The following is a 144,179-nucleotide window of genomic DNA, read 5'->3' on the forward strand; positions in this document are numbered from 1 at the left end:
AGTTAAAGAGGTATAAACCTTAAAGCAAACTACTAACATAACAAAACAAAGAGCTATAGTTATAAGTCAACAAAGGCAATAAAATAAGCATAAAAATACTCAGTTCATCCAAAAGAAGGCAGAAAAGGAATAAAAAGGGAACACAGAACAGATGGAACATGAACTCCCATTTTTTAAAAAAAGTATTTCTTTTAGGCAGTATAAAGTTGGGTCTTGCTTTTTTATCCATGTAGAAAAATCCAGGCACAGATGACTTCACTGATGAATTCTACGAAAAATTTAAGGAAGAAATAATATCATTTCTACACAAACTTTTCTAGAAAATTGAAACGGAGGGAATCCTTTCCAACTCATTCTATGAGGTCAGTATTACTCTGACACCAAAACCAGACAAAAGACATTACAAGAAAAGAAAACCACAGACTATATCCATCACTAAATTGATGCAAAAATTCAAAACAAAATGTTAGCTAATCAAATCCAACAATGTGTAAAAAGGGATTATACATCAGTGGTGAATTTATTCCAGGAGCAGGGTTGGTTTAACATGTGTCAGCTGATCAATACAATTTATCATATTAATGAACTAAAAAAGAAAAACCCTACAATCATCTCAAATATGGAGAAAAACACTTGACAAAATCCAATATCCACTCCAGATAAAAACTCACAGCAAATAGCAGTTCTTCTAAAGGAAAGGTCTTCAAATTGTTGAACCACGTTTATGAAAAACCTAGAGCTAACATCTTAGTTAAAGGAGAAAGACTGACTACTTAAGATCAGGAACCAAACAAGAATGTCTGCTCTCACTACTTCCCTTCAACATTGTACTGGTGGGTCTAGCCAATGAAAATAAGGCAAGGAAAAGAAATAAAAGACATTCAGACTGCTAATAAAGAAGAAGAGCCATCCTTATTTGCAGGCAGCATGATCTCTTATGTAAAAAATCTGATGAAATCTACAAAAAAGACACTGGAACTAATAAATGAGTGTAGCAATATTGCAGGATACAAGAACACACACACACAAATCAACTGTATTTCTATATACTAGCAACTAATGGTCCAAAGTAGGAAATATTTTTTACAATGTACAACAGCAACAACAAATAATACTTACAGGTGAATCTCACAAAATTTGTGCAAGACTTACCCGCTAAAACTACTAATCACTTTTGAGAGAAATTAAAGAAGACCTAAGTAAATAGAGAAATATATGTTTTTCACGAATTGGAAGACTCAATATTGTTGATATCAATTCTTCCCAAATTGATCTATAGGTTCAATGCAATCCCTATTGAAATCCAAGCAAATTTTCTTTTGGAGAGAAATTGACAAGCTGATTCTAAAAGGTATGTGGAAGTACAGAAGCCTGAGAATAGCCAAAATAAACTTCATAAAGGACAAAGTTGGATGACTAATGCTAACTGATTTCGTGACTTATTATAAAGCTGCAGTAGTCAAGACTGTATTATTGGCATCAAGACAGACAAATAGATCAATAGAACAGAAAAAAGAGTCCAGAACAAGTCCACACTTATATAGACAACTGAGTTTTTACAAACGTGCAAAAGCAATTAGATGGAGAAATGCTAGTCTTTTCAATAAACGGTGCTGGGACATTTGGATATCTCTATGCAATAGCATGACTTTCATCAATGTCTTACAGAAAACACAAAAATTAACTCAAAGTGGATCAAAATCTCAAAGTAAAACCTAAAACTGTAAAACTTCTAGAAGAAAACATAGGAGAAAATCTTTGTGAGCTTGGGTAAAGCAAAGATTTCTTTAATAAGACACCAAAAGCACAGTCTATAACAGAACAAATGAATGATTTGGACTTCACTGAAATTAAAGATACCTGCTCTTAAAGGACCCTGCTAAGAGAATGAAAAGACAAGCTACACACTGGGAGAAAATAAAGCATACATCCGAAAAAGGATATCAGATGCAGAATATGTAAAGAACTCTCAAAATTTAATAATATAAAACAAACAAGCCACTTAAAAATGGACAAAAGATTTAACAGATATTTTAGCAAAGAAGATATATCAGTGGTAAATAAGCATATGAAAATATACTTAACAGCATTAGTCATTAGGATCTGGAAATTAAAACCCCAGTGAAATACCACTTCACACCTAAACTTATAAACAAGCTGATCCTATCAAATGTTGGCAAGGATGTGAAGGAACTAGAACTCTTACATACTGGGAAAATAAAATGACACAACTTTGGAAACAATATGGCAATTTCTTAAAAAGTTAAACATACACCTACCATATGATCCAGCATTCTACTCGTAGGTATTTACCCAAGAGAAAAGAAAGCACATGCCCATACATGAATATTCATAGCAGCTTTATTTGTAATAACCCCAATCTAGAAGCGACTCAAATTCCATCAGTGGTGAATGGATAAACAAATAGTGGTGTATCTATCCAATGGAATGCTACCCAGCAGTAGAAAGGAATGAACTATGGCAGCACATAAAGATATGGATGTTTCATAAAATAATTATCCTAAATGAAAGAACCTAGATTAAAATAAAAGAGCACATAAAAATCAAATATGTTCTTTAGTGATCAGAAAATGAAAATAACAAGCTATTAAACTCCAAGTTTAGACTCCAGTCAGTGAAGAAGACACTGATGATAGGAAATGATTAGTGACCTGGAGATCAAATGAGGGGATTTTATTTTCATTTTCAAATGTTGATGAGAAATGGCAAGTTGATTTCAACCATCAGAATCTCCCTGATTATTAAGTCATGTGATCAGATGTAAATGTCCATCCTTCCAAATCAGTTCACCTGCAGAGAATCCGTTCTTTTTATTATTGTGGACAATTTTAAACAATGAATAGAATGAACAGTATAATAAACTCTCATGTTTCCATTACTCAGCTTCAAAAATTTTCAACTCATCACCTATCCTGTTTCATCTATATGTCCCCACCCACCCCCTGTGCCTGCAGCCCCCAACGTCATGCTATTTCATCTGGAAATATTTGTTTGGGTTCCTACAAGAAGAGGATTATTTTCAGTCTCTGTTTCAGATTTCTAGTAATTCAGAATGAGCGCTGGCAACTTCATCTGAAAATCTTGGAGGGGTTGGGGAGGAATATTGATCACATTGATTAACCTGCCAAGAGATTTTTCTTTTCTTTTTTAAAAAAATAGATTTATTTATGTATTTATTTATTTATGGCTGCGTTGGGTCTTCGTTGCTGCTTGCAGGCTTTCTTTAGTTGTGTCGAGCACGGGTTACTCTTCGTTGCGGTGTGCGGGCTTCTCATTACGGCGCATCTCTTGTTGCAGAGCATGGGCTCTAGGCATGCGGGCTCAGTAGTTGTGGCCCATGGGCTTACTTGCTCCGCGGCATGTGGGATCTTCCCAGACCAGGGCTCGAACCCGTGTCCCCTGCATTGGCAGGTGGATTCTAAACCACTGCGCCACCAGGGAAGCCCAGGATTTTTCTTAAGAAAATTAAAAAATAAAAGATTTATCTTCTCTGTTTACAAAAAAAAGAAAAAAAAAGTTGCCTTTTCTGTAGCTAGCAGGCAGTGATATCCTATTAGACTCTATGTGAAAATCCCAGGATCTGTTGTGTAATGTGACCATTATCCAGGAAAGGAGTGTGCATTTTTAGATGGAAATGTGAAATTCTAGAACATATTCCCTGTGGTCAATGAGGCTTCTAAGGGCATCCACACTTGCTTTACAGGAGGCTACTTGATATGGGAAATCACCAAACAGATGTTGTGCTCCTGTGAGTTCTTCTGAGACGTCAGCTCCCTGGAGATGATTTCAAAAGACAATGAGATTCTTTGTTCTTCAAAACCTTCAAATCTCTCAGCCCCCTTTTCTTTTTCTCTTTTTTTTTTTTTTTTTTTTTTTTTTTTCTGCTGTGGAACCATCTCCCTTCTCAGATGCAATAGCTCTACTAGTTGCTGCCAAGGGAAATACTGCATTGAATCCAAAGTATTTCTAGTGGGAAGGAAATAACTTTGAAAACAGAAATATTAGGGCTACAGCTTCTTCCCCCTTTTTTTTTTTTTGCATTTAGGTATGTTATTCATAAAAGAAGTACACGAATCCTTAGCACATAGCATGATGGGTTTTTACATATGTATGTATTCATGTAACCGTCACCTGGATACAAATGTGGAACTTTTCTAAGACCCCAGCAAGCTTCCTTGTGTATATTCCCAAGATCAATAACACACCCCGTGCCGCCTCCAAAGTAACACTCTTCTGACTTTTACAATCAGAGCTCGGTTTTGTCTGTTCTTGAACTCACCTAAATGGAGTTATGTATTCTCTTATGTCTAGCTTGTTATGGTCAACATTGTCATGAGATTCATCCATACTGTGTGTAGCAGTAGTTCATTCTTCTTCAAAATAAAATTATTATGTACTATTCCATTGTATGAATATTGCCCCAATGTATTTATCTATTCCCCTGTTGATGGATATTTGGGTTGTTTCCAGTTTGGGCCTGTTAGGAATAGTAATGCACACCCTGGTCAGTTATGTGTATGGTAACCATCTTCCCCCAGACTATGCCCTTGCCTTTTCACTTTCTAATGTGTCTTTTGATGAAGAAGTTATTAATTTTAATGAAGTTCAATATATTTAGCTTTTTCTTTATGGTTACTGCATTGTGTGCGCTGCTAAAGAAGCCTTGCTTACCCCCAAGGACATGAAGATTTTTTTCTATGTTTTCTTCTAGAAGATTTTGTTGTTGTTGTTGTATTACATTTTGTGTTTAGGTCTATAATCATTTTCAATTTAATTTTTGTCTGTAACATGAGATGGGGGAAGATTTGTATTTTTCCACCTGGGTATACAATTGACACAGCAATACTCATTGAAAAGACGATCTTTCTCCCACTGAATTCCAGTAACACAATTCATCGACGATGTAAGTGTGGTCTATTCTATTCTATTAGTCTAGTCTAGTCTAGTCTGTTCATTCGTCTATTTGTTTATCCATATGCAAATCAAACTATCTTAATCATTATATCTTTAGAGTAAGTCTCAGTATCTGGTAATAATAAGTTCTCCTACTTTGCTTTTCTTTTTTTAGATTGTTCATAATTATTTTAAGTCCTTTATGTTTAAGTCCTTTAAGTTCTTTATGTTTCCAAATTAATTTAGAATCAACTTGTAAATTTCCACAACACAACTCAGAAAAATTTTATTGTTATAGATATTTGGGGGAGAATTGACATCTTAACACTATTGACCCTTTCAATGGACATGGTATATCTCTCCATTTATTTAGACCTTCTTCAGTGTCTCTTGACAATGTTTTGTAGTTTTCAGTGTAGAGGTCCTGCACATCCTTTATTAGATTTTCTTATTTTTGTTACTATAAATGGCACTGTTTTATACTTCATTTTCTAATTGTTGCTAGTATGTAGACATACAATTTTTAAAAATTGACCTTGCATCCAGTGACCTTTCTAAATTCTTTTATTAATTCTCAAATCTTCTGTAGATTCATTTCTATGTATACAATGGTGTCATCTGCAAATAATGTTGGTTTCATTTCTCCCCTTCCAATTTTTAATACCTTGTAATTTCTTGTTCTTGTCTTATTGAACTGCCTAGATTTCCAATATAATGTTGCATAGAAATAGTGAGAGTGGGCAACCTTTCTTGTTTGTCAGCTAAGAGGAAAGCATTCAATAATTTATCATTAAATGTGATATTAGCTACAGGTGTTTTGTAGATTTCCTTTACTAGATTAAGAATGTTCCCCTCTTCCTAGTTTTCTGAAAGTTTTTTTAAAAAATCATAAACAGGTGTTGCATTTTAGCAAATGCTTTTACCACATCTGAGATGATAATGTTTTTACTTGGTCACTATGATGAATTGCATCACTTTTTGATTTTTAAATCAACTCATGAAACAAACTGACTTTGATCATGATGAACCTTTTTATATACCCCTGGATTTGCTTTGCATTTTCTTTAAGATCTTGCATTTCTATTTTGAGTAGTACCTGGAAATGTTACGTGCATCGTGGGTGCTCAGGAGTGGCATAAACTTCTGACTGTGCCTGGGTCAGACTCTGGGTCATTGCTGGAAGGGCTTCATCCAGGCGTGGTTTCCTCACTCCTGTCTACTCTAACCTCATCACTCTGCAAGGGGCATTTCAGGAAAAAGACCATTTTAATCTTAGGCCAGTCAAAATGTGCTCACACTTGGTGGATCAGAATGGCACTGGGGTAATTCCAATCCCAGCAGTCTGGTGGCATCCTGGAGCTGGCTCACAGTGGTTTGCAACAGCTGATGGTTAAAATTTCAGAAAATTTGAAAGCTGGCTATTGATTACAACAATTATTAAAAATAAATTATAGGGCTTCCCTGGTGGCGCAGTGGTTGAGAGTCCGCCTGCCGATGCAGGGGACATGGGTTCGTGCCCTGGTCCGGGAAGATCCCACATGCCGCGCAGCGGCTGGGCCCATGAGCCATGGCCGCTGAGCCTGCGCGTCCAGAGCCTGTGCTCCGCAACGGGAGAGGCCACAGCAGTGAGAGGCCCGCATACCGCAAAAACAAACAAACAAACAAAAAAACAAAATAAAACTGCTCTTGTAGCTCTATGAGTGCATAGAGAATTAAAAAAAAAATAAATTATATAAACTTGCAATTAAGTAAGTCATATTTTGAAAAGGTAATAAATACCCTGAACTCATCACTTTTAATTATATTGCTATCATCTTTGTCCTTTGGGTAATTTACATTTATTGTATATATATGGTGGAAATACTACAAAGGATTGGCCACTGATCATCTTTTCCCAACTCTGTGTTTAGTGCCATCACATTGGAGCTTGAAATCAGCCATGGTGGGAGTATCTACACTATGGAAAACAGCAAACACTACAAATCAGGGTTTTTAATTTTTCCCCAGAGAGCTGGTTGTTAAACTTTTGCAAGCCCACCACTGTAGCAACTTCCCCACCTGCTCCCTACGTCTTTTCCCTGTTTGGCAACATCCAGCATACTCTATATTTACCAGCTTACTTGGTTGTGTACTTTTCCTACTAGAAGATAAATTCCATGAGGGTGGAGAGTTTTGTTTGTTTTCTTCACTATAGTATCCTTAGCACCACCCACAGTGCCTGGCACATGGCAGGCCTCGATACACAGCTGTTGAATGAATGAACGAATGGATGAATGAATGAATGGATGGCGAGTGTCCTCCCATCTACCCCTGCCTAACTGCTGCAGGCGCCCAGTCATCAAGACCCAAGGATGTGGGCCTTCTGCACTGGCTCTCTCTTCCCCAGCCCCTACTCCCAAGGGTCCCTGGGACCAACAGCCTTGCCTTCGATTTCCCCACCTCTACTTTCACCTGCCTGCTAAGTCTCCTTCCACAGACCCTCCAGGAAGGCTGTACAAAGACACAAACTAACCCTCATCATTCCTGCCTCAAGCCTGCTGTGACTCCTGCAACAACATTTAAGAAATCTAGTCCAGGCCCTGCACCTGCTGCTTCTTGTTACTCGGAAGGATATCATTTTGACAGTAGCCTAAGGCTCCTTGGAGATGCTTCAGCTGTTTGTCCTCTGATGTTCAAGTGGGAGAGGCAGAGGGGTGGGCTTCAAAAGCACCCCCAACACACACATCTGGAACACATTGGCTTTTATCTATTTCACTAAAGTTTTGGATCTTTGCAACTGTGTTTGAAAAAAGAATTTTGCAGATCTCTAGCATAAATTCTATGGACTGTTCTCTTGACACCCATAGATCCACATTCTTCCTTCTCTGCCCTGCTCTGTAGGACTTCTAAGGACAACACCAATCAGGGTCCCTTGCCTGCTGTGCTCCCTGGGGTTTCAACCAATGGGGAGGCATGGATGGAGATGGGAGGAGGGACAAGAGATGGGTCAGAGTATTGATGCCCCGGCTCCCTCCTTGCCAGACCGTGGTTGGCACAGGCTGTGTCCCTCCATCTAAGGCCATAGCTCTCTTACAGCTGCAGGTCCCCTTTTTCCAGTTACTGTTCCCCTCTTTTAGCCCTCTGAACCTAGTGACGTAACAACTTCCCCTCCCACTGATGCAGGGTGCTTCACTCTCAAAGGTTGGATTCCCCGAGCCCTGCCCACACCTGTATATGCAGCCCTTTAACTCTCCTCAGCCTCCCTTTTGACTGTGCTGGCCGTGTCCTGGAACCCCGACCCCTTCCAAGCCCTTATCCCTGAGTGTGACTTCCAAGCCCGCATTCTGCATCACTGCACCCTGCCTCCACACAGCTCGTCTTCCATCACCTGGGCGTTCCCTACCACGCTCTGAGCCCTTTCCCACCTCCACGCATTGCTTCTGCTGGGCCTTCTCTCCTCTGGGCCCCTTGCTCACACCGTCAGCAGGCGCTGGTCTTTGCACCCACCAGTTTGCATGTCAGTCCCTCTGCTGGGGTGTGGGGTGCCCCTGGCGGCATGAGCAAGACACCCCTTGGGGCTGGCACAAAGCCTGGCACACAGCCAGTTGTTGACTCAAAGTGATGACTGAATGGCAACTTTTTCCTTCAAATGCCAACCCTGTGCAGCAAATCATTAGCATATTATCTCTGCTGGATGGAAAAATCTCCAGGCACGGGGCCAGTATAACTGAGGCCTCTGTGCCAGTTGGAAGAAACAGCACTCACCCTGATTCTCCCACACAGGCTGGTGGGCTGGGCACTCAACGAACGCCAGGGCTCCTCAGGAAAAGAGTCTTATTTGTTGCATAGACAAAGCAGGTAAGGACACGGTCACCACGCCAGAGTTGGCTTGTCACTGGCTTATTTACTCCCAAAATCCATCAAGAAAGTGGAGGGGGCATCATTATTATGGGCCAAATGTATCATCTTCAGTCTGTCCCATACCTTTTATTCTATAGTTATTCTGGTGGATCATGGCAATGCTCTCTGAGAAATTCTCCACACATCTCCAGCCCCACAGGACAGGAGCGGGTGGGGCTAGAATCAATCTATCATGAATTGTGCAGCATCAGGGCAGAAGTGGCTGGTCCTTCCTCCCTGGTTCTGGAGAGCAACCAGGTCAACATCACTAAAGGAAGGAAGAGGATTGGGAAGGACTCCCTGCCTTTGGACTTAATCACATTGGTGACAAGCACCATTCAAAATCTTCTCCTCTTTGAGACTTCTGGGTGGGCCGGGGCAGCTTTCTCTAGTCTATGATATACAGTTGGCCGTTCGTATTCACTACCTCCGCATCCTCCGATTCAACCAGCCAGATCGATCTGCGGTTGCTTGAATCCGCGGATGTGGAACCTGTGGATACCGAGGGCCAACCACACTATGCCATTTTATACTATAAGGAACTTGAGCATCTGAGGATTTTGGTATCCCTGGGGCATCCTGGAACCAATCCCTTGTGAATACTGAGGGACGGCTGTACATTCTAACATCAACCATGTCTTCACTGAGATGACGTAATTCACACCTTATCTAGGGGAGCTCAACCCTGGCTGCACATTGGACTGACCTGGAGAGCTTTAAAAACTATCCAAGTAGGGACCCCAACCCCCAGAGGTCTTGATTTAATTGGTCTGGGGAAGGACCTGGGCCCTGGGACGTTTTACAAAGTTCCTCAAAGGGATTCTAAGGTGCAGCCGGGCTTATCTAATCATATCATCCAGCTCTTTAACAGGAGGACCCAAAAATTCTTGTCTTCGTTCTCGAGGTCACCGTCTAACCACAGGGCATCTTTGGTGTCTGGGCAGAGATCCTGGGTGTCTATGAGCTCCTTGGACGTCAGTGGCTGAGCATGTGAGATATTTCAAAGTCAAGTCCGGAATTAGCAGACTCCCCTCCTGAAGCCTCCCTTGGTTGGGGTATGCATGTGTGTGTGTGTGTGTGCGTGTGTGTGTTTACCAACTGATGTATGTCCTGGTAATAGTCCAGAGAGGCGAATGCAGAAGTCTTGATCCAGACCCAGACAGTTAACACCAGGAGGGAAACAGTTAACGCCCAGACAGTTAACGCCTGATGTGACTTGAGAGGGGTGGACCCAGGGGTGGGTCACAGAACAGAGGCCCCTTCTCAAGGGGCTGCCACTGCTCAGCCTCTGCCAGCATCACCATCAAGGAATGTGTGCTTGGTCTTACCACACCTCCCTAATTTTCAAGAGGAGTCAGAAATCTGGATTTTCTGTTCAATTACTTGACTTTTCTGAGTTGAGCTCAATTTTTAAAACACACACACACACACACACACACACACTCTAAGTAGGACAACAAAACACATCTGCAGACTGGGATGGGACCCAGGCCCTCAGAACTAGAGGGAACAGCAGACCAACTCCTCGTGTTTTGGATTAAAAGTGGAGATTTCCACTCCTTGTCAAGGACCTGAAGAGCAATGCCACAGAATCTCCTGTCTGTTTGCCGAGGCACAAATGTGCCTTCTGTTGCAGCCAGGTCCCGGGGAGCGGGCACAGCTGTCCTGGCATGGATCAGTCGCCACGTAACTGTGCTACTTGCCACCTGCTGCCCTTTTGGCTGTAACATCGTGAGGTGATGAAATCTTTTTCTTGGTGAAAGACAGCCCCCTAAAGTAGCCAGCAGCATGGCATGCGTGATGGGGAGAAAGCCAGGGAAAGAGGGATGGCTTTGATCCAGAAGGTGGGATTGTGACATTGGGGTAAAGTGTGAACGGGGGGACTCAGCAGGGCTCAGATCTGTGGGGAACCGAGCTCACCATATGCTCTTCTGCAGACCATTAAAAAGCGATTAGCAGGACTGTTTCAGCTGGTGCCGCTGTCAGGAACCTCAGAGAACATGCCGGGGATGGGAGGGTCTGGGGCTGGGTGATGATGGGCACTGGCCCTGGAGGGTCATGAGGGGTCCAGGATGTCTGCCAGGGAAAGGCCATCGGTGTGTGTGTGTGTGTGAGGGTACTGATACACAAGGAACCCTGGACGTATGTTGCACGTACACAGGCAAACTGAACGGGAGCCTGGGCAGAGTGCAGCGTAGGGCTTCTGACCTCAGCTCAGCTCATCGGGGCACAGAACTCCCCGCTTTGAGCAGGATGGGACAGCCAGAAGTTCCTCCTACTGAGAGAGCCCCCCACCACTGCCTCTCATGTGTTTCGCTCCCTCTTGTTTTTTCAGAACTCTGCATCTCCCCAGAGGCCTTCCTTGATCACCCTCAGTCATGGGGTCCTTCTGCTTCCTGCTCTTAGCCCCCGGCCCAGCTCATCTCTTCCCTGTGACGTCATCTCACAGTTGCTTTTCTTCTGCATCATCGTCTCCCCCTCAGAACGTGAGCTCCAGAAGGGCAGGGCCACACCTCCCTCTTGTCCCCAGGCGGCGCTGGGCGCATGCAAATGCCCAACAATACCCGTGGAACAGCCAGGGAGTCAGAGATGTGGTGCCCCGGAGGATCCAGCAGGAATTCCTCTCTGCCCCCAGGATTTTCCTTGCGGGTTTCATGGGCACCCCAGCTATGAAGGGGGCATCTTCTCATTCCCTGCCGCCGCCAGGCCTTCGCTGAGTCCATGTGTCTGGCCCCAGGGCTGTGTGGGGAGAAGGGGCACAGGTCCTACTGTCCCAAGGCTCACAGCCTACTGAGCAGAGGAGGCCACAGGGCAGAGAGGGGCTCCATTCCAAGTGTCTGGGTGAGGGTCCTGGGTGCCAGGAGAGGTGCCATCAGCCCAGGAGGCGTGGAGCTGGCTCTCAGAACGGGCAGAGTTTGGTGGGTGGTTAGGGAGGGCTTCCTGGAGGAGGGTGGAGTGAGGACCAGGAGGGCACTGCTTGGGGGAGGCAACTGCACAAGCAAGGCGGATGCAGCCAAGCTGGAAAGCTGGTGCTGAGCCTGGGACCCTATGAGCTGGGAGAGGGAGGGTCCTCATCCACTGGCCACCTGGTTCCCTACACTGTGTGGAGGAGGAGGTGACTTATCCAAGGTCACAGCATAGATAAAGCTGGGACTCAAACCCAGGCCTCCTGACCCTGAAGCCTGAGCCCGTGCCTATGCAGGAAGCTTGCCTTCTACAGCCCAAACCTGCCTGAGGCGGAGCCCAGGTCAGAGGTCAGAGTGGTGGAGGACACAGCCCCCTGGGGGCAGGTGCAGCATGTCTGGTTCTTTTGGTCTGTTCTCACCGAGGTTGTCTTCCCTTAAAAAGCGGGTGTGAAGAGTGCTTCTTCCTCCAGGAAGCCCTCCCTTCAGGCCCTATCCTGCCCAAGCCCTTCGTGAGCTCCCTCTCCCTTTATTAGGCTGGGCTGTAAACGTCTCCGCTGGGGATGGGATAGATCTGCCTGAGCTCTGGGTCCTCAGAGGTTGGCATGGTGTGTGTCGGTGGCCTGTACTACTGAGTGGATACGGCACTAGTCCTGACCTAGACCCCAGCCTGGACTGGCTCCTGACCTCACACACTCACCCTTCAGCAACTTGCACCGCTTCTTGGTGACACCATGCGCTTCCAAAGTCGCGTCCAGCCCCACCTCTGGGTCACTTTGTTGGCCCTTGGGGTTTACCCTGCTTGACCCTCTGCCCCCTACAGAGCCACCCTGTGCACATCACGGCCCTGGCATCAATAATCTGGCCTGTTTTTCCACCATGGAAGCTAGCATTATATGGCTCCAGGCCCCAGGCCCCAGGCCCATTCTCTCCGCCGGGGCAGGCCTTTGTAAAATGACTAGAGTCTGGGATTACATGGGGACAACCAGACAGAAGAGACGGGAAGTGCCTGGAGAGGGATGCACAGTCCTGCCTCCCGAAGGTTTGGCAGCCAGGTTGATAGAAGACACCCTCCCAGTCCCTTCCCAAAGAGCACTGAACAGACTGAAGGACTGAATGACAAACTTTATTAGAAACGCTCTTCATTCGTCGAATTCACATTAAAGTGGCAGGGGGCAGTGCCGTCTGGGGCTCTGGTGTCCCGCTGCTGTGACAATTTCCAGTTACAAATCAGTCTGGGCAGAGAGTGTTGGAAACGCGAGAGATGCCTGGTGGTGGCAGCGGCAGCGGCAGCATTGTTCCCGGGGTGGGGACAGGCTGGGGCGGGTGGACAAGGTGCCTCACATCCACCCTTCCAGTTACAGAGCTGCCCCAAGGCCCCAAGCTGATAAATAAACAGCACATCACACACACACACACACACGTGAAACAGAAACAAACTCGTACAAGTCTCCTCAAGTGAAAAAATAATTCGCGCAAATAAAGCTTTGTGGCAGCCAGGCTGCATCCTGAATGGACGGTTGCCTGGAGACCCTCAGTCCCCCAGGAAGGCTCCCCAGCCAGTGGACATCACCCCCGTGGGTGTCACAAGGCCTCCAATTCCCCCATTAGCACCTTTGGACTAAGTACTGCCCTCACCACACTCTTCTAAAATGCAACGCTACTTAAAACAATAATAATAAAGGATACACTCATTCCCTGGGGTGAATCTGTCAGACTCAGCTTCCCTGAATAGAGGTGCCCTGGGCATCCAGAGACTGGGGGTCCGGGTGGGGAAGGACGGCGAGTGAGAGGGGAAGTAAACAACGTTCAGAGAGGTAAGCTGGGAGGTGTCTCAGCACTGCTTTGTCCACTTGCCAATTCCGCAGCTGGGCATCCCTAGGTTAACAGTCTCTCAAAGGGGCACAAAGTCCTAAAGTGTCATGACAATCCTGCTGCCCTGGGAAGGGTGGGGACCCAGAGGGGCACAGGCATCAAGCTGCTTTCACCATGCATTATTCAGAGGCAATGTTCTCCCGGAGCTGGCCAATTTTCCCCTGGCCCTGTCTGCAGCGGGGCACGCAACAGAAAGTGTCTTGCCCAAATGTTTTATTCATTCTCTTGAATAAGGAAACAGGCTCTCGGATCAATGCCGGTGGCTGCTTGGCTGCTGTGTCCTGCTCAGCGGGCAGGATCTCCACCCAGCGCAGGCTTCGGGCTCTTTCCGGCTTCCAAGGAGGTGTCTGACTTGGGAGGGCTGCTTCCAAGGCAGCAAATACTGTTGGCAACAGACATTTCCTTTTCAAAGTTGGGAAGATGTCCTGGCCTTTCAAAGAAGTGAATGTCCTGGGGAGCCAGGGTGAGGAGGGAGACTCCTTCCTGATGTACAGTGTGACCGTGAAGCGACAGGCCTGGGTCTGTGGGTGTCCTCCGCTGCCCCTCCGTCCCCGGCTCACTGGTACTGCAGATAGTTTTTGAGAGATTGAGGCAGGGGCAGGGAGTCGATGTCCCGTAGGCGCTGGCGGCCCAGGGCCAGGCGGATGCATCTCCGGCACAGGTCCATCAACGGCAGGGGCTCGGCTACAACGAGAGGGAAGAGAGTTAAGTCTCACCAGAGCTGTCCCTACACCTCTCACCCTTACCCACCTCCTGCTCACCCCCTGCCCGCCTGCTCCTGAGCTGCCCCCTTCAGGGCCCCAGGTTCCTCAGAGAAGCCTTCTCTGGTTATAGTAGCTGAAGGCTTAGAACAGTGTCTTTCAAATTGTGGGATGCAACCAACCCGACTAAAGACACATGGAATCAATTCCTTAGGTGGTGACCAGCGATTAAAGAAAAAAAAAGAAAGAAAAGGAAAGAAAGAAGAAACAGAGAGTGATGCCACAGCAAGGGGTGAATACGGCTCCACGAAAGCTCTGTCTCTGAGGTAAGTGTTCAGTGTGTCTCAATGTAAAAAATACTTTTCACTGCAGGTCGTGATAAAATGAGAGACGCTGACGTAGGGTGGATCTGCAGGGGGCTTCCTCTTAGAAACAGGTGAGGTGGCGGGGGCTGTTTGAAATGCCCTTGAACCCTCAAACTTCTCCTCTAGCCTCTTTGGATGGTGAGTGGAGGAATGCATTTTCTTCAAATGTCCAGTTCTAGAAAAAATTCATGAATTAGAAATCATAAGCCATGGCACCTCTGGACATAGGACCGAGGTTTAGTTAGATTTATTGCAGACATACTTATGAAGCTCTTATTCTCTTCCGGGCTCTCTAATTGGACCCCGGGGATACAGAGATCACTAAGCCAAGGCCAATGGCAGCCCTGGGTGTGAAGGAAGGCTCGAGGTCTGGAAGTTGAAATATGTGAATAATTGTAGCAGAGTGTAACATATGCAATAATTCTTAAATGCACAAGGACAGAAACTGAGCAGTTCCTATATGGAAGAGTCACTTGAAAGCTTCCAGGAGAGGATACTGGAAAGGGGTTTTGAAGGGTGAATAGGAGTTTTATGTGATGTGAGGTTGGGGAGGGTGTTCTAGGCAGAGAGAACAGGTAAAAGCATGGAGGCATAAGACAGGCGGGGAGGTCTGGAGGGAGAGGAATGGTGCTGATCAGCTGGATCTGGAAAGAAGAGGGTGGTGGTCACATGCTGTTTCACGTGGCTTCTGCAGCCCTAGTTCCCCCAAACCCACAGGAACATGCTAGAGGCCTGATGCTGCATCTTAGCACTTGTTTTTTTGTCAACAGAACAAGTGATGTTTTAAAAGCATTCTATAACGTGCTAAGATACAATAAAACTGTAAGTGGTAAACACTAACACAAGAGTTGTGGGAGGAATAATATCACAAGGGAATGGAAGGAATGGGAAGGTTGTTGAGAGTGTGTTTTATAGGAATTTTCATTTACTGGAGATGCAGAGTTAAAGAGAAGAGTCATTAAAATCAAACCCAGACTTGGCTGGTGCGTTGGAAGCCATGCACAAGAGCGTACCCAGCCCTCCTTCACGTGGGGCGAGGCTGCATATCCTCGCGGAGTGTTGGTGGTTTTAAACACTCCCATCTCTGTATCTTCTTTTTTTTTTTTTTTTTTTTTTTTTTTTGCGGTATGCGGGCCTCTCACTGTTGTGGCCTCCCCCGTTGCGGAGCACAGGCTCCGGACGCGCAGGCTCCGGACGCGCAGGCTCAGCGGCCATGGCTCACGGGCCCAGCCGCTCCGCGGCATATGGGATCCTCCCAGACCGGGGCACGAACCCGTATCCCCTGCATCGGCAGGCGGACTCTCAACCACTTGCGCCACCAGGGAGGCCCTCTGTATCTTCTTTTGATCCTCATACAAACCCTTGAAGTTAGCTAGGGAGACCTGGGCACCCCCTCTTTCCCATCCCTAGAAAGCAGATTACTCACTCCGAGTCTTGCGGTCACGTGGTCACCATGCCTAGGCCAACACCTGACACCCCCCTCGAGGTGTCCCCATCTCTCCCCTAGCAATGCCCCTGCACCCAGCTCTCCTCTCACTGTCTCCCACCCAGTTCTCATCCAAGCTTTGCACAGTCCCCCAAATTATGCCTCTGTGAACCCCTTTCCCTGCCTCCCCACCCAAATCTTCCCATCCTTGACATCTTGACCTGCCCACCGCAAGTTCCCATGATCTCCTTTTAGTTCCTATAGCACCAATGCTTGCCGCCTGTGCCACTGGACATTGGGGAGAAAAAAACCTTTAAAAGCCTTATTTAATGATCAACTGCTACTTATTTACCAAGCGACATGAGAGATGAAATATAATTGTAGCTACTGTTTATTGAAGACATATTACGTGGCCAGGTGCTGTGCTAAGCTCTTTATCTGTACCAACTCATGTGAATGTATGTATCAAACTCATATCACAGTTACCTCTTAGGGGTGGATGGACCTAGAGTCTGTCATACAGCATGAAGTAAGTCAGAAAGAGAAAAACAAGTACCATATGCTAATGCATATATATGGAATCTAAAAATACGGTACTGATGAACCTAGTGGCAGGGCAGGAATAAAGATGCAGACATAGAGAACGGACTTGAGGACACAGTGGGGATGGGCAGGGGAAGCTGGGACGAAGTGAGAGAGTAACGTTGACATATATACACTAGCCAGTGTAAAATGGATAGCTAGTGGGAAGCAGCCGCATAGCACAGGGAGATCAGTTCTGTGCTCTGTGACCACCTAGAGGGGTGGGATAGGGAGGGTGGGAGGGAGGCTCAAGAGGGAGGGGATATGGGGATATATGTATACATGTAGCTGATTCACTTTGTTGTATAGCAGAAACTAACACAACATTGTAAAGCAATTATACTCCAATAAGGATGTAAAACATATAAAAATAAAAAGGTAATACAGTAAAAAAATATATATTTCCTCTTCGGGTAGGAACTATTATTATTATCCCCATTTTAAGGAGGAAGAAACAGAAACACAGAGTGGGTAAGTCACTTGCCCAAGGACACACAGCTGGTAAATGGCAAAGCTGGGAGTTGGACCCAGGCAGCTGGAAACTGGAAACTGTCTTATATTTAACCACATTTATTGAGCATCTGTTCTGTCCCTTTGCTACATTAGGTTTACAGTTAAGTCCCCTACATGTGAACAAGTTCTGTTCCGAGAGTGTGTTCATAAGTCCAATTTGATCCTAAGTCCAACAAAGTTAGCCTAGGTACCCAACTAGCACAATCAGCTATATAGTACTGTACTGTAATAGGTTTATAATACTTTTCACACAAATAATACATAAAAAAGAAAAAATAAATAAGCAAACATTTTAAATCTTACAGTACAGTACCTTGAAAAGTACAGTAGTGCAGTACAACAGCTGGCCTACAGGGGCTGGCATCGAGTGAACAGGCAAGAAGAGTTACTGACTGGAGGAGGGAGAGGAGGCGGGAGATGGTAGAGCTGAAGGATCGTCAGCAACAGGAGACGGAGGGCAAGCTGCAATTTCACTCACGCCTGACGTTGATGGCGCAGGCTCTGGTTCCTCGCTGGATTCAATTCCATCTACCCTCTTGAAAAAATGGTCCAGTGATATCTGGGTAGTAGCTCTTTTTTTTCGTCATAGATGACAGAGTAGCACTGGATTGCATTCTGCACAGCTGCTGCAACCTTCGTGTACCGTTCTACATTCGGGTCCTGTGCCTCAGAGACTTACAGTGCCTCCTCAAATAAAGAATATCCCCTTGCCATTACTGCATCGTGAATCTCTTCGGTTCTTCAGTTACTTGTTCTTCCTCTTGTCTCTCTTAGTCCTTTCTCTGGGACGAAGAGAATTCAAGAAATTCCTGGGCAGCCACCATATCTGCACTCGCTGCCTTGCCACTTACTTTTACCTTGTGAAGGTTGTCTCTAGCCTTGAACCGATAAAACCAGCCATGGCTGGCATTAAAAGATGCACCCTCTGATTCTTCGCCGTGTTTCTTCTTCAAGTCTTCATAAAAGCTTTTAGCTTTCTCTTGAATCAGCATTAAGCTGAGCAGGACTCAGCTCTGATGCTGCTGCTGCATCTACACGCTGAGAAGTTTTTCATCTCCTCCATCACTTTTCCACACTTCTGCAATATCACTGTCGACATCATCAGCACAGCGGACTTCACAGGCTCCATGATCTTGTACTTATTCTTTAGAATCGTGCTGATGGTTGAACAATTCATGTTATAAGAACAAGCAACGTCTAACCATCTTTTTGCCTCACTCCACTCTCTCAATTATTTTCACTTTTGTTTCCATCGTTATCGCTTGGCCCTTCTTAGCAGTACCATCTACAACACCGCCACTTTTACGCTTGCTTCCGGACATCCTGGGCTTGAAATAAAGATACTGTACTACTGTACTGTATACAGTACTGTACACAAAAGCACAACCACTTGTAGAGGATGCACGCACGTGACAATGTACGCCAGACACGTGGACTAACTTACGTGACTGGACATGCGAATGAATGTTCGCATCTTTGAAAGTTCGCAACTTGAAGGTTCGTATGTAGGGGACTTACTGTATCTCATTTAGAGATGACTATGTAGGGGACTTACTGTATCTCATTTAGAGATGCCTACTTCAGAGAAAAGGAAACTGAGGCTCAGAGGTGAAGGGGCTTGTCCAGAATCACACAGCCCAAAAGCCTACAGGTGGAGCTTCACGGTGCCTCCCTTAAACACCATGCAATAATGGAAGATCGCTTTAAGGTCTGAAGCGAAGTAGAGGGTCACCTGTCTCCCAGGCTCACACAGTCCACAGGCTCTTACTCTGGCTCCGACCGCTTTCCAGTTCACCGGTGCCCACCTCTCCTGCATGAGTTCTGCACCCACCTAAACGGGCCGCCCTGCCACCAAGATGCCTTTTCTGCTCTCATGCCCACCCATTTCAACGTGGACCTGGTCAGCCAATTTCCCTTTCTTCACGGCCATCAGACCCCTCTCCTCTGGCCCATCGCAGGGATCTTCAGAAATCTGGAGTCCCTGATTTCCAGCTCCAGCTCTGCCAACTGCAAGTTTGTGCCTTTGTGAAGGGTGCTCTGAGCGCTTGTTTCTTCATTTGTAAAATGGACCAACAATCCCCAGCCTGGGCCTGTCACAGGGGGATGGCCCAGAAACCATCTGTTAAAGGAACGAATTGACTTGCTTCTTTGGGGTGTGTCTTCTACAGCTGTTTCAAGCTATTGAAATAAATTGCTCTTACCTGACAAGGTTGCTGTCTTGAGTTCCCACTCTCCTGTAAACCCCCTGAGAACAGGGCAGGTCTTAATTGACAGGAGGCTTGTGGTGAGGGTTAAAGGAGTTAGAGAGTAGAAAGCACTTGGCACAGTGACCAGCACATAGTAGGTGTCCGACATTCAGCACGTCTAGCTATCTCGTCCCCATCCAGGCATTTGTTTGGTCACCCTTTGTGAGGATGAGCTTGGGCAGGGCTGTTAATGAGGTGGGGTCTGCTAGGAGGCCAGCAGTTCCTTCTCTGAATGTCGGGAGATGGGCTCGCATTCTGCATCAGGAAAATTTTGAGCTGTTAACGTTTGAGAATCATTGCCAGGACTTAAGAACTTCTGTAATCACTTTAAAGCTCTAGGCACTTACTAGGTCCTCAATGTCCAAAATGCTAAGCCTGGTCAGCAGACTCAGTTCCCTGTGTGTTCTCTGCCCAGTTAGGTGCTGAAGAGAAGGAAAGAGGTATGTTTCTATTCATTCCTCTGCAGTCACTGAAATCACTCCAGAGCCAAAACTCCAAAGGAAGAGAGGGAGGGGGGAGGGGCCGGAGTTCAGAGCACACCTTTAGCTCTAAATGTGAAATATAAACCGTCTCTCCTGGGGCTTCCCTGGTGGCACAGTGGTTAAGAATCCGCCTGCCAATGCAGGGGACACGGGTATGATCCCTGGTCTGGGAAGATCCCACATGCTGCGGAGCAACTAAGCCCGTGCACCACAACTACTGAGCCTGCGCTCTAGAGCCCACGAGACACAACTACTGAGCCCACGAGCCACAACTACTGAAGCCTGTGCGCCTAGAGCCAGTGCAATGAGAAGCCGCCGCCATGAGAAGCCCACGCACCGCAACGAAGACCCAACACAGCCAAAAATAAACAAATAAATTAATTAATTAAAAAAGAAGATCTTGCAACTGTTTAAAAAAAAAAAACTCTCCTAATTTCTGAGGGAACTTTAACTGACGACTTCACAGTAACACCAAAGTGCACAGAGAAAGTGACTTCCAGAGCTCCAAGGATGCCCCGTGTGGCCTGGGTCATCCCCCAACTCCTCTTTCTAACTCCCTTTGGCTTTAGAACTGCCAAGTGTCAAGGTTTAGAAATGATCACCCAGGTGGGAAGAGAAACACAGCATCTTTCAGCCTGGAAGCCATTCTTAGAAATATTTTCTGACAAAGATAAACTTAAAAAGGAATCATTTTTGTAAAAGTGAATATCCAAATAACCAATAAATATATGAAAAAGTGCTCAACTTCAAGAACCATCAGAAAAATGCAAATTAACACCATAATGTGACTCTTGCTATATGCCAACAAGAATGGCTAAAATGAAAATAAGACAGTAGCAAGTGCTGGTGAGGATGTGGAGCAACTGGAACTCTCATATGGTTTCGGGTGGGCGTGTAAACTGGCACAACCATTTTAGAAAACTGGGAGCATCTACTAAGACTGAACCTCGGGCCCACAGTCTCCCCCTGGTGTACACATGCTCACCAAAATGCACGTACACGGATGCTTAGAGAAATGCCCAACTGGAAACAAGAATTCTACTCTCCGCCATCAGTGGAATGCACACACAAACGGTGTCTCTTCTTATAGTAGAATACTAATCAGCCGTGAGAATGAAGGAACCACAATTACATGCAAAAAAAACCATGGATGAGTCACTCAACCATAATTTTGAGTGAAAGAAGTACATTTTGTGTAACCTCATCTGTATAGCAGGATGATGAAGTTAGGGTAGTGGTGACGTTAGTGGGGAGCAGTGACTGGGGGGTGGGTATTGTTCTGCTCCTTGATTTGAGCTCTGGCAATACCAGTGTGGTCAGTTTGTAAAAATCATCAGGCTTAATCACCTGAGATTTGTACACTTTCAGCATATATGTCATACTTCAAAAACAAGTTTACATTAAAAAAAATCAGTCACTGACTGAGTTAGGAGTGCCCTGGCTCCCTGGTGGGTGGGTGTGGATATGACACAAGCCAGGCACCTTCCCACCTGTCCCAACAGGCAAAGTGGGGAGAAGGGACTAGTTTGGAATCCCAGCTTCTGCTCCCAGGGGATTCCCTGGTGGTCCAGTGGTTAAGACTCCATGCTTCCACTGCAGGGGGGCCGGGTTTGATCCCTGATTGGGGAACTAAGATCCTGCATGCTGCGTGGCAAGGCCAAAAGAAAAAGGAATGCAGTAAACATTTATTAAAAGAAAACTATCCAGCTTCTGTTCCCACCACCAGTGGGCCAGACAGCTGGCTCACCTTCACAGAGCCACATTTTTCTCATCTGTAAAATGGGGGCATCCACACCTCCATCCATGCCTTGTGACAACGGTATGACACAACATGCTCCTTGTTCCAAAGGCATTCTCTCTACAGTATGTCTTATTCCAGGCCATCAGCCCAAGAGGTACCTTTAAAAAATAATAATAGGGCTTCCCTGGTGGCGCAGTGGTTGAGAGTCCGCCTGCTGATGCAGGGGACATGGGTTCGTGCCCCGGTCCGGGAAGATCCCACATGCTGCGGAGCAGCTAGGCCTGTGAGCCATGGCCGCTGAGCCTATGCATCCGGAGCCTGTGCTCCACAACGGGAGAGGCCACAGCAGTGAGAGGCCCACGTACCACACACACACACACACAAAATAGTAATACTTTACTTATTGTGGTCCTAAAAATGTCCCGGTACATCATCCTAATTGACAACAATGCTCTGCTCTTGATGAAGACTTACTGGAGCCAGGGCTGGATGTCTTGTTCTGTGCTAAAAATATCACAAGGCAATCATTTCCAAAGTTCTCCAGGGAGCTGAATTTTCCATAATTCTCCACCACTCACCCCCTACATGACCCTCAGTAAGCCACAGAACTGCCCAGGGACTCTGTTTTGCTGTCAATAAAATGGGGGTGATAGCTCATCTGGTTTTGATGGTCTATGTCTATGATGAAACAGTGGAGAGCTAAGCACTTTGTGCCTTAAGCTTCTTCTCTGGGCCCCTTTAAGTCTCCTCTGCTGATGGTGAGGAGATGTCAAGACGCGAGTCATCTCCCTAACCCCATTCCTGCATTTATATTTTGAAAAAAAAAGAAGATCAACATTTTTAAGGTCAAGAGGTGAAATTCTTTTGGAACAGTTTAGACAATGGTCAGCAGATGGGGGAAGCTTTCAGTGACAGCCCTGAAATCTGAACTTAAGTAGACATGGTTTTGGGGGGGAAAAAAAGGAGAAGACATGCATGTGGGCAAGCACACACACTCTTCGTGTCAGACACTGTGCTAATCACTTTCTGCAGACCATGGTTTTGATGTCCAAAGACTCAGAGAATTGTCTGCATGCCTCTGGGCCTCCCCTCATGCTATTCCTTCAGCTAGAACATCCTCCCCTGTACTGCCTGCCAGAAGCCTGTCTCCTCTTTCAGGACCCAGATCAAGCGTCACCTCCTCCCCAAAGACATGGCTCCCCCACCTTCTGGGTCTGCACCTGTCAAGTGTCAACCCACTTAGCTAACTACACAAATGGACAAATGTGTCATTACCTGCTCACTTCTAAAATACGCCATACCTCTACCAATTGGCCCTATCATGGCCAACAGAGACCTCAGCTCACACCTAGAAGGCCCCTGGAATCTGGAGGTTTCTCTTAGCAAGCTTCACTGTTTCTCCCACAAAAAGGGTATGAGTACAGCCGGGACAAAAGCAGCATCTTCAGATGAACTTGGTGCCAGCAAGCATCATGGGCACAGACACTTCCACTGGAGGAAGTGCCCGAGGGGCTGGCCTGTCCACCAGCTCCCCGACTCAGTACTAAACAGCAAGATATTCTCACCTAAAGACTCTGCGATGCTCCCAGACAAAGGGGAGCTACATGGCTGTGGAGTGAACAGCAGCTGCATTTTTAGATGTGTTCAGTGGCTCTAAAAGAAGAGCCTCTAACCACTCAGCCTGAAAGTTACTTAAGGAGTTATTCCAGCAAAATGAAAAAGGAATCCAAGAAACAGGATGGCACAAGCTTCCAGGAAAGGTGGGTGGGGAGTAAATGGAACACAGAAGCAAAGGAAGGTAGGATGAGTGATCCGAAGGTCCATTAGATGGTGATGCTTGGAAGAGCCTCCTGCCAGTGGCCGTCGTGTCTCTAAAGTGCCACACCCACAGAGCTCCGTGCCTCCTGAACTCTGACCCCAGCCCTTGGCTTCCCCACCCTCAGAGCTCCCATTGTGCCCTCTGGCAGTGCCACTCCACACAGAAAACTGCAACCCAGCTTCTTTTCTGAGAGCCCCCTCCGCCTCCCGCCCTAACTGAACCCAGCTTCCTCTCCCAGGACACCACGGCTCTTCAGCCTTCCCTGGGCACCCTTGGTGTCTCAGGGCCAGGAGGTGGGCAGGACCCCTCGCTCCTTTGCCACATACAAAGCTCTGCAGCCTCCATCTGCTATGAGAAGTCCCAGCTCCTCCGTGGCTCACACCACCTGGCCGGGTCCTCTTCTGGTCCTTGTCAAGGGCTCTGGCTTGGCCTCCCCGGTCCCTTCTCAACCCAGACCTGTCACCTCCCCGGTGACAGAATCCTCCCCAGGCACGACCCTCTCATCACGCAGCCTCCTGGGGCTGGAGGCCACGCCCCTCCACCCAGCTACCCACATCCTGGGCCACACCACGGACTGCAGCATCGCTCCTAAATGCCCCTTCCAGGACCCCAGGGATGCTGAATCAGCCACCCCCACTTTGACCATTACTTCCCGCTCTCTTTTGCTCAGCCCATCAGCATTGCCTTTCTTCACCTCCCTCCTCACCCAGCTGATCAGTTCGCTATTCTCAGGGACAAAGCATACGGGGGCAAGGCAGGCAGGATGTGGGGGGATGCGGTGAGTAGCTGTGGGGACACCAGGTTGGGGGCTGGACAATGAATTGGGGACAAGAAGCCTCTGGCATTCAGGTCATCTCTGTTCAGTGCCACTTCAGGGCTTCTTCTCCCCAACCCGGCCTCACAGCTGACTGGGAAGTGGCTGAGCAGCTGGCAGCCCTGGGCTCTGGCCGGCCTCGGCCACCGTCTGGCAGAGCGGCCTCCCCAACCTCCTTGGGGCCTCAGCCTCTACCAGTGCGGCAAGTGGCTTGGCAAGAAGGCTGGGTGTCCTTTCTACCAGCTGACACTTGACAGAATAGAAGTCACCTTTAATCCTGGCAGTGGAAGGACTGACTGCACCCAATCAAATCAGGTTTCAACACACAAGAAAAAGTGAATGGCAAGGCCAGGGATGCCTGTGAAATACATGTTAGAGGATGAGCCTTGGTAATCCGGGGCCGTGGCTCCCAAGCTGCTGGCACAAGCCAGGCAGGCTTCCTGGGGGAGGTGGTGCTGAGCCAGGTCCAGGGGGCTAGCTGGTTACAATCTGCTATTATATCAAAAGCAAGGCTGGCTGCTCAAAGGCTCTCCTCAGCTTTACCAGATGAGGCACATTTTAGCCACAGCATTGTCAAAAGACCGAGGGATCCGGTGACCTGAACCCCCTGTCCGAGGGCCTTCCATCCACCAGTACTCTCTGCCCTGCTGGCCAAGATCTCGGCAGGGCTGGAGCTGCCTGTCTGCCCACCTTGCAGCCATGCCTGGCCCCGCTGAAGCCAGGGGGGTGTTACCGGTTGCCCTCTCCCAGCTCTGAGGCTGAATGAATGGCTCCAGGTGGGCACTGGGGACTCCCCTCCTGGGGTGGTTTGTGGCCTTGGCCTCTATGGGGCCTTCTCAACCTCCAAGCAGATGCAGCCTGGAGGAACCTCTGTGTGCTTGGGTTGGGAAGGAGTGGGGAGAGGAAAGAGGGTCCCATCACCTGCCCAGCCTCTGAGAGCCTGGCTGGGGTGTAGGGAGCTGTGCTGGATAGGACTCCGAGCTCAGCCTCCACCCTAGTACAAGGCCAAGGCCAGTCTGTTTCAGCAGCAAACTTGAACCATGTAGGATGATGGGTGCATTCTGCAGATGGAAAAATCAAGGCACAAAGAACATCACTGTTTTGATTAAAGGCTTCTCAAGAAGGGTTTGGGGGGGTATCAGAGTTCTAATGTCACTTTGTGGACTCAGAGGATAAAGTCTTATTCAATTTGTGATGCTCATCACACAGACGTGTATTCATCCGACTTCTACTTACAAACGTGCTTTGCAGGTCCTGAGTAGACAGCCAGGCACACAGAGGCTCACAGGGCTACAGACAGGACAGGGAGACTGAAAAAAGCACAGAGGGGTCTGTGCTTAAGAGAAGGAATTGTAGGGGGAGCGGAAGGAGCCAGGAAGAGGGGCGCCTAACCCAGCCAGGGGGTATCCAGGACGGCTTCCTGGAGGAGGCTGCAGCTAAGAGAAGTTTTAGAGGATGAATAAGAGTTATCTCTGCTGAGGGCTGAGAAGGATGTCTGTTGGCTCTGAAGGCATATCTCTAAGATGCGTTCAAAGAAATCTCTTTTGTGTAACATTGGGAAAAGTTCACAGTTTTCCCAGAAGACACTTTGAGGAAACAATAATCAATTGTTGGTGAAAGTCTAGTCTGTTAAAAAAAAAAAAGTCAGTGCAGACTGTGGCTCCCACAGGCAGGGACTGGCTCTTGTCCTTGCTGCGCAGCCCCGTGGCTCTGCTTTGGACATCGTGGGTGCTGGGCCAGTGGGAGGGTATCTGGGGGAGGGGAGACAGCTGCAATGAGCCTTCATCTCTACAAAGCAAACTATGGCCCAGCTCTTCTGGTGCAGGGAATGAATTTTAAAAGTAGCCCTTTCCTACTGCCCTAAGTCCGCTAAAGAACCCTCCAGCAAGGTTCCTGCAGGCTGACAGAATTAGCAATACACTGTGCCGGCTCCGCGGGTCTGCTGGAGGGATGCTCCTGACTCAGCTGAAAACTTTCCCAGAAAATCTGACTGTTTATGATCTGGAGCCCGCCCCAGGGAGCTGCACAATGGCTGGACACCCTGGCCCTGGCCGAGGACAGCCTCTGGTCACGTGGGGAGAGCCTCAGTGGGGGAGGGCCTGGCTGGCCTGTACCCTGCACCACGGATCATCCCAACACCCCTAGAAGTTACCTCTGCTGCTGCAGCCATGGGAACAACCTGGCTGCCCCTACAGACACTGAAAGAAGCACGTCCAAAATAGGGAGACCAGGGAGGGGAGTAGGGTCCTTTAGAGACAGTGGGTACTCATCCCATCCAGGGCAAGGTTGGGGCCCTCAGGGATGGGACCCCCATTCCTCATGGTGTGTCCCCTTCGAAAGAAGAAAAATGAGCGTGGGGATAGCAGAACTTGCCAGCTGGAGAGCAGGACTTACTTAAAGCCATGGTAATGAACACAGTGTGGTATTGGGAAAGGAAGAGGCACACTCGAAAGTTCGAGAACTAAACTAAGCAAGGCATTATTTAGACACATACTATAGGTGTCTAAAAAGTCTGCAAGGAACAGGAAACACAGAATTCAGAGGAGTGGTTGCCTTGAGGCAGAGGGGATGGGGGTTGGCAAGGCTAGACCGTGGAGGCACAGAAGCGCCCGGTTGTCAATTTTCTAGTCCTTGGTTTGGATGATGGATTCATGGTGGCATTAAATTAGTAAGAAATAAATATAGGAATCAGCAAAGCAGAATAAAAGAGGGCTATGCACGGGACCAATGATGACAGTGTATTACAACCAACGATACTGTTTAATCCAATTCTGTGTATCAGTTAAAAACAAAAAAAGAGAAAGGGCAAAAGCGAATGAGAAGAGTCATGAGTTGGCCTTAATCTGGCTCAATGAGAGCTTGGCTAGAAGATGAATCACAGTTAAATTCTAGTTAATGGGTAGTAACGCTCTTGTCTGTCGAGAACTTAGCGTAGCCGCGGGGAAGGCGTCACTGGGAGGGAGAAGCCCAGGCCTGGGGTGAAAAGGCATAGAGCCAGTTCTGGTCTCACAGGGCAGCTGCTTCCTCTGGAGCAGGGGGACAAGCCCCTCCTCACGGGGAGCAGGGGCAGGACGAGACGGGGGCGGAGGATAGGTACCCGGCGTAGGCCCTGGCACACGTGGGCCATCGTCAAATGACAGCTATTTTGTTTTCATAGCAGCTAGCCCTTTAGGACAAAGTGCAAAAAAAAAGAGGCAGCTGGTGTGGCGAGCTGAGGACCTGACGCCCTGTGTGGGATGCCTGCATGTCGACAACCACAGATAATTCCCACCAGGGGTCTGAGCAGGCCAGGAGCTGGGGTCCCACCCCAGCCCTGTGGGACCCTGATCCAGCCCTATCCTTCAGCCTCCTCTACTTTGGGGGATGCTCCTTCCGATCTTTCATCAGAAGCAGAAGCACAAGGACACTCACGAGCGCTGGTAGATTTTCAAAGCCCATCTTGGTGTTCTGGGCTCTTTGGCTGGATTGCTGGCGATGATAATGAAAATGATGTGAATGGTCACAGCAAGGACTTACCTAGCACGTCCTATGTCGTGAGATGTTCTAAGCAGTTTATGTCTCACTGTACTTATACTTCACTATGACCCAAGGAGGTAGTTACTATCACGAAAGCCCATTTATAGACTGAGGAAACCAAGGCACAGAGTAACTCACCGAAAGCCACAATTAAGTAGTGAAAAATGGGACTGGAGTTCAGGCAGTGTGGTTTGGGGCGCATTCTGTTGCCAAACTCTCCTGGGAAGGTAGGGGGACAGTCACTGCAAAGGAAATGCAGCCCTACTGATTCTGTCACTCAGTGACAGTGCCCCCGTGCCCCGGACCCCAACCCAACCCCACGTGGTAATGCTAGATCACTGTCTGTGCACTAGAGGCCCCTGAATGGACTGGAGGTGGGCCCCTGACCCAACAAAGCCCAGCCCTGGCTGGCAGGTAAGCTATGAGGTGGCCTCGATGAAGGACACTGTATATGGGGATAGCTACTAACGGGTTGTTCAATCCACCTGGTTCTGTCTGGGATTTGGCCTGAAGACCAAATCTTCAGGAGAGGAGAGGAGAAGGAAGCAGGTGCAGACCACGTGAGGGGTCTTCTCCTCTCCAGGGCCAACCACCAGAATCACCCATCCCTTCCCGAAGCAGCCCTGGGGGCTGTGTTCCTTGCAACCCCTAAGGCCAACTGGCGCAGTTGACTCTTGTTTTCTAGCAAATTGCCAAGGTCAGGCCAACTTCCACTTGGGAAGCGGCATCACTTTAGCCTCTTGCTAAATAGCACCAGCCCCAGGGGTTTAATATGAAGGCCTTCTAATGGATTTATTGTGTTTATTTGACCTTTCCCAGTGTGAGCCCAGAAACAGGCCCAGAGGAGGATGGCAGAAGCTTGTTTTTCTTAAGCTAAAGGAAAACTGATGAGTAAACTGAATTCTTGGATGGAGTCTGCTGAGTTTTCTCACCCTGGCTCCCCGCCTCCCTTAGTTACAAGATCCAATTAGACTCAAGAGGAACCCGTGTTTACGGGATAGCTCTGGAAGAGGAAAACTGTGTCTACTAAGAAGTGGTAAATGATGAGGTCTGCAGATAAATATTTTCAGTGTGTCGAGAGCCCTGATAAAGGATAATCGTTAGTATATTTAGCAATGACTGCTCTATTTCCACTTCTAGTCTCAAGGCAAATGATTTCTTGTTTTAAAATAACTTTTCAAAAAGTTAGTGATCAGTGCATGAATGAAACCACTTCTAGTATCACAAGTATGGTTGGGTTTTAGACCAGAGGCTGCAAACTCCAGGGCCTAGGGGCCAGGCAGGTACCCTAAGTGACCAGTGCGGAGCAGATGAAAGCAGCGGGCAGGGGGAGGGTGGTGGGGTCCATGGACACCGGAGACACACGCCAGGGGTCATCACTCAGCTCTGGCCTCAGCTCCAAGCAGGAATGCGGGCCCCTGTTACCAGATTCCCTGCCCTGTTACCAGATTCCCTGCCTCCCCAAAAAGCCAAGAATCCAGATTTTTTTATGTGACATTTCTGAGTTACTTTAATTTGGTATGGCCAAACGAAATATTGACATTTCTAGGCCCAGACACAGCCCTGGGCTGACAGTGTCACCTCTACTCAGACTGAAGCTTATCTACCACCTTGATGGGAAGTCAGAACCTGCCCACCCAACACGGGGGGCAGCCCATCCCCCACGAACTGCCAGAGGGTCTGATCCAACCACAGAGGCACAAACTCCAGGGGATCCACGAGTTTGCCCCCCGTCCTTCCACAGCCATAATATCCACAAATGCATGTGAAAACCAGAGCTTCACGAAAACCCATTTTCTCCCTTTGGTCTCCGCGTGGATCCTGAGAGTCCAGATTGAGCAAATGTCACTCGCCCGGTCACCAGACACACCCACTCCTTCCCCCCACCAGTTCTCCGTGAGTGTGCAAGGGTGAGAACACTGGAGGAGAGGGCACCGCAGAGATCCCCACGGGGGGATGGTCGTGGCACCACCACCTCTGCGGCAAATGCGGAGTTTGCCCGGGCAGGTGCTGTGTGAGCACTGCCCTTGGGCAGCTGGTCAGTCCTCACGGCGCCTCTGTGCAGGCCCCGTGTGCCCTCACTTTAGAGACAAGGAGGCTCAGGCGCAGAGAGGGGCTTCCGAGAAATGGCACAGCCGTGGGCTCCAGAGTCTGTGTTCCTCACAAGACACCCCTCAACGCCCAGAACATTTCTGTATTTGGTGTAAGGTGCCTATAACATCTATCTTCCCATAAAATCAGGTGTCTTCTTATTTCTTATTTTACTCTGGACAAGGGGTGGCAGATGGTAGAGGTTTATGGACAGAAACATATTAGCAGAGAAAAATGACAGACAAAATCAACTTTTTTGATTGTGGGAGTTAAGAAAATGCAGAAAAATCCCTTAGTTCAGGATGTGGCAAAACCAGTTTCCTAAAGGAACATAGCTTGAGAATCCCCTTGACCTTGGGTAACAGTAATAATAACCGACTAATACTGCATTATATACTTGCAAGTTGCTAGGAGAGTAGATCTTAAATGTTCCCACCACAAATAAGAAATGGTGATAATGTGAGATGACAGAGGTGTTGGCTGACACTACAGTGGCAATCATTTTGTGATATATAAGTGTATCAGATCAACACGTTTTGTCCCTTAAACTTACACAAGGTTATATGTCAACTGTATCTCAATAAAGCTGCAGAAATAAAAGGCTTATTTCCCAATTGAAATAACAATACTAATAACCTGAGACAAGTAGCAGCTGCCCTCTGCTGAGCCCTGCCTCTAGGCCAAGCCCAGCCACAGGGGGGCTTAGATGCATCATCTCACTGGGCCAACACAGTGAGTGTAGACACAGCACCATGTCCCGTGTTATTTCGCAGTGAGGAAATCAAGCATCAAGGCTGGGCTGCTGGCACAATACTACATAGAGGGTGAGGGGCGGGCAGACCCGATGTGTATTCGCTATGTTTTTACCACCAGGAGTTCCATATTTCTTGAGGATCCGCTATGTACCAGGTCAGGCGCTGGGGAATCACAAAAGTCAGACACCCTCAATTTGAGAAGCACACAGCTTCCTGAGGGGGCTGGGAGGTGAAGGGTGCTTACCCCGTGCCATGCTCAGAGTGACTCAGTTCACCCCTCAGATATTTCCTGCATGCACATAGTTGCCCTGTTGATTGAAGTCTGGTGACAACTTCCTTGCACTGAATTTTATTTTATTTTATTTTATTTTATTTATTTATTTGCGGTACGCGGGCCTCTCACTGCTGTGGCCCCTCCCGCCGCGGAGCACAGGCTCCGGACGCGCAGGCTCAGCGGCCATGGCTCACGGGCCCAGCCGCTCCGCGGCACGCGGGATCCTCCCGGACTGGGACACGAACCCGCGTCCCCTGCATCGGCAGGCGGACCCTCAACCACTGCGCCACCAGGGAAGCCCTGAATTTTATTTTTTAATTGAGGTGAAGTTTGCATAACATAAAAGGGACTGTTTTAAAACGCGTGATTCAGTGGCATTTGGCACATTCACAGTGTTGGGCAACCATCACCTCTGTCAAGTTCCAAACCATTCTCATCACCCACAAAGGAAACCCTGTATCCATTCAGCAGTTCCTCCCCATTCCTTCAGCAACTGCTAATCTGCTTTCTATCTCTATGAACTCATCTATTCTGGATATTCCATATAAATGGGATCATACAATACATGACCTTTGTATCTGGCCTTCTGCACTCAGCATGTCTTCGAGGTTCATGTGTGCTATAGCATGTATCAGAATTTCGTTTCTTTTAATGGCTAAGTAATACTCGATTGTATTGATATGTCACATTTTGTTTATCCTTTCAGCCACTGATGGACATTTTGGGGTGTATTCCCCTTTTGGCTATTGTGATTAGTGCTTCTATGAATATTAGTGTATAAGTATCTGTTTGAGAACCTGTTTTCATTTCTCTCGGGTGTACACCTAGGAGTGGAATTGCTGGGTCATGTCGATTCCATGTTTAGTTTTTTGAGGAACCTGCCAGACTGCTTTCCACAGCAGCTGCATCATTGTACATTCCCACCAGCAATTTGTCCATACCCTCACCATTTCTTATTTTCAAATACTTGACTCTAGTTGGATAAGATTCTTGAAGTGAGAGACAGAAGACACAGGTCTGGCTCTGCCACAAATTCATTGTGATAGTAATAACATAATAACATATATATTGATTCATAATAATAATGACAGTTAGCATTTCAAGTGAGTTTACTGCACCAGGCACTGTTTTAAGAACTTCCATAAATTAACTTATTTAATCCCCACAACCATCAACATCTTTCTTTACAGATGAGGAAAGTGAGTCACGGGGGGATCATAATTGGCCAAGGTCACACAGCTAGTGATCTGGGATTCCAACCCAGGCATTCTTTTTTTTTTTTTTTTTTTTTTTTTAAATGCCGCCCCATCCTACATCCCCAACAGCTGTGCACGAGGATTCCAATTTCTCCACGTTCTCACCAACACTCCTTATTGTCTGTCTTTTGGTGACAGCCATCCCAGTGGGTGTGAAATGGTATCTCACTGTAATTTTGATTTGCATTTCTCTGAAAGCTAGACACTGAGCATCTTTTCATGTGCTTATTGGTCATTTGTGTATCTCCTTTGGAGATTGATCTGTTCAGATCCTTTGCCCATGTTTTATTTTTATTTTTTTTAAATTTATTTATTTATATTTATTTTTGGCTGTGTTGGGTCTTCGTTTCCGTGCGAGGGCTTTCTCCAGTTGCGGCGAGCGGGGGCCACTCTTCATCGCGGTGCGCGGGCCTCTCACTGTCGCGGCCTCTCCCGTTGCAGAGCGCAGGCCCCAGATGCGCAAGCTCAGTAGTTGTGGCTCACGGGCTTAGTTGCTCCGCGGCCTGTGGGATCTTCCCAGACCAGGGCTCGAACCCGTGTCCCCTGCATTGGCAGGCAGATTCTTAACCACTGCGCCCCCAGGGAAGCCCCCCAACCCAGGCATTCTTAACCCAGGTCTAAGGGGCACACATGGCAACAGTTCTCAGCCTATGTGACGAGGAAGGGCAAGTCTCTTTGCCAAAGCAGGAGAACCCCTTTGCCAGATGAAATTTTAAGGACAACCCCAGTCTATTTAGCAGATAGAAGGAAAGCTGCTGGAAGGATGGGGTCCCAGTTTCCCATCTTAAGGTGGGGCCTTGGGGACTTCGGAGGAAGAGGGTTTTAGAACCCTCTTGCAAATTCCACGATTCTGAGTGAGAAACTGAGAAGTGAGTGAGAAGACAAAATCTCGGACACGACCAATGGCAGGCAAGGGCACAGCCTTTTGCTTTTAAATTTAATGTGTGAGAACAATATCTTAGATTTACAAAGTCTTTTCCAAGGACCTGCACAAACATCCTATTTGCTGTCAGAGTGAACCATTCCAAAACACATTCAAGGATTTAAGAGGTCCTAAAGAACCTCTATTGACTAGGACACAGTACTCAGGAACGAGGGAGATGCACTGATTTCAATCACGTGCCAACTGGAGCAGCCCCACTGTTTTCCTGCTTTCGTTTTAGCTCTTGTGGGGCCTCTTTCCTGCCTCGTCCGTCCAACCTAGGGACCCAGAATCACCACCAATGTCTGTGCACTTACTATGTGCTGGGCCTGTGCTCAGAACTTTTTTTTTTTTAAATAAATTTATTTATTTCATTATTTTATTTTATTTATTTATTGTTTCTGGCTGCGTTGGGTCTTTGTTGCTGCTTCGTTGCTTTTCTCTAGTTGCAGCAAGCGGGGGCTACTCTTCGTTGCAGTGCGCGGGCTTCTCATTGCGGTGGCTTCTCTTGTTGTGGAGCATGGGCTCTAGGCCCGCGGGCTTCAGTGGTTATGGCACATGGGCTCAGTAGTTGTGGCTCGAGGGCGCTAGAGTGCAGGCTCAGTAGTTGTGGCGCACGGGCTTTGTTGCTCTGCGGCATGTGGGATCTTCCCAGACCAGGGCTCGAACCCGTGTCCCCTGCATTGGCAGGCGGATTCTTAACCACTGTGCCACCAGGGAAGACCACGTGGCTTCTGGAAGCCCAGAAGAACTTCTGACACATCATCTCCCTTCATCCTCACTACAACCCCTTGAGGGAGGTGAGACAGGTCTGTGGTCCCTTGTCCAAAACCCCGGGGCAGACTGTTTGGGAATTCAGAGTTCCAGAGTTTAGTAATTAGGTTGCATATGCCACGTTTTGCCTTACATCCCAGGGGTCTGGGGCAGCGTCTGCAATCACACACGTTGATATTTCTATAGCGAAACCTATGAATATTCACACTGAGTGAAATAAGAAACGACTCAAAATAGCCTCACACCAGTTCAGGCTGATCTGGCTGCCAAAGGAGTTCGCCCCAAACTTAGGAATGAAGTTTTGATTTTCAGAACATAGTCTTGTGCTAACATCTGCATCTGACGAAGAAATGAGGCTCTAAGAGGTGGAGTGGCTTGCCTAGTGAGGGTAACGCAACAGGTGGGTACTGGAGGTAGGATTCAAGCCGGAAGTCTGACTTGAGAGCCCATGTCTAAACATGGGAAAAGAGCACAGATATCTGGGAGAAACAACAGAGTGTTCGAATCCCTGCCCTTCCACTTCGGAGCTGTGGGATCTGCCTTCACCCTGGGACCCTCGGCTCCTGTGGAGGTTGTTAGGACTATTCTCAAATATTCCAGCTCTCACCCTCCGGGCACAGAATCACCTTGCCCTTTCCTACTCACTGAAGTTAGGTGCGGCCATAAGTCTTGCCTTGGCCAACGAGTGGAGGTGCTGTGTGTCACTTCCAACTGGAAGCTTTAGCAGTTAGCTGGTCAGGGCATTGCTGCCTTCTCTTTTCCATTAGTGACCATTAGGGGCTGCTCCTAGTGACCCCGGACCTGAAGTGAGGACGCAAACCTTGCAGAATAGAGCCTCCAGGGGACTAGTGATGAGCATGCCCCAAGGGCAAAGACAAATCTTGGTTGTTTGAAGTCAGTGTGACTTGGGGCTTGTCTATTACTGCAGCAAGACCTGGCCCATCCTGACTGATACAGGCTCTTTCTCTATAAAGTAACTGGTGTGAAGACTGAATTAAGTGGCACATGTGAAGTTCCAGGAGAGTGCCCGACCAATGGCATTAGTTGATTCCCTTTCCCATGCTCAGCCTGAATTCCCCAGCTGTAAAGAAGGGCGGGGGAGGGAGAGCGGATGAAGGGGGTAATAGTTACGTTGCTCCGTTTAAATAACTGAAACTACTGTTAACCCATGAGGTATTCATGGAAAGGATTTTGTGGATGTTTACCCATGTATTGAGTCCTATGTGTCCCTCATCCCACCCGGGCATTGACGGAGAGGCTGGGTGGAGGTGGAGGGAGGTTGGGGACAGAATGTCAGCCCTGAGACAAACAGCTGCCCGAGGACTTCAGGTTCCTGATGGAAGTGACAGCTGTGGGCCAAATATCCCCCAAGGCGGGGCTGCAAAGGGCCCGCTTGTGTCGGGAGGAGGTTAGGAGGGCCAGGCAGCCTGCTGACAGCTGCTGAGCACGGGGGAGGCACCACTTCCTCCGAGAGGGGCGCCAGATGCAGGGAGGAGGCTGCGTGGAGGATATTCTGTGATGAGAATGCGCAGTTGCCAGGGGACTTGCAGTAAGACCCCATTTAGCAACACCGATTAAGGAGCTATAAATAGCACCTGAGCTCTTTCACAGGCCATAAAGCATACTTCCCTGCATCGCTCCCAGCCAGCAGCCTGCCCTGCTTAATTGGGGCTCAGAATAAAATACCTGGGACGCCGCTTCTGGATGGAAGGCCCGTGTTGTCATAGGGAACAGCTGCTGGGCTAGGGATGCGGCGGAGGCCGGACACAGGGCTGCTGCCGCAAAGGTGGGAAGGAGGAGGAGAGAGGAAGCGGAGGGGAGGGCACACGTCTGAAGGTGACTATGGAGGTCTGGAGCCACAGCACAAGAGGCGGTGCTACATCAGCTGACGGCCTGCAATGACCACCCGAAACGGCAGCCTCTCCCCTCACCTTTGCCACCTGCTGGTCTGACAAATGAGGGCCACCAAGGCAGGGAAGTGGGTCGATGTGAGGGCAGAAGACTAGCGTTTCGGTCCTGGCTCAGTCACTGGACAGCTGGGAGACCTGGGTGGGGGGCTCCCCACTTTCTCTGGGTCTCTGGTCTTCTCCACTGCAACACGAGGGCAGCATGAGAGGTCTCTAAACTCTAGATGCTCAGCCTGGGGCGCTACCTCGGAACTCCCACCAGCGTCAAGAAGAAGGAAGAAGCCCATCGTGTGCTGAGTCACCTCCAAGGTCCGTGAAGCGGAGGAAGAAGGGTGTGGGACTTCCTGGTGGCGCAGTGGTTAAGAATCCAGCTGCCAATGCAGGGGACACGGGTTCGAGCCCTGGTCCGGGAGGATCCCACATGCTGCGGAGCAACGAAGCCTGTGCGCCACAACTACTGAAGCCCACGCGCCTAGAGCCCATGCTCCGCAACGAGAGAAGCCACCGCAGTGAGAAGCCCACGCACCGTAAGGAAGAGTAACCCCCGCTCGCCACAACTAGAGAAAGCCCGCGTGCAGCAACGAAGACCCAACGCAGCCAAAAATTAATTAATTAATTAATTTTAAAAAAAAGAAGAAAGAAGGGTGCGTGTCAGCAGGGAGGGAATACTGCTGTTTGTGTTTTTTCAAAAAGTGTCTTAGAAGAAAACAGGAGAATCTGACAGCACTCGTTGCTTCTGGGGAGGGTGGCTGGAAACAGGGGTAGGCAGGGAACTTAAAACTGTTATTTTAAATAAACCTTATGAATGTATTTAGTGTAAATAAAATCTAAATTTAAAAAATACAGGACTTCAGAAGCCCCAGGTTTTAATGAAGGAATAAATGACAAACTAGACCAGTGGGGCCTCTTTCCATGAACTAGTCTCTTCGCTACTACTCTCTGCTTCATGTGCTCCTCAACTTGGCTGTGTGTTTTAAGCTTCTGTGCCTTTGCACATGCTGTGCCCACCCCTGAAATGGCTTTCTCAGAGGGGCCCAGGTCTGATTCCAGGGTGTATACTGGGACCTGGCACAGAGTGCCCCTCAGTACAACACTCTGGGTCTCTGAGGACTCACGCACACACACAGAGCATTCATTTCCGATGATCCCCTTGTGGTTTATCTGCAGAAAATCAAGTCTCTGCTCTCACACCACCTCCTCCCTTGGCCTCATCTGAATGTGCTGGGAACGTTAATGTGTAACATTGGCCCGAGCAAAATACAATTAGGAAGGGATGCCCTGTAGCAACAAGTACTTGCAATAGAGGTGCCAGCATGCCACGGTGAGGGGCCTGACTGGGGATCACTGATTTTTGTGGATTATTCACGGCAAAGATGTCGTCTGGGCCTTCACCTCGGCTGCCTTCCTGCCTGCCGGCTCAGGAATCCCATGGTAACGAGGCACCCCCGGAGAAGGGGCTGCCAGGCAGAGCGTCTTGGCTCTGCAATCTAACTGGCTGGAGGAGCTCAGCAAGGCCCTCACCCTCACTCATCCCATCCACTGACTGGGGGGCTTGGACCAGGGTCCCTCTGACCCTCTCTGGTTCCCATCTATACCTTGGAGGGGGCTTGGAGCAGGTCCCTAAGGCCCTTCCTATTTGGAACTCTATCTGGAATTTTTTTTTTTTTTTTTGCGGTACGCGGGCCTCTCACTGTCGCGGCCTCTCCCGTTGTGGAGCACAGGCTCCGGACGCGCAGGCCCAGCAGCCATGGCTCACGGGCCCAGCCGCTCGGCGGCATGTGGGATCTTCCCGGACCGGGGCACGAACCCGTGTCTCCTGCATCGGCAGGCGGACGCTCAACCACTGCGCTACCAGGGAAGCCCGGAAGTCACCATTGAAATGTGTCCTCAGCATGACTGTCCTCTGTGGATGGTAGCATGGGAGGACAGGATAAGGTTGCTACCAAATGAAACTTCCCAGGGGCAATGAAGTGACGGTATCAGAAGGATGGCCTTATCACCCTGATGTAACTGAAAGATCAGTCATTTATAAACTTCCATTCTACTAACCCTTATGTTAGTTACTAATGGATTCCTGATGGTTTTGCCTCCAGCATCCTCTGCTTCCTTTTTTAGTAAAACATCTTTGGATTCCCTGTGGAGTGTGTTTGTTTCGAGACTTTGCCCCCTCCCACCTTGAGGGGTGGAGCCTGTGACAGGGGCTAAGCCAGTCAGCACATTCCAATCCAGTGGCCACGGTGATTGGTTGGGGAGGGTGGGGGGCGGGGAATGTGACCCAAATGGGACCAATCAGAATGCAGTCCAGGATCTGTGCTAGGCAAAGCTGGCGCAAGCGTGCTGGCTCCTGCTGGATAAGGAGGGAAGGGGTGCCCCCAGGGGCTCCTGCAGTCATTTTGGGACGCTAGAAAGAAGAAGACCCCAACCATGGGGCCTCCATCCAGAATGTGTGTGTGTTGGAGGCGCTTAGGGATGGTGCTCTGTGGCATGGGAGATCTAGGAATCAGTGTGGAATCACTGTCTTTACTTAGATTGTGTCTTTTCATGTAGGTTGCGAGTATGAGGACCTAAAGCCCCATAAGACACCCCCAAGGCACCACTAGGCTTGAAGGAAGAAGGGCTGAGAAATAGAGAGAAACCAGATCTAGATCCTGGCCACGGTGTCTGAACCCTGGATACAGGTGAAGTTGAAGCCAGATTTACCCCAGAACTAAAAAGCACATACATTCCCTTTATCAACGTAAGGCAGTTCGGGTCAGGTTTCCGGTTCCTTACAAGTGAATACAACTAATAACCTCCCCCACTGTGCTAAGTCTTCGCTAGATCCTGAACTTAAGTCCTTGGACTACGATCAGAGGTCATTCCTGGTGGAAACACCCTAGAGTGTGGAAGAGGATCTCTGGTCCCCTGAAGAAAGGCAGGGGGCGAGAACTGACCTTAAGCGCCTGGAGTCTGAGAGAATCCCAGAGAAAGAGTGAGAACCCACAGTGGGCCAAGCCGCCCACTTGCAGGAGAAGGTGTTACCTTCACACAGTGGCCTGAGGGCTCCGGAAAGCCCTACTTGCCCAACCCCACTTCCCCCTGTGGTGCCTCAAAATCTACCTGCACAATTCCCCCAGGTTCAATGCAACGTAAGAGAGACAACGAAGGGTCAGGGAATGTCTGTTAGAAGGGATCTCCAGGAAGAATACTGGTCCATGCCGGAGCTGCACAATCAAGGATCTGCTGTCCAGAGAGCTGAAGCGGCTGACTCAGGGCCAGCGGGGTGGGTCTAGGGCAGGGCACAGACTGGAGCCCCTGGGTTCTCACTTCCAACACAGAGTCCCTCCCACTGGCCACAGCTGCTGTCTGGTTAAGTCTTTTTTTTTTTTTTTTTTTTTAACATCTTTATTGGAGTATAATTGCTTTACAATGGTGTGTTAGTTTCTGCTTTATAACAAAGTGAATCAGTTATACATATACATATGTTCCCATATCTCTTCCCTCTTGCGTCTCCCTCCCTCCCATCCTCCCTATCCCACCCCTCCAGGCGGTCACAAAGCACCGAGCGGCTGCTTCCCACTAGCTATCTATTTTACGTTTGGTAGGGTATATATGTCCATGCCTCTCTCTCGCTTTGTCCCAGCTTACCCTGGTTAAGTCTTTGCTCTTCTCTTTTAAATCTCTCTCCCCTGCTATGTAGGCAAAGACTCTGCCACCAGGTGGCAATATGGAGTTACCGCGTTCGGCGTGGAATTCAGTGAGCCTCATAGATTTGCTTTTACATAAAAATGTATCTTTATTCATCTCAAAAGATAATTGGCATATAAAGCTATGATTAATTTGAATAAAACCTCGAGGACAAACCAGAAGATTAAAACAGGATTACACACATTGTCTCTTCTTTACTAATTACTTGCCTCTTTCTAGCCCTGCTGAGGAGGGAGTGGAGAGAAGCCAGGCTTTGAAGTCAGACTGGCCTGGCTGTGAAACCCAGCTCTGCTTAGTTGTGTCTTAGCTGTATGTGTCTTAGCTGTATGTCTTCGAAAGTCACTCCTCTTTGAGCTCCACACGTCCGTCCATCTGTAACAATGGCTTCACTACTACTCTGGACAGGGCTGCCATGAAGGAGAACTTCCTTGTTGCATCCCCAGGGCTAGCATACAGCACGTGCTGATTAGGTCTCAGCTGAAGCAATGAATGCCGCACCTACTGAAGTGTTTTGCATAATACAGCAAGTACTCTATAAATGACACTTCTTATCAGAGGCAGAAAGGAAGCAGGTCTACCAGTGCAATTACAGGCCATGGGCAGTTAAAAAAAAAAAGGGAGGGGGGTTTGTAGGGGATGTGAGAACTCACCGGAGGCCAGAAATCACAGTGTGTCCGTGGCTGCCCACGAGCTTACGGCATAAGGTTGATGCTTTTCAACCGCAGTGCACATCATCCCCCCTCACCGTGCACCTCGGCTCTGAAACCCTTCTAGAATCCTCGCTGCCTCGAGAGGAGGGTCTGCAGGACAATTCCCATTCAACTCTCTCCGTGAGCTCCCTGGCCTCACCTGTGGGCAGGGCGCTAACGGTCCCCAAAGCACGGTGTTAAAGAAGATTCTCGGGGAACGGGGTCTCCTTATCTAACGCTGGCTCGAGGGCTGACTTCCCAGGCTCAGGGCCTCATTCTCTCCCTCTGCAAAACCTGCAGCTGGCTTGGCTGGTGCCCATGTCCCCTCCAGAGGGAACACCCCTCCCCCTCGGGCTGACTGGCCTTCCCAGGGGCACAGAATTCGCGTAACTTCAAACCTTCTCAACTCTCAAGGAGCAAATTATGTGACACTTTATTTTTCCCAGGTTGAACGGGCAGAGCAAGCACCTCATAAAGTGACTGGGAAAATACGTGGCTGGTTTTGTAAGCCGGGGCCACAAAGGCTCACTTGTGATGGGTGGCCCTGCCCAGGTCTGGGCAGCGAGGTCCGCAGACAACCACTGCTCGCTTGACACCGGCCCCCTGCGTGCAGGCCACGAGGCCTGGCAGCCTCTCAGCCCCGCCGGGCCATCTCCTCCCGCCTCCCACACCCTTCCAGACCCTGAGCTGCCAAAAACAACACCAGCCATCGGCCCTGCAGGGGGGATCCTCGGGGGGCAGGGAGGCCCTCAAAGAAGCTTCTGTGGACTGGTCAGTGGCAGCCACCCAGGAGAGGTCTGCAGTGTGTCTGGGTCATGGTCTGGCCCCAGGAGGGCTCCCCTCAAGGAATCCACCCTTGTGCTTCCCAGCCTCCCTGCTTTCACTCCCGCCATCCCCCCCTGCCTGGACCACATCTCCCTGTGCTCTGCACCCACCCCTCCCCAGCCCTGCAGAGCATCCTCCATCCTGTCACTCTGGGCCCACAGGGACTGTTCCTTTGCACGGGCTGACAACACTCACTGCCTGGGCCTCTCATGAGATAATGAATCACACCCTTCTTGGGGTGCCTCTTACTATTTAATGCTGGGATTATTTATTTCACTGACACCTCATTTATTTGAAACTTAGGGAAAGAGCTGTTTCAACATCAGTGAGTTTTTCTGACAAATTATCCTTGTAAATACCAACTTACTTTCAGCTTGATCTCTCTGGGTGGGAATTTTTCTAAAATGCATTATGCCTTCATTCTTTTTAAATTTTATTTTTTCCGTTTTACTGAGACATAATTGATACATGACACTGTATAAGTTTGAGGTGTACCGCAGTAATCTGATATATGCATATACAGCAAAAGGGTATTATGTCCTCCTCTTAAATGAATTATCCCTAGATGGAACGGAATCCATTTTTGAGGATGCAGAAGTAGAAAAGAAAATGCCACTTCTGGTACCGTGACCTTGCTCTATTCGGCTCCCGAGTTGAGGGCTGTGTGCCCCTTTGCTGACTGGCCCCAGATGGCTATGCTTTGGGAGCGCATGCTTGCTGTCTGTCACTGTTCTGTGTCCCTCCACGTGGGTAGGTGGTCCATGCTGCGGGGGATGAAGTTGGTGTGCTTGCCTCTGGCCTCACCAACCCCCTATGCTCCCATCTGCTGTTTCTATTCTGTGAAGGGAGGGGGACGCAGATAACAAAGCGTGCGTCCATGCCAGTAGGATGTGGATGAACAGCAAACAGTATCTGAGAAGGGTTCCTTTCAAGGCCCCACGTGAGTCTTCCCGTTCGCTCTCAGGGTTGGGGTTGTGTAGAGCGGAGGGTGCCGCATAAGGGCATTGTTCCTATGCTGATGCATCCGTGGGGTGATGAGTGTGGTCCCCTGTGCCCATACAGAGCCTGACCCAGGGTAGCTCAGAGACAGGGCCCAGCTGACTTGCTTTGGGCTGTGTGACTGGATGTGGCTCGTCCCAGAGCTCCATCACCAGCTCTGACTTTAGAATCAATTGCATCTTAAAAGGGAAGCTGGGCCTGCAGGTGGAGCTGGCTCAGCCTCATCACGGGCTCCCAGGGGCTGTGGCTTCAGGTCGCTGGCGGCTGCCGTCTCCAAAGGGTGTGGCTTTGGGACGGGTAAAGATTTCTAAAGCCTTGTTGCAAACAATCGCTGCATCTGATCTGTGGTTCTTGGGAAAACAGAGATGTCCAACAGCTTTATGCAGCACACAAGACAGGCATGGGCACTTAGGAACCACCTGGTTTCTTGTAAGTTACCACAGCTGGTTCGGGCTGTAGTAAATCCTCTTTTAAGACCTGGGAACAGAGGGGCTGCACAAAGCGCAAGCTGGGTGCAGTGACTACACTGCAGTGTCAGGATCCAGGGACGGGGGAAGAAAGGGCCTAAGAGGGCCCTGGAGACTCCAGGTCGGGTGTGGAGGCAGAGATGTGGCCTCTCTCCTCCAGGTAGGGTGGCCCTGCTGCCCTGAGGTTGATGAGCTCTGCCGGGCAGCGTGCCCCTCCCTGGTGATGTTGCTTTCCTCGAGTGGCTACTTTGACCACGAGGCATCTCGAAGGTACCACTTGGCCACCTGGGCTTGGGCACTGTTAGTGAGCTTGTCATCTCGCCCATACCCCAAATTATCCTCACTCAAAATTCTTAGATACACAAAGCTTTTACTTCCTGCTTGCTTCCTTTGACCTTTTTTTCTTTTTTTGGCTGCACTGCCCAGCATGCAGGATCTTAGTTCCACAACCAGGGATTGAACCCATGCCCCCTGCAGTGGAAGCATGGATTCTTAACCGCTGGACCGCCAGGGAAGTCCCAACTTCCTTTAATCTTTGTGAGACCCTGCCTGCCCCCCACTGCCAGCTCTGTTTCCTGCCATGCTCCACATGTGCCACCTGCCATCTCCATTCCTAAACTCCATTCCTAAAGTACCAGGCTCCTTCCTGCCCCAGGGCCTTTGCACATGCTGCTCCTTCTGCCTGGAACACCCTTTTCTTCACTCTCACCCCATAGCAGACACTTTACTAGTTTGTTAATTTTTCCTCTGAGCTTACAGGGTCCCTAGATGGGCCTTCTCTGATGCCCAAGACAGACCAGGCCCCTCACACACTCTCTCAGCACCCTCTGCTTCCCCAGTGCGACGCCTAACACAATAAGAACCACAGGATAATCTCTGTACTTGGCTGTGACATGTCTGCCTGTGGACTTATAAGTTCCATGGGGGTGGGGTCCCCGGCTGCCTGTTCATGGCCTTATCTCCAGCACCTAGCACAGGGCCTGGCACATAGTTCACAGTCAGTAAATACTTGCTATTAATCAATGCCCACACACTTCACTCCAACTCAAGCCATGCCAGGCTATCCCCAGACCCCAAGCCCTCTCATAACTCCAATTTCTTGCTCTTTTTGCCTGGATACACCTTTCTTGCCTAAGTAGTTCCTGCTCTTTGATGAAGGAATGAATAAATCAATGAAAGCATGAACCAATAAACAAACTATCAGAATGTCAGAGAATTTATAATTCTCTGAGGCCCTCCACTCCACTGAAAAGGCACCAAATGTGTGGCAAGAGAAGTATTCATAGAGGAAAAGGCCCTTGAGTGCAGGTAGTGCCCACAACAAAGCTCAGTGAATGCACAAGCATCCTTCTCAAATGCTTTTGGGAAATCCTAAAAGTCTCTGGTGAGCAAGGGCTGGTGAGTGGACATGAATAGCATGGAACCTACTATGATGAATTTGAGATGGGCGTGCGTCATCAGTGCATCTTGAACCTAGTGTGCTGTCTGTTGTTCAGCTTAAGGAAGGGGAAAACATTCATAAGGTGGAAAGAGCCTAGGTGTCTGTCATCTGGAGAACATTATGCAGGTAGTAATAAGAGCTACCTGGCAGTGATCACGTCAGCATGCCAGGACTGTGCTAGGCAGTTTGTATGCCTTATATTATTGAATCCTCAAGAGAACTTTGAAAGGTGGGAGTTATATCCGTGTTGCAGATGAGAAGATGGAGGTCCGGAGAGGTTGAGTAACTTGGCCAAGGTTACAGAACTCGCTGTGGCAGAGGTGGGCTTTACCCCAAGCAGCTGGAAGCCCAAGTCTCTGCCCCCGCTACAGAGCGAGGTGCTGGTCAGGGGTCTCTGGGCAGGTGTCTCCCAAGCTGAAGGTGAAGTGCTGCCATGGAAACAAGGTTCCCAGCTTCCAGCCCTGCCAGGTCTGCTTCCCGAGTCTTTAACCAGGTCTCCCCCAGCCTCCCAGCCTGGGGGTCTGCAGTGGCCAGGGAGGAGGGGAAGGGAAGCCCTCAGACCACTTGGGCCAGGCCACTAGGGCACATGGGGACAGCCTGTGGTGAGGTGGTGGTGGCAGTGTCCAAGGGGATGGCAGTTGGGTTCTAAGGTCCCCGTCCTTCTCCACAGGGACCTCCTCCATTACCGGCCTTGGGCAGTCTGGGGGCGTGATTAAGGGCAGCCCCATTCACCTCCCACCTGTCCTTCCATAACTGCAGAGCTGCAGGTCCCATAAAGCCCGTCCTCGGCCTCCTGGAAGTTACATCCCTGCGTGGTCACCATGTATCTCCACCACCAGAGGAGCAGCTAGTTGGCTTGGGCCCTGGAAACGGGGGGCCTCTGAGCCGCTCACAGGAACTCCTTGTCAGGTTCATGCAAGAAACATTCCCCAGAGAGCTACTGTGTGGTTAACTCTCCGGGCACCGAGGGCACCCTTGCCTTCTCTCTCTAGGTTCCAGGCTCAAGCCCAGGGCAGCCAAGTCCTGGGAGGCAAGGTGTCCCCTATACAGGCTCTAGTCCCCTCCATCCCTCTCCACTTGTTCAAGCCATCTTGAGGCATCATTCCTGAGCAAATGGAGACCTGTGTTGAGCAGATGAGGCTTTACCCTCTGTACTAGTTAGTTAGGACTGCCGCTACAAAGTGCCACAAAAATGTATTGTCTCACAGTTCCGGAGGCAGGAAGTCCAAGATCCAGGTGTCAGCAGGGTTGGTTCCTTCGGAGGCTGAGAGACAGAGTCTGTTCCAGGCCCCTCCCCTAGCTTCTGGTGGTGTGCCGGCTATCTCTGGTGGTCCTTGGCTTGTAGACACATCACACTGATCTCCGCCTTCATGTTCATGTGGCATTCTCCCAGCAGCTGTGTCTCTGTGTCCAAATTTCCCCTTTTTATAAGGACACCGGTCGTGTTAGATTAGGGCCCACTCTCATGACCCCATCTTAACGTACTACATCTTATTTCCAAGTGAGGTCACCTTCTGAGGTACTGGGAGTTAGGACTTCAGCATATGAATTTTAGGGGGACACAGTTCAACCCATAACACTCTGTTTACTTTATGCAAGGGGAGGGCAGGGTGATAGGGAAGAATGATGCAGCCCAGCAGCTGACTATAGCATAGCTGGGTTGACAAGAGCCCCCAGAACACCACTGGAGAGCCAGGAAAGAAAGTGAGACCTTTTGTGCAGAAGGCAGCACAGGGTGGGCACAGCCACGGCAGCCAGAGCAGGGGGCCACGTGGCTGCCGCGGGGCCACTGCCGCAGACCCGTGGCTGCCCAGGCAGGCCAGGGCAAGACCAGTCAAGACAACGCTGCAGCACGTGTCTGAGGGCTGCACAGTCTACGACAGCGCCGAACAGAGGGGATTCTCAGAAGGTAAACATAAGCCATGTTGGGCTTTAGGTCAGGGGGCCCCAAGAGGCCGGACAACCTCAGCACCAGCCTATTCTGATGCCCCAATCTCTTGTTCTTAACAAAATCTGAGTTCACAATAAAATGCCTTCCCGACAGGACTAACAACCAAGCTCACTTAACATAAATTCCCTCTAAGGAAATGGTGCCCACCCCCCAACCCCTGGTCTGGGTCCTGAGACTCTGCAAGGCACTACAAGTTTGAAGCTTCAAAATACACATGTTAGTTTAATTAATTAGAGAATCCTTTCCTGGAAAATCAGTCGGCACTCAGTATCAGCAACCTCAAAAACGAGCCATTATTTTTACTCCTAACAATCTACCATGCTGATAGAAATAAAAAGGACAGCAAGTATAAGCAGAAGCATTCACGGAAGCATTATGTGTAAAAGGGAAAAATTGGAAACAACCTAAATGTACAGAAGTGAGGACGGTTAATTACATGACGATATAACCAAATGGTGACATATTATTTAGTCATTAACAATTACATTATCCCACCAACACTACCACTACTTAGCACTCTTCTAGGAGTACTGGCCAAATAATTGGTAAGAGAAAGAAAGAAAAATTGTCATTATCTGCAGAAAATATGCTTGTATACCTAGAATACCCAAGAGGTTCAGAAGGGAACCTACTAGAGAAATACGAATTCAGTGAAGCAGAAAATCACTGGTAATCAAAAATCAGCAGCTTCCCACTAGATACAGAACCAGCTAGGAAATATAACGGAAGATAGGATTCCTTCCATAATAACTACAAAAAAGATGAAATACCTAGGGCTAAACATAACAAGATATGTGTAAGACTTGTAAGAATAAAAATTTAAATCAGACTAAAGGACAGGACAGAAAACTTGAATAAATGGAAAGGCATTTTATGTTTGCAGAGGAGTACTCAATAACTCAAAAACGCCGATTATCCCCTAAAATAATCCATAAATGCAGTATGATCTCAATTAAAATACCTTCAGGTTTTGGGGGACCTTACCAAAATGATTAACTAAGGTTTGCCTGGAAAAGTGAACACAAAAGAAGAAACAGAAAAACACTAACATAAAGAATAATGAGGCAGAAGCAGTCTTACGGGCTATTAGAAGATTTTTAATCGTAGCGCTACAGGAATTAAAACCATGTGGTCCTGGCGAAGGCCTAGACGGATGGATCAATGGAATGCTGCATTTCTCCAAGAATCGGCAAAAAGCTGCTGCTTGTAAGAAAGTGGTCTGGTGGAGAAGGAAAGGCACGGATTTGAGAGCCAGACAGACCTGGGCTGTCCTCCCAGCCTGTGTGGCCTTGGACGCCTGTGGCTTCTGTTCTGAGCCTGTTTTTGTTTCATGTGAGTATCGTGAGAACTTAAGAAGGTTATGTATGTAAAGTGCTCAGAACAGGGTCTCAAATGTACTCACTGAAAGGTCACTATTACTATCAATAATTTATTATCAATAGTATTTGTATTTTAAAATTAATTGAGGACTTCCCTGGTGGCGCAGTGGTTAAGAATCCGCCTGCCAATGCAAGGGACACGGGTTCGAGCCCTGGTCCGGGAAGATCCCACATGCCGCGGAGCAGCTAAGTCCCTGTGCCACAACTACTGAGCCTGTGCTCCAGAGCCTGCGAGCCACAAATACTGAGCCTGTGTGCCACAACTACGGAAGCCCGCGCGCCCTACAGCCCACGTGCTGCAACTACTGAGCCTGTGTGCTGCAACTACTGAAGCCCGCATGCCTAGAGCCTGTGCTCCGCAACAAGAGAAGCCATCGCAGTAAGAAGCCCGTGCACCGCAATGAAGAATAACCCCTGCTCGCTGCAACTAGAGAAAGCCTGCGCCCTTGCTCGCCGCAACTAGAGAAAGTCCACGCCCCTGCTCGCCGCAACTAGAGAAAGCCCACGCGCAGCAACGAAGACCCAATGCAGCCAAAAAAAAAGTAAAATTAATTTAACTATTGAATATTACCACTCTGCCACCCAATCAGAGGCCCCCTGGCCTTGTGTTCTGTGGCACCAGCCACACCCCAGCTCCCCACAGAGCTGCCTGCAGATCCCCAACCCATCCCTCCTCGCCTAACAGAGAGAGGCCAGTCCCCGTCCTTCATGGGAGACAAGCAGAAAGTCCAAATGAAGAGACCTTAAGAGATGCTCCCAAGAAAGGATCAGGACTTTGGGAAATGTAAGTCTTCCGAGAGATGGTGGTCCGCCTCGGAAACACAGTCTCTCTTGTTTAAAAGCCTTGGTCACGGGCCCAGGACGGTATCATTGAAGCTCTTCCACTTCTCAGGGTGGGTGAGGGCGGCAGTAGCGGAGGAGATGGAGGAATCGGCATCCTGGGCCCAGGAGTCGACGAAGGCCCTGGCCTGACTTCAGGGATGGCCTGCGTTAGGGCAGGGTCACTGGGTCACACAGGCGCTGGGAGCTAGTGATGCAGAGTCCCCCCTGCAGGCTGAGGGGTCTGGCCTTGCTCTGGCCACCAACACAGACTTTCAAGACAGAATGGAACAAAAAGAAATGGTATTTCAGGGTGACAAGCTGGAAGCCATGTACCAAAGACACCAGGTTGAGGACAGGGGACCCAGAGACAGGAAGGTCAGCCAGGACACTGATGCAGCTGACCAGGAGAGAGGGGAGAAGACAGTGGGCCTGGTTCAACCATGGGGCACGTCAGGCACAAGGCTCTGGACCACAAATTTTTCAAGGGCCTTAAAAAATGTTTGAGAACTAGGGTGAATGTGTTGATTCAAAAGCTACTGAAAGAAAGTTGCAAAATTAAAATTAATACATGTTAATTAAATATTTACCCCAAAAGAGCATCGTGTCAAGAAGTCAAGTGCAACTCAGCTGACAGTTACACCTTCATTATACTTAATGTAGGATGTTGTGCATTTTTAACATGTTTGTTATGATGATGTTACCACCTGTGAAAGCAGTGCAGGCTGGAAATGATAGATAATACCGAGCAGGGAATTAGAAACCCAAATGCCCTCCATAGTCTAGGAAATCTGGCATAGTGCAATAGGATAGAACCCATCAGGGATTCCTATAAAGTCCTGCTTTTAGGCCTTGGAAGTAAATCTGGCTGGCAGGACATATTATTCTGTGACAATAATATTCTGTGACAATATTATTCTGTGACAATATTATTCTGTGACATAATATTCTGCGAAAGAGAGTCACAAGCTCCCTGAGACTGGACAATGAGAGCCGCCTGCTTAGTTAGCTGAGACTAACAGAGACCACATCAAAAGAAGTATGAGGTTAGGGCTTCCCTGGTGGCGCAGTGGTTGAGAGTCTGCCTGCCGAGGCGGGGGACACGGGTTCATGCCCCGGTCTGGGAAGATCCCACATGCCGTAGAGCGGCTGGGCCTGTGAGCCATGGCTGCTGAGCCTGTGCATCCGGAGCCTGTGCTCTGCGACAGGAGAGGCCACAAGAGTGAGAGGCCCATGTACCGCAAAAAAAAAAAAAAAAAAGAAGAAGTATGAGGTCCAAATGAAAGGAGGCGAGGTCCCACTATAAATGGGGTTGGAGAGGCCCTGACTATATCATACCTTCTACCTCCTTTGGTCACTAAACTCACTTGCTGTCTTATTAACCTATTTAGCGGCTTCCACCTCTGGCCCTGGGTGGTCATCACATCCTAGGTTTTCCTCTTCCAGAGGAAAGCATATAAGAAGCTTCTGACTGAGGCAGACGAGGCCTCCAGTTCTTCTGCCTTGGGTATTATTTCTACCCCGTCGATGCTCTTCTTATAGATTCCTGAATCCAGGCACAGACTCAGCCCAGACTTGCTTGCAAGGGTCTCCTGGCTGCCCACCAGTTTGAACTCAAGATTTCTAATAATGCCACATCTGCTCTCTGGTCCTTCCTCATCCTGTGAGAGTTCCCCTGCCCAGAGTGCCAGCCCTGGGTTACGCACTCCCACCTGGCCCCGCCCAGCCTTCTAAGCCGAAAGCACTGGGGCAGATTACCTAAAATGTTCCAGGGCACCGAGGGTTCCATGCCATTCCAGCATGCCAGGTCCCAGCTGCTTCCCAGGAAGTCTGGGTAGGCACGGGCCCTCCCCAGTCACTCCCCTCACAGAGAAAAGTGAAAATTCCCTCCTTCCTCCTGATGTCTGGGGCCTTGCAGTCAACAGAGCCAGATGACATTAGGATTTATATGAGTTTTGACAACATCAAGTCCAAGCAAAGTCTCAGGGGACCCGGGAAGGGAGCAGCTGGGGGAGCGAGGAATGAAAAAGTCTGTTCTGAGCCCCAGGACAGCCTCGTCCATTATGCATTTGTATTCATCCTGTAGCCATGGTGCTCCAGGCAGCGGCCCAAACAATACAGAGGACACAGCTGTTGAGGAGCTTACAGTCTCAAATTTTCCGCCTCAGAGGAGCCCGGAAATCCCTTCCTGAACATGCCCTGTGCAGTCTCAGCCGTGGAGCAGGACCCTCCCGGGGCACTGCAGGGGCTGCAGCCTTGCCCTCACACCTAGCATCACTCCGTGCAGCGGTCCCCGCCTGCCCGGGCCTCCCGTCCCCACTGCCACGTCCAGGCAGGCCCAAGGCAGGGGCCGGGAGCGCTCTTCAAGTGGGGACAGGCTGGTCACGCCCTGTCGGGGAGCGAAAATATATAGTTAGACAGTCAAGGCTTTATCTGACACACTTTCTCATAAAATGCTTCCCTGGTGCCCTGTGAGGATGCTGCTAGATGCCCCCTGTTCTCTGAGAAGGAAAGTGCAGCTGCAGAGAAAAGGTTTCGGGTCGGGGACAAGAGAGTCACGGGCAGGAGGGTGGAGGTGACACCAGGAGGGGAGTGTCCTTACTGCAGCTACTGCCGTGAGCATAGCCACACTCAGGGTGACCCCACCTGAGGGGCGAGGGAACTGGGGCGTTCACAATCCCCCTCTAGAGAGTGACTGCAGCTGCTCCAGGGCAGTGGGTGGCCCAGCCGGGGCCCACGGCCAGAGGAAGGTTTCAGCGGTGGGGCAGGCGCAGAGGTCAGCGGTCAGGCCACGGGGCGCGGAGAGTTGGCCGAGAGTGATGGGGCCTCCTCCAGTCTCAGCCCTACCAGGCGAGTGGTTTCCACGTGTTTGTTGCAGGACTTTTGAGGTGGGCTAAACAAAAGGCCAGGAGCAAGCGCAAGATCCACCCCATGTTCTCCTCAGGCCGACTCAAAAATTGCCTCCTCTGAGAAGCCCGCCCTGCTCTGCTCGCCCTTCCCTGGGCTCAGGGCACAGAGTGTGTGCAAGGAGCACCTGTGCAGCTCCACCGCCTCCGAGGAGGCTCCCCGAATCCAGGCACAGACTCAGCCCACACTTGCTTGTAAGGGTCTCCTGGCTGCCCACCAGTCTGAACTCAAGATCTCTAATAATGCCACATCTGCTCTGGCACTGTGGCCAGAGGGACTCTCACAAGATGAGGAAGGGCCAGGGGGCAGCTGGGTGGCTCCACTGCCCCGCCGGCCACGTTGGCCTGGGGAGGGCCGGCAGAGTCGCTTCTCAGGATGCCCTGTGAGAGCCAGCACAGACCTGCCCGGGGCCAGAGCGCAAATTCCGTGATTCACCAAGTTCCCAAGCACCTACTGTGTGCAGCGCTGCGGTGGAGAGAGGGGTGGATGGCGCCCAGTCAGCGTGGGGAGGCCTGGGCGGGACAACAGGGGCTGCCGGTGGGAGGCACCAGAAGAGGAGGAAGATGGGCATGAGCTGTGTCAGCTGCAGAGGGTGCCCACTGGACTCCAAAGGGCCCCGGGCAGCCAGGCTGCTGCAAACACTGCTCTAGAAATGGCATGAGCACGCCCAGCTACCAGTAACTAGAGGGAACCGGGCCAGGCCGGGTGGCATTTGTTCAACGTCCACGGCATGCCGGACACTTGGCTGCTTTTTTTTATAGACACCACCACACTAAAGCCCCCAGACATCCCAGGGGGGAGGTGCCACTACCCCCCACTTCCCAGAAGAGGAAACTGAGGCCCAGAACATGGCCAAGACTGCCCAAGGTCCCACAGGAGGTTTATGTGGTATTAGGGGAAGGGGCTGTTTGGCCTGAGTTCAGCAAGGTGTGGCTCAGGCTCTGGATGGCCGAGGAAGTAGGCACATGGCTCTTCATACCCAGCTGGTAAGGACCCTTGGCTTCCTGTCTGGGCCTCTTGCAGAGGTTGAGCTGCTTCATGTGTGTGTGTGATCGATGTGTGTGGGAGGAGGGGGGAGGGGAGGGCGCAGCTGGGCCTGGCAGCTGGCACACAGCTCTCCTCCAGCTCTGCAGGGCGGCAAGGTGGCTCTGGAGATCCGGAAGCTTCCCCAGCTGTGACTAATCCACTGGGGCCTCGAGCGCAGGTAAACCTCTCTGGGCCTCCTCTTTGTCACCTAAGGTGGAACCTTCTGATGAATTAAATTACACCTCAGTTAGTGTAGCAGAATAAGCATGTTTTGGGAATGAGAGAGACTCTGGTTTCGATCCTGGCTCCGCCACTTATTGGCTGGGTGACCTTGGGCGAGCTAAGTGACCTCTCTGAGCCCAATTACCTCATTTACAAAGTAGAAAAGGAAGTAACATCTGCTCAGCAGCTTGCTGGGAAGACTTCTAATATGAACAGTGCTTACCACGATATATGGCACGGCTACATATTTTATTATTATTGTTGCTGTCATTATGTCCAGATGGCATTTTTAGCTTTAAGTTCCAAGAAGCCTTGATTTCTCCCTCTAGACTCTATTATGAAAAGGAACAGCTTCATCTCCCTGCATGACCTCTGCAAATGTTCCCGCATCCGCGGGGCTGCCCAGCCTCCTGACCTCCTCTCCCGCCTCTGAGTGGGGGTCCTGGCACCTTTCATCTCCAGGCAGGTCAGGCTCAGCACCCCACGCCACCCCTCTGCTCAGAGCAGGGCCTGCTGAGCAGGGCCGAGGGAGGGAGACGGGGTAGCAAGATCCCAAGCCCGAGCATCGGTCTGTCCTGGAAATAGCTCGGGCAAGTGGCTTTACCTCTCGGAGCCTCTTAATACAGGCAGAGCAGCCCCTCCCTGCCGTGGAGCAGGGGTGAAGGAGGTGATAAGATAGCCAGTGTATGCTGACACAGGGAGGGGCTCCCTCCGGTGGAGGGGGCACTGTCTCCTCTCTCTCTCCCCGCCTTGGGTCAGTGCCGGGCTGAGTCAGCAAGTCAGCAAGCTTGGGAAGCCACTGGAGATGCTGCGAACCCCACAGCAGGGAACTGAGCCCCCTTGCCAGCCATTCCTCCAGAGGACCAACTCACGGACAATGCATGGCAAAGCCAGCAGCTGCCCGGGCTGCTCCAGCAGAGTCTTGCTGCGTCCCAGCCTCAAGCCTTGCTCCTGGTGCACAGGGGCCCACAGCAGTGCTCACTGTAATGGTGATGAAGGCCTTCAGCGCGGTATGTCCTAATCACCCCTCCGTGATGGTCGAGCACGGAAGATGTGGTTAGTGAGGGAGCAGGTCTTAGTTGGGCACAGGTTGATTTCACCCTGGAAATCTTCCTTTTGTCTGCCCATAATGATATCATCTACTATTTATCCAGTCCTGTTTTGCACCACATACTTTACTTCCAGTTCGTGAACGATGCTAAGAGTCAAGCCCCCCTTCCCACCTTGCAGAAAAAGAAGCTGAAGCTCAAAGAGGTGAAATACCCTGCACCAGGGCTCCCAGCTGGGGACAGAGGAAGCTGAGATGTGAATCCTGCTCAGCTTGACTCAAAGCCACCCCAGGCTCCTCCACCCCGTACTGCTAACTCTGTGTTCATGGCTTCTTGCAAAGTTTGTTTCCTGCTGGGTCGGACGACACACTGACCACTAAGGCAAGCAGCAGCTGGGTGGGCCGGCTCCAGTGAATGCCAGTTTGGCTGAATGAGCCCTACCTCGGCAGCTGCTTTTAAAAAGGAAGTTTTCCAACAAAAAGAGGTTGCCCTGCCCTGTCACTATCGCTGTAGGTTTCAGCCTGTGTCCCCTGGCCTTTCAGCATGAACCTGGGCCGCGGGCACTACCTGCGGTGAGCACTGCCATGGGAGCTTGTCCCAAGCAGAGCTGGCATCCCCATTCTCAAGGGCAAGCAGCACCTGCTCTGCTTAATTAAGTCGTTTGTCAGCATTAACAGGCTGTGGCAGAAAGATCAGAGAAGCAGGAGTCTGGGGTCTGCACTCGAGCCCTGGCTCTGTCACTAACATGCAGGGGAAAGCTGAGCACCTCCCTTAAGACTCTCTGAACCCCAGGCTTCTCACTTGCCAGATGGGGCTAAGTATGTCCTGTCTTATTGCTCAGGACACTTTGGAGGGTCAAAAACCATAGAAAGTGGATTTAAAAGTGGAAAAGCACCTGTAAGAGGCATTATGCTTGCTGAGACAATAATTTCTATCATTAATAACAACGCTTGTTTATGGTACTCCTACTCTATGCCATTTATCATTAGAGACTTTACATGCACCATCTCACATAATCTCCACAACAGCCCCTAGGAGGTAGTTATGGTTTTCATCCCTGTTTTACAGAAGAAGAAATTGAGGCTTGGTTTCTAAGCATTACAGTGCCCCAGGGCTTGGTCCTGAGACCTCTTCTCTTTAGTAGCTACATCCATTACCCCAGGGATTTCACAGTGTGTCATGGTTACAAAAACCATCTATATGCTGGACCTCTCCCCTGCACTCCATATCCAACTGCCTATACAGCACCTCTTCTTGGATGCCCGGTGGGCATCTCAACGCTTACATGTCCCAGGTCCAGCTCCTGACGACCACCCCCAACCTGCAGTCGTACATCTTGGATAAAGGCACCTTCATCCTTCTAGTTGCCTGGGCCCCAAACCTGGGGATCATCCTTGACTCTTTGACTTTTCTCTTTCTCTCAAAAAGAGAAAGTGTTGGGATGGGAGGGAGGGAGACGCAAGAGGGAAGAGATATGGGAACATATGTATATGTATAACTGATTCACTTTGTTATAAAGCAGAAACTAACACACCATTGTAAAGCAATTATACTCCAATAAAGATGTAAAAAAAAAGAATCAATAAACACTTTGTGTTTTTCTAGAGAAAAAAAAAAAGAGAGAAAGTGTTGGTCCCACTTTCAGAATACATCCAGCATCAGCTACCTTTCATCACCTACACCATTACCATCCTGATCCAAGCCACTAGCATCTCTCATTTGTACTGAAACACCCTCCTAACTGGCCTCCCTGCTTTTACCCTCACCCCCCAAAAAAACTTATTTCCAAGACTGCAATTAAAGTGATGGCTGAAACCTAAGGCAAATCAAGTCACTCCTCTTCCCCGAACTCTGTAGTGACTCCCCATCTCGTTCAGAGAGAAAACTGAAGGTCATACCTGGTCTGCCTCCCCCCACCGCCTGGTTCCTCCCTGGCCTCACCCCCTGTGCCTCTTCCCTTCACCTTTCAGTTCCAGCACATGTGACCATGTGACTCAGGGCCTTTGCACCTGCTGTTACTTCTGCCTGGAGAGCTCTTCCCAGATATACCCACATGGCTCATTCCCGCTCCTCTTTCAAGTTCTTTGCTCAAATGTCACTTTCTCAACAAGGCCTTCCTCAGCCACCTTATTTAAAAATCGCAAACTCCAACTTCCCCCAACACACCCTAGCCCCGTCCCTGCTTTATTTTTCTCCATAGCACATATCACCAGCTAACAGTTTACGATTCACTTATTGGCTGATTGTCTATCTCCACCTACTAAAATATACGCTTCATAAGGACAGGGATTTTTGTCTGTTTTGTCCCTGCAGTTCTGTATCCCCAGTGCATGGGATAGTAGGAGGTGCTCAATTAATATGTGCAGAATGAATTTTTAAAAAATTGGGCTTCCCTGGTGGCGCAGTGGTTGAGAGTCCGCCTGCCAATGCAGGGGACGCGGGTTCGTGCCCCGGTCCGGGAAGATCCCACATGCCACGGAGTGGCTAGGCCCGTGAGCCATGGCCGCTGAGCCTGCACGTCCGGAGCCTGTGCTCCACGACGGGGGAGGCCACAACAGTGAGAGGCCCGCGTACCGCAAAAAAAAAAAAAAATTACTTGCCCAGGGTCACATGGTAGAAGAACTGGGGTCTAAATTCTGGGCTGACCCTATGTATATTCCCAGTCTGGGAGGCAGTGGCGGGGGAAAGGGAAAGCGAGAGAGACAGAGAGAGAGAGAGACAGAGAGAGAAGTGTTCTGCTTAGTATTCCCCTCAATTTATAAACAGACTGGAAGGGCGGCAGGAGCAGAAAAACGGGGTGGGTGGCCAGCATCACCCAAGACTGGTGTTCATGAATGTCCCCGTCCCTCCCACAGTGGATATACCTACATCTCACTTGCTGCTTTGAAGAAACAAAAAGAGCAGTTCCAAGCAGGCTCTCACGTGACTTTCCCCAGGTCACCCAGCTGATTAGTGGAAGAACAATCAACATCCACAAGTTCTGAAAAGGTTTCTGTGAAATCCCTGAAAATTGGTTTTTCAGAGATAACTGGCTTTGGACAAATTCCCTACAGAATAAGGTACGGGCTTCTGTCCAAGAGCATTCATCATCTCATCTGGTTCCTGACCCTGAGGCCGCTGGCACACACAGACCTGCTTGTGAAAGTCTGCGTAAAGAATTCATTGCTGGGGCTTCCCTGGTGGCGCAGTGGTTGAGAGTCCGCCTGCCGATGCAGGGGACACGGGTTCGTGCCCCGGTCCGGGAAGATCCCACATGCCGCGGAGCGGCTGGGCCCGTGAGCCATGGCCGCTGAGCCTGCGCATCCGGAGCCTGTGCTCCGCAATGGGAGAGGCCACAGCAGTGAGAGGCCCCCATACCGCAAAAAACAAAAAAAAAAACACAAAAAAAACACAAAGAATTCATTGCAGTCGAAGAAAACGATAGGGTCAGTTGTTAGAAACACCCCATGTGCTCACCGTCCTAGTCTCCCTCCCTGCCTCCACCCCGTCTTTCACACCTCCACACCTTCGCTCCAGCAGCCCCCACGGCCTGCCTTGCTCCTCAGGCTCTACCCAACCTGGCAGAAGTCCCTTCCTCTGCACAGCCCTCCCTGATTGCATATCTGTGTCCCCTGTGTGCCCTCTGTCCCTGTCTGAGGACTGTGGGAACCTGGGGCTCCGACTAGACTGTTCTACTCTTGCTGGACATACGGACTGGACCATGTCAGCCCATCTTTGCAGCTGCAAGGCCCCAGCCCAGGTCTGGCCTGCTGGCGGAGGTAGAGAAGGCTCAGCCAGCGTTTGGACAGTGCATAGCGACCGGCTGGGCGAAGGGGAGGATTTGTCCCACATTCCCTTTCCTTGAGGACCAGTAACCTCTAGCTGGGATTGGTCCCACTCTTGGGGGATGTGGGTGCCCCCATAAACAGGATCGAGGTGGCCAGGAAGGGCTCCTGGGTGCACTGACCGGCGCCTGAAATCCCCCTGAGTGTCTCATCCAGTCACGAAGGAAGCATGTTGCAGAATGGTCCCATTTGTGGACTTTTTTAAAGTTTATTCAGTAAATTTATTGAGTAGATGGAATAAGCGTCAAGAGAACAAGATAGGAATCTGGAAACCAGTATTTGGATACGGGTACAGATGCACCTGTGTATGCCTAGAACACATCTGAGATGCTCTACAAGAAAGTGGTCACAGTGGGCCTGTCTTGGTTGGGGTTCCCCTGAGACGAGGCTTTGGGTGCTGGTAGTTTTGAGGGGAGGCAATCTCAGGAAATAAAAATGAGGGAGAGGGGAGAGTGAAACAGGAAAGGGAGGAAGACTAGAGAGGGTGTGTTAATGAGTGGACATAGCTGGGGGCTCGTGCTCGGACCCTCTGAGCGGCTGTGTAGAATGCGCCTCAGAGCTGTCCCACTGGAGGCTGGGGAGCCAGGGACGCTTATCCACTGACCCCTGCGCTCCCAATGGTTGAGGGGTGCCCTCAAGGTTGTAGCTGTGTCCAGCTGAGTGGCCACCTGCAGCTCCGGGGAGAGCAGAGGGCATGGATGCTGCCTTTCAGGAAGCACCAGGCCTGGGACTGCCCGCCACTGTGGGGTGGAGGGGATGGGGGGTGGGCACCCCAGGAATCAGATAGGAAACGGGGGTGGTTAGAAAGCGTTAGACTTTCCACAGTTCTATCCTTTTGTAAGCACAGAGAAGCAGGAAATTCACCTCTTCTCCTGCCACCTAGATAACCTGCCTGGAGCACAGCCTTCCAGCATTATTTTTTATAGTGTGCGTCACTGCGGTCCCTGTACTTTGTGCCCTCTTTGTGTGTCCCCATGTAGCACGGGTGACGCCTCCCCTTGGAGCTGCTGTTAACAGCCCAGCTGTCCAGGGCAGGGGGATGGGCGGCCGCCGGCCCACTTCCAAGCCAGGCTTGGGAAGGAGTTTGAGGTCCAGATGGAACTCAGAGGGGGAGGGCGGCCCCCCACCCCATGGCACAGAGCGGATTTATCGCTGACACCGCCGCCTCCGTCCCAGCTATTAAACACGGTGCTGCCCAAGGGGCCAGCAAGGCCTTAATCTCTGCCCTGGGGTCACTTCCATTTTCCTGCTCACTGAGCATGACCAAACTTTTGCTTCCTAAAGAAAAGTCTATCCTTTAAGGTTGTAAGCGCAGAAGTATCCCAGCACCCGGATCCCCGCCACAGACAAGGCAGGGACTCCTCAAGGAGGTGGCTGGAGACACTCACCATCCCTCCCCTCCCGCCGCCAGCCTCGGCAGGTGGGCTTGGCGCTCGGCTCTGGGCCCAGGTCCAGCTCTGCTGCCCCCGGCCAGCCCAGGCAAGCCCCTTGGCCTCTGGAGCCTCTGCTTCCTTACCTGGAAAATGGGTACGTCACACCTGCTCCCCAGGACAATTTGAGGACCAATCAAGAACATGGATGTGAAGCAGCTGCCACGGTGCCTGACACGGTTGGGACACCCAAACTGGGGGCCTCAAGGGCACACCCTGGACTTTTCGCCTCCTGCTGGGTCCCTCCCCTGGGCCCACCTCCCTATGTGGCCTACCTCCCTCCACCATCTGCTCGCGTCCTGTCTGACCCCCCCGTCCACAATCCCGCCCCCCTCAACTCTGCTAACGTGGAATCCTCTGGACACCTGGCTTTCACATGCTCCTCCAGCCCCTCCCTCGCCTCCCACTGTCTACCTGCGGATGTCAGCTCTGAGGGAGCGAGCCGCACACCTGCTGCCCCACCGCCGTCCACACTGCCAGCCACGGGCGTCCCACGAGGACAGCCCTTCTTCGAGACAGGCCCAGAGAGCTCGTGCTCCGAGCAAGGGTCAGGGTCCTGCAGGTGAATTTGACTACAAGGGCTCAGAAGCCCTGGTCCTCTGTGTCGCATGGCACCTCCAGGGCAGCTGTCCCTGAAGCTCTGGGCAACCTCCACGCCCAGCCCTTCCCCCCTTAAACCCAAGGCTTGTTCCTCTTCAGGACCAACGTTCCCACGGGCTGTGGGTCAGCTGACCCGGGAGGTCAAAGCTCAGCTTCAGTTTTCATCAGCTGTGTGACCCTGGGCAAGTCCCTGGGCCTCACTTTCCCCAGGAGGAATGTCACTAGCAACCTAGCTGTCTAGTGTTCTTCGAAGGAAAAGATGCTGATAACAGAGGCTGGGACATGGTCTCATTATTATAATCGTCACCATGGTGCTGACTTGTGGAGTGTGTCCTATGTGTCACTTTACAGCTATTCTGTCACTAATCCTCACTCTGCAAGGCAGGTCCTATTAGCCTTGTTTGACGAATGAGGCAACTAAGACCCAGAGGAGTAATTGACCCAGAATCCTAGCCCACACCTGCCTGGTCACAAAGACTGGGATCTTCAGAGCCGTTACCTCTTATGTGCACATCCGTGTGCCAGATGTGTAAGCCCTTTACATGTATCTTATGACACGTATGGGCCTTACAACAGTCCTTCAAGGTAGGTACTATTATCATCATCATCATCGCCATTTCACAGATAAGGAGACAAAGGGACTGAGAGGTTAAGTTATCATACACAAGGTTACACGAGGTTAAGTAACGTATACCGGCAGCAAGGCCCGAATTGAAACCCAGGCAGTCTGAGGCCAGAGCCTGTGCTCCTAGCAGCTACCTTCTGTGTCTCTGCCCTGCTTTGCCTTCCTTTGTTACATGTGATCCTTCCAGCAACCCCCGAAGACAGGTAGTATTAACCCCATTTCACAGCTAAGGAAACTGAGCTTCAGACACACAGCAGGTGTGAAATTAAACCAGGAGACAATGCATTTCCAGCTGTGAAACAAAATGGCTCAGAACTTTCCTCCAACTCTTTCTCTATTATTACCTTCTGGAAAAGCTCTCACTGGGGGATGAGGTTGTCACCTTAGTGACACTGTATTCCCCTCTGGTCCTCCAAGTCCGTGCTCTAATGGCATGGCCCATGCTGCAAACTTTAGGCTTGCTGAAGCGCAGTGGATGCCTTAAGGACGCCGTAGGTCAGACACAAAATCAGACGGCAAAGCACCAAGAAACCCTTCACCCGGAATTCTGCTCAGCTCTGGGGCTTTGGAGAGCGGCTGGCCATGTGCCTGGCTCTGTTTGCAGGAATTGCACCAAACACCTTGGGAATCCCTGGGGAGAGGACCTTCTGGCGGCAGACCAGCAAGACAAACACTGGGATGCATCTTGTTGGCTCCATGCCCACAAGGAAGGGAGACATCATTAATCGAGCAGTGTTCTTCCCCACAGAGGCAAGGTAGGGCCTCTGGATCCTTTGCGGAACAATGTTCTAGTCAGCACCTAATGACCAGAACCACCTTTCTCGGCTTCCTTGCAGCTAAGAGTGGTATGTGATGTTTTAACCACTGAGCTATAAGCAGAAGCAGAGTAGGGTATTTCTGAGCCATCCTTTTAAAGAGAGACAGTGTGCCCTCCAGCTCGTTTTCCATCCTGCTTCCTGGAATGTAGGTGCCAAGGCTGGAGGTCTGGCAGCCATTTGAGACCATGAGGTACCTTAGAGAACGAAAATCACAAGCTGGGAAGGTACAGCAGCAGGCAGGTGGAGCCTGAGGCACTGATCACCTCCTGGAGCCCCACAATATCCTTGGATTGCCTGTTTCCAGACTTCTCTTAAGTGAGAGCGAAATGAACCTCTACTCGATTTTAAGCCTATCATTAGGGTTTTGGGGTTGTACACAATCCAACCTAATTCAGACTGATATACCTCTAACCCTCAATCATCCTCCAGGTGTACTTCTGGCATGCTCTCCAATTTGCAGGCCCCTGAATCTATCAAGCTGCTTTGCACCCCGGGCCAGTACCTGCTGCCTGCCGTTCTTCTGTCTGAAACACACTCCCCCCCTCCTCTAGTTGGCAAACTCCAACTCATCCTTCAAGACAGCTCAAGTGCTCCTCCTAGAGAAGCTGTCCTGCCTTCCCAGGTTACAGTGCATCCACCTTCTGAGTTCTTATGGTGCTCTGGGTCCCCTGCTCACCCTGTCCTGTAATTATCTATAGCTGTCTCGGGGGGGCTCCTGGTAGCAAGGCAATGTCCAAGCGTCCCCATGGGCCCAGGCAAGGAAGCACAGTGAAAGGCTGTAGACAGAATGAACAGTGTCTGAATGAGTGCCTGGAGGGTCAGACAGGCTCTGCTACAGAAGCTCCAGCAGTGGCTTTAGCCAGGGAAGACTTCCTGGAGGAGGAGGCAGACAGTGGCACAGAGCATACCAGCTCAGGCTATTGGGCCAGGCTACTGCCTGTGGCACAGAAAGCAGACACCACAAACCCTCAAGAGATCTTTATATATGGCTTAATGGAATGTCTCCAAGACTGTCTCTTAAGCGGCTCTGTGAGGTCATGGCCCCCAGCTGCTGCCAGGCCTGGATCACCAATTGGTAGTGATTGACAGGGCAGCTGCCTAAAGAATCTCCAAGGCCCCAGGTCAGGCAGGGGGTGGGTCAGGCATTGTTGGAAGCCGAGCCTACTCTGTGCTGGCATTGTATAGCCATCTGGTTTGGGTCAGAGGTCTCCAGGGACAGGTTTGATTTATAGGCCGGTGCAGCCGCCCGGGGGGCATGGAGGGAGGGCACAGGGAGGCCAGGGTAGGGGTGGGGGGAGGAGGAGGAGGGAAGGGCCAGGCAGGGTCGCCCTCAGAGGCTGAGCGAGCACCGTGCTTCTGCTCTCGGCCTCGAGCACCTCAGGTTGCTTTTAATAGAGAAACATCGCAAAAGAAAGTATGGGAAGAGCCAAGAAGTCTTTATTGTGTGCCCACTGTCTACTCAGGGCTGTATCTCAGGCTGTTCCTATCTGGGAGAGGAAGGGAATCCACGTGAGCGCCATCCAGGGCGCTAAAGCCCCCAGACATCCCAGGGGGGAGGTGCCACTACCCCCCACTTCCCAGAAGAGGAAACTGAGGCCCAGAACATGGCCAAGACTGCCACCCTGCAGCACGGCCATCGTTAGCCGCCCTTTGCAGGTGGTGACACCAAAGGGAAAGCACAGAGAGGCCGCAGCCCGGAATGGCGGAGCTAGGATCCAAACCCGGGCTTTCTGCCTCACTTCACAGCCTTTCCCTCTACTCTGCAGGGCCCCCAGAGGATCCCGGAGTTCAGAGGAGGAGAGGAAAGCGGGGGGCGAGAGTCTAAGGAAGACGAGCCACGGAGAGAGGCGTCGGAGGGCTGGTCACTAAGAATGCGGTCGTGCCTTCAACTTTTCTGAGTTGTAAAGCCCCGCACACCCTCCATCCACAGCAGCACAGAGCAGAGCTGTCAGTATGGACTGAGGTCACTGGGGAGCACTTTACAAACGAAGTTGGCATCTCTCTGAGCCTTGAGAAAGGATAGCTCTGGGCAGATGCAGATGGAGAAGACGGTATCCAGGCGGGAGGCACAACACAGGCAAAAGCGGAGGTGAAATCTGCCTGGTGAGATGTGAATGCTGGCCTGAGCCCTGGGGGCCCACTCTTGAGACAGAAGTGCTAAGAAGCCGGCTCTGGTGAGGGAGGCCACATACGAGGTCCATCTCCTTGGCTCTGCCCCGAGAAAGGGGTGCAACTATGGCCCTCACTTCCCAGGGCAGAGTCAGCTGTGCTCTCAGAAGGCCGAGAACATGGGGCCCACGCGGGGCTGATGCCTTTCCCATGTCCTCTGCTGGACACGTCCTGGGATCAAGAGAGGCACCACCAGGGTCCTACCGGGGCTGGTGAGGGTGGGTAGCATGGGGACAGCAGTGACTGTCTCCTCAGAAACCACGGAGCACAGTTCCCCTGGGCCCCTCCATGTACCTGGCACCCCACCACTTCAGTTCCTTGGATATGTGAGGTGCCCCCACTGTCTAGTGAGGGCACCTGGGGCTCAGAGGGGTTCTGTGGCTGATCCAGGTCACACAGCTCTGCAAAACCTGGCCCTAAGCCCACACCTAGAAAAGTTCAACAATGAGGGCAGGGAGCATTTCAGGTGTTGAAAAACCTCACTGTGATCGGATGGAAGATACCAGAGGCAAGAAGGAGACTTTCAGGACATTTGAACCTGAAATGGGAATCAGACAGACTAGGGTCCACATTCCAGTTCTGACCCTGTGACCATTTGGCCTCTCACAGCCTCAGTTTCCCTATCCAAGAAATGGGGATGTTAACATGACTCACCAAAAAGGATTTAATGGAATTGCATATATTTAAAGCACTTAGTTTGGGGCAGGGAAGTGTTTAGCAAACGGTTACTTTGACTTATCTTCACAGCCACTTCTGTGGGGAAGCCCACCAACCATATGGCGGGACAGGTGGCTCTGGTGGGGTTCAACTCCCCTTTCTATGCTCTGCGTGTCCTGGTAGGGACTTCATGAAAAGCCAGAGCCAGACCTGAGCCATGAACCCATCCAGGGCTGGCAATCCATCATCCACAGTCAGCCAGTCAAGTCACCTCCCAGCGAGGAATGCAGATGAAAGCCCATTTCATCATGAAACTAGACACCAGGCTACTTCCTGCCAAGTGCACCCCTTGCGAGATGCCAGCAAAGCCCCGCTCTGGCCTCTGACCTCTGCCCTTGGTTTGTTTATACACGGCGGGGCTGGGGTCAGAAAATGACAACCAGACCCAGGCAGACACACACATGTGTCAGGGACAAGGAAAGTGTTGGACCACTCCCGGGGCATGAGTACATGCCGGCGAAGGGCCACCAGGTCAGGAGGAAGGAGGAAAGAGCCAGCGGCCCCCCGCGTGGTGGCCACCAGTGCCGTTCTGTTCAGCTGCAGTGGGACAGAATGGACGGGAGCCGCCTGCGTGCTCAGGGCTGCAGGGACGTGGGAAGAACACACCCACCCCTTCTCCAAAGAGCCCACTGCCCAGACGGACAGACAGGACGGACACCCCAGAACCTTAAGATCACCACTGAGGGCAGCTACGATTACAAGTCAAAACGGACACTCAACCGTGCCTTGTGAAGCAGGCTCTACCGCGATCCGGGCCACCATTTACGAAGGGCTCTCAAGGGTCTGGTTCTATTTCATCTCCGTAACAAGCCTCTTTCTCATTCCTCTCCTTTCACCCACAAGGAGGTGGAGGCTCCGCGGGCTCAGAGATGCTCCCAAGGACACAGACTAGCGAGGGGCCCCGCTGCTCCCCCGACCTGCGGCTGGGTGCACCTGGGCTCTTGCTTCTCTGGTGCAGCTGCCCCGCCCCCCAACCAGGGCTCCTGACCCCTGCTGTCCCCCAGGCCCTCCTCCTCGCATTCTTGCCATACCTCCTGTCCTTGCCCCCCTCCTGGCTCTCCCCACCCAGGACCTTCAACGTCCTCCAAGTATTCCTGGTAGCGTTGCTGCCCAACTCTCCTTGGGCAGCCATCTGTGCTGAATCTTCTTCCTGACCCACTATCCTTGAGCTGGGCCCTAGAATAACTAACTCATGGGAGAGCTGAACCTCCTTGCAGCCCCAGATGGAAATAGCCCCATGATGGAAACAGTGGCCAATGCCCTCTCCATGAGGCTCCCCCGTCCTCCTGGTGGCTCTAAAGCAGCACTGTCCACTAGAGTTTGGGGTGATGATGGAAATGTTCCACACCTGCCCTGTCCGATATGGTAGTCACCAGCCACATGTGGCTATGGAGTACTCGAATGTGGCTACTGCAACTGAAAAACTGGATTTTTTTTTTTTTTGTGGTACGCGGGCCTCTCACTGTTGTGGCCTCTCCCGTTGCGGAGCACAGGCTCCGGATGCGCAGGCTCAGTGGCCATGGCTCACGGGCCCAGCCGCTCCACGGCATGTGGGATCTTCCCGGACCAGGGCACGAACCCGTGTCCCCTGCATCGGCAGGCGGACTCTCAACCACTGCGTCACCAGGGAAGCCCGAAAAACTGGATTTTTAATTTTATTTTCATTAAACTTAAATGTAAATAGCCACACGTGGCTAGTGGCTACTGTATTGCACAGCACAGCTGTATAAAGTTTGTCATCCAAAAGATCAGACATGCAGACAGCCTCTGGATATTAGATACCAATGAATTATGGACTCTTCCAGGTCATCTTGTCTAATCCCTTCCTTCCTGTGATGGAGAAACAGAGGCACAGAGAGGGGAGGTGATTCGCCCAGGGTCACACAGCCAGTTGCCAAGCTGCAGGGGCCCAGCCAGGTTTCCTGGCTCCCTGTGCAGTGCTCCTTCTAGGACCTACCCCCCCCAACCTTTTCCAAGCACCTCCCCACAACTAGTACCTGTAAACCTGGGACATCTCTGCTTAGCCACCAGCACCCCCTCACTACATGACCCTGCACCCCTACACACTCCAGCAGCCTCCTTCCAGCCAGGCATCTCAAGGAGCTGACTTCCAGCCAGTGCTGGGTTGATGCCGTGATCAACTGGGAAGCTTATAATCCACACACACACTTTCCAGGGCCCATGGATTCAGAGACAGCCAGAATCTGTGTTTCTCCCACTCTCCCTGAGGGTCGCCGAGGTCTAGGCAAGTGTGCCAAGTGACCAGCTCCAGGATTCCCCACAACTAAGGGGACCAGCAGGTGGGACCCGACCCAGAGGCACCCATCAGAGGGCTGGTGGGAACCTGTGTCTGCACCTGAGAAGCGCTGACCCATCAGAGACGCTCAGGACTTTAAACAAAGACCTGGGAAAATAACGTGTCAGCTAACAGGGAGGCGGAAGCTGTCAGGGACAAAGGAGGGGTCAGGATCCTGGTGAGCTAACCCCAAGAGATACCCAAATTATGAGGGAACAGAGATGACAAAGGAGAGGTGGGGCACAGGTGGACAGGAGGGGGTCTGGGGCGGACGTGCAGTGGAGGCAGCGGTGGGGTGCCTGAGAGCAACCCATTCCTGGGCCCACCCGCTACACGTGCAACCTTACGCTCACCACTTCCCTCAGGCAACTTGGATCTCCTGGGGTCTGGATTTCCAAGGGAGCCTCAACTAAATGTCCCTCCCCTTTTCTCGATGCTTGGCCCCTGGGTGAGCTTTGTGAGTGGCCCTGGGCTGTGATTCTGGCCCCTCACCCCAGAGGTAGCCACCCTCAGGGAGAAGCCCGGGATCCCACATAGCACCCCCAGCAGGGCCCAGACAACAAGCAGAGAGCTACTGTCCACCTCAGTAAACACTAGGGCAAAAAACTGCCCTCACCCTGGGATACCATCATGGATGCATTTTGAGGGAGAAACCTCAACAAACGGGACAAGATCCGGAATGCCACTGTGGCTCCAAATGGATTGACTCGAATGGATCCAAATGGGTCGACGCTTCTACTTAAATGACTCCAAAGCCAGGACGACCATGTCTCTGCCGGTAGCTCTGGCCCTCAGTGCTCCCTGGTGAGGTCATGGGCCTTGGAGGAGGTGTGAGAGATGGGGACCTCAGGTGCCTCGTCAAGTGGGGCCCCAGGATGGGGCAGCCTGTACCCGTTGGGGTTCCCAGCAGGCAGGTCACGAAGCGGGGCTCGCAGCTCTATTTATAGAAAGCAGCTGCTGCGGAGGATGAAGAACTGGGGAGAACCGGCTCGGCTGTATTTTCCAAGCTCACGCTGTCTCGACTTAATTTCATCCCAAGCAAATAAATCATTAAGGAGGCACCGAGTCCTGGAAGATCTGATGAAGGGCCATTAAACGGCCCAGCCTTAACTTGAATTATGGAAGGCCTCAGACAAGCAGCCTTATTAGTGTCTGGGCTAGGCCATAACTCATGCTAACCGCCCCCTGGTCTTAACCAAGTGAGGAGACGGGGAGAATCAGCCGGCTCCCTGGCCGCAGGCATAGCCCAGCAGGCTGTCTGCTCTCCCAGCGGTCTGAACACCCTCCTGCAAATGTGCTTTGCTCTGTGCATTGCCCTCCCCGCAGCACCCACTCCCACGGGCAGGGGTGAGGATGGATGATGTGGCCGTGCGGTATTGAAGGGTGTCCACAGGCCGTGGCAGCGGGAGCTGCCGGCACCAGCATCGGGAAGCCCTTCTGCGGAGCACAGGAAAGCCGAGGCCTGGGACCACCCACAGAGCCACGGCAGACTCACATGACCCCGAGCGGCATGGAGGTGAGAGGCGTGGGTTCAAGGTAGCCGGATGGATGGCTGCCTGCCAAGCTCCTGCCATGAGCGGGCTCTTCGTCCCCCCTCAGCCTCAGTCTCCTCACGAGTGAAGTGGGAGAGCAGTGCCTTGTCATCCGCAGATGGAACGAGATAACACGCACAGAACGCTCACTGGCGTTTGCGTGGGCCTGTGGCCGTTTCAATCAGACGGCGCATGCGCCGTGCTGAGGAGCGCCTGGCCTCTTGTTAAGTGCTCACGCGACGACTGTTTGACACAGAGCTGTTTCTATTTGCGGTAATCCCTCCCCAAACGAAGTCGCCCTCGCGGGAAATTCATGGATAAGAGTATGGATTCACTTGGCGACGGGCTGTCGTGGAGGCCTTGCCCTATGCCCCCTCCCAGCGGCACCCACGCCAGTCCCACCCACGCCCAGCGGCAGGGGTGAGGACGAATGGTCCGGCTGTGCTGTATGTAAGGGTGTTTCCATGCAGTGGCAGGGGCAGCTGCCGACACCAGCTTCGGGAAACCCTTCTGCTAAACAGACTGCCTGATGCCTCAACAGGCCGCATCATCAGCATCGTCAGGAACTTGTCAGAAATGCAGTCTGGGGCCCTACCCAGACCTGCTGAGTCAGAACCTGCTTTTAACAAGATCCCCCGCGGACGTGAGTGGCACATGGGAGTTTGAGGTGCGCAGCCGACAGCAAGTCGATGGCGAGGTCCCAGCATCACACCCACTGTACAGGACAGAGAAGTTAGGAAACCTATGCCCAGGGCATTCAGGTAGTACATGGAGAGATCAGTTATGTCTGGTCCTGATGGCGCTGAAACCCCCTAGTTCTGTGGTCTGAGCAGGAGGGGGGCATCTGACATGTGGGAGGCACTGAGAGGCCACGGAGGGTCTTCCTCTGTGTGGATGTGGGAGTGGGGAGCACCTATTCTAAATTCCACCCAAGCTCCAAAGGCCCTTCCACCCTCACCCGTCATTCTCCTCCTGAACTCCTACGTCTTCCTTCACCTACGTCGGGCTTTTCAATAGGGACTCATAAACTGCACTGAATTCTTACTCTCTTGTTTCTGGCAAGGTGGGATTGGAGGTCTGGGTTTTTGTCTGGTTCTGCCGCTCATTAGCGGGTGACTTTGGGCAAGTCCTCCCAGCTCTCTAGTCCATTCAGCTCCCACCTGTAAAATGTGGGTCTTGCACAGGCTGCTGAATGGCCCGTTCCAGCCCTAAAGCCTGGGGCCTGCCTTCAAGCCCTGCTGGTCCCAGAAAGGTGGAGAGCGGCCATCTCCTCCTCACTCCCTTTCCTCCATGGTCCAGGAGCGGCCAGCCCGCAGCCAGGCCTAGCAACCATCTGTTCAGAGGCAGATGCTGGTCCTCAGGCCCACCACCTCACAGTCCATCCCTGCTGAACACACATGTGGGCACAGCTGGCGAGGACACCACTTGTTTGGACATCCGCGCTGAACACATGCTCACCAGGCAAGTCACCACCGGGAGCTACAGAGTGCTTGAGCCAGACATTTAGCTGGAAGCCTTTAAGACTGTTCGCAGGGAAGGCTGAGCACTCCCAGCTCACTTGTGACAGACTCACAGTGGCCTCTGAACCTCAGGTGGCATTTCCTTCATGTATCCTAAAGAGAAAAGAGTCAAAAACCTCCCCAGACCCATGTATTCCCTTGTGTGGAATCCCTCAGAGTTCACAGTGTGGACCCAAATTTAATAACAATAATTATTTCCATATCTAATAACACTAAGCAACTTTAACAGCCTATGGGAGCTGTAATAGTTACAACCAGCAATTTTTAAACCTACCTTTTTCAGTACCTTCTATGTGCCAGGCACCAGCCTAGTCACTTTCCATATATGACCCACGATCCTGATGGTTCGTGGCAAAGTAAATTTCTATTACTATTACAGATGAGGAAACCGGCTCAGGGGTGAAGTGACTCGCTCAAGGTCACAGCTAACTAGCAGCCAAGTCAGGACTGGGCCCGGGGCTGGGAGATCCCTGAGCCGCAGTTTTTCCCATGACACCAGGCTGTGAGCCTCAGAGAAAGATGGCAACAGCTCTGCGGTGGTCCACGGTGACACCTGTCCCAAACGGGCCTGCGTTTCCAAGCTCCCTTCTGCAGGCAGGACTTGCTGGACTGAACCTACTCGTGACTGTGTTAAATGTGGGAAAAAACCCTCAAAGCAGGGCCACAGCGTCTGAGTGAAACCTTTTTTCAGCTGAAAGTCTGTTCCTTTTTAGTGGGAAACAAAGGGTAGGGGCCAGTTTCTGAATGCGGAGATCCTGAATTGAATTGCTGGGCCATCATGCAGCCTCTGCTTGGCCCGGGTGTGGGGACAGATGTGCTGTGCCTGGTGCACAATGCGGGGTGGAAGTGGATCACTCCGGGGTCAGGCTTCAAGGGGGTGACAGCTCAGAGCCAGCCTCAATTCGTTCCAGGCAACTATGACTCCAGTCCCGCTGCGATGGAGAAAGCATGCACTTATTGAGCACTTACTATGTACTCCGCTATGAGGGTGGCTGAGGCGGCTAGGATGCAGTCCCGCCTCAAAGAACTGCCACTCTCAGCAGCAGCAGCAGCAGCAGCAATAACAAAACAGCAAAACACACCTCTTATGAACCTGCTCTGTGCGTGTAAGGGGTCCAGGGGTCTCACTGTGCAGACATACACCCCATGTAAGGACTGACTGAATTGTATCTCTCAAATGATCGTACTCCAACAACGAGTCTGAAGCCGTCTTAATTGCAAATTAATGTGATTGCGCCGTATTTTAAATCAGAAACCAAATCTTTCACAAGCATTCATCGGGTGCCCAAGACGAGCTCAGCACTGGCACAGCACAATCAATAATGCAGGCTCAGTGTGTGATATCAACAGCTCCCCTCCAGCCCGCACCTCACGTGAGCCACACACTGGACCACGCTGCGTTTCTGCAGCAATCTTAATACTCACCAACTCTGCAAGGTACATATCATTATTCCCACTGCACAGATGGCAAAACAAAGGCTTGAGGACGTCAATTAGCCAGCAGGGGGCAGAAATAAAATTCTAATCAGGATCAAACGTTTATTCTCAAAGACTGGAAACTGCCTAAATGTCCAAAAACAAGGGTCTGGATAATCCAATTATGATACAACCATACCATGGAAACCCACGCGGCTGTTAATAAGGAAAGAGGGCAGCTCTACACTAATCATATGAAACAATCACCAAGATCTATTAAGGGGGAAAACGAGATGCAGAGCAGTGTTCACAGTATGAGCACATTTGCGTGAAACTTCTCTGGCATAAAATTCTGGAAGGACATAGGAGAAAGTGATCATGGTGGTTACCAGCAGGAAGAGAGGCTGGGGAGCTTCGGGGTGGAGGTATTTCACCAGGCACGCTTTTGTAGCGTTGAAATTTGTTGCCACATGCATCCTTTACCTTTCAAAAGTATTTTAAAGTCCCCAGTGTGCCCGCTTCCCCACACATGCCTCCTGGCTGACCAGCTGTGCCCTGGGGAACTTCACACCCACCTGGGGAAAGAAGGCATACACATGTGGAAAATGACTGGGGCAAAGCAGGGATGGGGGTGGGGGGGATGGGAGGAGGACTCAGCCTTGAATTGGGGGTGCAGGGGACAGAGCCCTGGGTTGAGGGCTGTGGTGAGCTGGAGTCAGGGCAGAATGATAGGGTGCGGGGCCAAGGGGAGACCAGGCCTGGACCTGGCTGAGGACGAGGGAGGAGCAGAATCCAGAGGATGGTGCCACCCAGGAGACACAGGGGAGCTGGGCAGGAAGCTCTGGCAACGGGACGGTATCCTTGCAGCCATCCCGGTAGAAAACTCGCTCTGGCCTTCATCAGTACCAGAAGGCTTGGCTGGACGCCAGCCTCCTCTGCTGAGCTCATGTGCCAATAGATGCTTGTTGGCAGATCAATTAAACCATCTAGGAATGACGTCTGGGACGACAGTTTCCCTAGCTCGAAGCGGGTGGACAAGGCTTCCCTGCCCACTGGGCCTGAGATCCTGGGGTCCCGCTCCCCATCCCCGCTTAGTCAGCCCTGGGCTCGGACACCTGCTCTTTGGAATCGGCGGGCAGAGTGGAGGCAGCAAGGCCGGCCCAGGTAGCCGGAGGCACGGGAGCGGTCGCGACCACCTGGGTTCCAGGGCAGCTCTACCACTGGCTAGCCGTGCGGCCTTGGGCTAACTCTTCACCTCTCCAAGACTCAGTTTCCTCGTCTATAAGATGGGTTTAATAACAATGACACTGCCTCAAGGTTTATTGCGTGGGCTGAAAAAAAAAGAAAATGAGTAAAACACTTGGCCCAGGGCACAGAACTTGGGTGGATTCCCCCAAACGTATAATTATTAGGACCCTCAAATCAAAGCTGCTCCGTCTGGGGTCACCTCTCCTCTTCCTGTGTCACTCACTAACACAAGACCTCCAAGATGGAAGACAAAGCCGTTCTGTCAGCCTTCCTGGCCGCCAGCATGTGGAAGGAGGTGCCAGGGGCTGGAGGGCAATTCCAGAAACCAGCCCGGAGCAGATTGCAAAGGCCTGGCCCACCCCACGGGCCACCCTCACAGCAGTTGGGACATTTTCAGTGACATTCTCCTGTTAGCAACCAAAGGATGCCTGACCCACAGCCACCCCTGGGGCTGTCTATACGCAACTAGCTTTTCAGAACGCCCCGCGGAGTGCTGTGCTCAGCCAAGAGCTTTGTGGGCTGGAGGTGAAACCGGGGGGAGGGACAGCATCTCAGGGCCTCCTCCAAACTCACCACTGAAGGAAAGGGTCCAGTCCTTTGCTGAGTGGCCACCCAGCCCCGGTGGAGCAGCCCCTCCTATTCCTTCTCTTCCTGCCTTGTCTGTAAACATCTCCACGAGGGACCCACTACACCAGTGTGCCTCAGTTTGATCCAGTTATTAGCTGTGTGACCTTGAGCAAATGACTCAAGCTCTCTGGGCTTCAATTTCTTCATCGGAAAATGAAGATGCTAATAAAGGGATTAGCTCAAAGAGTTGTTACAAGGATTAAGTGAATTAAAATTTGTAAAGTGCTTAGAATCTAGCCCAGCACAGACTAAGTATCAGAGAAGTGTTAGTGAGTGTGGTGCTGTTATTGCTGTTATGATTTGACCCTGGACCCAGTCATCCGGAGCCAGCTGGCCTTCTTGCCTGGCCTTGGTTCTGCACTTCCCAGCTCACTCAGATGGCAGAGCCCCTGGGCGTCCTGCAGCTCTCTACTGTAAAGCCCCCAAGATGCTGAGCTCTCTCGTCCCATGGTGTAGCCGAAAAACACATTTGTAATAGGAAAAGGCACTTCCGGGAGCTCTTGTCCTCCACAAACTCATACTTCAGACTTACGGGCAGTTAGCTCTTTCTAAGTCTTGCTTTCATAGTCATAAAAATCAAAAATTGAGAAAATCATGCCCATTAGCTTCTTTCCTACACATTAGAAGGGAAGCCTCTTATTGAGGCCGCTTTCGTTTTTATCCATAGGTGAAGCCCTGGACCTGGCCCAGCTCACCTAGTTAGTCAAAGCAGCAAGCACCAGTCGCTGTGGGCCTGCTCCGTGCTGGCAAGCTTTATCATGCCTGTTTTACAAAGGAGAACACTGAGGTCCAGAGCGAGGAGGTAATCATCATCCAGGGCCTCCTGGTGAGTCCTGGGACCAGACACTAACCCCGTCTATTCTACCCGCCATGGCCTTGTGGGGAAGCAACCCCAGAGAGCGGCCCTGCCTTTCTGCTCTAGAGCCTGTCTCTAACTGTGGTCACCTAACCCCCTTGTTGGGTCTGAATTTGGGGACCCACCTTCGTGTCCACAACCAATTGGCTCAGAATTCTTTTCATGCACAGAATTCTACCTTGGGTCACCCTACCTGCCCAGGGACTCCCTAGGGCCAAACCCTTCTCGGTGTCCAGGGATCTACTAGACTTCAGCCCAGGTCACTAGCTATAGGCATCACACAGTCCCTTCCCAACCAGCCCGTCAGACTCCCCTCAGCCTGTTCTTTGGTGGTTCACCCTGTAGTCAGGGCTTGTTCAAAAAAGCTGAGCTCCCCCTTTCTGCAATCACACCCTGCCCAAGATAGAGAACGTCACTCCTATCTGGAGAAGGGGTCAGCACCATAGCACTCAAGCCAATCCTGTCACCCAACAGGAGATGCCACAGGCTTGCATCATAGGACATCTTGGCCTTGTCTCCCCCTGCCTTCTGGATGGGCTTTCTAGCCTCAGCGAACCTGAAAAAATCACTGCCAACAGGGAGGATAGACTGCTCCAAGTTTCAGTCTCACCAAGAATCTCCAGCCACCTGAAGGATCCAAGAGCTCAAAATGCCCTGATCACAACTGTCCTCCCCCACCCAGTCTCTACCCTCAGCAGCACACCAAGCAGAACACCATGGCTCGAATGCTCTTGATCCTATCCTTCGTGGGGGAGGCACTGGCTGCAACCTTGTTAGCACCTTAGTTTTGTGCCAGTAAACCAAGCAACAGACAATAATCCAAGTGTGAATCAATACCCAAGAGGAAGCCCACCTTGGGGGCCCAATGGTTGGCTCAGGTAATTCCTCTGGGTATCAGTGCCAGCCTTTAATCCCAGCTACCATATTATTGGTGCCGTCACACAAGATCTCACAGCAGCTATGAAAGGGACCTGATACTGTCCCATTTTACAGATGAGTAAAATGAGCCCTAAAGAATTAGAGAGACTCACCAAAGACTCAAAACCACTGGACGTTGGGGATGCAGTGGGAAATGAGGCATGTCAGACCCCAGAGCCTTGGTACACCAAGGCCATCCTTGTAGTCCAGTGATCAGTTCTGGCAAGTAGACTTTCCAATTCCATTGAAAAAGAGCGTCTGTTGTTGCTGTTGGTTTTCTAAACACTGGGGTTTGCCTGGTCATCATGTCTTTGAGGGTTCTCAACATTCTCCACAAGGCACTGCAGTGACTAAACTAGCCCGATGCAGGACACACTCAACCTCTCTTTACTTAACCAGTTAATCAGAGAAAACAGGCCACTTTGCCATTCAATGGCAACCTGAGTCCAACAACCATGGAAATGAAATATGAGCAAAAGTGTCGCCAATTATACCACAGAGTGGAGCACACCAGCCACTCTCTGGTGGTCTGTCACCCTTGAAAATGGTCAACCCACGCTAACCTGAGTCAATGTCAATTTTTACTTGAGTAAAATCTTGTTCTTGACCTCTTTTCTGGAGTGTCACTCTCAGCCCCTCAGCTAAAGAGGGGAGCATGGGAAAAGAGTGGGCTTCGGAGGCTGACAGACCGGGGGAGGTTCTGGTTCTGGTTCTCCATAGCTCTGCTCTTGAGTTTCTCTTCTCTGAAGGGGGGCAATTATATCTCTCATTTAAGATGAATAAGCTGGAATTCTGGCTTTAAGCGCCCAGCACTGGGAGCTTCGTCAGGCGTGTGGCAGGAAGTCTGCTTGGATGAGGTGTGTGCAGGCTCACAGGTGACTGACTCCAGGCCCCACTCGGCTGGGATTCATTCAACACGGGACAGGCGACCACATGCACCTCTGGCCAGAGGCCACCCTGCCTCCCTAAGTGACTCCCTCCTAAAACCAAGAACTATTTTCGTTACTAGGATTTTTAAGCTGCCTCACAGGATGGCTGGGTATATTAAATGAGAGGAGGCCTTAGAGTTGTCAGCAGTCAAACACAGCAGCCTGTGGGCCTCTGTGCAACCTGCGAGGGTGTTTTGTGTGTCCACACGGTGTCTTAAGCAGCTGCCAACGTTAAAAATTGGAATCGTTCACACAAAATCTAGATTTCTAGGTCCTCTTGAAAGAAATCAGAAGATTCCACAACTTGTGGCTCTCATTCCCATGAGGCAATAATCATCTAGATGCCCCCTTTAACAGAGGGCTCAGCAGGAAGACCTAGATTTGAGTGTTCAGCCCCTGCATACAGTAGGTGTTCAATAAATGATACTTATCACTACTTATTACTTATCAGTAACTCTAGTGCATGGGCTTCAAGTGTAGGGACTGTGTCTTCTACTTGTCACTCTCCTCCCACTGTGAACTTGAAGCCAGAAACACAGGAGACATCGTTTTGCACAACCCTTACAGAGACTGAAACGTTCGTAATTAGCATCAACACCCAAATCACTTATTAGGCGCCAGTTCTAAGCACTGTCCTAAGCACTTCATATATATTATTATCTTATTTGATTTCTCACAACAACCCGGAGCTAGATTACGATCATTGAGCCACTTTTGCAGAATGGGAAACTGAGGCACACGCCAAGATCACCCAGCGAGCAAAAAAGAGTCAAGGTCCAAACCCAGGAGCCTGGCCTCAGAGTCCACGTCCTCACCACGAGTTCACACCGCAGGATTATCCCAAGTGCTGATGGAGGATGGGGCCTCAGGAGGATGCTTTCCCCCCGCCTCCCCACCCCAGTTCTGCCTGGGACAGGCAGCCTCTGGACCCACCCCTGCCCACCCCTTCCCCCCTCAGCAGGCTGCACTTACGGTCAAGGCCATTGATGTAGCGCATGGTGACTTCACAGTGGCCCCACACGGCACTCACCACCGGGTAAAGCTTCTTGCCCTTGAGGCCACGGAAGGCCACGCCCAGGTACTGGCCGTCCACGACGAAGCTGAGTGTGCCCTCGTCCATGTCCAGCACCACGAGCAGCGAGTCGGGCAGCGCAAAGGCCTCATCGGGCCCCAGGAAGGCGGGGTAGGCCACGCCGGGCCGGTTCTTGCCGTCGTGGTAGAGGCGGCTGCGGCCCAGGTCCCAGCCCCAGGACTCGGCGTCGCTGCCCACCAGGGCCGTGTAGCCCACCGAGTGCAGCGGGGCCCGCGCCGTGGCCACGCCCACCACAGCGTGTGTGCCCCGCTGCCGCGCCGGCCAGTGGATCTGCCAGGCGTGCAGGCCGCGGGCGTGGCCCACCTTGCCGCGGATGCCGTCCGTGCTCTGCGCCACCGGGTGCCGGTGGAAGGTGAGCCGATCGTCATCCTTGACGAAGACGTTGAGCGAGCGGTCCTCGGGGTTCCACGCGTGGCGCAGCTGCACCGCCAGCCCCGCTGCCGGCATGTCCAGCAGCTGGTCCAGCCGCGCCGGCCGCCCCGGCTCCGCTCCCCGCAGCTCGTGCTTGGCCGGCCGCAGCGCCGGCTCTCGCACCTCCACCGACTTGAGGCTCCCCGAGAGCTTCTGGCCCATGGCTCGCTGCTGGGACGGGGCCGCTGCGGGCCACCGCTACCTCGTGGGAGCTTCCGCTCCCCGCAGCCAGGGACGGGCCACGGGGCTGGAAACCAGGCTTCCGGACCGTACACGTCCACAGCCTCTGCGGGGCTGGGGCAGGGGCCCAAGCTCCTGGAAGGAAGCAAAGGACGCGGGTTATTACAGCAGCCTCGACAGCCACTTATGCCCATGCCTTGGCTGGGCCCTGGGCATGCATTAATAATAATAACTAATGAATCGACTGATATCTGGCACTTATCTAGAACTGGCCATATGCGAGACTCTGTTTTAAGTGATTCATATTTATTAGCTCATTTAATCCTTAAGACCTCCCTATAAGACATTCATTATCGCTCCCATTTTATAGATGAGAAAAGTAAAGAGCATAGAGGAGATAAGTAATTAACCAACGTCCCCACAGTTAATAAGGGGCTGAGCCCAGATTCATACTGAGGCCATCTGGCTTCAGAGTCTGTGTTCGGCTCTCAGAGCGGTCACAGGCAATTTTATTTTGGAAATAAGGACTGAGCCCAGAGAAGTTGTGATTTGCTCAAGATCACAGAACATAGAGAACCCCAATGCATTTGGTCCCAAGAAACAAGCCCTGTGCCAAGGTTGGGGGGATAGAGTGCCCAAGACAGGGGGTCAAAGATGTTTAGGGTGTGGTCCATTGGTTCCCATCCTGGGCTGCCCTGGGGAGCCTAAACAGCATTTAAAGTGCAGCCAGGCTTGAGAGGCCAGACACTGAGCAAGGATCCACCAAGGTCACCCAGGGACGTAGACATGGACATAAGATAACCATCTGAGGATGGGGTGGGGTCTCCATGGGAAGGTGAGTTGGAGGCAGGGGGATGAGAGAGTTGATGACCAGACTCTGGAGCCAGCGAGAAGTATATGCAAATCCCTCTCCCCATCTCTTAGCTGTGCGTCCACAGGAAGGCCTCTTAGCCTCTCTAAGATTCCAGTTTCCTCATTTGTTGAATGGGGGTAAAATGCTCCCTCCAGGTGGTGTGGGAAGCTAAGGGACAATATCAAAAGTCAAGCCTGAGATTCTGCGGGCAGGTTTTCCTCTCTGGCTCTGTCTTCTGGGCATCCTGCATATACACCTTCCCTTTGGATGGGCTAGCTCTTTCTTTAGGCATATAAACATAGTTAACAGCATTGACCCTGGGCAACCTCCGCTGAGACAAGATCCTGGCTTTCAGGACTTGGCCACCATCACTAAGAGACTAGCCAGAATCCAGGGTGCTTGGGCTGTTTGGATGGGCCCCGAGTGTGGGAAGAGATGGAGAGCTGAGCCCTGCAAACTGTCCAGAGCAGAGGTGTGTGTCCTCCCCTCCCTGGTCTGAGAGCTCCTAGGCTTTCCTTGAGCTAGATCAGGAGGCAGATGTTTTTCATGCCCCGTTCTGCCTGGCCATGACCTCCCACCCAAACAGTGGCACAATCCCAGCCAAAGGGCCATACAGCACAGGCAGCAATAATATGCATTGCTTTTTTAACCCTCCAATTTTATTCTCGACTCCCATTTTCTTTCTACTGTCAGACCCCAGCTTCAGCTCATGCTGACCCTATCCAGAGAGTTCTGGCTAATGTTTAAGGAAATACCAGAATACATAAAAATGTACAACACTAGACAGTTCTAAGATAGCAGAATAGTTACTCCTTTTCATATCCAAAATCACCCAAAATAAAGGAGAAAGAGAAAGAGGAATGCAAATTTTATCTTCAGCAAAACTAGAACACATTTGTAATCCAACCACAACTTATAAAGAAAGGCTGCCAAAAAAATGGTCAAGGGTTGCCAAAACCAGTGCAGATCAAACGAGGTGTGAGAAAACACCTACAGAAGACACCTGTGGCTGCAGGTCTCAGTTGAAGATGGCAGAGCCAGCCAGTAGCTGGCACTCCCTGAAGGAGAAAATCAATGGTTCCTAATCAGGAACAATGGGAACAGGGTATGCGGTCTAGCAGTGGGAGCTGCCGCTGACACTGTGGGGAAAGAGGAGGGCAGGGCTAACAGAGAAAACTTTACAGGTCTGCCATCTTCATAGGAAGAAGTGTGCTGCTGAGGCAGAGTGGGAGAAGGGCCTGAACTGGGGGAAGCCCAGGGCTGCAGATCTCTGCTGACTGGGTAGAAGCTAAAAGAAATCACTGCCACAGTCCTGTGAACAGTTACCAGGAACCAGGGAGCAATCCTGCTCTCCTAAAATACCTCCTGGCATCTCCTCTACACACATGCCCTGCAAAATGCTGATCCAGGAAGGTCCGCCTCTTCCAACTAGGAGCCCGCACATGATGTAGTCAAAGATGCTGGAAAAGAAATAGAGGAGGAACAGAACAGGAAAAAATATGGTAAGCCAAGAAAACTCACCAGGAGAAAAAGCTGTCACAAAGCAGATAAAAATTGTTAGCAAATTTGTAAACTAATTTTGTGATCACTTATTTCAGAAGGGAGACAACTAGTACAGCCTAAAAAAAAAAAAAGATTAAATACTTTTTTACATAGTTACAAAGGAAACCTCCAGAAGAACTCCAGAAGAATAAAATACAGATCTTCCAAACTGTCAAAAAGAACACAAAATAAAACACCATACTGAAAGATTTTGCTTTAGGAAACAATAGAGACTAGGAACCAAGATGGCGGAGTAGAAGGATGTGCTCTCACTCCCTCTTGCGAGAACACCAGAATCACAACTAGCTGCTGGACAATCATCAACAGGAAGACACTGAACTCACCAAAAAAGATACCCCACTTCCAAAGACAAAGGAGAAGCCACAATGAGATGGTAGGAGGGGCGCAATCACAGTAAAATCAAATCCCATAACTGCTGGGTGGGTGACTCACAGACTGGAGAACACTTATACCACAGAAGTCCACCCACTGGAGTGAAGGTTCTCAGCCCCATGTCAGGCTTCCCAACCTGGGGGTCTGGCAACGGGAGGAGGAATTCCAAGAGAATCAGACTTTGAAGGCTAGTGGGATTTGATTGCAAGACTTCGACAGCACTGGGGGAAACAGAGACTCCACTCTTGGAGGGCATGCACAAAGTAGTGTGCATATTGGGACCCAGGGGAAGGGGCAGTGACCCCAGGGGAGACTGACCCAGACCTACCTGCTAGTGTTGGAGGGTCTCCTGCAGAGGTGGGGGGTGGCTGTGGCTGACAGTGGGGACAAGGACACTGGCAGCAGAAGTTCTGGAAGTACTCCTTGGCATGAGCCCTCCCAGAGTCTGTCATTAGCCCCTCCAAAGAGCCCAGGTAAGCTCCAGTGTTGGTTTGCCTCAGGCCAAACAACCAACAGGGAGGGAACCCAGCCCCACCCATCAGCAGTCAAGCAGATTAAAGTTTTACTGAGCTCTGCCCACCAGAGCAACAGCCAGCTCTACCCACCACCAGTCCCTCCCATCAGGAAACTTACACAAGCCTCTTAGATAGCCTCATCCACCAGAGGGCAGACAGCAGAAGCAAGAAGAACTACAACCCTGCAGCCTGTGGAACAAAAATCACATTCACAGAAAGATAGACAAGATGAAAAGGCAGAGAGCTATGTACCAGATGAAGGAACAAGATAAAACCACAGAAAAACAACTAAATGAAGTGGAGATAGGCAACCTCCAGAAAAAGAATTCAGAATAATGAGAGTGAAGATGATTCAAGACCTCAGAAAAAGAATGGAGGCAAAGATCGAGAAGATGCAAGAAATGTTTAACAAAGACCTAGAAGAATTAAAGAACAAACAAACAGAGATGAACAATACAATAACTGAAATGAAAACTACACTAGAAGGAATCAATGGCAGAATAACTGAGGCAGAAGAACGGATAAGTGACCTGGAAGACAGAATGGTGGAATTCACTGCTGCAGAATAAAATAAAGAAAAAGAATGAAAAGAAATGAAGACAGCCTAAGAGACCTCTGGGACAACATTAAACAGAACAACATTCATATTATAGGGGTCCCAGAAGGAGAAGAGAGAGAGAAAGGACCCGAGAAAATATTTGAAGAGATTATAGTCAAAAACTTCCCTAAGATGGGAAAGGAAATAGCCACTCAAGTCCAGGAAGCACAGCGAGTTCCATACAGGATAAACCCAAGGAGAAACACACCGAGACACATAGTAATCAAATTGGCAAAAATTAAAGACAAAGAAAATTTATTGAAAGCAGCAAGGGAAAAAAGGCAAATAACATACAAGGGAACTCCAGTAGGGTTAGCAGCTGATTTCTCAGCAGAAACTCTACAAGCCAGAAGGGAGTGGCATGATATACTTAAAGTGATGAAAGGGAAGAACCTACAACCACGATTACTCTACCCTGCAAGGATCTCATTCGGATTCAATGGAGAAATCAGAAGCTTTACAGACAAGAAAAAGCTAAGAAAATTCAGCACCACCAAACCAGCTCTACAACAAATGCTAAAGGAACTTCTCTAAGTGGAAAACACAGGAGAAGAAAAGTACCTACAAAAGCAAACCCAAAACAATTAAGAAAATGGTCATAGGAACATACATATCAATAATTACTTTAAACGTGAATGGACTAAATGCTCCAACCAAAAGGCACAGCTTGCTGAATGGATACAAACACAAGACCCATATACATGCTGTCTACAAGAGACCCACTTCAGACCTAGGGACACATACAGACTGAAAGTGAGGGGATGGAAAAAGATATTCCATGCAAATGGAAATCAAAAGAAAGCTGGAGTAGCAATACTCATATCAGATAAAATAGACTTTAAAACAAAAATGTTACAAGAGACAAGAAAGGACACTACATAATGATCAAGGGATCAACCCAAGAAGAAGATATAACAATTATAAATATATATGCACCCAACATAGGAGCACCTCAATACATAAGGCAACTGCTAACAGCTATAAAAGAGGAAATCGACAGTAACACAATACTAGTGGGGGACTTTAACACCTCACTTACACCAAAGAACAGATAATCCAAAATGAAAATAAATAAGGAAACAGAAGCTTTCAATGACACAAGAGACCAAATAGATTTAATTGATATTTATAGGACATTCCATCCAAAAACAACAGTTTACACTTTCTTTTAAAGTGCGCACGGAACATTCTCCAGGATACATCACATCTTGGGTCACAAATCAAGCCTCAGTAAATTTGAGAAAACTGAAATCATATCAAGCATCTTTTCTGACTAAAATGCTATGAGATTAAAAATGAATTACAGGGAAAAAAACGTAAAAACACAAACACATGGAGGCTAAACAATACATTACTAAATAACCAAGAGGTCACTGAAGAAATCAAAGAGGAAATCAAGAAATACCTAGAGACAAATGGCAATGAAAACACGATGATCCAAAACCTATGGGATGCAGCAAAAGCAGTTTTAAGAGGGAACTTTATAGCTCTACAAACCTACCTCAAGAAACAAGAAAAATCTCAAATAAACAATCTAACCTTACACCTAAAGGAACTAGAGGAAGAAGAACAAACAAAACCCAAAGTTAGCAGAAGGAAGGAAATCATAAAGATCAGAGCAGAAATACATGAAATAGAAACAAAGAAAACAATAGCAAGGATCAATAAAACTAAAAGCTGGTTCTTTGAGAAGATAAACAAAATTGATAAACCATTAGCCAGACCCATCAAGAAAAAGAGAGAGAGGACTCAAATCAATAAAATTAGAAATGAAACAGGAGAAGTTACAACAGACACCACAGAAATACAAAGCATCCTAAGAGAGTACTACAAGCAACTCTCTGCCAATAAAATGGACAACCTGTAAGAAATGGACAAATTCTTAGAAAGGTATAACCTTGCAAGACTGAACCAGGAAGAAAGAGAAAATATGAACAGACCAATCACAAGTAATGAAATTGAAACTGTGATTAAAAATCTTCCAACAAACAAAATTCCAGGACCAGATGCCTTCACAGGTGAATTCTATCAAACACTTAGAGAAGATCTAACACCCATCCTTCTCAAACGCTTCCAAAAAATTGCAGAGGAAGGAACACTCCCAAACTCATTCTATGAGGCCACCATCACCCTGATACCAAAACCAGACAAAGATACTACAAAAAAAGAAAATTACAGACCAATATCACTCATGAATATAGATGCAAAAATCCTCAACAAAATACTAGCAAACAGAATCCAATAACACTTTAAAAGGATCATACACCATGATCAAGTGGGATTTATCCCAGGGATGCAAGGATTCTTCATTATACGCAAATCAATCAATGTGATGCACCATATTAACAACTTGAAGAAGAAAAACCATATGATCATCTCAATAGATGCAGAAAAAGCTTTTGACAAAATTCAACACCCATTTATGACAAAAATTCTCCAGAAGGTGGGCAGACAGGGAGCCTACCTCAACATAATAAAGGCCATATACAACAAACCCACAGCAAAACGTCATTCTCAATGGTGAAAAACTGAAAGCATTTCCTCTAAGATCAGGAACAAGACAAGAATGTCCACTCTCACCACTATTATTCAACATAGTTTTGGAAGTCCTAGCCATGGCAATCAGAGAAGGAAAAGAAATAAAAGGAATACAAATTGGAAAAGAAGAAGTAAAACTGTCATTGTTTGCAGATGACATGATACTATACATAGAGAATCCTAAAAATGCCACCAGAAAACTACTAGAGCTAATCAATGAATTTGGTAAAGTAGCAGGATACAAAATTAATGCACAGAAATCTCTTGCATTCCTATACACTAATGATGAAAAATCTGAAAGAGAAATTAAGGAAACACTCCCATTTACCATTGCAACAAAAAGAATAAAATACCTAGGAATAAACCTACCTAAGGAGACAAAAGACCTGTATGCAGAAAACTATAAGGCACCGATGAAAGAAACTAAAGATGATACCAACAGATGGAGAGATATACCATGTTCTTGGACTGGAAGAATCAATATTGTGAAAATGACTATACTACCCAAAGCAATCTACAGATTCAGTGCAATCCCTATCAAATTACCAATGACATTTTTTACAGAACTAGAACAAAAAATCTTAACATTTGTATGGAGACACAAAAGACCCCAAATAGCCAAAGCAGTCTTGAGAGAAAAAATGGAGCAGGAGGAATCAGACTCCCTGACTTCAGACTATACTACAAAGCTACAGTAATCAAGACAATATGGTACTGGCACAAAAACAGAAACATAGATCAATGGAACAAGATAGAAAGCCCAGAGATAAACCCACACACCTATGGTCAATTAATCTATGACAAAGGAGCCAAGGATATACAATGGAGAAAAGACAGCCTCTTCAGTAGTGGTGCTGGGAAAACTTGACAGCTACATGTAAAGGAATGAAATTGGAACACTCCTTAACAACATACACAAAAATAAACTCAAAATAAATTGAAGACCTAAATTTAAGAATAGACACTGTAAAACTCTTAGAGGAAAACATAGGAAGAACACTCTTTGACATAAATCACAGCAAGATCTTTTTTGATCCACCTCCTAGAGTAATGGAAATAAAAACAAAAATAAACAAATGGGACTTAATGAAACTTAAAAGCTTTTGCACAGCAAAGGAGACCATAAACAAGATGAAAAGACAACCCTAAGAATGGGAGAAAATATTTGCAAACGAGTCAACGGACAAAGGATTAATCTCCAAAATATATAAACAGCTCATGCAGCTCAATATTAAAGAAACAAACAACCCAATCCAAAAATGGGCAGAAGACCTAAATAGACATTTCTCCAAAGAAGACATAAAGATGGCCAAGAAGCACATGCAAAACTGTTTAACATCACTAATGATTAGAGAAATGCAAATCAAAACTACAATGAGGTATCACCTCACACCAGTTAGAACGGGCATCTTCAGAAAATCTACAGACAACAAATGCTGGAGAGGGTGTGGAGAAAAGGGAACCCTCTTACCCTGTTGGTGGGAATGTAAATTGGTGCAGCCACTATGGGGAACAGTATGGAGGTTCCTTAAAAAACTAAAAATAGAATCACCATATGACCCAGCAATCCCACTACTGGGCATATACCCAGAGAAAACCATACAGGCCTTTCCTAGTGGCGCAGTGGTTGAGAGTCCACCTGCCGATGCAGGGGACATGGGTTCGTGCCCCAGACCAGAAAGATCCCACATGCCGTGGAGCGGCTGGGCCCGTGAGCCATGGCTGCTGAGCCTGCGTGTCCGGAGCCTGTGCTCCGCAACAGGAGAGGCCACAACAGTGAGAGGCCCGCATACCACACACACACACACAAAAAGACACATGCACACCAATGTTCATTGCAGCACTATTTACAATAGCCAGGTCATGGAAGCAACCTAAATGCCCATTGACAGACGAATGGATAAAGAAGTTGTGGTACATATATACAATGGAATATTACTCAGCCATAAAAAGGAACGAAATTGGGTCACTTGTTGAGATGTGGATGGATCTAGAGACTGTCATACAGAGTGAAGTGAGTCAGAAAGAGAAAAACAAATATCGTATATTAATGCATGTATGTGGAACCTAGAAAAATGGTACAGGTGAACTGGTTTGCAGGGCAGAAATAGAGACACAGATGTAGAGAACAAACGTATGGACACCAAGGGGGGAAAGTGGCAGGGGGGTGGGGGTGTGTGTGTGATGAACTGGGATTGACATGTATACACTGATTGTATAAAATTGATGACTAATAAGAACCTGCTGTATAAAAAAATAAAAAAAGAAGAAGCAATAGAAACAAAAACACAGAGATATAAAATACAATAGTAAAATTATGACCAAAATACTAGCTATGGGGCTTCCCTGATGGGTCAGTGGTTGGGAGCCTGCCTGCTGATGCAGGGGACACGGGTTCATGCCCCGGTCCAGGAGGATCCCACATGCCATGGAGCGGCTGGGCCCGTGAGCCATGGCCACTGAGCCTGCATGTCCAGAGCCTGTGCTCCGCAACGGGAGAGGCCACAACAGTGAGAGGCCCACGTACCACACACACACACACAAATACTAGCTATGTTAAGAAATGGCCATAGTGAACTACTAAAAAGAAAAGATTGTAAGGTTGGGGAACAAGACAAAACTCCCACCGTATGGCATATTTAAGAGGTATCCCCAAAGCAAAGTAATTCAACAATGTTGAAAAAATAGGAAAGGTAAATACATATCAAGTAAGGGCTACATCAAACTAAGCAGGTACAGTAACCTTAATATGAGGCAAGTAAGGTTGAATTCAGGGCAAACGATATTAAGTGAGACAAAGAACACTTTATAACAATAAAGAATATAATCCACAATTGAAGATCGAACACACCAAATAACAGCACCAAAATTCAAAGCAAAAGCTACAGGAAATACAAGAAAGGTCAGACAGATACGCAGTAGAGCCAGATGATTTTAATTCACCTCTTTCAGCTCATGACAGATCAATGGACTAAATTAAGTAAAGACATAGAAAAACCAAAATTGCATAATGACATTGAATTGATGTATACATATTTCTAAAAAATGCCCATATATTAGGCCACAAATAAAACCTCACCAAAAAAGCAGACATAATACAGAACCTGGTAACGCAGAAGAAAAACTAGAAATTAATCACAAAGTTATGGATCACAAAATCCTACCACTTGGACTTTTTTGAAAACTCTCTTTTAAACAACTCGGATCAAAAAGGAGACCTATATAGAAATTGTAGAATATCTAGAAAACAAGAATATTGAAAAACATTCCGTATATCGGAACCTGTGGGATCCCGTTAAAGTAGAGCTCAGAGGAAGTCATGGCTGGTGTACTTATATTAGTAAATGAAAAAGAGTGAAAGTGTACAAATTAAGTATAATAAAATTAAAAAATGAAAGATCTAATCAGCACAGCTGCCGGGGAGCCCAACGCGCGCCACTCCGCGTCCTGCCCCGTCTGTCCCCTGGAGTCGCCGCCCGCTATCACCGTGCCATGACCACCCAGCAACTAGTCCTCCAGGGCCCGGGAACGTGGGGCTTCTGCCTCGTGGGGGGCAAGGACTTCGAGCAGCCTCTCACCATCTCCCGGGTCACTCCCGGAAGCAAGGCTGCTATAGCTAATTTATGTGTTGGAGATGTAATCACAGCCATCGATGGGGAAAATACCAGCCACATGACGCACTTGGAAGCTCAGGACAAAATCAAGGGCTGCACAGACAATTGGACTCTCACAGTAACCAGATCTGAACAGAAAATCTGGTCTCTTCTGGTGACAGAGGAAGGGAAACATCATCCATACAAGATGAATTTAGCCTCCGAACCGCAAGAGGTCCTACACATAGGAAGCGCCCACGGCTAGAGTGCCGTGTGCCCCTTACCACCTCACCTGCCTCCACTTCTGCCCCAGGGTCATCACAAACCAGTACAACCACCCAGCTGGCCTCTACTTCTCTAAAAACATCTCCAACTTCAGCAGTGCCTTGGAGTCAAAGACGGCAGCCAGTGGGCGGGAGACGAATGGCAGAGCATTAGACCATTCTCAGCTTCCAAGCGGACTCGTCATGGATAAAGAATCTGAACTTTACAAGATGCCGCAGGAGAAACAAGAGTTAAATGAGCCTCCAAAACAGTCCACTTCACTCCTGGTTTTGCAGGAAATCCTGGAGTCTGAGGAGAAAGGGGATCCCAACAAGCCCTCAGGATTCAGAAGAGTTAAGGCTCCAGTCACCAAAGTGGCTGCATAGATTGGAAATGCCCAGAAGCTGCCCACGTGTGACGAATGTGGCACCAGCATTGTCGGCATGTTTGTGGAGCGGCGGGACCGTCACCGCCACCCGGAGTGTTATGTGTGCACCGACTGTGGCAACAACCTGGAACAGAAGGGCCGTTTCTTTGTGGAGGATCAGCTCTACTGTGAAAAGCATGCCCGGGAGCGGGTCACTCCACCCGAGGGCTATGATGTGAGCACTGTGTTCCCTAAGTGAGCCAGCATCTCTGCACCCAACACTGTTCTCCAGCGAGCCCCTGCTGCATCTTGTCCTCTGAAAGCTCTGGCCTCTCTTTTCTTGAAAGTTCTCGCTTACTTTGGTTCTATCCCTGCTCGTTAGCTAACTGACTCATGCTGGCTGTGTGATGCCCGCTTTTATAATTAACGGAAGATGGTTTTGTTCAGTGTCCCCTGACCAGCATCACGGTGTCTTCTCTTCTCCTCCATTCATCTCTGCTGCAAATAGACATCAGCCAAATTTGAACCAAACTGAATTTAATATGTCTGACAAGGATGTTTTTACTCAATAAATTAATAGACTTCAAAACAACAAAAAAGATCTAATCAAAAAACAGAACAGGGTGTCTCACGGTGCCAACTGTAAGCAGCTCTGTGGCCCACACGGGACATTTCTTAGGGAAATTGCTTTATCCTTGTGCACACCATGCCAACTTTGGAGCTGTTGAAAGACACCTTTAACATATTTGAAAGCAGCGGCCAAGCAGCAGCCCCAGAGGAGACCGTGTTGGGTCATGGAGGGCACAGTGCTTTCCTTTCTGGCCTCGAGGCCTGTGCCCCATCAGTGGCAGGCAGGGGCCTCAAAAGCTGCCCACCCTGGCGATGGTGGAGTGGACACACAGCAGCCCTTTGCTACTCCCCCCAAGACAGGACCCAGAGTGAAGTGCTCATGTCCATTAAAGGCCATCCACTAAGGACAATTAGTGACAGCACAATATAACGAGGGGCAGGGTTTGAATCCCTTCCTGTCCATTGGGCCCTGGCAAGTCTCTCTGAGACTCATCTGAAAAGTGCTCTATGTGCTAAGCTTCCCTGTCTTTGCAAGGGTCAGGGGAGACATCTGTAAAGTCTGAAATGGCACAGGGCACCTGGGAGGCACTCGGTAAATGTTAAGTGCTCCTTTAAACTGTGTATGTCCTGCAACATTGCCATTTCACCACCTGAATGCATCCTAAAGAAACAACAGGGCGTGCACTAGGATTCAGCTACAGAAGCAAAGGGCAGGGTGGTTCATAGAACCAAACTGTGGAGATCAATGTAAATGCTCACAATAGGGGGCTATAACTTTTTCATGGGGTCCCCAGCTTGCAGCCAGATCTACTCTGCCCGTACTTCCCCTGCACCCAGCTGGGACGTTGCCTCTGCAGTCCTCGCCCCGGAGAAGTTCCAGCTCCTACGGTCTCCTGCAGTTGTAACTGAACTAACAAATGAATAAAAGACGGGCTAAGTAACTTGGTTTTAGTCCCCATGGAACCTGTCAAAGGCAGTGGTCAGGATCAGAAGCCAGGCCTGGGAGACAGGAAGTTACGAATGCAGATTCCCAACTCCTAAACCGGGGTCACAGGTCAATCTTCATGTCTTTGTCCAGGCATTTGGGACCCCCTCTCCTTCCTTCCTTACCTCCCCAATCCAGCCTGAGAGCCCCACCTCCTCCTGGAAGCCCGCCCTGATCCCCCCAGGGCCTCTAGGTGCCTGCCCCACCCTTCCATCACCCCTGAGCCAGCCAGGACTTTCTGGTCCACTGATCTGCATTTTTCTACCTTGAGGGGCATTCCTCTGGGGACAGGAAGCTCTCCCCTGGGCTTCTTCACTACCTCCCATCCAACCCCGCCTAGCACATATACAAACAAGCAGGGTGCTTTGGAAGAGAGGGCAGAATACATGTATGGGCGTGAAGAGGAGATTCTGGGCCTCAGCAGGTTCTCACGTTCTGCTATCTCTAGAGGATTCAGCAGGGAAAGGGCCAGGGCTGGAGTCAGGAGATGAGAGCACGGGGCCTAGTTCTCCACTATCACAGTCACTGCCTCTGAGCCACTGACCCTGGGCTGTATCCAGTCTGCCCCTTGTTATATACTGCTGTGCAGCCTTCCTGCTCCCAGCCTCATTTATTCTTTCAACAAACACTTGGTGGGGCTTCCCTGGTGGTGCAGTGGTTGAGAGTCCGCCTGCCGATGCAGGGGACACGGGTTCGTGTCCCGGTCTGGGAAGATCCCACATGCCGCGGAGCTGCTGGGCCCATGAGCCATGGCCGCTGAGCCTGCATGTCCGGAGCCTGTGCTCCGCAACGGGAGAGGCCACAACAGTGAGAGGCCTGCGTACCGCAAAAAAAAACAAACAACAACAACAAAAAACACACTTGGTGGATGGCTGTCATGTGCCAGGCTCTGTGAGGCTGAGAGCTAGGGACACGCAGCAGTGGCCAAGTCAGGCTCAGCCCCTGCCCTCTCTCTCCAGACAGAGGGAGCGGGTACTGGTCACCTTTCTCCTCTTGTCTCCACCATAGCTCGTGGCGCTGGGCCAGGCACAGAGGAGATACCACAGAGTCTAAGTTCCTGGTAGGAATAACATTGTCTCTCAACCCAGCAAGCAGAGAGCATACTGAACAATGCCTCCATCACATTGCCTCAAACCAAACTTAATTTCTTAGGCCATGCTTGGATGTGGATGCTTGACATTATCCGGAACGATCCGCCCCAGGGCTTCAGTGATGGCTGAGCAAGAAAACAAAAACTCAAATTGCCAATTGCCCTTCCCAGGACCCTGGTGGGTATTGCAACCTGACAGGGGAAATGAGGAGACACGAAGCGTGGATGTCGCACTTCTTAAGGAGCCTCAACCGTTTGCAAGGTGTGGCCCTCAGTCTTCAGAGGCCCAGGACCCAAAATCCCATTCTCAAAGTCTTGTCTGCTGGACTCAGCCAGGCATGGGGTCTGCCAGGAGGCAGAACTGCCGCAGGATTGATAATGGCTGGGTTAAATGCCTTCCCTTCAATGCGGCCTATGGCTTTGGACTTGCTGGGGTAGGGGTTGGGGGCGGATTTCATTTCTTCATTTAACCAGCAGTAACGATGCCTCCCTGGGGATCTGAGGCTACAGGAAAGTGTAAGATCCGATCACCTCTCTCCTGGGAGAGCTCACGCCAAAGGGGTCAGACCCAGTGACAGGTCTGAATAATGACAAGGACTGTAAAAAAGCAATGCACTTTGATACCACTTGAATTCCTATAAGAGACTGCATGTTGGTTTCAAATATATATGACACCATTTGCAAAAATGCAAAGCTGATCTAATCACGCTCCCTGCTTAAAGTCCTCCACAGGCTCTCCACAGCTTTCAGGATAAAGTACAAACTCCTAGCCCTAACCCTCCCCAAATGCCCCCTGATGCTTCCCTGGCCCATCTCCCTCTGTGAAGCCCTTCACGGCATCCCCCCTAACCTGCATGTCCTGACCCTCTGCTGCCTTCACCCCTTCCCCCTCCCTTGCACACCACTCCACATACACACACCTGGGGAATTCATTCTACTCGGGGATCAGTGCCCCTGGGGAGCTCCCCATCCCGTGCCCTCAGAGCCCCTGCACCTGTCTCCATCACAGACTTATCACGAGGGGCCCTAACATCTCAGCTGCCTCCCTCCCACCAGACGGGGGACAATGCAAGAGCAGGGGCTGGGTCTCCTCACTGGAGTCCCCAGGACTCTGCAGGGCTCTGGCTCAGAGAAAGTGGTGGATGCACAAGCACGAGCAAAGAAATAAAAACAACCTCTGCCACTTTAGAAAGAACCTCCACCGAGGCACGACGGAGACCAGAGCCCCCTGAGCTCGGGCAAGTCATTTACATTTTCAGCCCTCAATTTTCACCTCTGTGCAATGGTGCCAACGGTACCCACTCGGACCTGGTTAGGCTGGGATGTTTCTAAGATTTTCTTAGTACAAATATTAAGTAGAGAGGCTATTCTATTAAAAGATGCCGATTCAGACTGAACCTGCCAATGGTGAATGAGCTAAAGAAACTCCAAGCTTTTATTCACAGGCGTCCATTAACTTTTCTCTCTGCATAACACTCCATAACACTTGGCATCACAATGCTCCATGCCATTGTCATGTGCATGGAGCTCATGTGACACTGGGCTGGGCAGGCCCTTTCTCCCCAGGAGAGCCATCTGTGCAGCTCCAGGTGGAACCATCTCACGCCCATCTTCCTGGACTGTGAATCAATGAGGCTTCCCCGTGCCTCTCCTTCTTGTGGGGTTTCCGTGAGAATCTTCCCACGGGTGACTGAGCCAGGAGCCCCCAGGGCGAAAACTCAGGCTGTCAGCCAGCAAGGAACGCAGGGGATGGGATGAAGGTTTGCCGGGCAGTGACCAAGCCAGCGCGCTCTGCCAGGTCATTTGAAAGAGACACACCTCCAAGGCAGGAAGGCCAGAGGCCCTATTTCCACGTGCATTCCTGGCGGGTCTGCTCATCGCTCCAGCTGCCCCTGTGCCCTAAGCACACGTGAGTAAATTTCTGCAGGACAGCTGGCCTCTGTGAGACCCAGCATGGCTCAGGCTGGAGCAGGGCTAGGAGAAAGGGGACAGGGTGGGTGCTGCATAACGGGACCCTCTTGGATCAACTTCTATGAAGAAAGCACAATGATCTTCATGTCTGGCCCATCATTTATCTCATAAGCCGAACTTTGCCCACTTAGTATAACTGGTTGTCTGAAAACTCGGGATGCCTGAATGAAAAGGGAAACTCAGGCTTGGTCTAGGAGATCATAGTAGGAACCTGCTGGGATTTCTGAAGGTCCCTCTGTTAAGCTTCAGCTGTCTCTAGGAGCATTTTTGAGATATGGGGGGGTGGGAGTGGGGGGCATTGTTGGAGAGGAAGAGGGGATGGAGAGGAAGTGGGGAGACAGGGAGACCCAGAGAGAGAGAAGAGAGGGAGGGAGCCCCAGGGAGCAGAGAGCCACTCTGGCCCCGGGAATCTGTGTGACCTGCAGGAATCTGTGTGACTTGCGCATCTCACAGAATGTGGCTGACAGGTGAGAGGTCTCTGCGGACTCAGCCCCACTAGTTTCTGGAGAAGTCAGAGCTCCAGGCTCACTCGTAAGTGACTTTTCACAGCACTGAAAGCCAGGTGGGGTACTTGGGAACTGCTCTGGGCCTCTCCCTCTGCACACACCAGCACATGGAGGTGTAGAGCTGGAGGCAGTCTCCTGCCACCTCTCGGCTCTGAGGTCCACCTGGCTGGCCTCATAAATGGGGCACACCCACTGTCGCATCTTCAGTGTCCGCTGCTCCCTCTCTGCATGCATCTTCTCTTACGACTGGCATTTCCAGCCCTCTGGGGATCCTCCCAAACTGAGTCTCCAGCCCCGCCTTCTCTCCTCAGCACCAGACCCACCTATCCCAAGGCCTCTGACCACACCAGACTAGGGGCTCCTTCAAACGACCTTGTAAAGCCAGCTGGTCTCTTTCCCCTAGGACACGCCCACCCACTCTAGATATCAGACCTGGGGTTTCGGGGGCCACTGGCCCCTCAGAATCTACATGCCCAGGACTGAAAGCAGTCTCTTCCCTCTCCGGCAAACCAGGTTCTTCTCTCGTCCCCATTTCTGCCATGGATCCCCCTGTCTCTCACTCTCCCTCAAGGCCTTCAGCTCTCCCTCAGTTCAGATCTTGCCTGGATTATTACAATGGTCTCCCAGTGGGGCTCCCTGACTCCAGTCTGTGGCCCCCAAGCTACCCTCCATGCTGCCACAGGGTAAATCTGACCAAGGCACACACACACCTTTTGTTCAACTCTCCAGGTGGCTTCTCCAGGGAGAAGCCACACCCCTTAGCTTGGCATATAAGAGTCCTTAAGACCTGTTCTTGCTTACTTCTCCCACGCCTAGGCTCCCAGCACGGCCCCCATCAGACCAGTCATAGCAGACTCCCCTGAGAGACCACATCCTGCGCATACCTTGGCCTCCGGGGGCCTTCCCACCTTCCCTTGCCTGGCTGACAGTCATTCAATTCTCCTCCCACCCGCAAGTGGGACCGGGCACCCTCTGTGGTGTCCCTCCATCCCCCTTGGACCTCGTCCTGCATCCACAGCTGTCTTCTGCACCCCGTGCTACATTTCTTGCTGGCGAGGCCGGCACCCAGCCAGCCTCTATCTCCTACCAGCACCATACAGCATCTTCTACCTCCGTCTGCATTAGAAAGCACTTCTCAGACTGAAGAAGAAACTCCCACTCCACACCTCTTGTATAGTTTGCGTTTTTAACAACAAACATTTTTCTTTTGTAACTTTTCTTTCATTTTTCTTTCATAACATTTTAAATGGGGGTTAACTCAATATGTGTAGCAAAAAATCACATGCAATCAACACTGCCCTGGAAAGTTCTTCTGAAGAAGGTTCATGAAATTCAAATTGGGTTTGGGTCTGCCATCCTCTTTCCCAAGGGGTTCAGCAGACAACTGTTTTTCCTCCAGCTTCAGAATGGATACAGCCAGTGAGACTTATTTAGGGACCATGTTTTATTTAAAATATTTTATTTAAAATGGAGACTTCCCTGATGGTCCAGTGGTTAAGACTCTGCACTTCCACTGCAGGGGGCGTGGGTTCGATCCCCGGTCGCGGGGAACTAAGATCCCGCATGCCGCGCGGCACGGCCAAAAAAAAAAAACCAAAATAAAATGTGTGGCTGTTTTATTTAATTTTTTTATTGTTGATCTTTCTTGCCAAGTATGTTTGGTTATGTTCACATAAGTTAAGTGCATGTATTTATGTACTTATTTCTTTAAATGACTCAGGCCGAGACTCCTGGTAGCTTTGCTCCAGGTACCTTCACACTCCCTGATTTTCTGCACCGAGTGCCCTGTTCTACCTGCCGGGCTGCCTGAGACCCTTCATTCCTGTACCAATAGAGAAGGGGCCTTTCAAGAACCTGGCTATGTTACAACAGGTCAGGCAACTCGGGGAGAATCAATTAGCCCCCATATGGTGAATGGTACTAGGTCTTTTCCCAGAGGGATGGGGAACTCTGCACTGGGCCAGGTCTTGGCCACTTTCTGGGGTAGAAGCGAAGCCTCCCAAGGACAGGCCTGTCTAAATGAGGAGAAGGAGCCAGTCTTAAAAAAGCCAAGGGAGGGCTTCCCCGGTGGCGCAGTGGTTGAGAGTCCGCCTGCTGATGCAGGGGACACGGGTTCGTGCCCCGGTCCGGGAAGATCCCACATGCTGCGGAGCGGCTGGGCCCGTGAGCCATGGCTGCTGAGCATGCGCATCCGGAGCCTGCGCATCCGGAGCCTGTGCTCCGCAACGGGAGAGACCATAACAGTGAGAGGCCCGCATACCGCAAAAACAACAACAACAACAACAACAAAAAAAAGCCAAGGGAAAAAGTCCTTGGAGTGTTGGAGCAAAACCAAAAAGGCCAGGGGGTGGAGGGTAATGAGAGAGGCAAACAGTGAGAAAGGGGTGAAGGGAGCAGTAACCAGACCCGGAGGGCCCTGGGGGCACCTAGATTTTACACCCTGGCAACCACGAGGACGTTCTAAGACTGGGAGGGATTTGATCTATTTTATATTTTTAAAAGATGTTTCTGATAAATTATTAGTATTTGCTAATCTGATATGTGAAAAAGTGTATCTTATTGTAGTTTTAACTTACATTTTTCTTACTGAGTGAGGTAGACCAGCTTGTCTTATGTTTGTTATTTCAATTTTATTTTGTGCATGTGAACTGTTAATGGTCTTTGTCTGTTTTTGCTCTTTTTCTTCTTGACTTGAGAACATTTTTACACATTAAAGAGATGAGCCCTTTGTGACAGGAGTGACGATTCTCTCCCAAGTTTGTCATATGTCTTTTGTCATATGTCTTTTAACTGTTTCTGGTGATGTCCCTGTAGATTTTCTTTTTATATAATTGAGTTTATCAGTCTCTGAAATAAAATAGAAATACAGACTGGAGAGATATTTGAGTGGAATGGCCAGCAAGTTGAATTTTGTTTGCTGTTTGCCAAAAGTGGCTTAAATTCCTTTTATTAGTACTTTTAAAGGAAGTTTGAAAAATGGAATCAGTCAGAGGGTATGTATCTCAAGAGGATTATGCCCTTGTGTCAAGCATGTTCATATCATGCTACTGACACCGTCTTTCTACAAACTCCATTCATCAGTAGCACTTTTTGAAAAATGAAGGTGTGGGAGGTGAGGAGGGATTCCCCCATCAGCCTCAGCGACAGAGGCTGCAGGATTTTGTTGGAGGATAGAGGCACCAAGGTGGGAAAACAGAGGGAGAGACGGGAGAGGGGAGAGATGTAGTGCACTGATGCTTCTTCCCTCGGTGCGATGACCTCCTGGAAGCGGGGACGGGCAGCTCCTGGATTCTCCTTTTAATAGCGTTTTTCGGAGGCTCAGGCACGCCTTCCTGATTTATGCTCATCGATTGCAGGGGAACAGAAGGTGCATGGAGGAGGGAGGCTCAGATTCCTAGAGAGGAGAGAACTCCTACCTTCACCCCCCAAACTCCCCCAGCGGGAGGATGGGGCAGACGAGGAAACTGAGCTGGGAGAGATGAGACTACTTGCCCAAGGTCACACCGCGGGCCGGTGGTGGAGGCGGAATTCGAACTCAAGCCTTACTCCAGAGCCGAGAGCTCCCCACCTCCTAGCGCTGGCGGCCCAGAAGTGCCCTCCTCTCCTTTCCAGTCCGCAACAGCCCACGCTCCGCCATCCGGGAGGCAGGAGCAGCCACTCCCCCCACGCTTCTCCCGCCAGGGAGAGGTCCTGGGCTCGCGTCCCCTCCTGGCTCCGAGCCCGTGGCGCGTCTTGCGCTACCCGGGCGGACACATTCACCGCGCTCCAAGCTCTGGCCTCCTCCCTCCTTCCCAGACCCCACCCCCACCCCCTGCCCGTGACTCACGAAGCACGCGACCCCCTCCCTTCCTAAGCATCGCCAAGTTTGTGTCCAAGCAAGGCCAGGAGCTGGCCCCAAGCAGCGCCCGGACCGGGCGACAAGCCTCACTATCCAGCGTCAAGAGTAAACGATAACAGCCACCACTTCACCGGCGCCCACTGCGTGCTGGGCGCTTGATTTCCCCCGCTCCGAACACCCCCCACCACCAACCCAGATGAACAGACCCCTGGAAATTACTGTCCCCAGTACATACACGAGCTGCTGCAGCTCTGGAAAGTTGGATAACACGCTTGGGCTCACACAGCTGATAATAATGCTGGCTAACATTTGATCGAGTATTTCCTGTGCCAGGCACAGGTCCACGTATATTACGAGGACCACCCCATAGATCCTACCAATAGCCCTATTAAAAGGGTACCATTATCATCCCCATCCTATGGATTAGGAAATCGAGGTTTGGCGCCTTATCCAAGGTCACCCAGCCAGTGAATGACAGATCATGGACCCAAACCCAGGCAGGGTGACTGGGGGGAGGGGGTAGTTTTTTGTGGTGTTTCCATTACGAAGAAAAGCAGCGGGCTTCGAACCTATGGCACCAGGGCCCGGCCCTCAACGCCCCAAGGCTGCGCGCAAACCAACCAGGTCGGACTGCCACAGCCCGAAGAGAGGAATACCCGAGGACCTGGACGGGACCCACGCCAGGAGCGTCGGCTGTGGCGAGTGCCGGCCCGCACGAGGTCCGCGCGGCCAGATCTCGGCTCCCGCGTGCCCCTCACCAGAAGATGGAGAATACTCACCATAAAAGAGAGGGCAAGCGCCTGCCCTGGAGGAATCGCCAGCGCTGGCAGGTCCTGGACTGCCGGGAGAGGCGTCTGCCGCCGCTGCCGCCCACTCAGGGGCGCCCGAGCGACCCCGAAGATGCCGGCTGGCTCCCTGGGGCCAGGGGCGCGTCCTCACGGCCCGTGCCCAGGAGCAGCGCGCCCTCTGCCCAGCAGGGTGGCCTGGAGTTGGAGCGTTCTTGGGAAGTTGGCGCTCCGGCGCGGCGGGAGGGTGCAGGAGGCCGGGTGGGAGTGGGGAAGCGCCTTTCTGCGCGGATCCCGGGGGCGCGCCAAGGCCCGCGCTCCAGCGGTTCCTAAGCTCCGCGCCAGACCCGGAGGGCGGCGAGTCCCGAGCTCGGGGCGCACGGGCCGCGCCTCGGCCTCCGGCCCCTGGCGCGCCCTGCGACTTCCCCCGCGCCCTGGGCGCACGCACTGGTGGTTGGAGCTGGGGCCCGGGCCCGGGCTACGGTGCGCTCATCGCCCTCCCCAGGGGCTGGGCGCCTTTGTGCGCGGGGCGCGTCGGCCGCCGCGGCCAGCTCTGGATGCTGCAGCCGCCGCCGCCTCCCCCCTCTTCCTCCGCCGCCGCCCGCTCCCCGCCTTCCCGGCCGGCCCGGAGGCTGCAGCTGAAAGCCGATCCGGCTGAGCTCATCCCTGAAGGCCACTAATCCAATAGCCGCGGAAGGCGCGGCCGCCGGGAACGCCCCTTCCCCCACCATCCCGCGCCCCGGCCCGTCCCAGCTCGGGCCGCTGCCGGCGCCGCCACCTTCCCGAGGCCACCAGCTGGCGGGAGAGGGAAGTGGAGCCCGCGCCCGCGTCCCCGTGCCGAGTCGGCGCGGTCGCCATTCACCAGCCCGCTAGCCCGCGCACTCCCTCACTCACGCACTCATTCAGGCGCGCCCCTCCCTATTCATTCAAGAGCTCCGGGAGCGCCGGGGTGGGTACCCCTGAGCTGGAGGGGACACACACAGTCACTCGGCAGCTTTGCTGTCTTTACCCAGTGCATGTGGGAAATAGCAGCCGGGGAAAGGGCATGGTTTAATAACCTCTTCCTCAGACACGTGTCTACACTTAATTTTTTAAGATCAGGATCCAACTCATCTTCTAAAGTCCAATTTCATACCGCACCTGCTTCACGGAGCCTTCCCCGCCCACCCGAGGCGCAAGTAGGTGGGTCTCTCTACTCTGCCTGCTACCAGCGCTGAAGGTGGGCAGCCTCTTTGCCAGCAGGCGCAGAGAGATAAGGAAGAGGGCGTGGCCAGAGCGGAGGCCAAGCGAGTGCTTGTAGCATCAGTGCTTCCTTGGGGATACTGAAAGTTACTGGTCTGGGTGCCTTCGTCTCTGCTCCCAGAGTTGACCTCAGTTCATTCCACGGTCATTTGGTCTGACCCCAGCCCTCTCTGTGCCAGGTACCAAAGAGCCTCGATGCAGAGCGCCCATTCACCTGGGACACAGGCAAGTAAAGGCAATCCAACCTAGTGCGAGAAATGTTTTGATGGCGGCTCTGGGGCTCCTTTCCCAGACTGGGAAGGGCCGTCTGGAATTAGCTGCTGGAGGCAGAGGGACGGGATGGTCACCTGGCTAGGTTCCTATCACAGCACAGAGCCTATGGTATGACTGGAATGTAAACAATAAGGTAAGATGTAGCTGGAGGGATGGACAGTGGCTAGGGTCTTGGGAGCCATCCAAAGAGTTTGACCGTTCCCCCAAGATTAGTGGAGGCCTTTAGCCAGGGTAATATTTTGTCAGATTTGCATTCTATAAAGATCTCTCAGTAGCAGAGTGGGTGGATGGAGGAAATCAGCTTGGAAGCTACTGAAATAGTCCAAGCAAAAGATGATGCCTCATAAACCAGGGTAGCCGTGGTGGGATGGCCAAAGGGTGTATTGATCAAGTATTTGTTGCACTTATCCTATTGTTTTGTCTTTGCCTGTTTGTATGTCTGTCTCCCTCCTAAGGCTGTGAACCCCCTCAAAGGGCAAGAATACATTTTATACATCTCTGGATTCCCTGTACCCAGCACAGAACAGACATTGAGTAAATGTGATTTGAACTGATCTGAGTGGCAGTTCTGATGTACATTCACACTTACTGTACTTTGGGGGTCTCCATAGCAGGCCCTTCTATCCCCCCATCAGGGAACTCTTGGAGCACCTACTCTGCAAGTTATTGAGGGGGCTATGGACGCAGGTGGGTGGCAAGAAAAGAAAATCTGGGGAAAAAAGATATAGAAGCAAAGGGGAATTGAAAGAAGACTTTCAGTGGTTTCTCCACCTGAACCTAATCTGGCTGACGGGGTGGAGGAGGAGGATGCCATCACTTGCCCTCTTTGCTGGAAGCATGACAACAGCTTCAAGGACAAGATGGGGAAGGAGAAGTAGCCACAATCTGAGAAACAAACTTCCCTCTCCCTTGGGGGCTCCAGATAGGTTCACCATACTGACCCTTCCAAATATGCCTTAGGCCCAAAGGAGTGGCCACAAGAGCCCCCCAAGTGTCCCTGCAGGCCATAAAATACTCCAGCCCCTGGATACCAGGTGAAGCAATTTGCCATTTTGGTAGAAACCAGAATAACCTGGCTATTAAAACTCTTCACATTGAGGTAAGCAGCCTCTAAGATGTCTCCAGCAGTCTCTGCCTCTTGGTTTCACACCCTTGTGTAACCCCTCTGCTTAGGTGCGGGCTGGCCTCATGAACTTGCTTCTCACCAAGAGAATAATGTGGAAGTGATGGATGACCCATCCAAGATTAGGTTATAAAAAGACTGTGGCTTCTACTTTGAGCATTCTCTTTCTCTCTCTCTCTCTCTCTCTCTCTCTCTCTCTCTCTCTCTCTCTCTCTCTCTCTCTCTCTCTCTAACTTGCTTTTGAATTAGCTCTCTGGGAAAAGCCAGCTGCTATATGCTGAAGCAGCCTTGTGGAGAGGCCCACGTGGTGGGGACAGAGGCCTGCCAACAACTCACTTCAACTTCTAAGTGAGCGAACTTAGGAGCAGATCGCACCCCCCAGTCCCCGCTGAGCCTTCTTATGAGACTGCAGCCCTTGTCTGACACCTTGACTGCAAGTTCATGAGAAACCTTGAATCAGAGACATTCAGCTACACTGTGCCCAGATTCCTGACCACAGAAACTGTAAAAGAATAAATGTTTATTGTATTGAGCTGCTCATTTGGGGGGTAATTTCTTGTGCAGCAATAGATAACTCATGCAAGATGTTCTTAACTGTCCAAGGTTGATTCAAAAAATAAACCCTCAAAGAACTAGCCAGTCTCACTCCAAAGTAAACACAATATTTCATGGGTATGGCCAGGCAGCCTTTGGGTTTCATTTCAGTTCAGACTCTTTGGGTCTTAGCTCTCTCATTGTAAAATGGGGACAAAAGGATTTCCTGAGTATGGTTATGTGTTGTAGCATGTTACATACATAGTAGCTGCTCAGTAAGTCTTTTTCTTCTACTTCTGAGCAGTAGGCGAAGACCTGCAGCATTCTTGTGAGTTCTCGGGCTAAGGCAAAGTCATGCCTAGAGCAGAAGGTCCACTGGGGGGCTGCTACAGTCAGGGGTCCAGAGCCTCTGTTTGTAATGCAAAGCTGTGAACCCCACCATTTGCTTGCCTCTTGTCCCAAGCGGCTTAGAATCTACTTACCTGGTTTCAGCAACCTTGGTCTCCTTCTCAGTCTTCCAAAAGTATCAACTGTAGTTTAATAGAAGGTGAGGAAAACCCGTCAGTCCTGAGAAATTCTGGCGCTTGAGGCTTGTTCCGAGGAGATGCATGCCAGGGAGGAGACGGGTGGTGTGTGCTGTCGGCACATCTTCTGCCCTCCCTCAGAGGAAACCCCATGTGAGCCCAGCCTACAGTGTGGGGGTGCCCATAAGGGGCCCTCCTCTCTGGTCCTCTCTACAGCTCACGCACCACCATCTCTATCCCCAACTGCTGCAGCGCCTCCTTACTTGTGCTCCACGGCCAGAGCTGGCTTCTCAAAGTGAAAGTCCGCCCTGACGCCCCCTTCAGAGGACGGCCCACAGGGTGGTTTTCCCGCTTCTTAGCTGAATCTGGGTCCTGCGTGCTAGTCGCACCTTTCTGCACCCTTGCTCTGGGCCAGGCCACCTCTGAGCAACTCCAGGGAACCAAGCTTCCTCCCTGACACCAGCCTTCACACACACTGACCTTTCTCCCTGGCACAGACTTTGCCAATTCTCTGCCTGTATGCATGCCCTCTCCTCCAGGAAGCCTTCCTGAAAGCCTAGTCTCGGTGTGTGCCCTCTGGCCTGTGCCCTCTGGCCTGTGCCCTCTGGCCTGTGCCCTCTCTCAGGGCCCCCATTCCACGGTTGCTGCTCCCTCTTTTCTTGCCATTCTCCCCTCGCACAAGATGTGAGCACTTCCAGGGCTGAGCTGTCTTTTTCTTCTTTACAGCTTTTGCACTCCCACCTCCATTTCCAACTCACTGATTTCTCTAAGCTCTACAGCCCTCCCCAGCAGCCCCAGGTGGATTAGGGAGCCCAACAGCAGCTTGTTGTCTTACCTCTGTCACAGCACATCGCAAACCCTTTGGGAACTGTCAGACTCCCGCAGCAGACAGCGGCTCTCTTAAGGGCACAACTGCGTCTGTTTCACCTCAGTGCTCCCGGCACCCAACCTAGGGCCAGGTACGCAGTAGACAGCCAATAAAAGGTCATGGAATAAATGACTGAAGTCAGGGCAGAAGGAAGGAAAGACAAAGGTTGGGAGGAAGAAAATCTATCCCCATCACCCCCTCCCTCCCTCCCTTCTGACATCGATGTTGAGAATTGGATTAATCATAGTCCTTGGTTCATGACACACTGTCATCATTAACCTATGCAACGCCCTTATATAGTTATGTATTTATTCATAATATAGTAAACGCCTATGAGTCCACCATCCAACCCAAGGCACCTACATCTCCCATGTGCTCCTTTTCTAGCCCATCATGTTGCCTCCCCATCACATAAAACCACTCTCCTGATTGTTAAGATTTATCATTTCCTTAGATTATTTTTTTTCAAATATCTATACAGTTGACCCTTGAACAACCCCAGAAAATGGGGGTGCCAATCTCCACGCAGTTTAAAATCCTTGTATAACTTTATAGTTGGCCCTCTGACCCTCTGTATCCGAGGTTCTACATCCAGGGATTCAACCAACCACAGATTTTGTAGAACCGTAGGACATATTTCTTGAAAGCCATCCGTATGTAAGTAGACTCGTGTGGTTCAAACCCAAGGGTCAACTGTGTGTGTGTTTTTGCATGTGTGTATATATATATACACACACACATATATATATACACAATATATATGTTTAAACATTATTTTATTTAGTTTCACTTGTTTTTTAAACTTTATTAAAAGATGTTATACTATATGTAGTTTTCTAGGACTTGCTCTTTGGACTCAACAAGATTCATCCATATTGATGCACGCAACGGTAGCTCATTCATTTTCATGGCTATAATAGCTTATTGGGTGAACAAACACAATGTTAAAAAGCTATTCCTGACATTTGTTAAAGATGGTAAGGAAAACTCTTCCGTGGGGGCAGGGTGGGGAGGTGCAGGGGAGAGCGATCTGGTTCAACTCTGAATACAACAAGACAAGTGGGGATTTATAGCCAAGGATCAAGGTTGGGGGTCAGGGGACGGAAAATTACTAAGAGCAAACACAGGGGTAAGGAGGATTCTTGCTAGACTGACTCAACAGGGTCCTAGCTGAAGGCAGGCCAGCATGAGGGATGAGAGATTTGATCAGATGTTGAGGGTGGTCAGATGCCAAAGGGTGGGAGAGTTTTGCCAAACTGACTTAGCAGGATTCCTACTCAAACTGGATTCTAGGGGAACAGAGAGGGAAGCCCAAGGTCAGGCCTGGATGAGCAGAGGAAACATTAAAGTTTGGTCAGAAGAAAGAGTCTTTGCCAGCAGTTTATTTTTCCATGGTCCTTTCAAGGAGTGTTGGGATTGATTCTAGTTTGGGGCTATTATGAACAGTGCCGCTATGAACATTCTTGAACAGGTTCCCTACTGCATCTGTGCTCATGTTTTCTTGGGCCTATTCGTAGGAGTGGACTTGTTGATTCACTGTCTAGCCTGGGTCAGCCTATCCAAAGATATGCTAAAAACTGTTTCAACCCTCCACAACAAATGTCATCAGGGAAATGCAAATCAAAACAACGAGATACCACTACGCACCTGTTAGAATGGGCAAAATCCGGAATACTGACAGTATCAAACACTGATGCGGATGTGGAGCAACAGGAACTCTCATACGTTGCTGATGGAAATGCAAAATTGTGCAGCCACTTTGGAAGACAGTTTGGCAGACTCCTAGAGGAGTTGAAAACCTATGTTTACACAAAAACCTGCACATGGATGTTTATAGCAGCTTTAATTCATAAGTGCCCAAATTTGGAAGCAACCAAGATGTCCTTCGTAGGTGAATGGATAAATAAACTGTGTACATCCATACAATATTATTCAGGACTAAAAAGAAATGAACTCTCGGGCTTCCCTGATGGCGCAGTGGTTGAGAGTCTGCCTGCCGATGCAGGGGACGCGGGTTTGTCCCCCAGTCCTGGAAGATCCCACGTGCCGCGGAGCAGCTAAGCCTGTGCGCCACAGCTACTGAGCCTGTGCTTTAGAGCCTGCAAGACATAACTAATGAGCCCACGTGCCACAACTACTGAAGCCCGTGTGCCTAGAGCCCATGCATCGCAACGAAGAGTAGCCCCTGCTCGCTGCAACTAGAGAAAGCATGCACACAGCAGCAAAGACCCAAGGCAGCCAAAAATAAATAAATAAATTTATAAAAACAAAAACCAAAATCAAAAACTCCTTCATGTCCTAGCCTCCCTTTCCCTGGATGGGGGTGTGATCTGGATTCTACCAGACAAATACACCAGTCAAATTCAGAAGTTCGCTACTTCAGGAAATTCTCTAGGACTATGGTGTTAGTTCTGGCTGGTACTTCTGGGGAAGTAGAGGCAACTTTTTTCTGGGATCAGGGTAAGAGTGGCGGCTTCATCTCAGCTGTGGCAGAAGCTCCCTTACCAGGGCTGTTCTGCAGTGTAGACAAATATTTTCCAGAAAGCTCGGTCCAGAGCCTAATTTTCAACAATCTGAATGATTCCATAAGCTATTTAATCTGTTTTACTAAGTCCCACCTGCATGAAGTAGGTGGAGTGGATTCTACTGTTGGCAACTAAGAACCCCTTCTGTTGCCCTCCCTTTTCCAGTCTTCCTGACAGCTTGGCCAATCAGAACCTCCCTCCTGGGTTTTCAAAGCTGGAATCAGCTATTCCAAAAAAGCAAAGATGGTGGAGAATTCATTCTGATGGAGGCATTGGCAGCAGCAACATCCAGATCCCAGGGATGCCATTAGCACTCGTACCCACTCCTGTGTCCAGTGATCAGTGCTGGGAATGGCAGCTCAGTAGTTTGGGTTTGGGGTGTGATTCCAGATGTATTTCTGCTGCCTGGCATTTGTTGTTGATTTTATTGTTGTTGCTGCTCCTGCCTGTTTTTTTCCTGGATCTTGCTCTCCAGCCTTCCCAGGCATTCTGTGATTTCCCAATTTCCCTTCTTTTTAAATCTAGTCATACAGTGAATTACAGTGATTGAGTTTTGAATGTGGAACTAACTTTGCATTCCTGGAATAAATCCTACTTGGCCACGATATATTATCCTTTTAATACATTGTTGGATTCCATTAGCATATATGTTCATGAGGAATACAGTCTGTGCTTTTCTTCTCTTGTAATGTCTTTTGCCTGGCTTTGGCACCAAACTAATGCTGGCTTTCAAGAATGAGTTAACAATGTTCCTTTTTCTTCTAAGAAAAAAGAAGAGTTTATATAGAATTGGTATTATTTCCTCCTTGAATGTTTCATAGAATTCACCAGTGAAGTGATCTGGCCCTGGAGTTTTCCTTTTTATTTTTTATTTTATTATTATTATGTTTTTGCCTGCGTTGAGACTTTGTTGTGGAGCCCGGGCTTCTCTCTAGCTGTGGTGTGCAGGTTCTCTCTCTAGTTGTGGCGCGTGGGCTCCAGGGTGCATGGGCTCAGTAGTTGTGGCACATGGGCTTAGTTGCCCTGCAGCCTGTGGGATCTTAGTTCCCTGACCAGGGATCAAACCTGTGTCCCTGTCATTGGAAGGTGGATTCTCTACCACTGAACCACCAGGGAAATTCCTGGAGCTTTCTTTATGGGGAGAGTTTTAAATAGAAATTCAATGACTTTAAAATAGATATAGAGCCATTCTGTTTATCTGTTTCTTTTTGAATGAACTATAGTAGTTTATATCTTTCAAGACATTTGTCATTTCATCTAATTATTGTATATATTGACATTAAGTTGTTCATAATTTTTCCTTATTGTCCTTTTATTACATGAAAAATCTGTAGTGATATCACCTTTCTTGTTTCTGATACTGGTAACTTGGGTCTTTTCTCTCTTATTTTGCCTGTTCAGTCAGGCTAGCAGTTTATCAATTTTATTGATGGTCTCAAATAATCAGCTTTTGATTTCACTCATTTTCTCTATTTTTTTTGTTTGTTTTTGTTTGTTTATTTTTTGGCTCTATTTCCTTTCTTCTGCTTACTTTTGGCATCCATTTACTCTTTCACTAGTTTCTTAAGGTGGAAGCTGAGATCACTGATTTTAGACCATTTTTCCTGGCTAATATAGGCCTTCAGTGCCATAAATTGTTTTTTAAGTACCACATCTCACAAATTTTGCAACGTAGCATTTTCATTTACGTTCAGTTCAAAGTACTTTGTAACGTAATTTTTTTTTCTTTTTGATGCGTAGCTTACTTAGAATTGTGTTATTTTGTTTCCAGATATTTGAAGATTTTCCAGACATCGTTCCAGTATTAATTTCTAATTTATTTCTATTGTGGTCAGAGAACATTCTTTGTATAACTTAAATAGTTTTCAATTTACTGAAACATTTCATGGCTCAGCATATAGTTGAACTTTCTAAATGTTTTGGGTGCACTTCAAAAGAACGTGTATTCTGCTGTTGTTGGGTGGAGTGTTCTGGAAATACCAATGAGGTCAGGTTGGTTGTGTTATTCAAGTCTTCTCTATTCCTACTGATTTTCTATCTATCTGTTCTGTCAGTCGTTAAGAGAAGGATGTATGACTAGACCTGTGGATCTATCTGCTTCTTGCAGTTCTATCACTTTTTGTTTCATGTGTTCTGAAGCTTTGTTTTAGGTGCATATACCTTTGGGTTGTTACATCCCTTTATGAAATGACTCTCTTTGTGCCTGCTAATACTCATTGCCCTGAAATCTGTTTTGTTTGATATTGCTATATCTGCTCTCACTTCTTTTTAAAATTAGTGTTAGCACAATGCATCTTTTCCGTCCTTTTAAACTATGTGGGTCTTATAGAGCAGGTCTAATGGTAATTAGTTCTTGAAGCTTTTGTATATCTGAAAAAGCCTTGTTGGCCCTCACTTTTGAAAGCTTTTCCTCTTGGTAAAGAATTCTAGGTTGGTGGATTGTTTTTCTTTCATTGCTTTAAAGATGTTGCTTCATGGTCTTTTAGCTTGAATTGTTTCTGACAAAAAATCTGCTGTATCCTCTTTGTTCCTCTGTATGTAATGTGTTTCCTCCTTGCCTCGAGCTACTTCCAACATTCTTTCTTTATGAGTGGTTTTAATCAATTCAATTGGTTGTGCCTCAGTGTCATTTTCTTTATGTGCCTTGTGTTTGAGTTTCTTTAAGCTTTTTAGAGCTGTGGGTTTAGAGTTTTATTCATGTTGGGAAATTTGGGTGCTCTGATTTCTTCAAATATTTTTCTGCTCCTCCATTTCCTTCAAGGACCCCTACTCCACATGCCCAGACTGCCTGAAGTGGTCACACAACTTCCTCTTATTCTGTTCATGTCTTTCATCTGTTTCCTCTCTGTGCTTCATTTTCAACAGTTTCTATATTTTTATGTCCTCAATTTCACTAACTCTTCCTTCTACCATGTCTAATCTGTGATTAATCCCGCCCAGTGGGATTTCATCTCAAACACTGTAGATTTGTTTCTAGAAATTCAACTCGGGCCTTTTTTTTTTCTATATCTCCCATGTATTTATTTAACATATTTGGTATCTCAAATAGTATCTCAAATGTATAGGATACAGTCATAGTACTTTTTAAAATGTCCTTGTCCACTAATTTTATTATCTGGGTCATTTCTGGGTTAGTTTCAATGGATTGATTTTTCTCCTCACATTGGGTTGCATGTACCTGCTTTTTTGCATGCCTGGTAATTTTTTCCCACTGTGGAGCAAGACCCTTTTCTTCTCTTGCCTGATGTCCACTGTGGCTGGTAGGGAGAGATGCTATTGCTAGTCCTAGGTGAGCTCCAGAGATTGTTCCCTCTAGTTTATTGGTAGTTACTTTCCATGCCTTGGATAGTTTCCTCTTGTGCACGCCCTGATCTGTGCTCAGCTGAATCTTCTAGGGGGACCCTTTGCACATCTCCATGGTCCTCTCTTTGTGTAGCTTTCTCCTTTCCAGTATTCTGCCCTGAAAATTTTAGTTGCCTTGGCCTCCTTGCTCTCAGCTCCATATTCCCAAACCAAGGAGAATACCAAGCTCTGCCAGTCTTCCCCCCTTTTTTTTTTGCAAACTCCCATATCTCAGAGCTTACTGTCCTTCACTGCCCATTATACAATATCTTAAAAATGATTGTTTAAAAAAAACATTGTTTTATATATTTTACTGACTTTTTAGTTCTTTCAGGTGGGAGGGCACATCCAGCCTATGTTTTTCTATCTTGGCTGGAAGCAGAAGCCTTCCTTTTGTACTTCCCTTTGTACACAGGCAGAGTAATTTTCTGATGTTTACAATGGAGAACACTGGGTGAAACTCTACCTTGCAAGATTAATGGGAAGATTAAATGAGAGAACACATATAATTGCTCAGGACAACGGCCAGCACTGCACAAGTGTTCAGTTAATGGTGATGTACTTGTCAGCCTTTGCTGTGGCAACAAACAACCTCCACACCTCAGTGACTTACAAGAACAAACACCTCTAGCTCATGGGTGTTCCGGTTTATTGGTCTTTATCTGTCATGACTCAGCCGTGCTTAGCTCACCTTGAGCACCAGGCTTTCTCATTCTGTGACCCAGATTGACAGTAGGATCATCTGAGAAGGCAAGAGCATGAGACCAAATAAATCACTGAAATGCATTGAATGGTTTTGCTTTGATGTGGTGCCTGTTGCGTGCTCTCATATTCCATTGGCCATCCTGAAAATCAATGGGAGACCACTATACTCCATCCTCAGAGAGTCCTGGCAGAGAAAGGATGTATGATTCTCATACAGAAGAGGGAGCTGATAACTGGGAACAAAACATAATTTACAACAGCTGGTGATTGTCATTCACATCTTCTGCAAGTAAGTTTCCCTGTATGTTTTTGTTCAAAGCTATACTTTGTAAAGAGTATTGGGGTGAACACATCTCTGTCCATTAGCATTTCCTTTATCTTGGGTATATATCTGTCCTCCACTTGGTTTGTTATTGCCCAGAGGACTCTGATGACTGCAGGAGTTGGAACGATTCATTCACAGTGGGCCCAGAGGCCATTGAGACACATGGATGGTGAGAACTGGCAGTTCAAGGACAAACAGTATCAGTGGTCTGGGCATTGGGTGGATAACTTGATGACTTTCTTCAGTCTTCAGTGTGCCAGTCCTATCTTAGGCATCCAAGTCTTTATTCATTATCGTTGGTGCAGGAAACAAAGCTCCCATGATGCATCTGAGAAAATCAGCCCATCCGTGGAGGATGCCAGTCACTTCCCTTCTTCATGTAAGAATCTACTCCACCCACCTCTGCCTGAATGGTTCTCTCCTCCACCGAACTCCAAGAGCCTTTATTTCAGGGCATCTCACTTACGAATTACTTACAGGCAATTTTGTAACAGGTCTCCTGTTACATTATTTAACTACCACATGGTGTGAAGACAAAGGAACTCGGATTCTCTCAGGGCCTACTTTGTGCCAGGTCCCTTACACGTAGCAGCTATTCTAAACCTCGTGATGACCTGACCAGGTAGGTATTGGTGGCTCTGTTTCACAGGTGAGGAAATAGAGGTACAGAGAGGTTAAGTGACTGTTCAAGGTCACATAGTTTGTAAGTGGCAGAGCTGGGATTTGAACCCAGGTCTGTGTGCTTTGCGTTGTAATTATTTTGGGCCCTTAGTGGGATTTTATGTTCCTGGAAAACAAGGACTACTTCTTATACTTCTTCGTATCATCCGCAAAAATCCAATACAGAGACTGAGCACTGGTTAGGTATTTAAAAATGTTATTAAATGTCTTTCTAAAGAGAGAAGCAGGTGACTTAATGTTCCTTGAGTCCTGGAAGAAATACCGGGTGTGGTGTAGGAGGAAGTATTGCTCCCCTCTGAGCTCATTCCTTGGTGGTCTAATCCTGAGAGCTGGCTGAGGCCATTGTGTGGCTGAGAGGATGTATAGATAAGAGGGCTCTGTCAGGGCACAGAAGTAAATCCATGAAGTTGCAGAGGTACAGTAGAAGAGAACTCACACTTACAATGTGTCTCTCTACTGGGCTTTCATCATTTATTATCTCAGCAAAGGCACATAATATCTTATAGGGTCATGGTTCTTAACCCCATTTAACACCCCAGTATCAGACAGCAATAAATAACAGAGCTGGAATCTGAATACAGGTCTGGCTGACTCCAAAGCCCCGACTGCGGCCTCTACACCCCACTGCTGACACGGATAGCACACCCTCTGTTGAGAGGAAGCCTGGTCAAGCCATCACTGAGGATGGGTGGGCTTGAGCAAATGGGGAATTAATAACTCAGAATACATTCCACCCACACAACTAAAAGTTACCCGCTCCACGCTACCTGATCTATTGTCACTGGTGACTTTTTTTTATCAGCTATTACCTGTGTGGTAGTCAAGCATTTCATTATTTTCACTGAATTATCTCATTATGTTCTTGACATAGTCTCTCATTCCCTCTGAAAATAAAGTGGTTTAAGATGAAAACTGCAATTACAGCGCCAGCTATTAAAAGGACCTGGGATTCCTGCAGCGTTAAAAGGAATATGTAATTGCCGATTAAAGAAAAGAGTGCTATTGGCCGAAACCATTGATTAGAAGTAAATCTGGAAAAATTCTCTGTGCAACATCATGGACAAGCCCACACCCTTTCTGATAGAGCCAGCGTGACCTGTGTGAGGCTCAGAGAGGTTAATAACTTGTCCAAGGTCACACAGCTAGTATTCTCCTGACACTGGAGGATGCACATTTGAAATGTATTATCCAGGGACTTGGTACAGACTAGAGTGTGAAGATTCCAGAAGGGCTCAGCTGATTTCACAGGCAACGTGCCCCTCGTAGACTTCGCTGGTTCAGGCCTTTATCATCTCTCCCCTGGATCTTGGCAGTTTAGACTCCTCTCTCTCATCTCACTTCCTAGTGGTCTCCAAATAACACCCAGAGTGATTGTGGCAATTATTATTGGCTGCCCACTGAAAAGGCTCCCCTATACCTTTTACATTACCAGAACAATAGTTTTAATCCAGTAGCGATATATCCAGCCTCAGGGATGAATCTCGATGGGTTTCAGCCATTCCTGGCAACTACATACATAAATCAATGTCTTGTATTTTACTTAATAGATTTGGTTTTCTGTAGTAGTATGAGTACAAGAATTCTGAAACTATTTTCTATATTTTGAGATCTGAACAAATAAATGAATATACGAATGTTGTCGGGAATCAGAGTTCTCACTGTGGAAGAAAGGTGACACAAGCCTGAAACAGGGTAAAGCAAGCAAATCCCTACAGAGTTCGATGGGAATTGGAGATATCAGTATTTCTAGTTTTGTCCAGTGAAAGGGCCTAGAAGTGTTGACATGACTGGCACTGAGCACAGTACAGCACACAGTTTTTGGTTTCTAAAAGGCATTTTTTGTTAAAAGGAACCAGGGATCCCTGAAGAAATGGCTGATTCAAGGACTGGGGCAGGGCAAGTACAAGATGAGTCTGGAGCATCAGACTGTGACAGAAAATAAGAAATAGTAGGAATAGATCAAAAGTACAGGGAGACACCCAAAGGCAGTAAACATCCAAATATATGACAGTTATGGGTTATAACCAACTGAGTATAATAAGAATCCATAAGTTCATCCAAGTATGTACACACATACCTAAAGGACACCTCTTCCTTATTGTAGAATGCCAACTAATAAATGCAGAAGAAATGACGGTATTAGAAAACCACCATTTTGCTACCGGCCTAGTAAAAGAGCCAGGCAAAAATCATCAGAGGATGTTTAAACATGTGGTTGAAAAGTCTACTGAGGAACAAGATATTTACAGTCTCAACGAATCTCTCCACAAAAGTAATTATTAATTAGAAAAGGAAAAATAGGAACTTGGAAGGCACCATTTTAACAAAATGATCAAAGTTAATACCACCGGGCTTCCCTGGTGCTGCAATGGTTGAGAGTCTGCCTGCCAATGCAGGGGACACAGATTCGAGCCCTGGTCTGGGAAGATCCCACAGGCCACAGAGCAACTAAGCCTGTGCGCCACAGCTACTGAGCCTGTGCTCTAGAGCCCTCAAGCCACAACTACTGAGCCCTCGAGCCACAACTACTGAAGCCCGCACACCTAGAGCCCGTGCTCTGCAACAAGAGAAGCCACCTTAATGAGAGGCCTGCGCACCACAACACAGAGTAACCCCTGCTCACCACAACCAAAAAACAAAAGAAAGCCCACGCACAGCAACAAAGACCCAACGCAGCCAAAAATAAATAAATAAATAAATTTATAAAATTTTTAAAAAGTTAATACCACCAATAATGGGACAAATCAACATCACTGCCTCCTGATATGTTGCACTGAGGAGAACACTACATCACTTCTGTGGTGTTCTGGCCCAAAGTATAATACATAACCTAAAACTAATAACAAGGAAATATCAGACAAACCTAAATTAAGGGACATTCTATAAAACAATTGGCATGACTCTTAAAAATGTCAAAGTTATAAAAGAAAAAGAAAGGATGAGAAATCCTTCCAGATTAAAGAAGGCTAAAGAGACCTGATAACTAAATGTAATATACAACCCTGGATTGGATCCTGGGCCAGAAAAAAAAATTTGCTATAAATTATATTATTTGGACTATTACAATATGGACTATAGATTAGATAATAGTGGTTTTCAATGTTAAAATCCCTACTGTACTGTGGATATGTCAAATAATTCTTTGTTTTTAGGAAATATATAAGGAAATATTTAGGGGTAAAGGAGCATGATGTATGCAACTTACTCTCAACTAGTTCAGAGAGAATGATGACACAAATATGGCAAGATAACAATTGGTGAATCGTGGTACAGTAGAGATGGTCACAAACTTATTGTTACTCTTCTGATTGGGAGACAGACTACTTCCTGTCTTTAAATCTGAGCTGGTCTTAGTGACTTGTTAGACCACTAGATTGTGGGGGAATTGATGCTCTGGGACTTCCTTGATTACGTCATGAGAAGCTTTGAACTTTCGACCTGGGCTACTTCGAAAGCTTTCTCCAGGGGCCTTGAGCTGCTATAAGACATCCAACTCGGGCTTCCCTGGTGGCGCAGTGGTTGAGAGTCCGCCTGCCGATGCAGGGGGCACGGGTTCGTGCCCTGGTCCGGGAGGATCCCACATGCCATGGAGCGGCTGGGCCCGTGAGCCATGGCCGCTGAGCCTGCGCGTCTGGAGCCTGTGCTCCACAACAGGAGAGGCCACAACAGTGAGAGGCCCACGTACCACAAAAAAAAAAAAAAAGACATCCAACTCCCTGAGACCACCGTACTGAAGAGGCCCTGCATAGGTGCTCCTGTCGACACTTGCAGCTCAGCTCAGCGTTGCAGCCATCTTCATCAAGGTGCCGGACTTGCAAGTGAAGCTCTCCTGGATCCTCCAGATCACTCTATCCACTAGCTGAAGAGCATTCCATGACCTCTGTCAACACCACATGGAACAGAGATCACTCACGTGAGCTCTGCCCAAATTCTGGACTCAGAAGATCATGATACATCCTATAATGGTTGTTGTTTTAAGCCATTAAGTTTGGGGGCAGTTTTTTTTTTACACAAAAATAGATAACTAGCACTAGGTAGATTGATTTTTTTACAAGGGCATTCCTTGTGCTGTTCTTGCAACTTTTCTGTATGTTTGATATTAATTTTAAATGTAAAAAAAATTAGGGCCATCAATTCACGGTTAAAATAGGTGTGTATTTTTGCTTAAACCCAAAGCTCTTTTTTTTCAGCAGGAAAAACATTTAACAATTCCTTAAATCTATGCCAACCTCTAGACCCAAGTTGAACTTTTTGAGTGAAAACTGGTGAGTCAATACCACAAAGGGGGGACTTCCCTGGTGGCTCAGTGGTTGAGAATCCGCCTGCTAATTCAGAGGACACGGGTTCGAGCCCTGGTCCGGGAAGATCCCACATGCCACGGAACAACTAACCCTGTGCGTCACACCTACTGAGCCTGCGCTCTAGAGCCCACGAGCCACAAGTACTGAGCCCACGTGCCACAACTACTGAAGCCTGTGCACCTAGAGCCCATGCTCCACAACAAGAGAAGCCACTGCAATGAGAAGCCTGCACATCTCAATGAAGAGTAGCCCCCGCTCGCTGCAACTAGAGAAAGCCCGTGCACAGCAATGAAGACCCAACGCAGCCAAAAATAAATAAATTAAATTAAATTTAAAAAACCCACAAAGGTGTTTGTTGAACTTTGATGCTCAGTGTGGAAACGAAGACTCATAAATTGGAAACACACCTGCTAAATGTCTCACCTCTACACCCCATCGCCATGGATCCAACTGCTTCTTCTACTTGCCCCCTGGATATCTCAGTGGTACTTCAGCTCAACATGTCCTAATCCTAACTCATGTTCTCACCAACCTGAGCCCCAGCCCCCCAACGAAATAAACAAACAATAAATATATCTATTATCCCTAGCCCTCCTTTAGTGCTTGCTATATCAGAGAGTGGCTGCTCTGTTGCATTTCTGCATCAGAACGAGAAATCTGGGAAATTCTCCGTCATAATTTGCATTGGTTTTGCCTCCTGATCACTCTCCCATTTGTCCCCTTCAAGCCAAGCCACCATCACCTCTCACCTTCTAACCACTCTCTTTGGATTTCATCTCTCCTTCCTGAGACTCCGTCTCCAGTTCCTTGGGCAGCAGCCACGTTTAGAACACAAATACGATCGTATCCCGCTGAAAAACAATTCGAGGCTTCCTTTCGTTCTTGGACTTCCTGCAGGAAGCCATAAAGGAAAACTTTAAATTTAACTAGGAAAAATGTATCAAACTCTCTGAGGCAAAAAAGAATACATATAAATTATCATAAAGCAGGCTAAAAGCAAAGAACAAATTGGAGGGAAATATTTGCAACAAATATTTGAGTAACAAAGAGCTATATTCCTCTTTTATATAAAAGACCTCACGAATCAACAAGAAAAGGATCAACTTTTAATAGCAAAATGGATCTAGAACACAACAATTTAGTTCACAATAAAGAGAAAAATGACATAGAAGTACACAAAAAATGTGCCCAACTGCTCTCATAGTTAAATAAAAATGAAACTAAGAAACAAACAAAAAAGTTGCCTATCGGCTTGGAATAGATTGAAAGTTTTGAAAATACAAAATGTTAATGAAGGTATAAGGCTTCAGGCAATTCCCTACATGGTTTGTATAATCAAGGACATTTTAAGACCTTTACAGATTTCAGGCACTCTTACTGTCAGAAGCCATGCCCTACATCATACACTACAATACATGTATATCTGATATTAAGTACAATTTTTGCTGATATTGAAATATTGAAAAGGTTCTAATAATTTTGCTTTTGAAGTTACTTGGCTGTAAGTGATTCTTATGATGAGCTGTTGAATTTATAATAGGCTATTTAATTTATAACAGCCTATTTCTCAACAGTCACTACACGTACTTGTGAATTCTTGCAAAATAAGCAAAATATATAACCTACAAATTGTTTTCAGATATAATGAACTTTGTATGAATAACAGCATTACAAGTAATACGTTGTAGAGATATTTAATTAAATATTTCTTGGTCTCGAATTTGCAGTTTCCCTTTGTGTCAGGAAGCTAATCCATACTGTTCAGCGCCTAGACGTTTCCCTAAGCCCCTGATGCTAAACTATGCCTATAGCACATTTTAATGGTAAAAGGGCCCTGGACAAACATCTTCAGAGGACAATTAGGTAATGCCTCTCAAAATTATAGAGGTGCATACTTTTCACCAAGAAATTCCACTGAAGTGAATTTATCCTACACGTATATTCACACATGTGCCCAAAAATGTCTTTATAAGATTGTTCCTCTTATAAAGAGGCCACATTGTTTGTAACAATAAAAAATAGTAAGAACTTAAAATATCCCTCAGTCAGAGATTGAGTAAATACATAAGGGCACATCCGTGCATTGGGGTACCGTGCAGCCCTTGGAAAAAACTGTTGTATATCCAACGGCGCTAATGTGGAAAAGTCTCTGCATGTGTTGTCAAGAGGAACAAATGAAGGTATGAAACACTGCAAGTAGAACTCCATCTCCCTTCCCCTCACACACCAGCTGTTTCTTAGAAAAAGCTATATATTACGTGTGTGTGTGTGTGTGTGTGTGTGTGTGTGTGTGTGTGTGAAATCACTCTGAAAGCACATATGAGAAAGCTTGACAGTGGTTATCTCTATAGCATGGGGCATGGATCAGGGAGGGCACTGAGTTTTCTTTGACTATAACCCATGAGTCATTTTCATAACAATTTAACAAAGGGATAAGAGCAGAAGGAGGATGGGGAAGGGGAGGAGAAGGAAAAACAAACTCCTAAACTGCACCACAGAGTTCAAGTGATCAGGCACTTTCGTGATGCTGAAAGGCTTCATCTTGTGCTCCGGGCCCTCCCGGGCCTCCACGCTCTGGCTCGCCTGTGTCTCTCCCTTCTGCACATTTCCAATCCCCCCTCCCATCTCTGAGTCTTTACACGTGCTTTTCCTTCTGCCTGGAATTACCCCCACGAGCACACACACTTAATTAACGTTTACTCCTCTTTCTCATGATCTCTCACTCTTAAGGAGGCCCCCCCTGACCTCTCAGGCTGGACCAAGCTCCCCATTATTCACTCTTGTCTATGCTTTTAATGCAGGGCATGAGTCACAGTTTCAAATCCTACACCTGTGGGTCGTTTCGTGCCTGGCTCCCTTAGTAAATCACTGACAATCATATTCCTGTCACCCGGCACCTTATCTGACACATAGTATGTGCTCTGTAAATATTTAACGAGTAAATGAATCACTTACAGAGCTGGGGGGTCTCTCCCCTTGTGGACGTGCGGCATTGTTTACCCAGCACGGCCCCTCTCCTGTCCATCCTACCCCCACAATATGAGCTAAGGACTTCGCCTTCATCACAGAAAAGCATTCCTCAAAGGGCTTCCCCCAGTGCTGTTAGAACACACAGGAATGAACACTTTCTTGTGGAGAGCTTGAAGGGGTGTCAACGGGCTTCTTTTTAATAATCTTACGTTTTGTTGATGTCATGGCTGTTAGAATTTGGCAAAATGAAAGTCCATTTTATATTGGACAATATTTTGTCAGACATAGGTTTAAAAAGCTTAAAATAAATGTAAAAGGAACATGATATAGACAAAACAAAGGTAAAGGATATTTCCACTGCCAATATGGCCAAAGGACCTGATCCGCCCAGAGAAAACAATGAAAAGTTTGGATCAATGTACTAAAGAAAAAAAAAGACCTGAAGACACTGAAGAATGAACCAAAGCAGGCAGAGTCTGGGGACGAGTCTATACTTGGAAAAAAATGAATGGCACAGGGTGAGTTACTCATATTTATGGGTTTTAGACTTAAAATAAGCCTAAGTTAGCTCCACACAAGGTCAGTAAACCTCTGCTAGAAAACCTGCACTTTTTGGCCTGAAAAAGAAGAAGACAGAGTTCAGGGCAACTGTAGCCACTGAAAAGTGAAGGTGGATCCTGTAAAGGAGAGAGCCAGAGAGAGGAAGTCCCAAATTCCGCGCAAAAGCTCCACTCACATCTCCGGAACCACTGACCCGTGCATGCCCAGGGCAGACTGTGAACAGCCTCATTAAGAGAAAAGAAATGAAGTGAGATTTGAGCTGCTACTGAAGAGAATTTGCAGTCGGAATCCAACAAAGGTAATCGCCTACTAAGAAACGAATAAATATACAAACCAGAATCTTGAGTTTCTACAAAATAAGATGCACAAAGTTGGGGATACAATTCAAATTTATTTGAAATACAAAGATCAGGAGAATTTAGCCCATCATGAAGAAAAAAAGAAAATTAAAAAAGACCACCTTGAGATAACTCAGATGTTCAAATGAGCACGTAAGGATTTTAAAGCAGCTATTATAACTCTATACTATAATTCTACACGAATTCTTCCAGGAAATAGAAGAGAACACTTCCCAACTTATTTTATGAGGCCAGCATCACCCTGATACCAAAGCTCAAGACATGGCAAGAAAAGAAAACCACAGACCAATAAGAACATAGATATAAACATTCCTTTAAAATTTTAGCAAATTTAATCCAACAGTCTATTAAAGAAGAGACTACATCATGACCAAATGCGGTTTATCCCAGGAATGCAAGATTGGCTGAACATTCAAAAGTCAATCAATATAATTCATAATGTCAACAGGCTAAAAAGAAAACTATGTGATCATCTTAATAGATGCAAAAAAAGCATTGGAAAATTTGCTTTTTATTTAGGATAAAAACTCTCAGCAAATTAAGAATTAGAAGGGGACAAAGGGAAATTCCTCAACCTGAGAAAGAGTATCTATTAAAAACCTACAGCTAAGCTCATACCCCTTGGTAAAGATTGAAGCCTTTCCCCCAAGAATGGGAACAAGAATGTTCACTCTCAATAAAAAATAAAGAATAAATTTGTTACTTTGGGCTGGGAAAAAAAAAAAAAAGAATGTTCACTCTCATCACTCCTACAAACATCATATTGGAAATCCTAGCAAGAGCAATGAGGCAAGAAACAAAAGCGAAAGGCATTTAAATAGGAAAAAAAGAAACAAAACTGTCTTTATTTGCCAACGACATGATCATCTAGGTAAAAAAATTCCAAAGAATCAACAAAAAATCTATTAAGACTATTAACTGACATAAGTGAAATCAGAAACCACAGTCATAATATAAAAATCAATTGTATTTTTACATACTATTAATGACTAATTGTACATTGAAAATTTTAAAACGGTGCCATTAATAAGAGCATAAAAATCATAAAATACATAGGGATAAAGTGTTTAAAGTATATGCAAGCTTTGTATGAGAGAGATTAAAGAGGACTTAAATAAACAGAAAGATATGCCATGTTCATAAATTAGAAGACTCATTACTAAGATTCAATTCCCTCAAATTGATGTATAGACTTAGTACAATCCCAATCAATAATCCAGGAGACTTTTTTAAATTGACAAGCTGATTCTAAAATGCATATGGAAAAACAATGAATCTGTCATAGCTAACCCATCTGAAAAGGAAGAATAAGTTAACGGACTCACATTACCTGGTTTCATAACTTTCTATAAAGCTATAATGATCCAGACAGCGTGGAACTGGCACACATATAGATCACATAGACATATAGATCAATGCAACAAAACAGAGCTGAGAAATAGACTAATTCATATATAGTCAATTATTCTTCAACAAAATTGCTAAGGTAATTCAATGGTTTCTACATCATCTTTTCAAAAAAAAAAAGAACCTTCACCTTAAACTTGCACCATACACAAAAATTAATTCAAAATGAATCATAGAGTTAATGTAAAATCTTTCTGACCTAACATTTAGGCCAAGATTTCTTAAAGGGGACACAAAAATCCTGAACCCTACAAGAAAAATTGGGCAATTTGACTTCCTCAAAATGAAGTTTCTGTTCTTTGAAAGACTGTTAAGATTATGAGAAGGCAAGCCACAATGCAGAGAAAATACATGCCAAACACATATTTGATAAGGGACTTATATCCAGAATTTATGAAGAACTTGCACAGCTTAATAATAAGAAAACAAATAAGTCAGTTTCAAAAAAATGGGCAGGGACACCCTCGTGGCGCAGTGGTTAAGAATCTACCTGTCAATGCAGGGGGCATGGGTTCGAGCCCTGATCTGGGAAGATCCCACATGCTGCAGAGCAACTAAGCCTGTGCGCCACAACTTCTGAGCCCGCATGCTGCAACCACTGAAGTCCTCTGGCCTAGAGCTCGCACTCCGCAATGAGAAGCCTACGTGCTGAGAAGCCCACACGTCACAACGAAGAGTAGCCCCCGCTCACCGCAACTAGAGAAAGCCCACACACGGCAACAAAGACCCAATGCAGCCAAAAATAATTAAATAAATGAATAAATTTATTTTAAAAATTAAAATGGGCAATAAAATGTGTATCTGCACACAAATACCAAATGTTAATAGAAGTATAAACTACGCTTTTTTATACTTAAGGGAAAATAAAGTGGTATCTTGGAGATCTTCGTTATTTAGGGGTGTGGGCTGGGAAACGCTCTAGGCCATAGGGTGGATAGGGGTACCCAGTGGGGTGTGTGTGTATGTGTGCATGTGTGTGTGGGTGTGTGTTGTGGGCATCCAAGGTCGCTGGCAGGTCAAGATGCTAAGACGGCTTCTTTCCTGTGGCTTCCTTTCTTTCATTTGTGTGTGTATTTTCCCCTCCTGCTGTCAGGCCTCCTCCCTGGCTTTGCCTCTAGGATGCTCATCATCCCTCCTGCCCTGGCCGGGGCTGCTCCTTCCTCCTCATCTTCATCGCTTCCTTCTCGAGGCCATCACAATCAGCTGCCTGCTCTCTAGCCGGAGCTGCTGCATTTCTCCCCTTGTCTGTCAGGGGAGATGCCTGAGCCACTGTGGAGCATGGCTGGACTGCGAATGCCACAAATTAAAAGAAGTAACAGGGCTCCCGGGATAAAAAGCAGCACCTGTACAGAGAACAACTGCTCTTAATACTTTTAAGAATTCCTCCAGGGCTTCCCTGGTGGTGCAGTGGTTGAGGGTCCGCCTGTTGATGCAGGGGACACGGGTTCGTGCCCCGGTCCGGGAGGGTCCCGCGTGCCACAGAGCGGCTGGGCCCATGGGCCGTGGTCGCTGGGCCTGTGCGTCCGGAGCCTGTGCTCCGCAACGGGAGAGGCCACAGCAGTGAGAGGTCCGCGTACAGCAAAAAAAAAAAAAAAAAAAAAAAAAAATTCCTCCATATCTATTATCTCACTTAAGCCTTAGGACTGCCTTGAGCAGTGGGATGAGAAATCCTCACTTTAGAGGGAAGGAGACTCTGGCCCAGAGGGCCCCCCTCACTGCCATCAAAATGAGCAAGCACCTTGCTCACAGAGTGTCCGATGTCTCATGGGAGACCAGGAGTGCTGAAACCAGCGCAGACTTTGGAACCTGCGAGAAACTCAGGTCTGAGTTGGCTTCCACTTGCCAGCTGTGTGACTTTAGGCAAGTCACTTACTTTCTCTGAGCTTTCATTTTCTGTGCTCTGTTGTAATAATACTACTTGCCTCCCAGGATTATTAATGATGATCAAATGCACAACGAAGGTAAAATTCTTCTACAAGGAACTCACATACAGACGGCCAAGAAGCATGTGAAAAGCTTCTCAACATCACTAATCGTTAGAGAAATGCAAATCAAAACTACAATGAGGTATCACCTCACACCAGTTAGAATGGGCATCATCAGAAAATCTACAAACAAGAAATGCTGGAGAGGGTGTAGAGAAAAGGGAACCCTCTTGCACTGTTGGTGGGAATGTAAATTGTTACAGCCACTATGGAGAACAGTATGGAGGTTCCTTAAAAAACTAAAAATAGAACTACCATATGACCCAGCAATCCCACTACTGGGCATATACCCAGAGAAAACCATAATTCAAAAGGACACATGTACCACCGTGTTCACTGCAGCACTATTTACAATAGCCGGGTCATGGAAGCAACATAAATGCCCAGCGATAGATGAATGGATAAAGAAGATGTGGCACATATATACAATGGAATATTACTCAGCCATGAAAAGGCACGAAATTGGGTCATTTGTAGAGACATGGATGGATCTAGAGACTGTCATACAGAGTGAAGTGAGTCAGAAAGAGAAAAACAAATATCGTATATTAACGCATATATGTGGAACCTAGAAAAATGGTACAGATGAACCGGTTTGCAGGGCAGAAATAGAGACACAGATGTGGAGAACAAATGTATGGACACCAAGGGGGGAAAGCAGCGGGGAGGGGTGGTGGTGGGATGAATTGGGAGATTGGGATTGACATATATACACTAATATGCATAAAATGGACAACTAATAAGAACCTGCTGTATAAAAATAAATAAAATAAAATTCAAAAAGAAATAAAGAAAAAAAAACCTTCTACAAGGAACTCATTTGATTTCTTTCTCTGTGAAGACAAATCTGCTTATTTGTGATTTTTTCCTTTGGGAGTGTCTTTACTCACTCATTTTATTTTGAAATATTAAAACCTAAACATTCTGGACTTCCCTGGTGGCACAGTGTTTGAGAATCTGCCTGCCAGTGCAGGGGACATGGGTTCAATCCCTGGTCCGGGAAGATCCCACATGCCGCGGGCCAATTAAGCCTGTGCACCACAACTACCGAGCCTGCATGCTACAACTACTGAAGCCCACGTGCCTAGAGCCCGTGCTCTGCAACAAGAGAAGCCACTGCAGTGAGAAGCCTGTGTGCAGCCATGAAGACCCAATGCAGCCAAAAAAAAAAAAAAAACCTAAACATTCGAAGTCTCATGTTATGTATATAATTAAAAATGGAACTGTCTCCCCGTCGCACTGATTATTTGAGACTATTCTTTTCCTTCTCTGTTTTACCTTCCTCTATTCCCTCCCCCTGGTCTTCTGTACATCATCAGACACCCGCAGTCCATGAGTTCTCCCTGTGCTTGAGTCTAACTCAGAAAAAATCCACCAAAGTAAAGGGAACCCTTGTGCACTGTTTGTTGGGAATGTAAACTGGTACAGCCACTATGGAAAACAGTACGGACGTTCCTCCAAAAACTAAAAATAGAATTCCTATATGATCCAGCAGTTCCACTGCTGGGTATACCTCCAAAGGAAAACAGATCACTATCTTGAAGAGATAGCTGCAACCCCGTGTTCACTGCAACGTAATTAATCATAGCTGAGATATAGGAACAAGATAAGTGTTCATTGACAGGTGAATGGATAAAGAAGATGGAATACTATTTAGCCATAAAAAGATGGAAATCTTGCCATTTGCAACAACATGGATGGATCTTGAGGGCACTGTGTAAGTGAAATAAGTGAGACAGAGAAAGACAAAACTGTATGTTCTCACTTATATGTAGAATCTAAAAAAGCTGAGCTCACAGAAATAAAAAGTAGAATGGTGGCTACCAGGGCCTGGAAGGTGGCGGTAATGGGGAGATGTTGGTCAAAGGCTACAAACTTCCAGCTATAAGATGAATAAGTTCTGGGAATATAGTGTACGGCATGGTGACTATAGTCACCAATACTGTATTGCATAATTGATAGTTGTTAAGAGAATAGATCTTAAATGTTAAACACACACGCAGAAGGAATTATGTGAGAAAATGCAGGTATTAACTAACCTTGTTGTGGGAATCATTTCACAATATATGCAGGTATCAAATCATCACATTGTATATCTTAAACTTACATGTGATATGTCAATATCGTAATAAAACTGGAAGAGAAAAAATCCACAGAGTCATTGCAAGAAAATTATAGGAGAGAGAGAATTACCTTAAAGAATGCCACCTGAACACATGGAATGGGTTGGTGCCCAAAAGGGGGGAAAATAGTTCCCAGAAGACAGAATTAACTTTGCATAAAGCTCTCATAAATCCAGACACACTTGTGCTTCTAGACCTGCCTGGTCCCTGCACAAGCTCAGAACCATCCCTGCTGAGGAAACCGAGGGCTGGGGTGAACAGCCAGGGAGTCCGGGAGGCTGTGGTGCCCTGGGGCCATCCCTGTCTTCTGTCCCCCACATTCTATCCACAAAGCACCCCTTTGACGTCCCCTGCAAGGGCTTCGGCCATGCGCCCATCTGGGCTTGGCTGGGCTGGGCTTAGCTGGGAGGAAGAGAGGTCTCCAGGCGGACACAAAGCAGGGGCCTGACCCAGGCCCCGGAAGGCGTTCTGCATTGTTCTAAGGGAGGCCCCGGGCAGCTCCCGGCTGGGGGAGGGGAGCAGGTGGGACCCTGCCAGCAGGCAGCACCCTGGCCAGACAGAGGGCGAACAAAGGGGACAGACAAAGGTGGCGAAGGCCCCAGGGCGGTCCTCACCAAGCCCCCCACCACACACACACACACACACACACACACACTCACACACTCACACACACACACACACACACACACACACCTGCTGCTTCAGACCATCCTGACACTGGGGGATGGAAGCTGCCCTGCGTGCTGGCCTGCCTGGGCCGGACCCAAAGAGTTTCTCTGTTTAAGTGTCACAGCCAAATTCTAACTCCCATTTTACAGATGAGGAAACTGGGTCTAAGACATGCTTGTTCAAGGTCACACGTCAGGATTTAAACCAAGCAGTCTGTTTCCAAGGCCAATGTTCTTGATCTGCTTCACTTGATTCTTTCCCTAAGGTACGTAGTGAGCTCTTGGCCTCTTGCACGACTTCTAACCTTGGTCAGAAAGACAAAACACTGGGACTTCCCTGGTGGCGCAGTGGTTAAGAATCCGCCTGCCAACACAGGGGACACGGGTTTGAGCCCTGGTCCGGGAAGATCCCACATGGCGCGGAGCAGCTAACCCCATGCTCCACAACTAGCAAAGCCCGCCGCCTAGAGCCCGTGCTCTGCAGCAAGAGAAGCCACCACAGTGAGAAGCCTACGCACTGCAACGAAGAGTAGCCCAATGCAAGAGTAGCAGCAACAAAGACCCAATGCAGCCAAAACTAAATAAATAAATAGATTTATATAAAAAAAAAATTCCTCAACTGGTGTTATCAGAAGCCAGGCAATATCTCCATGGGGACAAACGAATCAAGCTACCAAATTTCTTGTCTAGAGATATTCATATCACAATAAAATGTGTGTTTTCAGATGTTTAACATCTTTTTTTTATTATTGCGGTACATGGGCCTCTCACTGTTGTGGCGTCTCCCGTTGCGGAGCACAGGCTCTGGACGCGCAGGCTCAGCGGCCATGGCTCACGGGCCCAGCTGCTCCGCGGCATGTGGGATCTTCCCAGACTGGGGCACGAACCCGTGTCCCCTGCATCGGCAGGCGGACTCTCAACCACTGCGCCACCAGGGAAGCCCTAAAATCATTGTTTTCAAAAAGAGAGAGTTTTGACCACACACAGATACGCTGAAGCACAACCAGTCTGAACCACCACTGGCTCCACTGAACACATTTTGCAAATATCTGGAGGTGGCCTGACCAGTTGCTGGGTAGCCCTACTCCTGGGCGGGGTGGCAAATTGCAGGGCTCCCTGGTGCCACCGAGCAGGAAGGGTGGTGCCAGGAGGTAGCTGTCATGCAGCACACATGTGCTGGCTCGAGGGCTGCCTGTAGCACAAGCTCTGTCCCCATGAAAAGGAACAGAAATAGAACCATTAGAGAGAGTGGAGGTGAGCACAGTTACACTGATCATATTACCGTGCGCCACGATTTGGCAGATCCCATCGACTCCTCACGTAGGCAGGATCATCTCCATTTTACAAGTGAGGAATGGGGGCCGAAGAGGATGCTGTGATGAAGGGGTATCCTGTGTCTCCTCTGCCAATGCTTGCATCCCCCTGCTTCTGGCAATAGCAACCCTTGCCCCCCTCACAGTCAACTATGACTCAGGTGAGGCTGCCTGGCTCCCGGGATGCACACCTGACCCAGCCGGGCCCCTCACCAATTCAGTCTGTAGGACACAGCAATTGGCTCAGGGGTGGGCACGTGACCCAAGTCAGCCAAGGAGATTCGGTCAGTCCTGGGGCTTCTGCTGGCTTCTTGGGAAAGAGGAGCTCTCTTTCCTCTGGAATGGCAGAAACGACAGGTGGTTGGTTGGACTGGGGGCGTTCTGTGGAGTAAGAACCTTCCTGAGACTGAACCATATAGAGCAGGACCAAGAGAAGAGTGAGACCCAGTCCGAGGGTCCTCTGAGTCTGGCATTGCTTGAGCCTTTCATGTATGTGAGCAAAGCAATACCCAATTTTGATTAAGCCCATTGGTTTTCTTTTTCTGCCTATTTCCTTTTGCTTCCCCAGCTCCCCTTCTCATCTTTTTAACCTCAAGTTCAGATGATGGGGCTGATCCTATTCCTCAGTCATGATCCATTGTCATCAGCCATTGGCAGGTCTCAGGGGGCACAGGATGGGCACAGGAGAAGATGTACCTCCCAGCCTCCCTTGCAGTCAGCAGGAGACGTGACTGAGTTTTAGCCATTCTTCTTTCAGCTATTCTATCCATTATCCACTCATCTTTTTTTTTTTTTGATCATACTAAAGTAAATTCTAGACACCTTGTCATTTGAGCCTCATATAAGGACTTAAAAAACATTACCGGACTTCCCTGGTGGCGCAGTGGTTAAGAATCCGCCTGCCAATGCAGGGGACATGGGTTCAAGCCCTGGTCTGGGAAGATCCCACATGTCGTGGAGCAACTAAGCCCGTGAACCACAACTACTGAGGCTGTGCTCTAGAGCCCATGTGTCACAACTACTGAGACCGTGTGCCACAACTACTGAAGCCCTCGCACCTAGAGCCCATGATCTGCAACAAGAGTAGCCACCGCAATGGGAAGCCCGCACACCACAACGGAGACCCAACACAGCCAAAAATAAATAAATAAATAAATTTATTTAAAAAGAACATTACCACAATACCATTATCACACCCAACAAGATTATGGTAATTTCTTAAGATCATCTAATACCCAATCCATGTTTGTGTTTCCCCAACTGTGCTAAAATGTCTTTCTGTAGTTGGTTTGTCCAAATCAGAATCCCGTTATGTTCCTTTTGCATACAGCTTATGTGTTTTAATATCTTTTTAATTTATTTTAATCTATAATAATAGCCTCTTTCATTCTTTACCCTACATCATTTATTTATTGGAGAAACAGAGTCATTTATCCTGTAGAATTTCCCACATTCTGGCCTTGGCTGATCGTATCCTCTGCTTCTTAATACGTTCCTCCATCCCCTGCATTTTCTGTAGGAAGATCTAGAGGTGTGGTTCTATTCAGGGTCAGTTTGGGGGCTAGGGATACTTCATAGTAGTGCGGTGTATTTTCCATGGCATTGCACCCAGAGGCATATCACATCTGGGTGCTGCACTTTGGGTGATGTTAAAATGAATCAAGGGGGACGGGCTTCCCTGGTGGCTCAGTGGTTGGGAGTCTGCCTGCCTATTCAGGGGACACGGCTTCGTGCCCTGGTCCGGGAAGATCTCACATGCCGTGGAGCGGCTTGGCCCGTGAGCCATGGCTGCTGAGCCTGCGCGTCTGGAGCCCGTGCTCCGCAATGGGAGAGACCACAACAGTGAGAGGCCTGCATACCGCAAAAAAAAAAAGAAAAAAAAAAAGAAAAAAAAAAAGAAAAAAAGAAAATGGATCAGGGGGTTCATTAACCATCATAAAGCCCCCTTGCTTTTCACTGCATGGTTTTAGCAGCAATGATGACTGTGGCTTAGATCCATTATTTCAAAAGGGGTTGCTAAAATAGTGGTTTTCTAATCAAATCATGTTTCTTGCTTTTATTCACCATGATTCTTCTCTAAAGATAAACTTTTCCCCATCAACTCTTTGATTACTCTGAAATATAGTCTATCCAGTAAAGACAGGATAAGTGCTTGTTTCTTTTTGTTTTATTTACCTGTTTTCAGAATAATGACTTGCTCCTTACCAAACGTAAACAAAAACCCCACGGTACATTCTTAGTAAGTATCATTTAAAGAGGATTTAAAGTATATACGATATTTCAATAAATTACGATCATTATTCTTTTTGATGCTCAAACTGTCTCATCTTTGGCCACAGAGAGTCCCTTCAAGTGGATTTATCTCCTTTCCATAGGACCCAGGGAGTCCTGAGAGCTTCCTTGTTTTCTGGCACAAGATGTCCCAGGCTTATCTTGTCCACATCCTGCCCCAGCCCTGGGGTTAATCATTTTTCCAGGGAGCCCTGATTCCTTTTTGGTGCTTAAAAGAACACAATCATTTTTTTAAAATTAATTAATTTTTTTTTTATTAAACGTCTTTGTTGGAGTATAACTGCTTTACAATGGTGAAGAACACAATCATTTTAAAAGCTCTCCTCCTGTGGAAGTGAAGCAGACAAGCAGTTCCCACAATCGCTGGTCAGATCTTTTCTGGTGCCGCCAGGAGAGACAGATGCTGCAAAGAAACCTCACTGCTTTCAAGAGTTTGGCCTCTGGCTGGCCCTGCCGGAAAGGACAATGGAGAAAAGCCCAGAAAAACCAAGCCCAGCTGTCTTCGCATCCTTCCCGCAGAGCAACTGGCCAAGAGCTGACAGGTGTGAGGCGAGGGTTTTCCTGGAGACCCGCTTCCTCTGCTCACCAAGCTGATATCTCAAACAAAGAGTGACAAGTTTCCTCATGGAGGACTCAGTGGTGCTACTGCGAAGTGTGTAACTGTGTCTGTGTGGGAGAGGAGAGGTGGATTTCCTAAGGGCTTTTGGTAAGGCCTACACAAACAATTTAAAGCTCACATCCACCCTAAGAGCTAAGTACCATTTCTATCCCCATTGTACAGACAAGGAAAGTGAGGCTCAAAGAGGTTAAGTCACATGGTTAAGGTCAGCACATAATAAGTAAGTGGATGGGTTACAGTGTGACCCAAGTCTCTTGGACTTCATAAAAACGAAGCTCCCTACACCTGGGGAGGGAGGTGCTTTTACAATATCAAAAACACTAGCAGCAGCAACTGAAATTGCTAAATGTCACTCCAATATCCATTCTCCCTTTCTTTCTTATTATGAACTCTGGAAAAAAAATGTGCACAGCTGAAAGACTACATTTCCCAGTTCCCTTGCAGTTAGGGAGTAACCAATGAAATATAAGCAGGAGTTGTTGGCTGGGACTTCTGGGTAAGCTCCTTGTAAGGGAACAGACAGCTGCTGGGTAGCCATTGCCCTCCTCCTTCCTAGCTTCCTGCTTACACTGTGCCCAGGGTGACTGGAGCTCCATCGTCATCTTGGATCATAAAACAGCACTGAGAATGGAAACCTGTCATAAGGATAAGGGAACAAAAAGATAAAAGGAGCCCGGGTCCCTGATGATGAGGAATTGCCATGCCAGGTGGGACTGCCTATGACCAAGATTCTCTACTTGATCAAACTCTAGTCAGTCTCCCCTGAGCTCTCTTCTCAATTAGACCCTGACTTTTGAGCTTCCCGTGTTCATCTCTGCATTGTTCAATTTTAGCAAGAATCCTGCTGAAGTAGTTTAGCCAGAACAGTGCCCCAGCCATCAATATCTGATCACCCTCGATATCAGATCAGCTTCCTCATCCTCCACCATCGTCCAGGTGATGTCTGATTGCACTGGCCTGCCTTCAGCAGGAATACTGTTAGGCCATCTTAGCCAGAATCCTCCTTCATCCCTGATGTTTGCTTTTAGTAGTTTTTCATCCATTTACCTCCTACCCCGCTCCTTAGGTATAAATCCCTACTTGTCTTTGTTGTATTCAGAGTTGAGCCTGATCTCAGTCCCCTGCTACAAAACCCCATTGTAGTGGTTCCCCTTGAATAGAGTCTTCCTTACAGTCTTGATCAAGTGTCATGAATCATTTTTTTTTAAAGGAACAGACTGCCCTTAAATATAATAGTGTTTATTTATTTTTACTTGTTGACAGTTTGCTTTATTTATTTATTTATTTATGGCTGTGTTGGGTCTTAGTTTCTGTGCGAGGGCTTTCTCTAGTTGTGGTAAGCGAGGGCCACTCTTCATTGCGGTGCGTGGGGCTCTCACTATCGCGGCCTCTCTTGTTGCGGAGCACAGGCTCCAGACGCTCAGGCTCAGTAATTGTGGCTCACGGGCCCAGTTGCTCCGCGGCATGTGGGATCTTCTCGGACCAGGGCTCGAACCCGTGTCCCCTGCATTAGCAGGCAGATTCTCAACCACTGCGCCCCCAGGGAAGCCCATCATTTGTTTTCTGACACCTATCTTTGGACTTCCTTTATGGGAGAGAGAAACAGAACTCTATCTTGTTTAAGCCATGTATCTGGGTATTTTGTTCAGGGTAGATGAGCTTAATCCAAATAGATATAAACAACAACGTCAGACGCAGAAGCACTGCAGAATTCTGGATCTTCAGTGATGCCCTGCTTCACAGGCTATCAGCTTTCCCGAGAAAACTTTCCTTTTATATGACAAATATCTTGCAAAGTCCCCTTTATCATCTTGAAATAAAAATCAGTCACATGTAATATATCCAAATCAGTATAATGTCCCAATTCTAATGTTATGTTAGGAGAAATGAAAAGAAAGTAATTTGTAAAAATATGTATTTCAATATATAAAGGCTTGTGCAATTACACCAGCAGACACAATGAAGTATATAGTTAGATGATAATACCTACACCTAAAATCGCTGTGTGTGTGGCAGGCTAACCGGGGTGTTTTCTTAGTGACTCAAATACAGGAGTGGTTTCAACTTTCTAAAATGGCAAAACCCTCAGTAAAGTTTCAATCAGAATGAAACAAAGCATAATCTTACCTCGATTTACACAGTTCGATGCATTTCTAGAAAACACAATTTTAAAACCACACAAGAGGGAAGAGATATGGGGATATATATGTATTGCTGATTCACTTTGTTATGAAGCAGAAACTAACAAACCATTGTAAAGCAATTATACTCCAATAAAGATGTTAAAAAAAATACTGTGTTTATATAAAAAAGTTCCAGGATGAGCTAATTAGGAACAGGTTTTTCATCTACATGAGTTTCTGGTAGGACAGTGAGAATTCGTGTGGGGTGCAGGACAGCTCTGTGGTTTGGAGCTGTCCCACACATTGCAGGAGACAGTGGACCCTGCAGCAGACCTGGGTGCTAAGAGCACTTTGCAAGCGCTCCCTAGTGTGTGGGACTGTCCTGGCTGAGGACTGCTGGCAGCACAGCTGAAAAAATGGCCTCTGCAGCCCCACAACGAGAGCAGAGTCACCACAATGAGAGCTGTGCTTTCTTCTTCAGCTTTCTGCTGGATTCCAAGGGTGACTCTGGGGTCGGGGATCACTGTCCCCATTTGCTGGATGAAAAAGCAGTAGACACTGGGAAATTGCCGATGCTAAAAGAGCTGAGCCTTGAGCCCCTCAACGACTTAAATCCTAAATTTTTGTTAGAAGAGCTAACAAAGGATAAGAAGTGTAACCATCAACACAATTCTGTTTTATACACAAACACCTAGCCAAGCCAACGCTGCACATTTTTCTCGTAAGACATTTGCCGATTAAATTGGGTTGGCTAATTAATCCTTAGATGATATGAAATTATAATCTAACCATGCTTTGCTTGAGGTGTAAGAATAGAGAGGAAATGCATTTGTGGCAGCTTTCCGCCAACTTCTCAGCCTGAAATGGGACAAGGATGAGCAGGAGATTTAGCCTCACAGTCCTAAGCTAGCCCTTGCCTGATAGTCACAAGAAGGAACTTACACGAGTTCCCAAGAACCATGACATGAGAGGAATCAGTACGAAATGCACCAAAATTCATATTTCTTCTACCAGAAAACTGACCAACTTTTTTGTCTTCTAACACCAGATAGGTTTAGCAGAACTTTGGGCATGGCAAATTTATATTATGATTTCTCTCCTTCCCTCTGTAGGCACTGGGTGAACTCAACTTACTGACACAGCCCCTCTCACTGTTTTCATATGTTTTTCATTTTAAAATAAAGGAAAATGCTTTCTTTACCCAACTCTTTCCTTTGCACACAAGTTTCTACTTTTTTTTCTTGAGACAGCAAAGACTGACACTGGCAGAAATTTCTCGAAGCATAGGTCAGGCAGATAAAGGGTTTTAATAAAGGCGGAGTTGACAGCTTTCCTTTGGGCAAAATGGAATGCCCCATGGGGTACTGCACGTATTGGCCTTCTACTGGGTAGCAGGCCTACTCACAAGTGTATCTCACATTTAGGGCTCAGAGCAGCCCTGTCGGGGCAGGTATCACAATTCTCATTATATAGATGGGAAAACTAGGAGAAGCCCCCCAGAGCGGGGGCAGACTCAGGATTTGAACCCAGATCTGTCTGAGCTGGGAAACCATGGTTATTCTCTCACCCCCTTTGATAATTCCCCGTTTGAACAGCTTTGCCCTCCTGTACTTCCTCACCTGGGGCAGGGCGTTCACTGCCCATCAGGCAGAATTATCTTGTGGGGCACAGCGAGCTGGACTTTCTGCCCTGGGACCCTGTCTCCGTCTCCAGATCTGAAACTCCAGGGGTGCAACTGTAAATGCAAATTCTACCTACCAAATCCTTTGGAAAGCGGTTCTCTCTCCTAGTTCTGTTTCTCCCACAAATATAACTGAGTGCAATTACATTGGTCTTTCATAGACAATGAAGAACCGTTGAAGGAAGTTCTAAATTCAAGCAAGCTCTGCCAGGATTTCTCTGTAACTCAGTAAACACTGCTGAATATTAGTAAACAAATAAACAAGAAAACTGATGAATGTGTTCTGTGCTTCCCTAGACTGTGAACACACTCTGGGTGATGGGGGCCGAGGGAACGGCCGGGACAGGCCAACTACAGTCACTGGCTCTTCTCCTCGTCCCACCTGCTTTAAAGGGAAACCCTCCGGGAACAAAGAGGAAATTGCACCAAAAAACACAATATTACTTTAAGCCTTGATTTCCTGTATGACACAGCACAGTATTTACTCTAATGCCCACTCAAGTCAGCATAAAATCCCATGCCCCAAGAGGAGAAGGGCTGGGGGAGGTAAAAAGAGGGCATTTATCACAACTGCAATTAGAATCAGTTTTTAAGATTTGTAAAGATACAATTAAAGAATTGTATCTTTAATCGTTTTAAAGATACAATGTCAATATTTTGCATACGATGTCCCTATGGGGTAGAGATTCTAGGAGTACCCAGCTGCTGCTTTCAAATTCGTAATTGCGTTCTGGCTAAATTATACCATTAAATCATAAAATTATTAATATGCAGCCCACTTTTGGACATATATAACCAGTACCAAATTGCGTCTTTCTTAGAGGACAAATACCTGATGGTGAAAATATTTATTCAAATTACATTTAATTTGTTCTCTATCATCACAGAAGACTATAAAATCATTCTGTATTTCTCCTCATGTTTTAATGTTTGTAATCTACCAGGCCCTTAAGCATCGCCCAGATTTTCCTAAAATGTTACTGCAACGAACTTTCGGGGGTACTCCTCTGTGGGTGCATGCTGTTTCCAGGTTCTGCGGGTTCTGAGTGCCAGGTCCTGGGCTCAAAGGGGAAGAACCCCCTGCAGAACCCAGGAGACAGACCGGGCTGCGAGCCCTACAGCAGCTGCCGGGCGCCCCCTAGAGCTTCGGCAGGGGCAAGATGCCTTATTTCTATGGAAGTCTTAAACTCATTCTATTCCTGAAGCCTTTTCAATTAGAAACACGTTTGCTGGGACGAAGTGAGAGAGTGGCACTGACATATATACACTACCAAATGTAAAATCGATAGTTAGTGGGAAGCAGCTGCATAGCGCAGGGAGATCAGCTCGGTGCTTTGTGACCACCTAGAGGGGTGGGATAGGGAGGGTGGGAGGGAGGGAGATGCAAGAGGGAGGGGATATGGAGATATATGTATACAGGTAGCTGATTCACTTTGTTATACAGCAGAAACTAACACAACATTGTAAAGCAATTATACTCCAATAAAGATGTTTAAAAAAGAGAGAGAAAGAAAGAAACACGCTTGAATTGAGAGAAACGTTGGTGTAGATTTTTTTTCCTAAGCTACTTTTCACGTAAATTAAAAATTAGCTTGCATTGGTAATCATTTTCTAGTGGTTTCAGGAATAGAATTATCAGCTCTTTAAATGCCTTGCAACAGCACAATATTACTTCTGTGGTCTTCCTTCCCAAAGTGCATAACCTCAATCTAATCATAAGGATAAAATAAGACAAACCCAAATTAGGGGTCATTTTGCAAAAGAATTTGTCTGTACTTTGAAAAATATTAGTGTCTGAGAGTGAAAAGCTGAGAATTGCTCCAGAGTGAGGGAGACTAAAGAGACATGAAAACTAAATGCAACATGTGATTCTGAACTGGATCTTTTTGCTCTAAAGGGCATCATTGGGACAAGCAGCCAATTTGAACATGCACTGTACATTAGATGACAGTATTGTATAAATGCTACTCTTCCTGAATTTAATAATTGCACTATTGTTATATAAGAGAATGTCCTTGACCTCCGAAACTCACTCTTAACTGAAAAAAATTAAACTAAAAAAAAATTGAATGTGAATGTGTACATTATAGGCACATTGTATTAGTTTCCTCTTGTGGTTTTAACAGATTACCACAAACTTAGTGGCTTTAAGTAACACAAACTTCTTATCTTACAGCTCTGGAAGTCAGAAGTCTGAAATGGGTCTTAGTGGGCTAAACTCAAAGTGTCTGCAGGACTGCATTCTTTTCTGCAGGATCCAGGGAAGAATGTTTTCTAGCCTTTTCCAGCTCCTAGATGTTGCCCATATTCCTTGGTTCATGACACCCTTCCACCTTCAAAGCTCACGGCGGCCGATGGAGTCTTTGTCTCGACGCCATCTCTTTGGTTCGGACCCTTCTGCCTCCCTTGTCCCCATTTGGAAGGACTCTTTTGATTACATTGGACCCTCCTGGATAATCCAGGATAATCTCTTTATCTTAGTCAGCTGATTTGCAGCCTTAATTTTGTCTGCATCCTTAATTCCTCCTGCTATGCAGCGTAATATATTCATGGCTCCAGGGATTAGGATGTAGACATCTTTGGGGGCTATCATTCACACATACACACACACTGAAATAAAGAGAGAGAGAAAGCAAATGTGTTAAGATGTTAACAAGTTAACCATAAATGAAGAGTATATGGAAGTTAACTGCAATATTTTTGCAACTTTTCGTGGGTTTAAAATTTTTTCCGGGTTTCCCTGGTGGTGCAGTGGTTGAGAGTCCGCCTGCCGATGCAGGGGACACGGGTTCGTGTCCCGGTCCGGGAAGATCCCACATGCCGCGGAGCAGCTGGACCCGTGAGCCATGGCCGCTGAGCCTGCGCGTCTGGAGCCTGTGCTCCGCAACGGGAGAGGCCACAGCAGTGAGAGGCCCACATACTGAAAAAAAAAAAAAAAAAAAAAAAAATTTCCAAAGAAAAAATTCAATTAAAAAAGAAACTCCTCACGATACTGCTGAATATTTCAAACAACACAAATTTACAATCTCTTATCTGAAATCCAAAAACTCTAAAAACTAACCATTTTTCATAATTCCTTTGACTTCAAAGGCCCACCTGAACCATCACAGGCTCTTCACAGACTCTTCTTACCCCCTTGCTGTGACTGGACGTCCATCAGCATCCCTTCACTCTCTCTGGGCTGTTTCATCTGGGGTGGCTCACGTGCCGGGCTCTGGGCTAGCTCCTGGGGGCCAACACCGGCAGGAGTGCCCTGCCCTCTGAGAGCCCAGAGTCAAATGAAGCCAGTGCCAAAGCCACGGTAAGATCAGCAAAACCCAACCCGGGCCTGAGGGCAGGGAGATTCGGAATGCGAGCAGAGATGGCTTTGGGGAGAGGTGATGCGTGTTAGTAAACAGGTGAAGAAGATCAATAAGGAGAAGACACCCTACGTGGGAGAACAGTGTGGGGAAATGCTTGGAGGCTTGACTGCGCATGCCCTGTTTGAGAAAGTCAAGTCAATTGGTCTGATGGGAGGACAATGCCGGCTGGAGGGCAGACAAGGGCAGGCCATGCAAGAGGGCTTCTTTGCATGGCATTACCAGGATGAGGAAACTGCTTTGATCCTGAAGTTCCTGGGGGGCCCACAATAGGGAATTTTTTTTTTTTTTTGGTTGCGTCGCGCAGCTTGCAGGATCTTAGTTCCCTGGCCAGGGATTGAACCTGTGCCATCATCAGTGAAAGTACAGAGTCCGAACCACTTGCCCGCCAGGGAAATCGCCACAATAGGGATTTTTATTGTGGAATATTTACTGAGAGAAAACACGCGCCCCCAAATGGGTGTGGTAGGCAGCTTTTAAAGCGACTGTGTGGGTGATACCTGCCCCCTGATGTTCACCGTCTGGTGTGAGGGTGGGCTGGACCTGTGACTTGCTTCTCCTTAAATAGAATAAAAACAGTGGGCGATCACTCCCGAGATTTTATAAAGACTTTGGCTTCCCGCTTGCTCACCTCTTTTGCTTCCACTCTCTCACTCTGATGAAACCAGCTGCCCTGTTGTGAACTGCACTGTAGCAAGGAACTGAGAGTGGCTTTTGGTCAAGAGTTACCAAGCATCCGAGGCCCTCTGTGCAAGAACTGGCGAGGAACTGACTCCTGCGGATGGTCACACGAGTGCGCTTGGAGGCAGATCCTCTCCCAGGCGAGCCTTGAGTCGGCTGCAGCCTCAGCTGACACCGCAGCCCCCGAGAGTCCCTGGGGTGAAGGACGCAGACCCCCAGAAACCGTGAGCCCGTAGGTATTTGCTCCTTTAAGTTATCAAAGTTTAGGCGTCATTTGTTATGCAGTGATAGATAGGAAGGAAAAAATTTTAAATCATCAGACCCATCAGCAGCTTGAAGAAACAGAGCATCAGTTGTCTCCTCTGTGCCTGTTCTCCATCCCACCCTCTTCCCCTTTCTCCTGCCAGAGGTAACCACCATCCAGAATTTTTGTTTAACATTCCCTTACTTTTTTTTTTTTCCTTGTGGTACGCGGGCCTCTCACTGTTGTGGCCTCTCTTGCTTAAATGAGCAAGCAATAAATTCCTATTAGGGGGCCTCCCTGGTGGCGCAAGTGGTTGAGAGTCCGCCTGCCGATGCAGGGGATACGGGTTCGTGCCCCGGTCTGGGAGGATCCCATATGCCGCGGAGCGGCTGGGCCCGTGAGCCATGGCCGCTGAGCCTGCGCGTCCGGAGCCTGCGCGTCCGGAGCCTGTGCTCCGCAACGGGGGAGGCCACAACAGTGAGAGGCCCGCATACCGCAAAAAAAAAAAAAAAAAAAAAAAAAAAAAAAAAAAATTCCTATTAGGTTGAGCCACTAGGTATTTGAGTCTCTACACTACTGTGCCCTAGCCTACCCTAACTAATATAAATGCTTACCTCATTAATTTTCAGGCTTTTTTCCTTTTATAATATATGGGCTCAAAAGGTAAAATTTTCTCTAAGGACTGCTTAAAAAGTTATCAGTTTTGACATTTAGACTTTTGATTATCATTCAGTTTAAAATATTTTGTCCATTTGATTGAGGGGACTTGTGGATTCTTTAGAAGCATGTGTCTCAATTTCCAAACTTACAAAGTTCTTCAGTCTTCTTGTTGATTTCCAGTTTAATTGCTTTGTGGTCCCAGAAACTCCTCTGTATGACTTTAATACTTTGAAGTTCGATGAGACTGCTTGGGTCCTTTTTTATCAACATTCTGTGTATGCTTGAAAAAGCACACATATTCTGTAGATGTTGAATGCAGTGTTCTATGTGTTTCCACTGGGTCAGAGTTGTTAACCATCTTGTTGAAATCTATATGCTTACTGTTTTTATTTGCTTGTTCTATCAATTTCTGAGTGAACTTTGTCAAAAACTACCTCTATTGCTGTGGGTTTGTCTGTTTCTTCTTGTGGTTCTTTCCATTTTGGCTTTATACAATGAGGAAATGTCATTGGATGCATGAAAATTTTAAATCATTGAATCATTGTGTTTTGGTGAAACCAATCTTTTATTAATATGTGGTGACTAACCTTCTTGAATTCTAGGAATGTTTTCTTGCCTAAAAGCCTTTTTTCTCTGGTAGCAATATAGTTACACTTATTTTCCTTTGGGTAGTATTTTTACACCTTATCCAATTCTTTTATTTTCAACCTTAGCATGTCCTTATGGTTTAGCCATATCTTTCACAAAATTGTTGTTTGTTTTTAAATTCAGCCTGGCTTCCCTGGTGGCGCAGTGATTGACAGTCCGCCTGCCGATGCAGGGGAAGCGGGTTCTTCCCCTGGTCCAGGAAGATCCCACATGCCACAGAGCAGCTAGGCCCGTGAACCATGGCCGCTGAGCCTGCACGTCTGGAGCCTGTGCTCCGCAACGGGAGAGGCCACAGCAGTGAGAGGACCGCGTACCGCAAAAAAAAAAAAAAAATTAAAAATAAATAAATAAATAAATTCAGCCTGAAAATCTTTAAACTGGAACATTTGGTCCTTTTCCACTTAATGTAACTACTGATATATTTGGATTTAAAACTATCTTATTTCATGCTTTTTGTCTCTCCTTTGTGGCCTTCTTTTTAACTGAATTTCATGTTTTCCCCTTCTACTAGTATGGGGGAGAGGCCTTGCATTGGTTATCCTATGTCTTACAATGTATATTTAAAATTTTAAATGAATCAAAATCTTTGTCTTCCTTCTGGTTAATACAAGGATCATAAATGTGCAAACTCCCACTTACCTCCTTCCTCACTTTCATAAAATTGTAATGTGCTCAGGGCTTCCCTGGTGGTGCAGTGGTTAAAAATCCGCCTGCCAGTGCAGGCAGGGGACATGGGTTCAAGCCGTGGCCTGGGAAGATCCCACATGCCGCGAAGCAACTAAGCCGTGCGCCACAACTACTGAGTTCGCATGCCACAACTGCTGAAGCCCGCAGACCTAGAGCCTGTGCTCTGCAACAAGAGATGCCACCACAGTGAGAAGCCCGCGCACCGCAATGAAAGCGTAGCCCCCGCTCATTGCAACTAGAGAAAGCCTGCGCACAGCAACGAAGACCCAATGCAGCCAAAAATTAAAACATTAAAAAAAAATTGTAATGTCCTGTATTTTTCTGTTATTTAAAAAAATGCCACAATTATCTCTTTTATATGGTTAAACACCTCTTGCATTTGCCTGCCTAACTTACTGCTTTTTTGTTTACCATTTTATCTTGCATTTTTAGGCCTTCCATTTTGTCTCAGATTCCTTCTGCCTAAATCTTTTAGGATTTTCTTTGGTGAGTTTCTGTTGATAGCAAACTCCCAGTTTTAATTTTTCTGAAATTTCTTTATTCTATTCTCATTTCTGAAAGATTTTTACTGGGTATAAAATCCTAGTTTGGCAGTACCCTGGAAAGAATTGTTCCATTGTCTTCTGTTATGAATGTGGAGTTGGTTGTCAGCCTAGCTGTCATTGCTTTGAAGGTTCTGTCAAAGGAAAAATTCTGGATGCTTTGGTCTCAAAATTTCTCTCTTTGCCTTTGATTATCTAATTTCATGACTTTGTGTCTTATTTATTCTCATTGGGATTACCTGGGATTTTGAACCTGTGGAGTACTGTTCTTCATCAGTTTGAGAAAATTCTCAGCCTTTGTAGCTTCAGACGATCTCTATGATCCATTTTCTCTCTGCTTCTCTGGGACACCAATCAAACATCTATTGGACTTGCTGTGTATCCTGCCTGCATCCTACTCTCTCGTCTGTAATTTCTTCCTCTTTGCGGCATTCTGCATTTCTTCTGCTCCATCTTTCAGTTCAACTATTCTTCAACGTTGTCCAACTGCGGTTTAAATTTTATTTTTCATTTCTAGAAGTTATATTTGGTTTTCAAATCTGTTCTACCATTTTTAAGTGGCCCATTCTGTTTTCAAGTAGGCCTTATATTTAAAAAAATGTACTAATTTGCATTTTGCAATCTTTATTTGATAACTCCAGAATCTTTTTTTTTTTTTTGGTGAGGGGAGGATAGGCTGTTTTTGCTTCTATTTTGAGGATTTTCACCAGTGGTCTCCTTCCCTGCTTATAATTCACTGTGTGCTGCCCATAGGTCTTGAAAAACTCTTGATGTGGTTTTACCACGACCTGGGATGAGGGATGAGGATTGCTTTTTCCAGAAATGAATCAGATTTGCTTCTATTGTGCACTTGAGATTTATATTTCTGGAACCACTTTAATTCATGACCCGAGGGTCCCCCTCCCCACTCTAATAATGCAGATTTGGGCTTTAATTCTGCTCAAGGGTCAGTACTTGATCTACAGTCTCAGGGATAGGCTCTTTTCCTCTTTCAATTTTTCTTCTCAGCTCTGCTCAGCACCAAGGAAACTTTGTCTAGTCCCAAGGGGGCAGAAAAAAGAATCCAAATGTACTTCTGGGGTCCCAACTTAACGGGAAGGGTCTACTAGGCTCCTCAACTTAGGGGAGGCCTGCTTGGTCATCTGCTTCTGTCTCCCTTGTTCTGAAAGGCTATCAAGATTATAGTTAGATCAGCAAACACATCTAAGTGCCTATTAACTTTATAGGTTCTTGCTGTATCTTGGATTTTGGCCTGCTTGTTCCTCATTATTATATTAACTCTAGGATGATAAGATTTTTGAAGTATTTTATCTAGCATTTTAGTTGCACTCATTAGAAACTTTGGCCCTAAAACGTAGCCCATTATGCAGGTAGCAGAAATCAAGATCTTCACCTTGCTTTGATGTTCTTCAGTTTCGCTATGTGTATAGGCATGATTTAATCCTACTTAGGATACTGTGATTCGTGGAGCTATGGATTCATGTTTATCAACTCTGGGAATTTTACCTTTTAAAATATTGCCTCTTCTCTATGCTCTTCATTACTTTAATATAATGTAGTATTAGACATTCTCATTCCATCCTCCATGTCTCCTAACTTCTCATTCATACAGTCCTTTTCTCTCTCTTCGCTGTCTTCTAGGTCAATTATTTAGATATACCTTACAGTTTAAATCACTTCACTTATGTCTAGTCCTTTTTTTTTTTTTTTTTTTTTTGGCGTACGCGGGCCTCTCACTGCTGTAGCCTCTCCCGTTGCGGAGCACAGGCTCCGGACGCGCAGGCCCAGCGGCCATGGCTCACGGGCCCAGCCGCTCCACAGCATGTGGCATCCTCCCGGACCAGGGCACGAACCTGTGTCCCCTGCATCGGCAGGTGGACTCCCAACCACTGTGCCACCAGGGAAGCCCCTGTCTAGTCCATTTTTGACTTATCTATTGAGTTGATGTCAGTTCCTGTACTTGAACTTTTGGTCTGTTTATCCCTTGTTTCTTATTGTATGCTCATCTTAGTAATTACAGCTGCTCTGCATTTTCTCTCTTGACAGTTAGAACCTATTAAGTGTTTGACAGTGTTAGATGTGTTGTTTCCGTGTTTCTGTAATCACTCATAGTGGCTGGTCTTACGTGTTTGGTGATCATCAAGTAATGCTATAAGAATTCTGTAGGCCTAACTTGGAAAGTTTTCCTCTAACGATTTGATTCTACGTCTACTGGTATCCCCATCCTGGAAGCACCTCAGCCTGCTCTGACTCCCCTACTCTTCAGCCCCAGACCCCAAACATAACTAACTGCTCCTGGTCATCTAAGCTGCAGCACCAGTCCCTACCCTGATTAATCCAGATTTACTCTAATTGTTTAGCTTTGGGCTTGGGGTAGAGGAGGGGAAAAAGTCCTTGGGGAACCCTTCTGGTTTTTTTTGCCAGCAATGCCTTAAGAAGCATGTTCTAAGATTAGCTGTCACAGAAGAGGTGAGTTGCTCAGAGGTCCGGCTTACTCATGATACCAAAATCAGATATTCACTTGTAAAACCTCCACTTTATATATTTCTTGAAACATATTAAGCATGACTACTTTATGAACTGTACTTTGATACTTCCAGTATCTCTTCATGGGTTTCATTCTGTAGCTTTCACTCAAAATTTACTCTTTACCTTAAGTATCTTTATTTCACGTTACTTTTTAAATACGTTTAAAGTGAAATATTAAATGTACAGTTAATGATTTTCATATTGTGTACACACCTATTTAACCACTACCCAAATCAACATGTGAGAGATGGCCATTACTCCAGAGAGTTCCACTAGGCCCCCTTGTTAGTCAGCTCCTCCCCCACACCTTCCAGTAAACATTAATTTGGCTTCTATCATGTTGACTAGTTTTGCCTGTTCCTGACCCTCACATAAATGGAATAGAGGATATACTATTCTGTGTCAGGCTTCTTGCATCTAACATGTTTTTGATACTCATCCATGCTATGGCATGTATCAGTAATTCCCATCTTGCTTTTTGCTATGCAGTATTGCACTGTATGAACATAAAGTGACCTTCTCTTGATGACCACCTTTAGTAATAAAGCTGCTATGAACATTTGAGGACAACTTTTCATTTCTCTTGGGAAACGTTTCCTCCCCACCTGGTAATAATTCTGGATGATAGAGTGGATATAGTTTTAACTTTTCCTAGAAATGGCATCTTTCCAAAGTAGCTGTACCATTTTACACTCTAAACAATGTATGAGTCCCAGTTGTTTGAACATCCTCGGTATGATGTCTACTTGTCATTGTACAGGGTGCACTGTAGTGTTTCCTTGGTTCTAATTCATTAATCATGTTAAGTATCTTCTCATATGCCTACTTTTTTGTAAAGTGGCTGTTCAGGTCTTTACCTTAAAAATTTTCCTTATTAAATGTCCTGTCAGATATACTGTAAATATTTTGTCTGTGGCTGCATTTTAACTTTTAATGGTGTCTTTTTAATTTTGATGTTTCTTTAATGGTTAGTGCCCTTTTTTGGTAAATTTCAATCCTTGCCTACTCCAAGGTTGCAAAGATATTTTTCTTCTAGGTTTACAATTTAAATTTTTACCTTTAGACCCATCATCCATCTTTTGTGTATGGTGAAGTAATTGTTCATTTTTATTCTTATTATTGTCTAGTTGCCCTAGCATACTTATCAGGGGTGTGGAGACAAAAAGCAAAACAAAAAATCAGTATATAGTTTAGGAAGATATATATCAAATAACTTGGGCCACTAAAACTCGCAGTTCATGCAGTTTTCATTAATCTTATTGGATAATCTTGAAAGCTAAGGTTCAGAAATAGCAGTGGAAAATGGGCTATTTATTCTTGACAATGAGACTCAAGGAGGAATCATGAGGTGTGTGTTTTTTGTTTTTTGTTTTTTTTTTGCGGTACGCAGGCCTCTCACTGTTGCGGCCTCTCCCGTTGCGGAGCACAGGCTCCAGACGCACAGGCTCAGCGGCCATGGCTCATGGGCCCAGCCACTCCGCGGCATGTGGGATCTTCCCAGACCAGGGCACGAACCTGCGTCCCCTGCATCGGCAGGCGGACTCTCTACCACTGCGCCACCAGGGAAGCCCCTATGAGGTGCTTTTAAGAGTAGGGAACTGGGTAACAGAAAATGAGGGTCTAGCACTAAATTTTGTTGGGCTAGATGTAATGAACTCCTTTGAATTTGACTAGGTTTAGAATCCTGGATCTACCACTAGTTTTCAAAATGTCAAGACAGTTACTTTTGAATCAATTCCCAGGAAAGAATAAAAGCATATGGGTTATTTTTCCTAATGGGCTATTAGAAAACTTTGATCTTTACTTCAAGGAACACCCCTCCCTGTATCAGTCCATATTTCCATCCCTGTTTCAAAGTCTGGGTAAAAATACTATTTTTTTCCGGGCAGCCTTTCCAGATTTTTCTAACAGAATTAATCACCATGACACTTCAGAGAAAATACGACATCCCTGAGGTTCACAGGTAGTATAATTGAGGGCTGCCCATCTAAGACAAACTGAACCTATTTGTTAAGTCTGATTTTCTATGATGCTTTGGGGAAAAAAAAATCCACTGCTGTTCCAGTAGCCTCAGGATGTAATCTAAGCTCTATATAGATCAGTTTCAAAGACAGGCCATGTTGTTCCAGTTTACTTACTGAGCTCCATTTCTCATCACGCCCCAATGTTTCATTCTAAGCCAATCCCCATCTATCTTTTTTTTTTTTTTTTTAAATCATCTCAGGGTCATCTCAAGTGCTGATGAATAAGCTAGTGTAGTCAGTAAACATGAACACCCAAATTGAAAAAGACCAGCTTTATCTAACAACCCTTTAAATATCGTGTGTCTATTCACCCAATATATAGGCTGTTGGGAAATCACATGAAATCACTGTATAAACATAGCACTCTACAAATTTGCTGAGTTGACTCCATATATAAAGGTAGTCAGCTGGTCTGTGCAATGCAAAAAATTAACAAAGGAAATCATTTAACTACACTTTGCTTGCTTGCCTGAGTATCAGCTGTACAGATGTCACACTTGAACCTTAAGAAATCATTAACTCAGATTCCTTCTTCTATCACAGCTCCTGATATTTGGTAATGAACACACATCCACACAATTTAAACCTGGGACACTTGAGCTAAGTCAGACCATTATTTTGCCAGTATCTTCACTCTACCCACCATTTCAGTCTTCAGTGGAAAGAGTACTGTCAGGAGGCCAATTTCAGCATGATGCTGAGAAATGGAACATGACAAATTTGTCCTGGTTTCCTTACTAACAAAACTAGGTGGTTTGATGGTTGCTACAATTTGGGAAAACCTAAAAAAACAAAACAGACAAAATATAAAGTGGGTAGGCACTACATAACACTGTGTCACTTTTATTTCAATCTATCATATGTGGATTCATTTGGTTATTACAACAAGTTTCCAGCTCTTTACCTTTAATATTCTTAGCTTTCCCAAAGGCTGAAATTAAAACAAACAAAAGCTCCTACTGTTTAAAAAAAATTACAAGCTAGGGAGGAATCAATCAAATAACCTAATCAGGCTCCAAATTTTCAAATATTCTTTGCAAATTAGATATTTTGATACATGAAAAGTACTGGATTTACAGATTAACAAACCTGTGGAAAATATGCAAGAACAGAAATTTCTTCCTGAACTATGAGGGAGTGGGATTATTTGACCTTTCAATTGCTAGAGGCATCTATCACTAGATATAGCAGGTAGGACCCTAACACTTAACTTGAAAAAAATGGCAATGCACTTTTGTTCTACACATTAATCCTAAGAAACTACGATTACATTCTCACCATACCAGAGTATTAGGATACATTATAGAAAAACTGAAAAACGAACACCAGATTTTCATATGCATATTTTAATTTTTGGAATTTTAACAACAATTCAAATAAAATTCAGCTAGTTAACATAAATACAGAGTAAATGCACATAATTTACAG

At 48.0% G+C, this 144,179-nt stretch overlaps 1 protein-coding gene and 1 pseudogene across 1 annotated transcript; one reads left to right on the forward strand and one right to left on the reverse strand.

The window, feature by feature from the left end:
• Nucleotides 1-13,989: 13,989 nt before the first annotated feature.
• On the reverse strand, nucleotides 13,990-76,487 carry SPSB4 (splA/ryanodine receptor domain and SOCS box containing 4). The gene is made up of 2 exons (XM_060100225.1): nucleotides 75,714-76,487; nucleotides 13,990-14,255 (listed from the first exon to the last, which is right to left on the reverse strand). Exons 1-2 carry the CDS (start codon nucleotides 76,405-76,407, stop codon nucleotides 14,128-14,130), a joined length of 822 nt encoding a protein of 273 aa, XP_059956208.1. The 5' UTR covers nucleotides 76,408-76,487; the 3' UTR covers nucleotides 13,990-14,127.
• Nucleotides 76,488-86,356: 9,869 nt separating this feature from the next.
• Nucleotides 86,357-87,347, forward strand: LOC132491356 (PDZ and LIM domain protein 1-like; annotated as a pseudogene).
• Nucleotides 87,348-144,179: the final 56,832 nt, after the last annotated feature.

The sequence above is a fragment of the Mesoplodon densirostris genome, chromosome 5, assembly GCF_025265405.1.
Source record: "Mesoplodon densirostris isolate mMesDen1 chromosome 5, mMesDen1 primary haplotype, whole genome shotgun sequence".
NCBI classification, from domain to species: Eukaryota; Metazoa; Chordata; class Mammalia; order Artiodactyla; family Ziphiidae; genus Mesoplodon; species Mesoplodon densirostris.

Coding starts and splice junctions, on each gene's coding strand:
- SPSB4 (XM_060100225.1), bottom strand. CDS start 76,407: ATGGGCCAGAAGCTCTCGGGGAGCCTCAAGTCGGTGGAGGTGCGAGAG. Junction 14,256..75,713: donor CTACATCAATGGCCTTGACC/GTAAGTGCAGCC, acceptor CTCTCGTTGTAG/CCGAGCCCCTGCCGTTGATG.